This window comes from Xiphophorus hellerii, chromosome 17 (assembly GCF_003331165.1).
Source record: "Xiphophorus hellerii strain 12219 chromosome 17, Xiphophorus_hellerii-4.1, whole genome shotgun sequence".
NCBI classification, from domain to species: domain Eukaryota; kingdom Metazoa; phylum Chordata; class Actinopteri; order Cyprinodontiformes; family Poeciliidae; genus Xiphophorus; species Xiphophorus hellerii.
In genome coordinates, this window is record NC_045688.1 from 19294990 (window position 1) to 19420104 (window position 125115).

At 39.1% G+C, this 125115-nt stretch overlaps 6 protein-coding genes, 1 long non-coding RNA gene and 1 other non-coding gene across 14 annotated transcripts; 2 read left to right on the forward strand and 6 right to left on the reverse strand.

Moving 5' to 3' along the window:
* Nucleotides 1–47672: 47672 nt before the first annotated feature.
* LOC116736431 (ankyrin repeat and SOCS box protein 13-like) lies at nt 47673–53597 on the reverse strand. Its single transcript, XM_032588877.1, has 6 exons — nt 53457–53597; nt 51990–52177; nt 50392–50548; nt 50162–50296; nt 49834–50025; nt 47673–48965 (listed from the first exon to the last, which is right to left on the reverse strand). Exons 1-6 carry the CDS (start codon nt 53497–53499, stop codon nt 48838–48840), a joined length of 843 nt encoding a protein of 280 aa, XP_032444768.1. The 5' UTR covers nt 53500–53597; the 3' UTR covers nt 47673–48837.
* Nucleotides 53598–58594: 4997 nt separating this feature from the next.
* asb13a.1 (ankyrin repeat and SOCS box containing 13a, tandem duplicate 1) lies at nt 58595–61599 on the reverse strand. The gene is made up of 6 exons (XM_032588876.1): nt 61169–61599; nt 60310–60497; nt 60076–60232; nt 59873–60007; nt 59056–59247; nt 58595–58952 (listed from the first exon to the last, which is right to left on the reverse strand). Exons 1-6 carry the CDS (start codon nt 61209–61211, stop codon nt 58816–58818), a joined length of 852 nt encoding a protein of 283 aa, XP_032444767.1. The 5' UTR covers nt 61212–61599; the 3' UTR covers nt 58595–58815.
* A 958-nt stretch (nt 61600–62557) lies between these two features.
* Nucleotides 62558–74127, reverse strand: gdi2 (GDP dissociation inhibitor 2). Its single transcript, XM_032588867.1, has 10 exons — nt 73972–74127; nt 69871–69978; nt 69529–69628; nt 69262–69396; nt 68981–69179; nt 68769–68900; nt 67026–67125; nt 65792–65963; nt 65479–65678; nt 62558–63645 (listed from the first exon to the last, which is right to left on the reverse strand). Exons 1-10 carry the CDS (start codon nt 74014–74016, stop codon nt 63493–63495), a joined length of 1344 nt encoding a protein of 447 aa, XP_032444758.1. The 5' UTR covers nt 74017–74127; the 3' UTR covers nt 62558–63492.
* On the forward strand, nt 70548–92245 carry glt8d2 (glycosyltransferase 8 domain containing 2). 6 transcript variants are annotated; one of them, XM_032588870.1, is made up of 10 exons: nt 82297–82506; nt 85130–85239; nt 85622–87862; nt 88508–88706; nt 88795–88912; nt 89023–89107; nt 89678–89790; nt 89948–90126; nt 91017–91129; nt 91350–92245. In XM_032588870.1, exons 3-10 carry the CDS (start codon nt 87745–87747, stop codon nt 91526–91528), a joined length of 1104 nt encoding a protein of 367 aa, XP_032444761.1. In that variant the 5' UTR covers nt 82297–82506; nt 85130–85239; nt 85622–87744; the 3' UTR covers nt 91529–92245. The 6 variants fall into 6 exon arrangements, with proteins under 6 accessions (XP_032444765.1, XP_032444761.1, XP_032444764.1 ...); XM_032588873.1 differs by lacking the exon at nt 85130–85239 and having other exon boundaries at nt 85622–87594; nt 87776–87862; XM_032588875.1 differs by lacking the exon at nt 85130–85239 and having other exon boundaries at nt 82300–82506; nt 85622–85665; nt 87776–87862; nt 89960–90126.
* On the reverse strand, nt 75480–81734 carry ankrd16 (ankyrin repeat domain 16). The gene is made up of 7 exons (XM_032588868.1): nt 81301–81734; nt 79950–80170; nt 79391–79433; nt 78885–78993; nt 78383–78544; nt 76246–76324; nt 75480–76135 (listed from the first exon to the last, which is right to left on the reverse strand). Exons 1-7 carry the CDS (start codon nt 81642–81644, stop codon nt 75960–75962), a joined length of 1134 nt encoding a protein of 377 aa, XP_032444759.1. The 5' UTR covers nt 81645–81734; the 3' UTR covers nt 75480–75959.
* Nucleotides 81118–81205, reverse strand: trnay-gua (transfer RNA tyrosine (anticodon GUA)). Its single transcript is given in 2 exon segments — nt 81118–81153; nt 81169–81205. It is a non-coding gene; the product is annotated as a tRNA-Tyr (tRNA).
* A 950-nt stretch (nt 92246–93195) lies between the features above and the next one.
* Nucleotides 93196–95754, forward strand: LOC116736432 (uncharacterized). Its single transcript, XR_004342558.1, has 2 exons — nt 93196–94159; nt 94671–95754. It is a non-coding gene; the product is annotated as an uncharacterized LOC116736432 (long non-coding RNA).
* A 13810-nt stretch (nt 95755–109564) lies between these two features.
* On the reverse strand, nt 109565–118971 carry adm2a (adrenomedullin 2a). Of its 2 annotated transcripts, none has more exons than XM_032590025.1 (3): nt 118699–118971; nt 118212–118384; nt 109565–112789 (listed from the first exon to the last, which is right to left on the reverse strand). In XM_032590025.1, the coding sequence occupies exons 2-3, from the start codon at nt 118307–118309 to the stop codon at nt 112378–112380; spliced, it is 510 nt and encodes a 169-aa protein (XP_032445916.1). In that variant the 5' UTR covers nt 118310–118384; nt 118699–118971; the 3' UTR covers nt 109565–112377. The 2 variants fall into 2 exon arrangements, with proteins under 2 accessions (XP_032445916.1, XP_032445915.1); XM_032590024.1 differs by having other exon boundaries at nt 118212–118480.
* Between the last annotated feature and the right edge of the window lie 6144 nt (nt 118972–125115).

Below are 125115 nucleotides of genomic sequence, written 5' to 3' on the forward strand. Positions count from 1 at the left end.
AAGGCAAGTCAAATCCTGCTTCCTACTTAGGGTTGAAATTCTTGCTGGGAACATTATAAACCTTCTGCCCTGCCCCACTGGTGCTTGTGACTGGTTTCAGTGTGCTGGTACTGGCTGTGGTCTGGCTGAGTGAGGAGAACATACCAGTCTGACAGCAGGCTGGGCTGCCAACCCAGCCATTAAGCTGGTTCTGTCTGAATGGGAAATGCAGAATGGAAACCCCTGAGGATGTTTTTTTATTATTATTTTCCAGTAAAAAGCATAAGAAACACCACCAATTTGTCTTTACAGTGCTTTACAAATATATTCACACCCGTTAGTCCGTCTTATTAGGATTTTGTGTGATAATTTAACTCAGAGTTGTGTGAATCAAACAGGAACTGATGCATGATTTTCAAAATGAGTAAACTGAAAAGTGTGGCAAGTGTTTTTTTGTCTACCTGAATCAATCCTCTGTAAATGATGTCAGATCCTTTTGGGGAGCATCTGTGCCACAGATTCTGGACTTTGACTGTAACATGAAAACGTTTTGATCAAAAACATTCCACTGCAGCTCCTGCTGTACGTTTGGGTTCATTGTCCTGCTGGAAGGTGAACCTCAACCCGAGTCTCAAGTCTTTTGCAAACCCCTTAAAGTCACTGTATAGAAGTTCAATAAAGCAGTCTATTGCTGCTGCAGGGTTGGGGCACCAGAAAGCCCCACAGATAAACCCGCTGCAGGGTGAACCTTGCTGCGCAGCACCGGATCAGATTGGGCTGAACTTTAAAAGTTACCTCATAAATCCCATTTCATCATTGGAGGATTCAGGGACTGCTTTCAGCCTGAAGCCCTCTCCTCCCTCATATCAGCAGCAGATAATATCCACTGTGTCTTACTCAGCTTTTAGTGAGTTTAAAGCGGTGCAGTGAAAGCAATATTCTGTTGTAACCTCATTACATGCTGAGATATTTGATCAAAGCAGGCTGCAGTCTGGGATAACCGTATGCCTGTAGGTCTTGATCTTACTGTTTGTAGAAATGTTTTCTGTTAGTTCTACTGTCATCTCAGGAGCCTAGCGTCCATATGTGCTCTGAAAATTAAACTTTATCCATTCCAGTTGATCCATTTGGCTGCTTATGTCAGATTTATTCTGTAAAGTGGTTGCATTAGAGAGGTGTGGCTAAATGAAAAGGGAAAAATGTTTGAGAGAACTCAGCACAGTGTGCAAATATCTTCAAAACAGATTTCTTTAAAGGGGCAGTATCATATAGTGTTGCCTTGATTCTTTCATGCATGTTTGGGAAATCCTTTAATCTCCCATGGCAACCATTCAGCTGTGCAAAACGCCTGGGTGGACCTACAGTAGTTCCGCCTTTAAGGACAAAGCTCCTCCTCAGAGCTGCAGCTTCCAAGCTTTGAGCTTCCACCTCCCACTCAGCTCCTTCAGACTAGCCAGCAACAATTAGCAAACACCTGGTGGAACTGAGGATCTGCTGATCTCACTATAATACTTCCTCCTTAATGCCTAATAGGATGCACAAGAAAAAAGTGCTTACTCGTCATTCACCTTGAAACATTTGCTTCATGCTGATGTGAGAATTAGGGTGGTGCTACTTAAAATGTCATGAGTTCTCTCTGATTTCCTCTCAGTCTGAAAATATGCATCTGAGCTTAAATAGAAAATCTAAGTGTGAGAGTCATAGACATGGCCTGTTTTACGGCCCAGATTTTTCCCTGATTCCTGCCTGCTGTCCGCTGGATTAGGTCACACAAAGAAGGGTAAAACGTTTAATTTATAGAGACAGCAAATGTTTAATGTTCTTTTGGAAGAGTTGTTATTAAGCCCAAACTGATTCTAGAACAAAAGTTCTTCATTTGCTCCTGTTGGAAATTTCATTTTCCAGTTCTCCTCCTGCACCTACTGTACCTCACCTCTACGGAAGCGTTTTCCCATCTCTTCTTAGACAGCCGTTATATATATAGATTCTACTACTTTTTCCAAAACCCTTAGTTTTCTTTTTTGCGGAGTGTGTGACTTCTGCCTGCCCTGTGGAAAGCCTGTCCCACCTGAGCTGTGGATCTTTGCAGCTTCTCCAGAGTCACCACTGCTTCTTTGATTACAGCTGTTCCTCTCTGGCCTGCCAGCTATATCTAGGCATGTTTGCAGTTTTGTCATTGAATGAGATTCAGTGACAAAACTGGGTGAGATGAAAGCAAAGAAAAAGTCAAATCAACGCTTTTTAATTTTTTAAGAAAACAAACAGAACCTTGTTTTCTAGCGTATGTTGTGATCGTTACATCAACAGCCCAAATAAACTTCTTATCTTGAATAGTTTTCTTTTGCTGAAGCAGGTGACATCATCCTGCTCTTTAGTAGATTAGCTTGCTTGTATTTGACTGCTGTCTCCGAACAGTAAGCTCCAGAGGACGAGGCGTCCCACACACCCTCATAAGTATAACCTCCATGTGACTTCATTGTCTCTAAATGAAGAGGCTGTCCCGTGTCGCCTCTGTCAACAGGCAGAACAAGTTCCCCCGACCTTCTCTGCTGTTCCGCTGTCTGCTCCCTCACAAGCGACCCGCTGACACGTCTGTCTCTGGCCAACCAGTCAGGTTCTCACAGCGGCTGCCTCAGATGGAGCATCACTACGGCGAGGAAATGAGGGCGAAACCACAGAACTGTGATTGTCACCTGAGATCATGTGTTGAGACAAAATCAGAGTTTAGACGCGTCTGATTGTTGTCATAAGATAAAAGAGTTGTTGTTTTCATCTCGTCTTAAAGGGCCACTCACCTACACTCTGTTGGGTTCACCAGGCAAGGAGACATCTGCACAATCAGATGAAAAGGTTATGCTTTTATATCTGGCGTCATTATCAGACGTCTTTGTCAAGCTTACACAATGCAGTGAGTAGAAGTCACAAATCTGAAACGGATAGAGTGACTGTTAAACTGCTGGAGTTATCTCTACAGGACAATGATGTACTGAAACTGTGTGGCCGGTTTTATCTTATTACTATCACTTTTCAATGATACATACTGTTATTTTGCAAAATTTTTAAGTTAATTGCAGGGTCTTTAATTACTTGGACTTATGTAAGTGCTTTACATGCCTTCATCATGTGAAAAGACCAGATTCACATGGATTCCAGTCACTCCAGAATATAGCAATGCTTTATTGTGATTGTTGTGGTCTAAAATGATTGATTTTGCAGCACTTTCAAAATAAAAAGTTGCAGTCAACAATGCTAATTTTTAAGGTTTTATTTTTTACATGAAGGTCTTACAAAAAACTTGAAATAGCTGCACATGAACTTCCCAAGAAAGGACAGGGTCTTAACATAGGTAATAATTAAAGTGCAAGTAAGGTTTTCAAGAACCTTCTTGAAATAGCACCCTTAATATACGTAAAATCATATCAATCATGTTGGGAAGAGTTGTCAAAGTTTAATAGTTGAGATGTTGTGATCATAACTTCCTGGAGGGATTCATTAGATTCACATTCCTTTCCATCATGGGGGTTTGATGAGGTTGTTAGGTCGACAGCCAGACTGCTATACACAACATTTACAGCACCTATTGGGTATAAAGTTAAGTTTTTTTGTGTATTAATCAGTCAGATGAGTAGTACTTTGTTAACTAGGCTTTAAATGATTGTTGTAGGAAGGTCTAATGCATGTAGCAGGTTTAAGGAGGCAGGCTAAGCTGGTATCAAGCTGCAGAACTCCACGCCAGAGGCTAAAGGCTCAGTGAAGTGTTTTATGTGGTTGATCCTGTGGCCTCATGGAGTCAGAGAGGACAGGAACAGCTGTTGGTTTCATCAAGAGGTTGAACACAGCACACCACTGCTCTGTGCTCTGACACACACACATAGTGTGATTAAAACAGGAGCAGCATGGCCAGATTCTGTGTAAACACCGGCCGACTGCAGGGACAAAGCTGGAATATTCATTAAGATCCCAGAACATTTTTGTGTGCTGTTGTTGCTCAGAAGTATTTTTATTTTGGTGGTTTAATTGCCTGACTTCCTGGTGTTCACAGGATGGTTGAAATATAATATCTAATTCGGACAGGATTTGTCAAGTCAGGGACAAGAAACTGAGCTCTGCAGTTCATTACAGCACATTTTAGCACAAAATTGCTCATTTAACATTGATATAAAACTTCTGAATCAATTCAGAATGTGCACATGTGTGCACATGTGCCTAATAGGCACTGATACCTATTGGGTAAAGTCAGATCCAATCGTTTCTCAGCAGCTGAGCATCCAGACTGTCTGGACAGAGCAAAGCGTAGAACAAGAGTCTGTTTTTACCAGACTAGTTCAGAATATATCAGCTTGTTGGATTTTTGTTTAAAAAACAACAACTTCCACCAGCAGGAACAGAGATAACCCACTGAAGACACCTCCAGTAACATTTTATGAAAATATTATATCACAGTTCACTATAGTAACGAGCAATTTTAAAATAAGAAACTGAAATGTTCATTAGGTTTTACTGACCACAGTGTGTGGCAACAAGTAAACCGTCGGCGTTCACTTCAACATCCAACAGGAAAAGGGAGGAAACGTGTCAGATCTTGCAGGAGAGCTGTTTTCAGCAGGGTTTTCTGTCTTTCACAGACACTGGGGCGTTTGCCTTGTGGGTTTAGTTCTCATGGAGAAGTAACACAATGCACATCTGAAAGCCTCTGATGACAGAAAGTTCACTGCATTAGAGCTAAAAAACCTGCTCTGACAGAAATCAGTGATGCGCTAAGAACTCAGCTTTCTCACTCCAGATGACCTCATTAATGGACTGACATCTTCTAAATGTGCTTGTGTGTGTTAGCATGGAGGGCCGCCCATTCACCATGGGACACTTTAAGATACACTATATATATAGTAAGTGTATATATAGTTATATAATTGATAATAATACAGTTGTATAGGTTATGTACAGATTGTGTTTAAAATTGAAAACCATGTGTTCATTTCATTCACTTTACCATCACTCAGTTTTTTGTATAAATATATAATAAAACACATTAAAGTTTATGGATGTAATGTGAAAACCTGCAACAAAAAAATCTAAACCTGAGTGAAGCTGCCCCCCCCCACCTCCGTCAAATCAGACAAAAATGGTGTCAAACGCTTGTGCTGGTTTGTTTGTGCAGCAACAATTTTTTCATTTGTGCTGCTTTGGCTTTGAAGAGATTAATAAAATTCTAAAGGTCATTTTGATTTTGTAAAAGTGATGACCTTTTGACCTTTAAATTTCATTGATGTCTTCAAAGCCAAAATTAGCACAAAGAAAACTTTTTGCTGCACAAACATACTGTAGTTGAGTTGATTGACACCAATTTTATCTGATTTAAAGAAGGTGGGGTGGGGGGGTCTGGGTAATCTTTTGTGACCTCTGGAAACATTTCTTAATATTGTTAAAATGATAGCGGCACAATGCATTTTGTGCTGCACAAATGTTTGACACTAATTTTGTTTGATTTGAAGAAGGTGGTGGAGGGGGGTGGGGGGTGGGGTGGGGGATAAAAACTGAGAGGTGTCAATACTTTTGCAAAGCATGGCGGCATTACAGTGCATACAGAATGATGTCGCTTCATTGCAGCGCCTCTTGTTTATGTGGTTTTGTTTAACCTTTGCATAGAAGCACATGGTGCTTAATGGCAGTCCTGTGACTTTTCCATGGGAAAAAAATGACGCACAGGCAAACATGTTTTAAAAAGAAAATATACACAACTTAAAGCCCGGCTCTATGCTGACGTAATTTACCTGTGGCGCCTTTGGATGATAAAGCTTCACTTGTGCCTGTGTAACAGAGAGGGATGTGAGCAGAACAGACAGAATTCAACACATATGTGTCTTATCCCTGCAGGGGCCAGCAGGGTATTTATCGTTCATTTTCTGTCTCATTTGTCACGTTAAGAGGAAGGTGAAAGCTGTTCCGCTCTCTCTGAGAGGTGAGCTAACAAGACGGATATTATTTTCTAGACTTTTGAAGAATTTGTTCCTCCAAATAAAGCATCTGTCTGCTTTCTCCACTGTTGCAGCAACTAAAAAATCTGGACTTTTCTGGGTTTGATGTGGAGACCAACATAAAATGGTGTATGATTATGAAAGATAAGGAAAAGCATACATAGTTTTTTGAAGATCTTATACAAAATTAGAATATTTTTGTAAGGTACAGTAGATATCACTGTAAAGAAGGGGTTAAGCAGTGATAAAGATGCCCTGTACATCAGATAAAATGGTTCAGCTGAGGTTTTGGTGCAAAGAGTTGATTAAAACTGACCTAAACGTTTCAGTTATTGCCTTTTATGTACAATAAAAAAGAATGTAAACTCTTTTTAGCCCATTGTTATGATTTTCCAGCCAACAACTTGAATGTCCAGCTAAAATATGACTTTTGGCCTAAAAGTTTGGCACCCGAGCAAAAATCTGTCTGGTGGATACTCTGGTAGAGGGATACATTCTTTCCCTGTGGATTAGTCAGAAAAACCTTTTGGTTGATCACATACTGGGGCCCTAGAGTATTATTTTTCACTCTTGTTAAGATTACCAATTTGATAGGAAGGACCCTTTATCATCTCATAAACACGCCAGTAAACAATTATAGTCTATAATAAATTAGTCTCGACAATAATGTTTTGCTTTGAATGTGAACAAAAACTAAACTGTGGAGTTTGTAGAAACTAACTGAAGGCTTACTTACTTAAATAATAAAATAATGAAATATGAACACAAATGATTTCATTAAAGAATGAATATAAAAAGAAAAGACTAAAATGGCTGTAAAATTTAAAAAAAAATTATCAAAAAGATGTGAGCGTTAATGTTTGGGTTGAAAGTTTTACTTAGGAAGATGTGATCACACACAGATGTCTGAGATGAAAAGCAGGTGGACTATCGGACATTCCAGAGTGGACGGCGTCAGATAAACAGTCAATATGAAGTTTCAAAATGTATTTGGAAGGTTTTTCTTAGCTAACATTTTACTGCTGCCACTTTCAGCAGTGCTGTAAAGCAACAGGTCACTGAAACATGTTTTTGCTTCAGCACACATGTACAAGTTGTTACCATAAAAAGACCATATACAGTTCTACAATTTCTACGGTTGTTTATTTAAAAACAAAACAAACCGGCAATGTCTGTGGTGGTGCTTTGCTTTCTTGACGCAATAAAAGACATAAACATTTATCAACCAGTTTGAACAGAAACACATGTCAATAAGATTCTTAAAGTAAATGTTTTTTATTTACTTTAAGAAGTAAAGCAAATATTTGCTATTTGCTCAGTGTTGTGATGTTTTTCAGCTTTTTTATGTAGTACAAGAACAGAAAAAATAAACTCATCGCTTTCCAGAAAGTATCGTAAAAGGAAAAGTCACACCTCTCCAATCAAACTGTGTCATAATACGCAGATACAAAAATATGGCTGAGATAAGTCCAGTGTTATGAAGAGCAACAGTGTGCAGCTGCACGTACGTCCTGGAGACTCACCAACACGCACGTCTACCTTGTGAGCTGAACGCTACAGTTTCAAGGTCTTTTGGCCCAGTTAAAGTCCAAACTGTGGTGAACTACACATTCCCTTTGTGTTTAGATGCCTTTACGCTCTTTATTATGTTGACATTCTAGGTATTTTATGTTTATTTATATTGCTGTTTTGGATAGATTATAAAGAGAAGAATCAATAATTAGACTTAGAAAAATTCTGATCAATTTATAAACAGTGGTTAACAGTGAAGTCACAGTTTCTTTGTCATGTCTGGTATTTACAGTTATAAATACAGCAAAATAAAATGTGTTTTCTAATAGAAGGTGCCTAATTTAGAAATATGATTGTGTAACATATAACTTACTCACCATAGATGTTCCAAGTGCTGCAGTTTCTCCTTTCTGTTTATTATTTGTTGTTTATCACATCAGATATTTTCTTCCAACTAGTTTACGTACGATACTTTAATCTTCTGAGAACGTTTCACCTGAAAAACCCACTAATTCTACATTAGAGGCTCATGTCTTGCTTGGAAGTTCATCCAGAGCAGTTAGCTGTAGTGCTAGGCTAACATTAGCATGTTTACTCTGAGTTTTGATATGACTTGTTGGAAATGTAATTCATAACACATATCAGTATGGTTTGAATGGAAAAAGTTGTTCTCTTTGTTAGATCAACAGACTCATTTGCAGTGCCATGCAGATGGGAATAGCTGCAGCTGGTGTGTTTGGTGCAGCACACACAGACACCCCCCCCCCCCCCCCCCCCCCACCCCCCCCACCCCCCCACACACACACAATTTTGCTGTTAATCAGACTTGTGACTTCTGCTGAATAACAGTAGAATTCACAAGTCAAGTTTTGTCAAGGTGTATGATGGAGAAAAAAAATAAAACATCTTGAGCAAATGCCTGGGATTGGATAAGAAAGCCAATAGACCAACAGACTTTATATGAATTTGTTAGTGCTGATTATTTTATTGCTTCTGTTTCTCAGCTCTGTACATATCACACACCTAACAACAGATTTTCTTTTAAAGTGGTCTTGATCAATAGATTTGCAAGTTTTCCACAGGTTTTTGAAAGCTACTTGGATTTTAGCTGCTCTTCCACTTATCTTGAGTAAAACTCCTGACCATTTTCAGATAAATCTTTTCTGTTCTTTTTTTATTTGAATTTTTTTTTTTTTTTTTGAAAAAGATGTTTAAGCTTAAATGAAAGTCGGTTTGTAGTGCCTTCAAAAATGACAAAGAAAGTCTTAATGTGTAGAAGAAAGCATCGTGAAATTAGATCCTGGAACTTTTGCATTTTTAACTTTAAAGTTAAAAATATATCAGACTGTACAACACAGTTAAACTGGGCTGGTGCTGTCCTTGTCTGCATCTAGCTCTGCCTGAGGACGTTCCAGTACAAACTGGGCTGGCTCTGCCTCATGAGATGCAGTACTCACTCTGGAAGGTTGTAAGTCTGTAGTCCACCTTAAATGTCTAAATATACATAATAATATCTCTTTATGGGTGAGACAAACAAAATAGTCTACCCACACGGTTGAACAACCATATATTTCAATACGTTACACTGCAGCACACATGAAAAGACAGAAGAAGATTAAATTATACAGGTTATAAACAGCTGTAGTTTTACTGAGTAGCGAGATTGACATAAAGTGGTAGAAATGTGCAAACTCCATGATTTTGCTGATACTGCTAATGCCTTAATGAAACAGTGATGATGATGGACACCTATAGTTTTGTTTGTACACACTTCCTTCTCTTCCTCCTCCTACATGTGAGGCAGCAGGTCAAAGTTCAGAGCAGCTGACAGGTATGAGCTCATGTGAGCGGCTGCTCCATCACATCCCGTGACTGTAGCTTGAGCAAGAGGAGGAGTCCAAACACTGAGAGGGGAGGAGAAGAATCTGCAGGAGACTCTTCTCCACTCCTCAAAGACTTGGCAACATGCAATGAAGGGAAACTAACCATTTGCCTTCAAGGCTGAGTTTCACAGCAGCGCCAGCAACGAGCTTAAAGTGGTGCATTTCTTCAGACAGCAACAGCAATAGTAGCAGTGGGAAGAGTTGGAGGAGACTGATCTTTTCACTGATTATCTCTCTCGTATATTACACTGTCATGGCATGGTGGCAGTTTTAACAAATATGGAAATAAAATATTTTTGTAAAGGTTATACACTGGAGCTTTAATGAATGCTTGACCATCTCAGATTGAACTTCCAATGCTCTTTGCTAAGTGGCCAAATATATTTTACTGACCTATTTATTTATTACTAATCATAAAATAGGCCATCCTGCCCTGCTGTTGGAGTCACTTAAAGAATTCAACCTTCTGAGGAGAAGGACTCTTCAAAATTGCAGACAGAGCATCTTCATAGTGACACATGACATTCAATAATGTTATTGTCAGGTCATTACTGACATTTGCAAACTCTACAAATACCTGCATAAATTTATCGTAGTAATATAGATGTGGCATATATGCTATCTCTCAGCTGAGACACCTACATCATTAATGTTTAGTATTTTGGACTCTACAGGTGCTGATTTGGGTTCTGTTTTGAGTTCTGGTTCTTAATCTTTCACCCTGTTGCTTTATCACTTGTGGCCTTTGATTACTTGCTACTTCACAGGGTAGTCATGCTCAGTTTTGTTAATGTTTACCTAATTCTTATGTTCTCTTGGTGTTACGTCCACAAAGGGCACAACATATTTGAGGACAAGAAGACAAAAATGAGGATTCAAAAGTAATTTTTATTTTCAACTCTCTTGACCTTTTCTTTAAGATGAGCTTCTTTTGATTTTTCTGTGAAGAAAAAGAGAATTAAATCCTCGGTTCCCCGTGTCCCAAAAAAAAAAGAAAACAAAAATCCCAAAGTATAAACAGAAAGTTGGACCTGATGAGCCGATCAAAAAGAACAAAACGGTACAGCAGGGGGCCAACCCTATACAGGGCCGTCGAAGCCCCTGCTAGAACCGGACTACAAGAAAAAAGAAACTACTGCTAAAGAAAAATCGAAAACAGGACAACCGGTCCCACCAGGTCAAAAATCACAACAAAAAAAAAACATCAACCAAGCAGACGGCTAACAAAACTACCGCGTGGCAGGCTGGAGACGTGCGCACCGCGTCAGAACGCATCCTGGGTGTTGGTTGGGACGGCGTCGCCTTTACCTGGCGCAACCCAGCCTATTTATAGGCTGTCCAACAGCGTCACAAATTAACGGACCAATTACAAGAAAGAATTATCAAAACTCCAAAGTATATTAAACAACAAAAATCATACAACTAACTTCTATACAAAATGATCCAAGTGAAAAAAAAATAGCCAGAAATAAATACAATGTGCCGAAGCACATAACACTTGGGTCTTCATATTCTTTTGTCATTTCTACAGTTAGCTCTCTCAGTCACAGCTCTTACACAGCAGCATTGAATGAATCAGTCTAACATTCCAGTAGTCACTCTTCCCAGTGTATAATCTTCCCGGTTCTCTGTCACTCATTGCCAGATCCTCCTGCTCTTTCCCATTATATTTCCCTTTAGTATTTTTTTTTTAGCTTGTTCATTTCTTACCTTATTTATTTGTCAGGATTGTGAGTCTGAAATGACAGCTTTTACATTCACTACCTACCAGTCAACATAGCTAGATGGGCCCCATATGGGACTAACGAGGGCAAAAGGTTTGATCTGTGGTTTCCATGGTGATCCTACATGGAGCCAGCATGGCTTTGGTTCATTTCAACAGCTAATATGTGAAGTGAAAGAAAATAACCATTACCAATGGTACAGTCATTCTAAATATAATATAAATAGGTTTGAAAACCACAGACCAAACCTTTTGAGTTCCGTATTGTTTTCCCTCATTTATTCCATTTACTCCACGTAGGTATGCTGGCTGAAGTGTGCTGGTGAATCCACCATGTATATTTTCTTTTTCTCACAACTGAACTTCTGTCCACCTCTATTTGTTGTTCTGATGCACAGAAAAGAGTTTTAATAAAGCTGTGTACAGTATTGACATAATTGGTGGTTTGTTGTGTCTTTAAAGAGACCACAAAGCATGGCTTCTTCTCTCTCCACAAAAGCCTGATTATGAAGAAACCAGAACTGCTAATATGTGAAGTGGAACAAAATAACCATTACCAGCAGTACAGTCATTCTAAATACAGACATTTAATATTTACCTTAATTTGTTTTTTTTTTATTGTTGTTCTTGGTGAACCACGGCTGATCTTTTACTGTTTCAATAAATAATTTACAATTCTTGTTACTGTGGGTTTTACTTTGCTTTTGTAATTTTCACGAGAACAAACTTTTACAGCCTCTTTTATTGAACCTGCCTTTCTGAGACACTTCAGCTAGAAGCAGTGGTTTATTCAACATGTATGTGTTTGTGTGTTGGCGTGCTCCCGCAGGTTTGGGAACACACAGTCGTAGCACGTGCTGGGATAAGCCACAGGTTAATTGTTCAGTGTGTTTTAACCACTGTGGTCACAGCTGTTATTAGAGGCTGAACTCTTTGGAAATGAAATGTATGTTTGAAGCCCCCTCATGAAGCTGCGTTCCTGAATAATCCAGATAAGAGTTGCTCCCTGCAAACTCACCTGAAACAGTCCTGCCAGGGCAGAAAAACAGAGCTGGGGAAAAGTACAGAAGCCTGCAGGGTCAATCATGAGCCGTGTTGATACATACATGCTGCTGATCTTAAGCAAAAGCATTCATCCAGAACCTTCCACCCAGCTCTCGCTGTTTCCGGCCTGATAAACATGTCTGTTTCAGATTGTCCAGCAGAACAACGAGGGGCTTGTGAGAAAACAGAAATGAACTGAAACAGGTTAATTGTAAACTCTGCACAATGATCAGAGATAAAAAGGAGCTACCTACAGTCATAGAGGAAACTAAGTACACCCCCTTGATTGAATATCTTGTAAAACCACTTTAGCAGCAATCCATTGTAGTTTTCTGACATTTTGACACACATTTTTGGTCCACTTCTCTGTCTAACGTAGCTCCAGTTCCTGGAGGTTTGTTGATGCCTTGACTTTGACTGGACCATTGAAACCCCTCCTTCTTTCTCAAGTCACTGTTTTCTATTGATTTGCTGCCTTCATCACTGTTTCATAACCAGGTTTTAGCCAGGCTTTAGCTTTCATCCATATGGCCTCAGTGCTTCGGTACACAGAGTAGTCAGGCTCTGTGGCTGCAAAAGAAGCCAAAACCATCAATACATTGCCCAGCATGACCAACAATTTGTATGAATGTTTCTGCTTCTATGGTATAATTGGTTTCGTGATTCACTTAACACTTAGGTGTCTGGACACTTCCGATAGAGATGAAACAGGAAGTTTCTTCTCTAGGATGATTGCTGACACTTTTATCCCTTAAGAGACTCTATTAAAGTGTATTAAGACGATTGGTGAATAAAGTGCTTTTGGTGGAAAGAAACTGTCTTAGCTTTGCCAATGAATTTATTGGCAATCTCAGAAAGTCTATTTCTCATGACTGAGTAAAGTTAAAGCCTAGACTAAGGTATATTAAGTCAGATAAAGCTTGTAAAGTTTTTAAACACATTAGTACCAATTTTGTAATCATTGTGTGCACTAACAATCATCAACTCTTTCTATATGAAAGTATTAGTAAAAAATTGTAATTGCTAGAGTTTCTGGAAGGATCCAAAGGATGAATTGGTGACTCAAGTTTTTGGTAAAAGGGAGATGGTTTGGCAACATGTAATTGCTTATAGGTTACATCATTTTTTCAGAATTCTAAAACTGGAGATAGAAGAAAAAGAAGACTGTACTTCATCATCCAAGGTCTTATCAAAACATTGTTTTGCAGAGTTAAGCGTGAGAAAATGATGGGAATTCTGTCCAACATCAAGTTCTGTCATGTCTTAAAGATGTATTGATGTGCTTCTGTTTTGCATAGTGTGTCTGGTGCTGGAGTGGACTGATTTGAGCTGAAAGATGTGGAAGTATGGTGAATGTGAAGCTGGGAGGCATGGATGAACTACAATGGGGCTGATTATGGATTCAATTTTGTACAGGCCTAGTAACCCAGGGGAGAGGTTTATAGAAATGGTAATGTTGGACCAGATGGTTTTATATCAATGAATGTGACGAGGAACTGAGATGACTGATATATCTTTTCATCACTTGGGAAAAGAAAGGGTTGATGACCCAGAGAGACTTCAAAAGGGGAAACACTTGTTGCTGAGAAAATGTGTGACTGTACCAAGAGAAGATACTCAGTTGGATGGATTGGTGGAGGTGAGAGATCTGAGTTTGGATTCAAGTTCCTGATTCATGCATTTGGTTTGTCCATAGGATTGTGGGTGAAAACCAGATGACCTTAGTGTGTAATGCATTGCTGGTCTGCTTCCAAAGTTGAGAGACAAACTGAGGGCCACGGTCAGAGAGGATGCCCTGAAACGGAACATGTGGGAAGTTTTTTCAAAGGGACAAAATGGCAGGCTTCAGAAAAACAGTCAACAATGGCAAAAATGATGGTCATACCTTTTCAGAAGGGAAATCGACAGTGAAGTGAGAGGCATTTTGTAATACCTAGTGGTTGGAGGAGACCAGCAGATGGTTGGTTTCCTGTTTTATTTCAGGCACAGATTTGACAGACAAGGTTGTATTCTTTGACATCTTTATGGATATATGGCCATCAGAACTTATAGCTTCTAAGGGTGATGGCATGGATTTGTGAATCTAGTGAATTGGGCATGCTTGGACAGAGGCAGTGGTAAATGGCCTACACTTGTATAGCGCTATACCAAATCCAGAGGATGCCAACAAATTACAGTCAGTCATTCACCCATTCACACACTGACAGTGGTAAGCTATTGGACAGTAGCCAGAGTTACCCTTGGGCAGTCTGACAGAGTCCAGGTTGCCACTCACCAGCTGACCAACACCAGCAGGCGAGGTGGTTGAAGTGTCTTACCCACAGGTGTCAAACTCCAGTCCTGGAGGGCCACTGCCTTGCAACTTTTAGATGTGCCTCTGCTGCACCACACCTGAATAGAATAATTAGGTCATTAGCGAGGCTCTGGAGAACTGATCTACACAAGGAGGAGGTAATTAAGCCATTTCATTCCAATGTTTTGTACCTGTGGCACATCTAAACACTGCAGGACACCGGCCCTTGAGGACTGGAGTTTGACACCCCTGGTCTTACCTGAGGATACAACGACAGAGACAGATGGAGTGGGTCTCAGTGGTTACAGGATGAACTCCTATCTCCATTGCCACCATCACCCATATGTGATGTAGATCTTGTTAGGTGGGATGGTTTCATTCGGTTGTGATTGGCTGATTCAACTAGGTGCTCATGTGAGGGTGCCAACAGAACAACTGGGTGGAGGGAACTGGAGTCTTGTCATCTTCATCAGGTGAGAGTCGCCGAGAGAGCTAGAGAAAGATTGGCAGATTGTAAATAAGCAAGATTTTTATGATCAGTGCAAACCAGCACAGCACACATGTTAAATACCTTATCTAGAGGCCAGATAATTTTTAACCAAATTAATCAGAAATGAACTTATACCATGAGTTTCACATTAAGAAACCTGCATGCTTAGATGAGAAAATCATCTGCATAGCATTAAATCAGACCATGCAACATTCATTACTGTGGTATTTAAGTCACAGCGCTATTGATTCTGTAGCAGCAGCACAGTTAGGCAAACTGCAGTATAAATGGCTTGGGAGAGCTGTGGCACTCGCTCTGTGGAAAGTTTCTAACAAAGACTGTGGCAATGTGGCTTAGCTTGGGATCAACTTGTGCTTACTGCGGTGTTGACTGTGTATGAAGGCCATGTTACAGGGTGCTTTCTAACGCTTTTGACAAGGGGGGTTTAGTTTTAATGCTGTATTTAAAAATCCTCTGTTAAGCCAACTGACAGAAAAGTTAGAATTCTAGACAGAGAAACATTCCACGAATTACTCACACTTGTTGCCTTTCTTTGGACCAAGTTCAGTGAACCCTGATTTAGACTTTAATCAAAGAAGCAGCCTAATGGCTTTGACACAAGATCCCTGCTTTTATCTGTTCAGTGCATTCTCCCCAGCTTGGCCTTGCTTTTCATCGATACTCCTGCCTGTGATGTTGACACAGCAAAGCCTCCCTTTGATTTCCTGTCAAAGTAAGCTAAAAGGCACAGGCTAAAGACAGCAGGGCAGAGTGGAGCATGGGGGATAGGGCAAACCTGTAAGGGCTTGTGGAGGGCCTCAATGGGAGTTTATGGTAACAGAAAGACAAGAACGGGAAAACTGAGGGGTGACTAAGGTTTTAAGCTGATATCTGAGCTCCTTCCTCTGCAGCTCCTCTAGCAGAAAGCTTCTTGTTAAGGAGGTACAAACAGACAGGTGGATTGCACAGCTTGAAAATAAGGCAGTCCACAAAGAGGCTATTCAACAAAGTCCAGACCATAGCTTTATTCATCTATGACACTTCCTTAAGTAAAGTCAGGAAGAATGGTGAATTCTCAAATCTGCATTTAAAACACAAAGATGTAATCTGGCGAGGCGCCCTCTGTCTCTTTCTCTCTTCGTTGTGAGGTCATTAGTTTGTTGTGTTTGGCCTAACTGTCATACCTGGGATCTGATTTCCTCTACAGCCCACATTTGGCTGCCTGATGGGATGGGCTTCGTCTTTTCAAAATACCAAACTTTTACACTTAATTCACATCATTAGTTTTAAATGGTGATTGTGCTGTCTGTGCTTGACTTTCATTTTCTAAGTGGGGGGTATAGCTGGACCTCATCCAAATCCACTTTTATCATTGATGTACCAAAGGAGTGAAACTATTTGTCTATAGTTTATACAAGACCGAGTGGAAAAATGAAGCCAGCATGGAAGCATTGTGAGCTGCCTTTCCATTACAAATGTATGCAAATCTTTGTCAATATTCTGCTAATGTCAAAAAAGAAAACCAAACAGTTTCCCTGAAGGTAGAATCAATATAAACACAATATATTTCAGTGCAATACGGACAACTTGACAAACTTCTTCTAAAAAAGAGAATAACCAAAAGCATTTTTTATCTAAAAGGAGCATATCAAGTTACACAAATAAAAAAAGAAAAAGCCATAAAGCAAGGAAGTTCCCCACTACACAAATAATACATTAAAAATAAAAATAAGAATCACATGGTCAGTGCCTTTATATTTTTGATTATCTAAGACTCACTCTTTAAAGTTAGTAGAAAATTATTTAAAAGACCCTCTCTGGCGTTTTATTCCAGTTGTGAGAAGCTTTTACTGAAAATGAATTTTGTCTCTTTGAGGAACAGCAGCTCTGCTAGTCCTTACAGACAGTCATCTGACAAGTGGTTGTCTGTAATTCAGCTCAGTGAGGAGGATTTAGGTTTATCTCTTCTTGTTTCTCTTGTGTTTTAAAGGGGCAAAGGTTTTATTGATCTGCTCTTAGGATGCTCCCTTGTACTTACATGCCATTCTTAAAGTCGCAGTGGGATTTTTTCTGGTTGACTGCAGAAAGTTTGTGATCTTTCTCAGCCCCACTACTGATGGACACACTCACACAAGCACCCCCACACACCTACACACAGGGGCGCTGCCAGGAATCTTGGGCCCCATGACAAAAAATGAAATTGGCCCCCCCATGAAGCTGCTGTCACAATTTTTTGAGTCTATCTGACCCATCAAAAGCGTCACAATTTTAAAGGCTTGCAATGGCCTTGCTTTCTTTGGTTCAATACTGGCACAATATTTACTGCTCATGAATTTTACATGCAACAGTCTGCATACAGTATGCAAGTAGGATGCTTTACATTTTTTCTATTAGTTTTAGCTTACTGAAATGTCTCTCCCCACTAGCAACAGTCATAAGCAACATGCAAAATACACATAAAGCAATCCAGATTTCTCAAAAAATGCTATGTAGTTGCATTTTATTCAAGCTGCAGTACATAACTTTAATAAAAAAATATGCTTTCTCCATATTTGTTAAAGCTGGCACCATGAGGTGACAGTTTGTTACAATACAGATATTCTGTGCAAAGATCAATCTCCTCCATCTGCTCCCTGAGCTACTATGACTGGTTAAAGTAATGCAACGTTCTGGCCAAAAACAACCAATCAGAACCAGGAGGAGGGTCTTAGTGCTGTCAATCAACCTCATTCACTCGCTACTAAATGTGCTAACGGTGGAGAAACAACTTATCGTTATTGCTAGCAACAGCATAGCACAGAGCAAGGAGAGGGAGGGAGCAGCCACATGAGATTGTGATGGACAGCATTAAAACTTTCCTGCCTCTGATTGGTTGTCTCTAGATAGTACTGGGAGAAAACAGATGAAATAAATTTTTCACAGATTATTTCTATGCCATACTGTCACAACATAATGACAGTTTGAACAAATATGTAAAAACAAGTATTTTTTATAAAAGTTACATACTGCAGCTTTAATTTCACTTAGGAGAGAACGGGTCAGGAGGGACGTGGGTTAGAGCTGCTGCTGACTGACTCATCTGTTGTTAAGTGTGGTAAAAAGGTACAAGGACATTTTTACCTTTTAAATATATGAATATATTGCTAATTTTTTTCCTTTGTTCATAGAATGCTAGTGAAATGGAGGCAAACAGTCGTCTGAAGCTGAGCTAATTATGCTAAATGGTTGATAATCTCACAGTCTACCAACCTCTCTTGGAGAAAAACTGGGTTACAAATTGACACTCTTGTTTTTTTTTCTCTCTCTATTTCTCTAGTTTTTTGAAAACCTGACTTTATTATTTTCTTGGCGGCATAGTAACCACCACAGTCGTTCTTGTCTTCCACTGACTGCTGCTGACCACCATCACCATCAAGCGCCAAGCAGGAACAAACCATTTCCTTCAGATCCAGGGGGGTTCAGGGCAAATATGGACGTCTGCTTTTTGGTCTGGGAGGGGGAACATTTGATTTTTACTGATAAATACTATTTTAGGAAACACAATATGATTAATTTTGTAATTGACAGGATGCCTTTATTTTTTGTTTGTTTCTATGAAAAAAAGTTAATAAAATAAATTAATTGTGGAGGGCCCCCTGTCAGTCAGGGGCCCTTGGAATTGTCATAACTTTCCCTCCCTATATGACGCCCCTGCCTAGACACACACCTTTGTTTACTCATCAGAGATCATGACCTCCGATTTGTGGGAGTGTTTGATTAATTTCTACTCTGCTGCATCTGATAAGTTGTTGTACCAAATGTAGCCTCTCAACTCTGCCTTCACATTTCACCTCAGGGCAATTACTGGGGATTTAGCCTTAACATTCAAATACCACTATTAGCCCAATAAGACATTAGGACTGATGTCAGGATACAGATAGCAGCAAATATCCATGTACCTCAATTTATCCTTATTTACCTTTATTTGTTTCAAATTTCCCATGTCATTTGAGCACTTTCTGCTTTAGGTTACTCTTAACTGATCAATTTGTGAAACAACAAGTTACAACTTGCAACCTGGTTGCAAAGCAATCACAATATATAAAATTTTCACAGTGTGAAAATTATCTGATCAAAAAAAATCTGGGCTTTGTGAAAACATTCTGATTTCTTGAGAATTTTCAGATTTTGTCACAAACTTCTCTGCAATTCATAAAGTTTTGATGTGCTGGACACATTGTGCCACTTTATATCTCAATCAAGTAACTGTATTACCTTCAGTTGCTAAAGAAATGCTACATATGCCAAATATGACTTAAAAAATATTTGACTTCAATATTTAACACCTTGATATTGGGCCTCTGTCTCTTTAAAAACTCCTACTCTTTCTGAAGCTCTGCCTTCAGGAAGTCATGGCTCCTCTATTAACCCTTTAACAACATTTTACCAGTGTTGAACTGAGACGTAGGTCCTTTAAACTAGAAGTGCTGGAGTTAGTCCACGTAGACACCACTCCTATGCAGTCTAGAGATAGTCCAAATGACCTGAAGGATTGTAAGTACCCTTAAGTACCCTGGTAATGGCCTCAACGCATCTCACAGTTGCACAATTGTTCCTTAGACTTAGACTTAGACTGGATAATGCAGCACATCAGCTGCAAAAGGTCACATCTCTCCAAAAACACTTCATGTATGCTTCAAAACTAGACTGAAGAGCATTACCAACAGGAGATCTGATCTCCTGTTGGTATCATAGATACCCACCCCCAACATGGACTATTCACACTCCTACCTTCTGGCCTGACGGTCAACGACCACATGTACAATAGAAGAATGGATGCTAATTTGAGCCATCAGAGTAGTCAGTTTGGACTCAGGGTCTTTTGGCACTGTTTCAGTAAGTCTGGGGAGAAATCGAAAACCTAGTACTTCTAGTAAGAATGCCCGACAACAATTTGTGTTACAGTTTAAAATAACAGAGTAAAGATCAAATAATTCAAAAAAGACCAGGAAGTTCACTAAAAATAACACAATTACGCATATTAAGACATAAGCTGACTAAAAAGATAACAAATAAACAAGAAAACCAACCAAAACTTAGTCAAAAAGTGAACCAAAATTATAGCAAAATTAGGTTAAATAAAAACCCAGACATGCAAGCAGCAAACATAAACATGAAAATTAATTTTTAAAAATGTCTAAGAAATAATAATGGGTATGATTAGCACTATCCTCAGACAAAAAAATGTAACAAAAAAACAAGCGCAAGTAAAAACCATGCCAAAGCACTATATCATAATTTAATGTAAAAGTAGCAAATGATTTACCAGAAAAAACTGCAGAATACTGATATTATATTTGAAAGATGTAGAACTGACAACACAGCCCAGGAACAAATAACTTAGAGAGTTTGTCTTTTTACACAGTTTGTCAAAAATAGTCATCAGAAAGCTTCAGTTTCCAGACCGAAACTAAAGTTTTCCCTCTGGTCAATTAGTACATCAAGAAACATCTCGTCTAGAGAGACAAAAACGCATGCAGGCACAACAAATCCTAAATATTTCAGCATTTTTCTGGAAATGACGTTCACGCAGCACATTTCCACAGCTCATTCCTGTACATCAGAGAGTAATTAACAATCTCCCATCAAATGAATTAGCTCAGTCCTTTGAATAGCTGCTCTCATCACTCATCATGACTCAGCTGAGCATGGCAGCTCAGTGTAGAATGTGTCCTAACGATCGCAGTGCATGGAGCAACGTCAGCCAGGGTCAACCGTCACGCACACGAGTCTTCAACACAGGCTGACAAATTGCTGAAAGTGTTGATGCAGGGTGCATATAAATTTGACATGGGAGTGACAGTGCTGAGCTTTTGTGTACTATTCACATGGAGAATAGAGAAGATATGAGACGTTCTTCTCCCGATTGGCTTGTTTAGTCCTTTCTTACTGATATATTTTTGATTTCTGCCTCCCCTTGTTTTTTTGTTTTCCTGATGACCACCACTTGAAAGAGAATAACTAAAAGAGGTCAATTCAATCTGGAGAGACTCAGACGGAGATGAGAAGACAATTAGAAGAGTTTATTGACAAACAGAATTTAAAGTCTTTGGCGCTCGGGCCCCGGCTGGGGATAACGGTTATCGCAGCGTTAGCGATAGGCTTCAGATGAGCATCCCCGATGCTGTTAGGAACGTCATCCCCCAGGGCCCGGCACTGGTGGTGGAGGTTGGAGAAGGGTGCGGGCCTCAGGACCGGGCGAATGGAGGAGAAGGGGTGGTGGTGGGTTGAGCTCGGCTGGAGAGCGAAGGACACCATGAATGAAGGTCCTTATCAGCTGTTACTTGGTCGATGATTGGACGTGACGTGGCTTGGTCCGGCGTTGATAGGTCGACGATTGTGGGCAGGTCGCTTCAATTAACGGGTCCCGGTGGGGATAAAAAGAGTCTTCCAGTTTGAATTTGCGCCTAGGCTTCATTTAACAGAATATATCAAATAAGTGGGTAACACTTTATTTGACGGGTTGTGAATAAGACTGTCATGACAGCGTCATAAACATGACATAACACCTGTCATGAACATGAGTAAGTCTTCATGAATATTTATGACTGATGTCATAAAGTGTCATTCGGTAAATCATGACACTTTTAGTACATAGTTGACATCATTTAAAATGTATTTGTTATGGCAACTTGACATTAACCAAGAAATCATGACCTGACATAAATTTGTTATAAAAGTATTACTGATTAAACTTTAGCTTTAATAACATAAAGCTACATAATTTTTAAAGTTTAATCAGTAATACTTTTTTAGCTACAGGATTTTGACATCAAGGTGATACAAGTGCAGGAGGAAACACTGCCAGTTGCTCCCGAAACCACATTTCCTGCTTGCTGCCTCATCTATAAGCGTTTTCACAGCGTTTCCTGTTTGTGTGAACCTCAACCTTTACTGTGTATCTCATGGTGGCCCCCTGCTCCGCCATTATGACCAGTAACTTCCTGTGAGTCAGCCAGTCGGCAGCCCAGCTCCTCCTGACAGGACATACGTTCACATGGGAAGTCGCGGGTCTCACACATACGACAAGTAATCTTGCGGTTGTGCATTTGTGTGTGCCTGCGTGTTTACCTTCACAACCCATGAAATGGAAGCCTACTGGAAGCCCTGTGAGATTACACACCTGTGTGATGTCTGAATGAGCGTCTGTCTGCAGACAAACCCCCCAGGGGACACCTGCTGCAGGCATCATTTTCACCAGACTCCCTATGGGAGATCAGGTGTGAATTGCTGTCTTTCTCGTACTCACCACGGCTCTCCTTCTGTTGTCAGACCTCCACCTCTCCAAAAATAACCAGAGTGCATGAGTCAGGGTCTCAACCTCACTGTTCTCTGTATCCTGACCTGTAAAGTGGACATGCATGGAAGTATGAGTGGTCTCTGACTGGTGGATGAAAGAAAAGTGGAACTGACATGCAGAGGTTTGAGTAATGCAGCTGTGGCTCTAGTGACACAGAAGAACCAATAAAACTTATGAAACTGAAATAAATGAGTAAGAGTGATACTTCATGAAGTTAGTGGAATATTCCTTTGCAACAATATTAATACTCTGGAAACTTTTCCTAATTTTGTGTTGTTTGAGCCACAACTTTAATTAATATTAGTGCAATTTTATGTTGTGGATGAACACAAAGGGATGTAAACTTTGAAGTGGTGAATAACAGTCCTAGATTTCAAAATGTCTTATTTGTTTAAAGAGGCTGCATTATGTAAAATTGACTTTTTGAGCTTTATATCATATTAAAATATTATTCAGTGATTTAAAATGTACCTTGAGTGTCACCTTGATTATTTTCTCAGGACCTTCTTGCTGAAAGGCAACGGTGCTATCAATTGTTCAACCATGAATAACCAAAAATCACTCCAAAAATATGTAAAATCGTCCGACTATCAGGAAAAATTAAATGGATAAAAATGTTTACTCACTAAAATATTTCCAGGCTCCACATGTGGCTCACTTTTGAGATCATTAATTGCAAATAAGTTGAAAACCAGGCATCATTTACCTCCCATGACACAACAAAGCACTTCTCATAAAAGCCTGATTAAAAAGCATTAAATACATAAAACTTAGATTCACATGAGCGCTGGGTCAACAGATTATTACGAAAAGGTACATTTTAATTTTTTTAATAAAAGAATTTACAAAGGGAAACATCCAATATAGATTTCTCATCGTCAGTGGTATATTTCAATTATTTCTGCTTATGTGCTTAGATAAGACGCTTATGCCGTCTCTGTTTTAGGAATGACATGACACAAAAACTATGACAGATGTAGTTGATGTCCAAATAAATAAATAAATTTATTGTACATGTTCTCAATTTTATGAGAACATATACTTTGAGTTTCCATTAGCTGTAGACTTAATCCTCTAAAGTGTCATAGATAAATTCTTGAAATATATCTATTTATGTTTAGTGAGTCTATATGGCAGTTTCCCCTTATAGCTTTTAAATACTGAAACAAATTAAATTTATTGAAATGTACCTGTGATGAAATATTCCTTTTCCACAATATTCAAAGGGAAATACATTGTGTCAGATATTTTATTTTAATTTCCAAATATTTTATAAACAACAAATAAATCACATTATTATTATTATTGTTATTAATAATAATAATAATTATTATTATTATTATATATAATAATAATAATAATAATTATTATAATAATTATTATTATATTAATAATAATAATAATAATAATTATTATTATTATTATTATTATTATTATTATTATTATTATTATTATTATTATTATCTATCCATCTATTTTCTGTACACCCTGGTCCCTAGTGGGGTTGGGAGGTGCTGGTGTCCATCTTCAGCGAACGTTTCGGGCGAGAGGCGGGGTTCATCCTGGACAGGTCGCCAGTCTGTCGCAGGGCAACACAGAAACAGACAGGACACACAACCATACACACACACCTAGTGAAAATTTAGAAAGACGTTAACCTAACAGTCATGCTTTTGGACAGTGGGAGGAAGCCGGAGTACCCGGAGAGAACCCATGCGTGCACAGAGAGAACATGCAAACTTATATCTTCGTGGCGCAGTCCATGCTAGCGAAATTAAGTTAATATGTTAACTTAAGTTCGGAAGCAGGGCCACGTCCAGACCACACCTCTAATTATAATATAATTATAATTATGTATTTATCTAATTTCATCCCTTTGTCCCATCCATCCATTTTCTTACACCCTTATCCCATTGAGATCTGTGCTGGTGCCCATCTCCAGTGGTCAACTGGTGAGAGGCAGGGTACACCCTGGACAGGTCGCCAGTCCATCACAGAGACAAACAATCATATACACACAAACGCAGACCTAAGGAGAATTTAGAGAGACCAATTAACCTGAACACATTTCATGTTTTTGGACTGTGGGAGGAAGCCGGAGCACCCGGAGAGAACCCACGCCTGCACAGGGAGAACATGCTAACTCCATGCAGAAAAAAGGCCTGGAATTGAACCCAGGACCTTCTTCCTGCAAGGCAATAGTGCTACCAACTGCGCCACTGTGCATCATGCCTTCTTTAATAAATCTTTAAACTTATATCTTTGCGGTGTGATCTGTGCTTGTGAAAGTCAACATGTTACCCCCACACTAAGTCTTCACTTCTTCACCTCCCTTGATCCCCTCATTCCCCCATCCTTTCATCCCTTCTTCAATAAATCTTTAAACTTCAATCTTTATGAGGTGGTCCTTGCAAGTGGATTGCAAATCTTCATCCATCCATACATCCATCCATTATGGTGAGAAGCTTCATGATCTTGGCCCCTAGCATAAACAAGCGTTACTCATTTTCTTCAGCAGGCTGCTTTCTCTTCCATTTTTCCGGTTTCTTCAAACCCAGAGCATGTCGAAGCTTTTTCAGTAAAGGCTTCTTAACTGGGAGGGGAGCCTGTGCTTCGGCAATTATCTCCTGATCCTTCCTTTTTAGCTCCTCAGAGAGCTTATAATTGCGTGAAAGTTGGCGTTCAATTTCAGCTGTTGACGCATCCAGCTCTTTCCTGTATTTGACTTCATTTAAAAAGAGGTCGCGTTTAACTTCATCCAGCTCCTTCTGTAGCATGTTCTTCTCGGCGTGGAGGAATTTGGCCCTCTTTCCGTTACGTATCTCGACCTCTGCATGACGATATCGTTCATCCCTATGCTCCTGCTCCATTGTTTCTATTTCTTTTCTAAGGGCTAAAATTTCAACTTCAAACTTCTGGACCATTTCTAGACTTGCGTCTTTGGCTTGGTCCAGCTCTTTCTGGATGCATCTCTGTGCCTCTAGGGAATCGTCTTGCACTGCAGCCATTTTTTGAATAAGAGTTGCATTCTCAGCTTGCAACTCTGAGTAAAGCATTTGGTTGATTTTCACTATCTCAGCATGAGATTCTCTGTCGTCTTGCAGCTCCCTCTCCAGTGAACATATCCGTTTCTTATGAGTTAAAACATCCATTTCAAATTTCTTTGTCATTTCCCAGTTTGCCTCTTTGGCTTGGTCCAGCTCTTCCTGGATGCATCTCTGTGTCTCTAGGGAATCGTCGTGCACTGCAGCGATTTTTTGACAAAGAGTTGCATTCTCAGCTTGCAGCTCTGAGTAAAGCATTTGGTTGATTTTCACTATCTCTGCATGAGATTCTCTGTCGTCTTGCAGCTCCCTCTCCAGTGAACATATCCGTTTCTTATGAGTTAAAACATCCATTTCAAATTTCTTTGTCATTTCCCGTTTTTCCTCTTTGACTTGGTCCAGCTTGCTCTGGAGACATGTCTTCAGTTCTGTACTCTGTCCTGTGTTTCCATCTTTTATCATCTTAAAAAACCTCTTGCTCGTATTTGTTCGAGAGTTAGCTGTTCTTTCTACGTCCAGCTCTTCCTGTAAAGTTGCCACCTGTTCTGACAGATTAATAATGTCAGTTTCTAGCTTAGCAAGGACTTCCTGATATAAGGCCGTACTTTCCTGCATTTCTCGCTGTAAAAGTGCCTCTTTTTCTTGAGAAGATTGTAGCTGATATTGGAGGGCTTTATTTTCCATGAGGAGCTCAGAAAACACGATGTCCTCACTGGCATTGGATCCTTGTTTTGCTTCACTGCACACGCCAACGTCGTTTTCACTAAACTCGCATTTTTTTAGTTTGAGTTTCGCGTCATGCAGTTCGTTTTCCAAGTTGTTTGCTCTTTGGCGTTCCTTGTTGAATCTGGCTCTTTCTGAATTCAAGAGCGTCTTTAGCCTGTTAATTTCCTCCTCCAAGGAATCACCGCTTTGGGTATCTTTGCCTTGAATCCAGGCATCCTGACTATGCTTGTTTTTCCGTCCATCTTCCTGGCATTGAATCTCCTCTTCAAAGAATTCCTTCATCTGAGTCTCCATTTTTCTCAAAAACTGTCTCAAAAATTATCCAAACAGGGTTTTCTGTAGAAGCAGTCGTCACTGGACCTTGTGCTTTCTGACAAGCACAAGAACTAATCACTGAACTTCAAGTAAAGTTCTGTGGTGACATCACAACATGTCTTGTGACATCATAGGATTGTCCAGGCTATGGTAACCTTTGACAGTGTTCTAGAATTCTGCACCTTGTTTATTTTTAAAAAATGAACGTGTAATGAAGAGATCTTCATTATTCTATTCATCTATTTTTACTTAAATCACTGTATAGCACTTTTAAAAGCACTTTTTGCACTTTATTAACAAGCACTTTATTTAGCACTGCACTTTAATGAGCTCAACAGATGCGCTGCTCCACCAGGTGTTTGCTAATTACTGCTGACTAGTCTGAACGAGCTGAGTGGAAGAGGTGGAAGCTTGTAAACTGCAGCTCTGAGGAAGCTGCGCCTCAAAGGTGGCATTAGGTCCACTCAGGTGTTTTGAAATTAAAGGATTTATCAAACACGTATGTCAAGTCAACACTACAGGTGTGTTTTTAATGAGGGAATAACATTATTACGTGATGTAAAGCTAAAAAGAATTATTTTACACAATACTACCCGTTTAATTTTAAAAAATTGGTGCTTGGGTTTCAATTATTTTATGCAAATTATCTGATTAGTTAGCCTTGCTGATTCAACATTTTGTAGAACCACCTTTCACTGAAATAATAACTACACATGAGCAGTTAATTTGCTCTAATAGTTTTTCCCTCTGGAGAAAAACTAGAGTTTTTTTCCTCTTGATATTTTCTCTCATTCCTTTTTGCATAGCATTTCAAAAAAAAAAAAAAGCAGCAATTCTTAAGGTTTTCCACAGATTCTTGACTGGATTTTGGTTTGGACTTTGACTAGGCCTTTCTAACACATGCTTTAATCAGGCTGTAGCTCTGGGTGTGTGATTAGATGAACCTCCATTCCAGTCTTACAACATCTAACTGTCTTTTTCCAGATTCCATATTGCCAACAGAACTGACCAGCTTTTCAAAGCATCCCCATAACATAATGCTGCCACCACCAATTGTTATCCTGGGAACTTCAGGGCGATTTGTGTTAGTTTTCAACCATACATTTTTTTATTTATTTTTTGGTAAATTTTGGTATCATGTCAACAAAGCCCCTCATTCTCCATGTTTGCTTTGTGGTTTGTTGCAAAATGCAAACTGAACTTTTCACAACTTTCCTTTAATAACAGCTTCTTCTTGCTAGCCACCCTTTACAAAGGCCAGATTTGTAGAGAGGGTGAACAGATTCTCTGATCTGAACTGTGGATCTCTGCAGCTCCTCCAGAGGCACCATGGAGATTTTTTTCCACCTCTGATTAATGCTTTTCTCAGCCAACCTGTCAGCCGGGTGAATGGCTGCAGCTGTGCCATCATTTTTTATGTTCATCTGATCAGAAAAGCTCTGTCAGGGATTAATTTAACACTTCTCTACAGCACCATGCTGGGTTCCCTGGACTTTGTTTTTCTGTTTCTTCTGTATCAAACCTCTGAGGTCTTCACTGAACTGCTGGGTTTGTGCAGAGATTTTTTTCATGTAGAAATATGCTGCTGAAGCTCTAGAGACTCTCCTAATCCCCCCACCCATCACCCACTTACATCAACTTGCCCACTCAGCTCTGTGAGTTTCCGTTGGCAACTTATATGGGTGTAGCAGTGCTGGATCATTACTCCATATACTGTAAGTCCTTAAGCAGCTAGCACAGATGTAATTTCATGCTGCATTGACAGCTAGCTGAGTGTTGATTGGTTCTCTGACATTCATATGGCAACCTAACAATGGCTGGCAGCAAGTCCTCTGGTGGACTCTCAGTGATTAAGTTCCTATGCGTGTGTGTGTGTGGGTGTGTGTGGGGGTGTGCGTATGTGTGTTTCTTCTCTTGTCGAAGAGTTTGGGAAAGTGTTGGACTGACCTGAATCGTAGGTGGAGAAAAAGCTGCTAACCTGAGAGGCAGACAGACGGCTCATGATGAGGCAGCTATAATCTCCGCTGTAAACATTTGTAGATTTGTGGTTGTTAGTGTGCGACACAGTAAGCCACCGCTTCTGCTGATTTCAGCTTCATTTCACTCCTCTGTGTTGTTCTTCCTCCACAGCACACCCTGTCTAAACACAGCCTGATCTAAAAACCCTGACATAGCCTAGTTTGACTGCCTGTTAATTTCCTTTGCAATGGAACCATGAACATACACACACACACACACCCCCCACACACACTCACTCGGTGCTGGGTCACGGGTTATTTAATTGCCCTCATTTTGAATGTACGCAGCAGTCTGGCAGTTCCACTGGGTAATATTCCTCATAGTGACCTGAGAGCGAACCAGAGGAGGAGTTTCTGCGGTTCAGCAATTCAGTCCTTTTTGGCCATGCTTCCAATTATTGAGCAATTAAAGACGAACCAGGAGGAATGCATAGAACCTGTTATTGCTGGCAAAGTTTTTGCTGGGGTTTGCACTTCTTCTTTCACAGCGGGGGATGAAAGACCAAAATTGAAACAATTAAAAATAAAGGCATAAATAAATAAATTTTCTTCTTTCTTTTCCTTCTACATGCATTGTTACTTCAGGGAATCGTCCAGAGGTTGGTGGTAAGCTTCATGGCTTAGCTTCCTTCACAATCGATCTAGCACCTTACATACGTCACAACTAAACTTTAGCGATTGGGTAAAATTAAATCCAATTATTTCGAACTTTAACAGAGCCCACTCCTCCAGGAAGTAATCGTTTCTCAACAGCGGAGGGTCCAGATCCTCTGAACAAAGCAAAGCGTAGTGCCGGCTTTACCAGGCTAGTTCAGTACTATATTACACACTCACATACACACGCACACACACGAGACTCTTGTCTAAGAATCAGTCTGCTGATTTTCCTGAACTAGCAACCTGAAAACTGAAGGAGGCTTAAATGATCTTTAAATTGTATAAACAGGCAATCCACATATTTTACATCTCCTTCTGGAGCGGCGTCTTGCAGAGTGAAGGCTGTGCTGGTGAAGAAAAATATATTCTTCCATGTTTGAGAACAATATCTTTTTCCATGTATTTCTAAAGCTTTCTGTAAAGTGCTACCTGGCCTATGGACTCCTCAGTTTATCACTTTAGACAGGAATCTTGCAGTGGGCATCTGGCTGGTTTATGGAGCTGCTCTGTTCTGTCTCCAATATTTCTCAATTTTGTAAAAAATGTTGAAGTGGGTTTTGACTTGTCCGGAAAACAGTTAAAGCACAAAAGGGGAGATGAAAACACATTTCCTGAAGCAAAGTTTCCCAGCCCAAACCTCCAGCCTGGAGAAGAGGACTGTCAGCATGGAGTGGCTGGTGAGGAGCAGTCTAGGCTGGGATGGGAGTGAAGGAACGTCCCTGTCCACCGGTGGGTCTGTGGCCCTTACCAGAGGCAGGAAACTCTGAAAAAATGTCTAAACCCAAACCTCCGGCTCAGAGGGGACTCTCTTCATGTTTTTATGCTGTCCATGCTAATTAGCAACCTCTACTTCCTGTTTAGAAGCAGCCTAATGAATAAAATGGCAAACTGCAGCTTTACATTTTGAAAAACATTTCTCCTGGCTGAATGCTCTCTGGTCCGTTCATATGTCTCTGAGCATTCTGCACCTCGGTGTTGTTTTAGCGCTACAGTTAGACTCCAGACTGAGGTGCAAAGTTTTGATGCAACGCTGAAAAGGCTCCTTTGTCTGGCCGCCCCAGACTTGTCCAGCATCGTGTTTCTAATGGCCTCTACTGGAAGTCTGCACGTGTGCCTGACGTAACAGTGAAATTAAATGTCTCGCCAAACCAGATGTTAGACAGAGGATGTGCTGTGAGGACTTCTGACCAAAGGGTCTGGGAAGAAGGTAAACAGGTCTTTAAGTTGTTGGCTGGGTGGAAATGTTAAACCGGAAAGAACATTTGGTCAGATGTGTGTTTCTATTGCTGAGTTTTGTCAAATTATTTGTTAAGAAATCACTGAAAACATGAAGCAACCACCTGTTTTCAAAAGTTAGAAACAGGTCATTGTCATGCGTTAGACCCAAAGATGGTCAGCCCAGATAGATCAATGGTCTGAAAATCAGATGATTACAGCACTGAGGTTGTTGCTTTAACAAAGAAAGTAAAATGTCTCTGGTAGAAACTCTGATCAGCAAACAGAAGTAGAAGTTGTGAACAATGAAGTTGATTTTCTGCACAGTTCTAGAATAGTCTGCCTGCTGTTTTAGCAATGGCAATAAAGGAAGTGAAGGACGCCATTCAGTCCGTGTTGGTCACACTTCCAAATGTTGAATTAACATCAACAGGCGCCGCATTGTGCTCAGCTCTTCTCTCTTTGTACAGGATGGTTGTTTACAGTTAGGAAAGTTCTGGTTAACTTCTTAGCATTGAACTAGTGCATTACATACGTCACAGACAAACGTTAGAGATTGAGTAAAATTTAAAACTTCATCAGAGTTCACACCTCCAGGAAGTAATCGTTTCTCAACAGCCGAGGGTCCAGACCCTCTGGATGAAGCAAAGCGTAGAACAAGAGGCTGGTTTTTACCAGGCCACATCCAGGTAAACCTAGGGGGCGCTGCAGGGGGCCTAATGCCAGCAAGGTCCATTATCTCACACCTCCAGAGCATACTGATGGGTAGTATTGCATAGGCACAACTTTTGTCTATGCAGTTTATGTATTCTTTTCTTAAGTTGCGTTGGAAAAAGGAAGGACAAACATCATAAAGCAAGAACAGTCCTTAGTCAAACTATGATCCAAACTCTGCATCTCCCAAGAGAGACAATGATGGAAAATTAGCACATCCTTCTAACAAATATTCAATGGTGAGTTCTCAGTTTCCACAGCAGAAAACAAAAAAACGAAAGTTGCAGTCATTATCTTAATGGCAAAAAATATTGTTTTCATAGCTTAAGCTCATGAAAATTGTTGCTACAGATGTGTTTCATGATGTCGGCCCAACTTAAGGTTTCAATATAAGTCTCCAAAATCCACAGCTCTTGTGGCAGATTCCTGGTGTCACCAACCAGAACAGTTAGTCTGGATCAGATTGCTAAAGAAATGGGGAAAAAATGTTGGTTCCTATGGTGACTGTCAGAATATAAGGCGCATGGCAACTTGGTCTGTAATTTTGCAACACTTAGCTAAGCATTTCTTCAAATTATGCAACAAATCCTCAAGAGAGGTAGAATGGTGGTGATAGAATTATTATGCAATATTATTTTGATTATGTAAGCTGCTACAAACAATATGAGCTGTGAGGCTGAACTGGAGAAAGTCCTCTGGAAGGGAAGCACAGTCTGGACAGGTCTAATTTTCCAAAAACTGTATGCCTGCTGTGTGTGTGTGCGCGGGCGGGGGGTATGAGTGTGTGTAGTATCATAAATTAAAAAGTAAGCCATTGATCAAAAGAGCTGAATATGGATGGATCTGTTTGCAATTTGTCATTGTTTCCGTCCAGACAAAAAAAGAGTGAAAACCGGGGGGAGTCTTCCAAAAGCAAAGGCAGGCTGGGAAATTCAGGAGACAACCAGCTGTTTTCCATCTATAACATATGGACAGAGTGGAAAGTGGAGGGATTGAGCTGTGGAAATACTAGATCAGACAACCAGGGGTGTGAGGCCAGGAAGGAAAAACAAGTCCCAGTGGGAAGAAAGAAGTGAAATGTCAACAACAGACGGTGAGAAGTTCATAAGTTTTGCTTTTTACCTTGATGTCAGAAGCTGGGAGAAAATAATTTGATTGTCTTAACACCTAAAAAAAAAAAAAAACATACAGTATATAGCAAATCTGTTAAGCTCTCATGCAGGACATGGTGTGTTCTATTTAAAAGAAGATATTACTAAATAACACTTTGCTGGAATAATTAGTTGTTTAAAGCTGCAGTACGTAACATTTTGAAAAAATATTATTTTACAAATTTGTTGAAACTGTCCCTATATTGTGACATTATGGTAGGAGAGATAAAAGAAAAATCGCTCTCCCAGTGCTAACTGGAAACAACCAATCAGAGCCAAGAGCCGGGCTTTAGCGCTGTCAATCATTCTCATTTCATCACCTCTCACATCCCAGGGATAGTTAGCATGGCCTCCAGTGATGGCTAATAAATGGTTTTTCTGTTTTTTTGTTTCTGTGACCACAGACACTGGAACTACTTCGATTGAGGTGAAGACTGACTTCCAGCTGGAGAGAGAAACCTTTTTCCAGTCTTAGAGCCTCTCATCCCAACAGCTTTACACTTGTCTGCAACACACTGAAGATTGTGACTTAAAGATGCCAACCTAACAGCATCATCTGCAAGAAGCAACGATGAGACCTTGAAGTTCCCAAACCAGTGAACTCTTCTCTCCGTGACTACATGTCCAGAACCTGTCCATGAAGATCTGGACAGACCTGATCTGACCGGACCGAACCGGACCAGACCAGACCAGACTGGACCAGGGACAGCCACAGTGGAGTGCAACATTCACTGGAAATGACCTTGACCTTTTGTCAAGAATGCAAACTCAGAAAGACCAGATAACCTTGGAAGAATCCCTGGGACCCCAAGGAGCCGTCTCTTTCAGGGCCGTGCAGAGACCTATGGAGGGGCAGGGGCTCAAATTTTAAAAAGGGGCATGTTGAACAAAAACACAGTACAACAACAAAACAACCCATATTAATTAAGAATTTAATTGAATCCTACTATATCATTGCCATCATGCGGGGAAATGCAAAGCAAATATAGTCTATATTTTCCCCAACAGGTATAAAATTGCTGTTTCTGCTGCTGACAGTCCTGGAGGACTGAGCTGATCTGAGACTGTAGCTGTTAAACAGACCAGAGGAGAGAAGGTCTTTGGTTACAAAGTTATGAAATAAGCTAATTTGCTGCCATTTTACTAATTAAGCCCTAATAATATCTATTTAACCTCTAGAACAACCTGACTGCAGACTGATTTATAGATCAAAAAAGCTCAAAGGGGTTAAATCTATATAATAGTTTGATGTTAGCACCTCTGAGACCTAGAATTATAAGACTGGGATATCAAGGCAAAGAAAACTCAGTAGCTGCTGGTAGGGGCCATTCAGGGGCCTCCAGACATTCAGGGGCCCCTAGAAATGGTTTAATTGTAACACAGACCGTAGATCTAAACCTGTAGCATCATTTAGAGAGAATAACAATGTTATTACATTTTATTGAATGCATTCAGCTGAGAAAAATAAATAGTACATTTAGGATTTAATTAGGAAGTTTACTTTGTAAAAGTTTAAAGAATCATCTTAATAGTTTGATTGTTGTGTTACCATGTTACCAATATGGTGTAATATTTGTGTTTGAATTAGATTTGTTCACAAATACATCACAGCAAATAACCAATAATCAGTGATTGATTTTAAACTGGGCCAATAAACCTGGTCTCACAGATTCACCTTATCGATATTTAAACGTTAGTGATGCTGAGGTTCTTAGTAGGACGGGTTCTGGAGGGAGGGGGGTTCTGTCTAAGGCCCCATATTACCTTGGGCCGGCCCTGCATGAACAGCCGCTGTGATGCGCATCTCTGGAATCTACCTGGAATCTACCTGGAATCTAACTGGAATCTACCTTTAATCCCGTGGTGGCCCCTATCAGTCCACCGATGCTTTGGAGACATTTTGATTCATTTCATTGTGTCATGTTGGCTTTTTGCTGCGGTTCTAATTATTGCTACAATATTTTCTCTGATGTTTATTTTGTGAACTCTAAATGCTCTGGGTCGAATCTTCCTTTAAGACTTGAGGTTTTGCAATAACTTTTATTTACAGCCGCGAACCTCCAGCCCAGATCCCGTCAGCAGCAGCTTTAACCCACCTGGTAGAAACATTAAGGAGAAGCAGGGCAAATAGTCAGCAGGTGGTACCAGGTGGTACCAGGTAATATCGGGGCTTTGAGCTGGGTTGGGACTCGCGGTGACAATCGGTACCATGTCTTATATCAGGATGTCTGATATAAAGACAGATATTCTTTCTATCTGTTGGTGGACCGACTCAGACTGCATGTAGTGAACCGGGCTTTTAGCAGAATGATAAAGTTAAAGTCAGAAGTTTTCTCAGGATCCGAAACATTTCTGTGTTTAGTGGCGAGGCGGGTTTTGTCCCGCTATTGCAAGGACGATTATGAAAATATAAATAGAAAAAGTTTTTCTAACGTTAACATCAGAGCTACGTTTTTATTCACAAACCAGTGTATGAAAAAATATTCTTGCCCATAATTTGATAGAGGACACAGATCCGCCCCCTCCTCCTTGCCATGGACCCGGAGTCTGAACAACATGGAGGCTCTGAGAGTCATTATTAGACTGAGGGCAGCCAGACAAGTTTATTTTTACTAAATTATTATATTTAGCTAAATATTATTGCTGAGGGGCACAAACAGGCCTTCTGACATACAGATTAAAAAAAATGTTTTGAAAAAAAAAATCTCAAAAAGGGCACTAGGGGCATCAAGGATAAAAAGGGCAGGGGCTCAAGCCCCTTTTGCCCCCCCCCCCCCCCCCCCTCTGCACGTGCCTGGTCACCCTCTCTTCTGGAGAACAGGAACAATACGCAGACAAGAAAAAAGGGAAAAAATGAAAACAATGCAACTGTACATAATTAATCATCACTTTCACTCACTTCCAAATACTTATTTTAGCTAGAAGGAAAGAAAAGACTGGTATTAGACAAACATGCACACACCCGCACGCGCACACACCCCACTGGTGAGAGAGTCAAGCTAAGTTCTTTGGCTTTTGGTCTGCAGAGACCAGAATAGTGGTGATGACCCCATGCATGACCTGAGGAGAAAATAAAAAGTTAAAATGTCTCACCTGGGTGGTCTCTTAGTCTACATGACACACACACACCCACACACACTGCAAGGTTCTGGAGACATAACACAGTCCCACCCCAACAAGCAGACAGCTGCTTTCTCAGTGTTAGAACAAAAAGATGGATGTGATCAGAGTCTGCAAACAGATGAGAACCTTCATCCAGTCACCTTCTTTAAAATCCGCTGTGAAACCGTGACGTTTTGTTCTGGTGGTTTGGTTTTGGTTTGCTTTTTATAAACATGACAAATGTGGGTTTGTCATGTTTGTAAAATATGGCAAAATAATAAAAAATTCTCATGTTTTATTAATTTAAAGTATTAAAAAAATGGACTCTGTAAATCCCATTGGAACGTTGTACATTATCCATCTGTTATGTCGTACACATTGTTCTCCCATTTACAGAATTTACCCAGTGAGTTTTGTGAAAAGAAGAACTGACTGGGAACAGAACGGATCAGAAAGAGCTTTTACTCTTTTGAAACAATAATCATCTTTAATTTGCCCTGCCACTGACCTGATTTATCAGATCCCCTACTGCAGTGGCTAACGGCTCAGGACAGTGCACCTGCCTGCCATCCCTAAAACACACACTTCATTCAGGTGACACACTCAGTCTGCTGGCAGACTACCTCTGTTCACATTTGCGCTCTGCAGACCGGTTTTCATGTAACTTATCTACATCACAGACTCCGAAGAATTTTTATTGTCTAGTCTTTTTTTTTTTTTTTTATAGTGAGGGCTTTTCATCAGAGCCGATGCCGGCTAATAAACTCGTAGTTTTCTTTAATGGAGTCGGCTGGCTCCAGTTAACGTCCTGCCCTCTGCCTCGCTCAGTCTGCAACTCACCATTTTGGACTCTTTGTGTTTTATCAGCACTGACAGCATCACCAGCTCTGCAATGTCTTTACCTCTGAATGAAGCATAAATAAAAATAAAAGAACTTCTCAGAAACTTCTCAGAACGTTTTACCTCCTGTTTCAGATCTACTTGTAATGAAACATTTCCATCCTAATTATAAGGTCAGAATCTGTAAGCTGCTATTTCCAGCTGAGTGTGTGTGTATGTTACACCAACACACCAGATCAAACCGCACTTTCCTCCAAAGTCCAAGGAAAAAGTTCTCAGCTGGTGATTTTCTAGTCCTACTGGCCACTCAAAGGACTTCACACTAGAGCCACATTCACACACTGATGCACAGATCAGTAGATGACTCATGGTTAGGTGCCTTGCCCAGGGGAACATCAGCATGTTCCACCTACAACCTTCCAACTGCAAGGCGACTCCATCCACTGAGCCACAGTCGCTGTGCCGAGTCTTTAAAATAGGAATGTTTTTATGATCCTGCCTGAGCTTTTCTTTCCTAATGTAGATATTCTGAAATTGTTAAAAAATAACAATTTCTACTTACTTTTAAATATAGGTAATGATTAATGTGTAAACTAGAATTAGCTGTAGGAAACCATGTGAAATAGCTCCAGATAGCATTCTCTGCTTCGTCAATCTTTCTTTCAACATTATGACAGGAAAACTGTAGAATCCATTTTTCCCATACACCCTGCTTTTCCTCAGGTCAGCGCCTGATTGGTTGATCAGGCCCTTGTGATGACTCCTTCCTCTGGTAACTGCTGGCTCATGTAGCAACCAGAAAGAAGCCTTGGCCAGAAGAGTAATAATATTCATCAGTCTGTGACTTTGCAGTCTTTTTTTTAAAATTGAAAATAATTCTAGAGATTTAACAACTTGAATAAGAATCACCATCAGCAGCCTTCCAGTCTTACTGACCTTTCAGGTGTAGCAGTAGCTGTGTGAAAACTTCCCCATCAGTCAAAGTGGAAGACGAGTCATGAGAGCTATACATGTATGGTAATCCAACAGTCCAGTTTCTGGACATCATGGAGGTTCTGGTGTGAGAAGTTGACAAACCCAAAGTTGGTTGTAACACTTTGGATTTCTCCAAGTCCTTAAAAAGCCATTTGCAATCAATGCAAATATTTTTTTTCTTGTTTTAAGGCAGATATGTGCAAATATCAACATCCCATGTAAGAGAACGTAGCCACCATCTTTTTGAAAAGTTGTATGTTTTTCTTTGTCTTAAAACTTTTGGTTGCTCTTTAAAAATTACAACAAACTTCATGTAGTAGATATTTATCAGGAATTATAAGATGTATTTTTTCAAAAAGTCAGGCAAGAATTGTAGCTCTAAGCCATTTTTGAATAAGCAGGACTGAGGGCAAAATGACTCTTTGGACAGTAGAGGCTGCAGTCCGTTAACCCAGCCGAACACTTATCTGAGATGGAGCCAACAAGCACATGGTTAAAATCTATTTGAGGGTGTAGCTTTTTGAAAAATGTTTATCCTTCCATCTGGGATGGCAAATCTTTGACAGCGGCTCGGTTTCCTATTCCATGTGTCGAGTCTCAGAGCTGCAGACACTCGGCTCCCTGCCTCTGTTGGAAAACTGCGGTCCGCTCACATCATTAGCTCATATTTTGGCTCAACTGGCCCCAACATCACAGACCACTGCGACAATTGCATTAGCAGACCACCAGCTCTGCCACAATGCAAAGAATCCAGACATTACCCAATGTCCAGAGAGAGTTGGAAGGGAAGTGTGGCCGCTCGACAGGTCTGTGGTTTACATTCACAGGAGAGACTGCTAACAGTCACGTTAATATTTACTCAACAGGGGAGTAAGATGAGAGTAAATACATGTAACTCTGCACATGTGTGACTGGATTGAATTGACTTTCTTTATAAGGTGCCTTGAGATATTTGTAGTGAATATATAAATAAGCTGGATTTATTAATGAGAAAAGTGTAAATATTTATTCAATATCAAAATATTAAAAAAACTCTTTTTAATAATCAAGCCTTACATTCCAATCCCTTTGTTACATTTTAAGATAGGCTAGTCTCAGTTTCTGTCAGAAACAAACTTCAATCAAAGTCACTTTACTTCTTTAACAACAAATTAGAACGAAACAAAATTAACAACAAATGTTTCTAAAAGCATTTTACAAACAAATGAGTTTCAGTTCAGGCACTCCGACTGATCCTAGTTATCAAACAGTGCATTAAGCTGAGTTCATTATTCAGATTAGTTCAAAAAGTTTCATCTAACAACTTCTTGGTTGAATAAAAATAATATTGAATCTAGAGTAAATCTCCCTGAGGTGTGATTACTTTTGGTACATGTTAACATAACGTCAACAAGGATGGCAGGACCACTGCCTCACCTTCTCTTCTTCCCATAATGCATCTTGGTGTCATGTGCACAGCTCCTTCATAGAATGTAAAAAAAAAAATCTTTTTTTTTAAGTAGCAGTATTTATGCCATTTTACAGCACAATCAAGTAGCTAAAAAAAATTAAGTTAATCAGTTGTTTTAAAAACTTTGTATATCTCAGACATGACATAAACGACACCTTGAAATTGGGTTTCTATCTCTTTAAGAAGCACTTTTCAAATGAAGATATTCTAACAGAGAAAAGAAGCAGCTTAAACTGTGAAGTCTGTGAGGATTTACACCTAAGTCAGGATATAAATGTGTGAGAGCTAATGTAAGTAGTTACATACTGGTGCCTGTGTTAAGTTGCTTCCTCTAACCTCCTGATGAAATAAATACATTGTGAGAAAGAACGACTGATCCGGTCTGAAGGGTGACTTCCGAAGCCATTTTGATGGTTTCTGTGCAACATTCTGAGCTTCCTTCTAATGCATGCAATATGTGTGTAAAAAGAAGAGCAGAGGCGCTCTACAGTTTCTATGATCTTGAAGCATGTCTTGACCCTGTCACGGCTGATTTATCATCATAAAGTTCCGAAAGTTTGTGCAACTTTGAAACCTTCGCAAAGTAAAGAAATGTGAGGAATGATGAAGCGGTGCAGCGTTTGGCACAGAGCACTGCTGGGATTTCTGTGATGCCGAATGTGTGTAATCTGAATTCAGGCTGCTTTAAAGTCTGAGGAATAAAACAGTCACCAAACTTTAACTTAGAAACAAACAGAATCAATATTAAAATTTCCTTTCTCACTTATGCATTTTGAAGACAAGGGGATGAAGCTTCAGATTGATCTTCTAAAGTTATAACTTTAAATCACACACAACTATAAATCTGTGGGGTGTTGTATTGTAATGAGAATAGTGGTGCAAAAGATAGACTGCAATGCGCTGCAGAAATCCTCCTTATTCCAAACTGATTTGTTTTTTGTTTTCACAGTATTCCTGCAAGGTTTACGGAAGACCAGGAAGGGAAGAAGAAAAACATTTCTCTTGAAGACCCACTTTCTAAGTTTGAAAGCCAAATTTTCAGTTTCTTTTTACTTTAAGTCATGTAGTAAGTAAAAAGAAATGTCAAGATGAGCCAGGCATAAAGTGAAAACAGGAAAAGAATAAGACAAGTATGCCAAACGACATGCAATTTTACACAATTTCTTCAAAAAGAAGCTTGTAGAAGATATAAGATCTTATGATTTCCTGCCCCTCTCTTACTCATCAACATACAATCATTTTAACCTCCAGATCAGCCTTAAGGTACTCCTGCATTAAATGACGCTCAAACCTCACATTCTCATTATTGAAAGTACAATTCCCCACACATTATTAAAATCAATAGTAGAATTTTTAGTCTTTGAGATACCCATCCTATACAACATATTTTCCAATAAGCTCCTTTTCATACAGTTTTAGAAGCTGGTTTACATACTATAATCTACTATAATCCATTCTATGGATCCGCCCCACACATTGATACACAAAAATTATTATTGGTTGTTGTAATACATTGTTGTTTTTTTTTTCATTTCCTTCTCTTAAATTTTGACCACCATCTCTCTCACAAAATGTTTTTTGAATATCGTGTGGAAGTTGACAGTTCCTCACTTTGTGCATGTATTGTGAAGTTTTGAATTTTGCAAGGTCCCTTAGCAACTTGCAGCCTCATGTTTGTTGCTAAGGGATCGTTATTCTAATTCAACGGACAAGACAGTTCATTATGTGGGATGTCAAACTCACAAGTCTACAGTCGTTCAGCTCCAACTCCACCAGTATGCAACAGGATCAGGACATTTAATCCCTGAAGGCTCATCCTGCTAGCTGTCCTGCCCAGTCCTTCAGAAGCCTTGGACACACTCCATCACTATAGCTGTTAGCAGGGAGGTGGCAACAGAAGCGGTGCTGTGCGAATGTACTGTGAAAGAAGAGCTGAGGTGGCGATGCAGCAGGGCAGGAGAGGCGGCGACCTCAGATCACTGCAACTGTGAGCCAAGACCACTGGTCTGACCTCATCTGTCCTAACTTTGATGTTCTTGAAGTATAAAATATTTCTAAGTAGCCACAACTTGACAAACTCCACCTCATAAATGATTTTTACTGGTAGTAATTATAACTATTGTTTTCTTTGTTTCTTTGCTTAAAATGTTTATACTGTCAGAGTCTCTCCATGATTAAGTGGCATAATAGAAATTAATGTTTAATTGGGCGCACAACAAACCCCATGGATTTTACTTTTAATGCATGTGTTTCATCTCAGACCATTACACATAGACGTTTGCTTTAATCCAATACAATCTAGGGGTTTTGCTAAGCGTTGTTAAGTTTACATGTGATACAGAACCCACTTTAATAGACGTGTCTGCTTCTATAGCGGCCTTTACAACATGAACACAATGTTCATGTTGTGTTCAGGCGTTCCCAGCCTTACCACACAGTAAAAGCTTCTACTGCCGCTGATGCTGAAAGTGTGCCAAGATCGCGGTGAAGAAGATCTAATTAATAGCTATCAGGTACAAAAATGTAGTTCAAAGCAACAGCCGTACCTTCAGAACACCATGTGCTGTTCTTTGCACATCAATGAGCTGCAATTATCCTGGACTGACTGACAGTACACACATTTAAACTGATAGCAGGTCAGAATTACAGTTTCTACTTCTAATTAGACTAAATCTTTCCAGTTTTTATTTCTCCTGTTTGCTACAATAATGACAAATAGTTTTTTGGGGGAATGCTTTATTGCTGTCTTCAACATTAGAAATTGACATACTTTAAGCCTTTTAAAGATAATCTCTTAGCTTTCTAAGCTTCTGGTCATTCCCCGACACACTCTGTGACACCACAAAACCAAAAGAAAAGATTTCAGCCAAGATATCAGGAAGAGCCTCACCAGATTGGTTTAGTTACATTCCAGATGCCAGAAGGTGAACAAGTCAGCTTCAGGCATCTGGAATGTAACTAAATCCATGTTGGCTATAGCACTGCTGGGCCCAGCTCAGGGTCAAGATGACCAAAGAGTGGAGAGGTCCAGTGGGAAGTTTCTCCAGTCAGTATATGTCATGTCACCTGCTGGTTCTGTTCCACTGGGTTCTCTGAAGTCCACAGTCAATGCAGCTGTGTAGCGGGACAGTTTAGAGTACTTCATGGTTCCTGACAAGCTCCTGACAGAGATGCTGATTTCATTTTCCTGTAGCTTTCCTTATTTTCATTTTAGCCTTCTCTGTATCATCCTTGCTCTTTCCATTCACCTTTTAAAAACCGCTGCTGACCGAGTGCAGTGACACATTACATCTTTCAGTGTCTTCAAAAACAAAACCAACAACAACAAAACAGAGCTACCAGTTTGGGGGCAGCATCTATGACAAGTCGTTTTAACATAAAATCAGCTTCACCACGCTTACATCAATCACAGATAGTCAGACGAAACCAATTTCAGGTTAGAATGGTCTGCCATACAACAGTAGAAGCTAATGGGATCAACCCACCAGTGCTGTGACTGCACACCAGCCAGGAAAAAAAGGCCCAATCATCAGAACGGCCCAAAGGGAAATGTCCCAGTTCTACCGATTAGTCAATCCGAGTCTGGTTGACTTCACTGCAAACTTTTGTACTGAGCATGCATGTAGCCAGAGTAGAAAGAAAACTCCCCTTTACCAGGAAGAAATCCCAAGCAGAACCAGAACATGGTTCTGTGTGAGTGGCCATCTGCCATGACCAACTGGAGCTCTCAGAAGACAGAGCAGAGACACTGAACGTAAACGACCATCAACATCTCTATAAGCTGTTGTCAAAAGAAAGATGAGAAACAGCAGAGCCAACAAGAGAGAGGGAGGATTTGAATTCTCTGTTATACATTTGATGCATTTGACAGAAAATGAAGTGACAACCTGGGAGCTTTTAGTAATCCCATTCTCCCTTCTGCTGCTTCCTCTGGGTTTGACACTACATTAACCCGGAGGATTTCCAGTCAACCCATAGCTGATCTTTTGAAGTCTGAATCAGAGTCATTAAAGTTGTCAGTTGCAATGGATCCTCAGACATAAGTGAAGCGTACAGTATCTGGGGTTAGAAACAGGCCAATTTTACTTCTGGCACATGTCCCTATGAATGAGTCAATGTGCACAAACCGTAGAATACTCCACTGCACTAAATCAGACCGAGTTTAGTCATTGGTTTTTCAGAGGTGGTACTGCTTAAATGCAGACATAAGCAGCTAAAGAACAAAGGAAAGAGGGGAAAATGTCTGTTCAGTTCATTTACACTGCGACACACACATTTGAGACAGGGGACGTCTGCTACAGGGGACTCCCTCCAGAAACTCCAACCAGATGTCTTGGTCCTCTGGCAGCTTTTGAAGTCTCCCTCTGTGTATATGTGTGTTGAATGTTCTAATCCAGACACACGTGAATGTGATTTTCTCAGACCAAAGCAGTCGGACTGTAAGTGTGGGACTAGACGATGGGCGGAGGCCGAGATTCAGACGCTGAGAATACTTTGGAAGTCTGTCATTTTACTGTGCAATCAATAAATCATCACTGTAAAAGGGGTAATCTTCAAACTTGATGTTCACCAGGAACTTTGCTGGGATATCTGTGTGCTATAATTTAGGAGATCCAAGTTTTCTTGACCTGTGCTGCATGCTTTTCTCATTCCCTTGCAAGTACAGCTGTCACGTCAACTTCTTTTGATTTCTTTTGGCCATATAACCATATAACATCATGGAATATCTCAGTTTTAATATTGTAAATATTTATCTTTAACCTTCATGTGAATGTGGATGACTCAAATTTGAGGATGGAAAATAGCATATTTTTGTCTGCAACTACAGTATATAGCTTTTTTAAATTAAGCTCAAAATGTCTGGATGTTATTTTAGACATCTTTAACGGTCCCAGTATTCTAATAAACTGAGCATAAATGTAGCTGTTCCTTGAAGCCCTCAGAGGTTTGTTAGTGAACATTAATAAACAATCAGCATCATGAAGAAGGAACCCAGCAGGCAGGTCAGCGAGGATGATGGGGAGAAGCTGAAAAGAGAGTTCCGGAATAAAACCATATACTGAATGATGTTGGGGATAAAACGTTGCTGCTGCCCTTCAGAATCCATCCATCCATCTGGTGCCTATCTCCAGCAGTTTTTTTTTACTTCATACTGAGTCAAAGTCCCATCTTTGGGTGAACTAATTCTCTACACTTGGTTCTAACAAACCAAATGTTCTCTTTTTGGAAAATAACTAAGAGAGAACAGAAGAGTGGTTCTCAGAGACCACCACTATAACGTGCCATTCTCTCCTTCCATTTACTGATGTTTTTAGACCCTTAACCACATTCAGTTAACTTAAACATTTACATTAGGTTTTTCATTATGAAACACACATACGCTGTATATAACATATGCATGTCTGGAAACCACAATCCATCTGTAGCTAATTTCAAAGGGAGTGAGAGGTGGGGGCTTTTTGCAGCCGTTGTATCTGATGGAGGAGCATGGCACTGGACCATCACATCATCCAGCACCATGTTTATCCCTCATTCTCAACCAGGAGCCTCCTACTTCCTCCATGCGCCCCTCTGTATAGCCATACACCCTAACACTCCCATTATAACCAGCATCTAATTCTCAGGAGGTAGATGAGCAATGAGAGGAAGGCAGCAAGGTCAAGTTAATCTCTACCAATTGCTTTAGTTTTATACAACAGTTTGTAAGTCCTCCAATAGCAAATGTATTCTGTTGATTTCTTTATTTCTGGCACCACCTAGTGGCAGTAGAGTACAACTGAGCTAACAGTTACTTCGTAAACGCATTCCCCTAAAATGTGTTGTTTCAGGTGAGTCAAGAAATTGGAGGGACATAAAGTGTTTCACCAAAGCGAAGCACATTAATGGAAGGTTGAGTAGAAAAAGCTTTAGGGGAACAGAGATAGCAGGACTGTAAAACAAAACTTTTGGTGAGATATTTTCAAGGTTTGGGATTGCAGTTGGAGTCTGAGTTTCACAAACCACCACATACGGCCAGATCCAGGATATGGGCAACAACGGTGACATGCCCAGTGGTTAGTTCTTACCTGGGCTCTTCATCAGAGATTCAAAGTCTTATTTTTAAATTAAAATTGTTTGTTTTTTTATTTATTTATTTTTTCATTTTAAAATCAAGTCTGGGTGAAGAATGCTCCACAGTTGCTGATAGTTTCAGAAGTCAAGTCATCTGCCAAACTGAAATCTACAAGCCATAGTCACTGCATTTATCTGAAACAAATACCTGTAATATATTTGTGTGTGTGAAATGAAGATAAATTACAAAACCAAAGATATTTTTCAATGATTTTCTGTGTGAAAATACATCCACTGATGTTTCTGAACATCAGCAGTGATGTTCCTAGAATCATTGGGTGTTTCTGGTATTTCAACATCATACACCCCCTTACAGGTGAGCTGTCCAGAGATGATCAGTCCCCAGCTCGTGTCCAGATGGCCAACTAGCTACATCAACTCCACAGTTCTCCTCTCTAAAGCCACAACTATTTTGAGCCAATGTCTGCTGGTACAGATGGCTGTCCTTCTATGTTCTCCCTCGATGCCAAAACTATTCAGGGCTCTGGCCAAAGAGCAAACTACAACCAACCTCAACCGGGAAGCACCTCGCTTTCCAACCTGTCCACTTATGGTCACTGACCAGCTCTACATATGTGGTGGTTTGCGAAGTGCTTCTCAGTTGAGGTTGGTTGCAGATGTCTTGCCCGTAATAAGGGAGTGAATGAAAATGCAGAAGCAAATTTGTGTTTTTTTTTAACCATTTATGATTTTCCTTCTACTTTATACTCATGTGCTTCTATGAATTTATCTGTTACATAAGCTGTTGGAAGTTTTAGTCTTTTAGACTGTGCTTCTGATGGGTCTACCTGCTTTTCATAGTGTTGTCAGAAGGCTCAGTGTGTTCCAGATTTAGTCCTCATCTGTCTTTTCGAGTTATTAGAAAGCAGGACATTCTTCCATACCTTCCCTTCACTTGATTTTTTTCCGTTCCCCACTATAGCCCGGAGGTGTTTTTAAACAGAGCATGTTTTCCACTGGTTATTTTCAGATCTGTATTAGAGTCAGACATTTTATTTATCCTTAAAGGCCCACAGATCTCCATTTACAGCCCGAACTTTATTGTGTTGGACTCCTTTCCTGAGAATGACTAATAGTCAAAACATTTTAGCTTGGCTAAAGGTAAACTTTCATAAATTAAAATTTGGATGAATCAAGCTTGTCTGACAATAGGTGAAGTGCAGCAGATGTATTCAGGCCAGATCTGTACAGCCCAGGCAGGTTTAGGCCCACAGCCACATGAGAGGGTGAATCTAGAAGTTTGGACAGCAATCACAGACTAAGAATGAAGGGCTTTGAAAGCTTGGCGCAGCGCCGTCATGCTGAATATTAAAACACAGGTGCAGCTAAAACAGGCTGATGTTCAGCTGGCGTGTGCAGAGGAATCATGCCCGCTGCAGCCTGAACGACTAAACATCAAGCACCAAAGAATCCTAACAGGCAGACTCAGTAAACTGTACGTAGAAAGAGGCAATGCTCATATAATCTGAAAAAAAATCTGGAAAAAATGTGTCACACAATTTAGCTGTTTTAAGTACTTCTATATATTACATACACACACACATATACAGTATATACACTGCTCAAAAAAAATAAAGGGAACACTCAAATAACACATCCTAGATCTGAATGAAAGAAATATTCTCATTGAATACTTTGTTCTGTACAAAGTTGAATGTGCTGACAAAATCACACAAAAATCATCAATGGAAATCAAATTTATTAACCAATGGAGGCCTGGATTTGGAGCCACACACAAAATTAAAGTGAAATAACACTACACACTGATCCAACTTTAATGTAATGTCCTTAAAACAAGTCAAAATGATGCTCAGTATTGTGTGTGGCCTCCACGTGCCTGTATGACCTCCCTACAACGCCTGGGCATGCTCCTGATGAGGTGGTGGATGGTCTCCTGAGGGATCTCCTCCCAGACCTGGACTAAAGCATCCGCCAACTCCTGGACAGTCTGTGGTGCAACGTGACGTTGGTGGATGGAGCGAGATATGATGTCCCAGATGTGCTCAATCGGATTCAGGTCTGGGGAACGGGCTGGCCAGTCCATAGCTTCAATGCCTTCATCTTGCAGGAACTGCTGACACACTCCAGCCACATGAGGTCTAGCATTGTCCTGCATTAGGAGGAACCCAGGGCCAACCACACCAGCATATGGTCTCACAAGGGGTCTGAGGATCTCATCTCGGTACCTAATGGCAGTCAGGCTACCTCTGGTGAGCACATGGAGGGCTGTGCGGCCCTCCAAAGAAATGCCACCTCACACCATTACTGACCCACTGCCAAACCGGTCATGCTGAAGGATGTTGCAGGCAGCAGACCGCTCTCCACGGCGTCTCCAGACTCTGTCACGTCTGTCACATGTGCTCAGTGTGAACCTGCTTTCATCTGTGAAGAGCACAAGGCGCCAGTGGCGAATTTGCTAATCCTGGTGTTCTCTGGCAAATGCCAAGCGTCCTGCACGGTGTTGGGCTGTGAGCACAACCCCCATCCGTGGACGTCGGGCCCTCATACCATCCTCATGGAGTCGGTTTCTAACCGTTTGTGCAGACACATGCACATTTGTGGCCTGCTGGAGGTCATTTTGCAGGGCTCTGGCAGTGCTCCTCCTGTTCCTTCTTGCACAAAGGCGGAGGTAGCGGTCCTGCTGCTGGGTTGTTGCCCTCCTACGGCCTCCTCCACGTCTCCTGGTGTACTGGCCTGTCTCCTGGTAGCGCCTCCAGCCTCTGGATACTACGCTGACAGACACAGCAAACCTTCTTGCCACAGCTCGCATTGATGTGCCATCCTGGATGAGCTGCACTACCTGAGCCACTTGTGTGGGTTGTGGAGTCCGTCTCATGCTACCACGAGTGTGAAAGCACCACCAACATTCAAAACTGACCAAAACATCAGCCAGACAGCATAGGTACTGAGAAGTGGTCTGTGGTCCCAACTGCAGAACCACTCCTTTATTGAGTGTGTCTTGCTAATTGCCAATAATTTCCACCTGTTGTCTATTCCATTTGCACAACAGCAGGTGAAATTGATTGTCAATCAGTGTTGCTTCCTAAGTGGACAGTTTGATTTCACAGAAGTTTGATTTACTTGGAGTTATATTGTGTTGTTTAAGTGTTCCCTTTATTTTTTTGAGCAGTGTATATATATAGAAATTCAGTACCAACATTTCCTTAAAGGGAAATAAGTTTGTTCAAGATAATTACTGCCACTCTAAATACATAATAAATTTTTTTATAAACAAATGAATAAACATATGGACATAGTATTTTATCATTTAAGCAGTAGATTTAATGTAATTAAAGGCTCCTATTCAGTTTCCTAAAAAAGTTTTAAAATGCAAAAAAAAAAAACTTTCTGTGTACACTTATAAACATTTGGCCTTTTAAGGACTTTTTTGCTACCTCATAGTGAGCTGACTTCAGTGCCATTATAAACAATCAGCAAGTGTTATTAAATAATAGTCCTCAAACTAACTTGGAAACTTCTTATAATAGTTACTATTACAAGTCTTACGTGACAAACAGTAAAGATGAATTAAGACATATTGCAAATATATACTTAACTTCATTTAAATAAGCAACTGTCAATATTCTCTGCCCAAAACTTTCACTTTTTGGGCAGAGAAACCAAAAAGAAAATAAAACTGATGAGCTCATATACTGAAGGAGCTGAACAGACGCAGAAATTATTGAAAGTACAAAGTGCGAGAACAGTAGAGCTACAAGTTTAACATGCTAATAGTAGCATTTTAGTTAAAAATAGTCAGGACTAGCTTCTATTTTAATAGCGTCTCGTGCAGGCATTAGCTATAATGCTAAAGTCAAGCAGAATGCTAACTTTAGCGTGAATGAACTCCACCATGCAAACAGTAGCTTACATCTTTTCATTATAAAAAAATGCTAACATGAGCTAACATGGCGATTTTAGCCCACTGGCTGTCTAGCATAGTATATATACTCTTAGCATGGTATGCTAAGAGCATCTCAGACACCAACATTGGATTACAGTGTTAGCTAACAATACCATGTTAGTTAGCATTAACTACCTCTCTCTTCTATGCTAACATCAGTATGTAGACCATCATTAGCTAAAATGCTACCATTAACTAACAAGCTATACTAAACCTTGTTAGTTACACTTTTGAGTATTCACACAATAATAAAGTGCAGTATTGGACAGAAGCAGGCATTGCTGTGATGCTTGGCACCATGTTTAACAGTGTGTGTTTGCTTTCCAGACAACAGTTTGATTTCAGTCTGGAGCCCACTCTCCCAGCACGTGTAACAGTCACTGATAGCAGAGGTAGCTGATGATTAGCTTTGGCATGTCAAGTTGAGCTATGACGTTCAGAGCTGTTGTTCCCAACTTTCTCCTCACTGCCAACCTGCTGAGCTGCTGCAGAGTCATGGGGATGGCTATGGGGAAAGACAGGACAGACTTAACACATTCATAGATTTAATATTTACCCTGAATGTTTTCCACTTGTTAATCTTACTAGATGGTCTTACAACTGGAAATTGCACCTTAACTATTCCCAGGTTGATGGGGAAACAACAGTTCTGTTGCATTCATTTCTCTGCAAGGTCATTCCGGAAATCTTTCTCTCTTGGCATTGTGCTAACGATGGGTGGGAGATCATCTCTTAGTTACAGCCAATAATAATCAGCATAGCGACTCGTTTAATTTCTAGTTTTCACACACTCATTCTGAATTTATCCTTATCTTTGAATCTTTGGTTTAAAAGGTGTTAACATGTTGTAATTTAGGTGTTTTTGTAAGCTATGGTAGTATTTAACAAACATCAAACAAAATATATTAATCATGTTCTGCTATGTAAACCTAAGTGCTAAAGGAATGAAGGTATATATGCCTAAAAGTGTCTATAAAAACGAGCAAAATAATATTATAGCTGTTTACATTTAGATTAATGAAAATACTTTTTTATATAAAGTTGTAGATGAAAGAATGATCTTTTCTATCTAAGTCTAAGTGTGCCATCTTGTGGAGATTCCCTGACACTGCATCCTTTCTAGAGGTTGCTTGTTTCACTCAATGATTTCTTAACACTCAGGAGGAGTGTGGCAAATGTCACTGTTGAACAGCAGGGAAGTGAGGGGAGGTGTCCCCCATCAGACCATCGCTTTCCAAAACCACACACACACAACAAAAACTTGTAAAAGCGCACACACAGTCAGTGGGACCCTGCCGGACAGCGAACAAAGTAAAATCTTGCGGGGTCTAAATGACCCTGTCTCTTAGAACCACGGGAGGAATAAAACTCACTCTCATAAAACTGCAGACAGGCCTCAGAAGGAGAGCCAGGTGTGGTGTAGTCCACCGGTTTCCTGTTGTGCTGATCTCTAGCGTAGATGTTGGCTCCAAACTCTACAAGAACCTCAATCATTTCAACTCTCATGTGTTTAGCTGCGTGGTGCAGAGGGGTCTCATGTAGCCTAGCAGCATTGACTTTAGCACCTAGAAACAAAGGACAACCAGTCAATCTCCTTTTCTGGTCAATAAACCCCTTGCTGTATTTTTTTGAACATTGGCAAACATCCTAATTTGATTTTGTCCATCCCATTTAAAGAATCTGCTTTGTGGTGACACACACCTGCATTAAGCAGAACTTTAACACACTCTGTGTGTGCATTAACACAGGCCACATGTAGCGGAGTTCCGTAGTAAAGATCGTACGCTTCCAGACAAGCACCCATGGCAATCAGCAGCTTCACACAGTCTGAGTTACCTGTTAGAAATATAACGTTCCCCAGTTTAAAAACATCCTTCATTTGGGTTCATAAAAAAAGTCTGCATTGTAAAGATTGAGAATGAAGTGCTTGCCTCCCATGCAGGCCTCATGAAGTGGGGAGGCGGTGCGGGAGGTGAGGGCCGGGTTGGCCATGGCTCCACGCTCCAGCAGCAGCTTCACACACTCCAGACTACCAGCTGAACAGGCGTCACACAGCGGCGTGCTTCCATCCACGTTCCTGGCATCCACCTGGAATCAAACATGGGCCGCACAATGTCACAATCTAGAAACCTATCTTTTTCTAGAAGAACTCTAGTTATTATGGCTTCAATTTTGGGGATTAGTATTTACTGTAATGGTGTGCTGACAACATTTTCACTTCAGATATGATACCGATATTCTAGCTTTGAGTATTGGACGATACCAATACAATATCAGCACCAATCATACATATTTTTATTAAATATCTTCTAGTGTGCAATGTTAGAAAAAGTTTGTTCAAGTGATGTTACTGAGCGAACAACAGTCGGCAACAATAGCAATAACAACAACAAATTAGTTTATTATTAACCAATGGGTCTTCACAAGCGCTGCTGGATGGAAATACTGGGACAGACTAAATCCTGGAGCAGAGTGCTTCCATCAGCATGCTCATATCAGAGAATTTAGATGCAGGCTGATATAATTTGATACTTGTTTTCAGACTGATATTGAACCAATCGATATCAATATCTGATCGGGACACCCTAATTTACTGTGTAAGTAAATTGTTTAAAATATATACATTAAAACACACAGGGAACGAAAGCAAAAGTTTTCCACAACAGTAGACAGCAACAAAAGTTTGAGAGATTGAAATTTCACATGTATGAAATACATCGACCGCTCGGCTGGATGAGGACAAACTGTCGCCTCATCGGACAAGTTCCATAGGAAATTAAAGGAGAGGGACATTTCTAAACAGACTTTCAAAACAAAATGACTTCCTTTTAATCCTCCTGGAAAATTTAGAATCTTTATACATGTTTGGTTTGAGACAATGATCCATTTCATAGACATGTTTTGAAAATGTGCATACAGTAGTGGGTTTTGATACGGGTTATATGGGCATTTGCCCAGGGCGGCATCAGAAAGGGCACAAGGAATTAAAAAATAAAGTGTACCTTATCTGTCAGTTGTCCCCAGAACTAGTTCGCTGCTACTTGTAGCGTGTGCAGTAGTCTCCCTTAGTTACCTTTGAGTACAGGGAGACTACATAACCTCTTTCTGCTACCAAAAAAAAAGAAAAATCTGATAATTGCTGGCATTTTAATTGGTTGGCATGCAGCAGAAGGAGAGGTTTGCCCTGGCCACCATTCCTGCAAGAACCACAACAATGTGCATATTTATACTTCAAGCTTACAACGATAGTCAGAGTGACTAGTTATGATTGACCACAGCGCTGGAGTGTGACTAATCTGATTACATGTTTTAATCAACTGACAGGACTCATTAAACATATTTATATCACTTCAAATTTTTTACGATTCTGCCCCGTTCTACTTTTGGTCTGATCTGACCAGAGCACAGATTAAAGTTTGTGGCTGTAGCATAAAAGAATCTGAAGAAACTCAAATGGTGTGAATACTGTTTTTACCTGTCATAAGATAATTGTTGTGGATATGGTTTAATGTCATTGAGGAGAGCTCACCTGGGCTCCAGCGTCCAGCAGCAGCTTTACACAGCGGGCCTGTCCCCGGAGGCAGGCCTCGTGCAGCGGAGTGATGGAGTCCACCGCCACCATGTTGACCGAAGCTCCGCCCTCTATGAGGTGCTGCAAGTGGGAGGAGTGGCCGAGAGACGCTGCCTTATGCACCTCCGTTCTCTCCGCCCAGCAGCCTGAGGGGCAGAGGTGGAAGGCTCACCATGTATCCAACCGCAGGCTGCTGTCATCCATACCGAGTTAAAACTAATTTGTGTCATCCAGAAACAGTCATCCATCCTACTGCTGAATTTCAATCCAAGAAGACGTCCTAAAAATCTATTATCCCTTTCATTTGACATCATAGCTCTGGATGCAGTCAGCTGCTTTTCTATAGCTGATTTTCCAAAATTTAAATCTTCAGAAAGTGTAAACTCTAATTGATAAAATCAATGCATCCCCAACCCTAGTGGAGCCTACATCATTTCAATATTATAACTCAACAATCTAAAGCAGAACTCTGCAACTTTTCAATCCAAGGAACTATTTTTGATCCTTCCTCCAAAAATACACATTTGGTAGTGCAACAACATTTATTTTGCCAGCAGAAAAACACATATCAAGTTTAATAAATACACTGTTATTTTTGAAGAAAAATACAAAAAATATTATTTGTTTAGTTTGAAGAAAGCTATCTTTTGTAGAATCAGGCCAATAGGGTCCTTTTCATGTTTACAAAGGAATAAAAACAAAACAAAATTAAAAAAAACAAAAACAAACAGGTAGCTCACCTAAAAAAATATTCAAGCTCGTGTAGAAAACTGGAGCCAACTAGTATAAAAGAATTTAAAAAAAAAAAAAACAAACACTGAATTCATCTTGTTAAAATGATTCACTGATATTGCATAAAGCATGTAGAGAAACTTCTAAATCCATGATTGCTTTTATCATTTAATAAGTTAAATTGCTTCTGTTCAGACCTGAGTGGTTCCAAGCTGCCCTGCATGTTGTAGGGCTCCCTGCTGCAGAACAGCTGATTTCAACTGATGGCTGATTAACAGGCCCAAGTCACACGGACAGCTGGATCAGGTGAGTCAAAGCAGAGAAACAACGAAACACGCAGGGACGACTGTGGTTCGGGCTCCATTTACACGGTGCGCGTGCTCTACCACTGAGCCATGCGGCGCCCCGCTCGCGCACCCGGGTTAGAAAACACTGGGTTAAAGACTCTGAGGCCCCCTACAGAGAGCTGCTGATAACAGCGATACCCAAGACTTCTGACCCAGTGTTCCTGATGTTTATGCGCTTAGCCGCCAGAGAAGGCAGCTTTGGCAGCCTACTAGCGGTGCACAACCTGACACAGTATTCCCGAGCTAGCTAGCTAGTTGGCAGCCGTGCCAAACACGTCGACGTCAAACCGGGTCGGGACTAAACAAGCGAAAGTCTCCCCGGAGCTTCTGCGTGTCTCGTACTCACCAATGTCCCCAACGTAATACGGCTGAGAAATCTCTATTTCCATCCTGGTTGTTCTCTTCCTTTCACCAGTGAAGCGGTGTTAAAAGGAGACCCAGTTATGGTTGTTTGTAAACAGCCGCGTCTTCACTGCTTGCGTGCTTCTACAGTCACGTGACATGACTGAACGCCGACGAGGAGCCTGGTACTTGTAGTTTTTGTGAATATTTCCGAAAATTAAGTATTGACGTCGGACAAAGCTATATCCAGGCGTATCGATTTAATAATTCAGATATCGGCCTTGTTACGTTGCGCCCTGTTTCAGGAGTGGACGGATCATAGCATGAATGATCCATCCATGAGAAAACAATCATTGAAGGATTAAATGATTGCTGAGCAAGTCAAATTTACTGCTGATATGACAATAAATAACAGTGTACATGTAGAGATTTCTGATCTTGGTTGGCTGGATGTAGGAAATCAGATGCATTCAAAAAGAACACAAACTCAAAAATGAGACTCACCCAATTTTTCAAGGTGTCTCATCCAGAGGTGGTCAAGCTATATAAAAAGCAGTGGCTGGTAATCATCAGATCAACTTGTCAGTCTGTACCTACCACACAAAAATCGATAACAGTTTAAGTAATAGCAAGATAACAAGACGGTAAATCTTCAGAAAGAGATAAAAATGGGCAATAAAACTTAAAGTCTACAAATATCTTAAAAGAAATTTTGACGAGTCAAAATTAAAGGTCCAGATATCTCTTACTTAGTTTTACCTAATAGTTATTTATTTTCAAGATATTTGAAATTTAATTTCCACTTGTCAGATCTATCTCCATCCTACCTAAAAGTACATTTAAGATATCTAGAATGTACTTTTAGATATCTACAGCTTTCAAGATAGCTGTAGAATTATAACTAGCCAGAACAAAAAGTGAAATATTATATATGTACATTATGACTAGCGATAGTCAATTGTTGATACCTAAAATATATGCTTCAGATAGTTTGTAATTAATTGTGAATATGTTGAATTTCAGCCACCATACAAAATATTGGTAAATTTGAATAGAATTGAATATACTTTAATGATCTCCAAGGGGAAATAGCTTCTTTTTAATCACAAGCTACTCCATTAAAAATGTGTTAGTAAATACAAATATAACCATAAGGGAAACAAAATGTAGTATCAAAGATTCAAATAGGGACTTTGACTAGTTAAAATATAATCAGTGATATCTTGATTTACTAATACGTCTAGTCATAAACCAATTTCAGATAACTGGAATGCAAGTGTGATGAAACCAATTTTCATGTTGAAACTGTCTGCCATTAGCTGGGTGTATGAGACATCATACATCACCAATGATGTCACATATCCCTTTGATATTTGACATATTATACATCATCAGAATTTTCTGCATTCTGCTAGCATTCCGTTCACTCTGACATTTTGCTTCATTTTTAAACGGCACGGAAAATTGTAAACAATTTTTAAATTTTAGACAGCAAGAATAGTTTCAAAATGTTTTCCTTTTTCAAGAGAACACAGAAATCTGTCTCTACTGATTTTGAACAAATGCGCAAAAGGAATAATGAGGCAATCCAAGAACTCTTGGAAAAGAACCAGAAGCTTCAAAAAAAGAGAGATCTCCGAAATCCAAAAAAAGTGATGAAAGCTGAGATGGAGTTGAGGAACGAATGTGAAAGACGGATTAGGAAGTTGAATCTGGAAGCTGACAAATGGAATGCAAAGGAAGAAAAACTGATGTGTTTAGACAGAAGGAGGAATGAACTTTTCTGGACTTTGGAAAGGACGAATGAACAATTAATTGAGAAACCTGTGTTAAAATCTTACTTAAGTGGGGCTAAAGAACAGCAGAAAAGCCTCAAACGTCTTAACACTAGGTTAGCAAATCATGTTAACATCTTGACAGACCAACTTTCATATCAAACTAAAGTATTTGATAAGTACACAAAGTCTGCAGACAGTAACAAAAATTTGATGAAGATTCAAGAAAACTGCATAACAGAGATTATGGACAAGTTGGAAATATTCAACTTGGCGGCTTTGAATGACAAAAACATGTCAAAAGATGAAAACCTGGATCATTTAGACAAAAGGAACAATAGTCTTTTGCAAAAGCTTGAAAGTTTGAAACAACAACTAGTTGATGTGCCTATCAAGAGATACCACTACAGGTGTGCAAAAAAAGAGTGCCAAAGGCTCGCACAACTGAACCCTAAGTTAGAAAAACTGGTCCAGGATCTGACAGACGAACTGTCATATCAAACTGCACTGGAACATAATTACAAAGAGGCAGACGATATGATCAAAGAGCTGGAGGAGACCAAACAAAATTACCTATACAAAATAGAGGATTTAAAATCAACGATAAAACTTGGGACCAAATCAAAGAAAAAGGACAAAGACAACATGGCAAAACGCTTAACTTCCCTTGTACGTAAACTCAATGATCTCAAGAAGGAATTTGTTTCCTTCCAACTAGACATTGAGAACATTCTTGGAAATATTCAGTCTTCTATTGCTGTGAATATACAAGATAAAATTCGTCCAGCAGAAGATCAGAAGCTTACCAAAGACCGTTGTAACTTAACAGGAGAATGGAAACAAATTTCGTTGGATTCAATATTATCTGAAGGGGAATGTGTGCCTCCTACTCGAGAAAACCAGGAACAAAATGATTTTTCAGAGTCAGAGGATGAGGCAAGTGATGAGTTGGAAGACAGCTCTTTAGAAGAAACGACAACTGAAGATGACTTATCAGGTTTAAACAACACAACTGTGAATGAGCCAGACCCTCAAGACCACCAAAGGGTAAGAGAAAACAAGAAACAAGTTAATATTTCAGAGTCAGAGAACGAGACAAGTGACGAAGAGTCAGAAGACAGTACTTCGGAAGATACAACGTCTGAAGATGACTTAATAGAATCATACAGCACAGCTATAAATGAGTCATTTCCTCAAGACCTCCAAAGGCAGAGAGAAAACCAGAAAGTAGAGAAAATTTCAGAGTCGGAGGATGAAACAAGTGATGAGTTCAAAGACACAACATCTGAAGATGACTCAACAGATTTATGCAAGACTGTGACTGTGAAAGAGTCGCACCCTCAAGACCTCCAAGGGTTGAGAAAAAACAAGAAACAAGAAGACTTTTCAGAGTCAGTGAACAAAGCAAGTGATAAAGAGTTAGAAGAAAGGACAATGGAAAACACAACATCTGAAGATAACTTAACAGAATCATGCAATGCAACTGTGAAAGACTCAGACCCTCAAAACCTGCAAGGGCAGAGAGAAAATGAGAAGCAATTAGATTTTTCAGAGTCAGTGGACAAGACATGTGAAAAAGAGTTTGAAGATAGAACTCTGGAAAATACAACTCAAGATAATTCAACAGATTCACGCAACCCAACTGTGAAAGAGTCAGACCCTCAAGACCTCCAAGGGCTGAGAGGAAATGGGAAACAAGAAGATTTTTCAGAGTCAGATGACAAGATGTGTGATACAGAGATAAAATATAGGACTTTGGAAAACACAACATCTGAAGATGACTTAACAGATTCACACAACATAACTGTTAAAGAGTCAGACTCTCCAGACCTCCAAAAGCTGGAAATGAAAGGGAAACAGGAGGACTTTGCAAAGTCAGAGGACAAGACAAGTGATAAAGAGCTAGAGGAAAGTTCTTTGGAAGACAGGACATCTGAAGACAACTTAACAGATTCACACAACACAAGTTCGAAAGAGTCAGACTGTTAAGACTTCCAAAGGCTGAGACATCAAGAATCAACTTCAGAAGAGGACAACACATCTGAAGAGCGAGACCATTCAGATTAGTGGTACAACAGAGACAGACAGATGGTGGGCAGCGCATGTAAAAACCAGAAACAAGCCAAGGAAAATGATCTGGAGAGAGACTGGATCAGATGAACTTTAGCGCTTGAGGTAGGAGATATATTTTCCAGCCCTGGCTGGGCTCAGCCAGAAGAGGAAACATGCGTGGCACATGTGGGAAGGAGGGATGGATGGAATTTGGGCCTGTAACTTAACAAACCAGGCAAAATAAGTCCCTGGTCTAAATTATTTCAACATACATAAAACTAAACAATGAGTAATTTCACATACTGACAGTTCAGATTAGATTAGATTGGATTAGATTGATTGTGCTTAGTAGATTGTATTATTATTGTTTTTATGTTGTTAATGATTATGTATTTCATAGGTCTTCCCTGTAAATTAAACAAATGAGTCTCAAAATATTTTCCTGTATTGTGATTGCACATTATTTTTAGAAATATGTCATTCAACGCTTCTTGCACAGTAATTAGCACAGCAGCATCCATGCTGTCCAGGGTTCAAACCTCATGTGGGAATTGTTGTGATGTTTGCATGTGGTAACTATGTATATGTGGGTTTTCTCCAGGTGCTCTGGTTTGCCTAAATCATCCAAAAAATATTGATACTATATTTGCTATGGTATCAAATAAGCACATTACACTCAAAATAAAGCGTGCATTATAAATAACACTTGTACATCATTAGTTAAAGGAGATACTAAATGAGGACACATTAAGCAACATTATAAAAATTTGATGTACACATGTCAAAACTATACGGAAGAGGAATAGAATCACCGAAAAAAAAGATTAAAGTCAGAATTCTTTATTTTTTTTCAGAGGCCCTAATTCTCTTCCGTAACTTTCCAAACTTTATATTTCAATGATGATGTGAGTTCCTCATAACATCAACTTAAGTGGTAGTTGCAGTTTGAGAGTAAAAATAGGCTTTCACGTTTTCATGGCTGTGCTAAGTTTTCCCAGTTTCACTCTGTAAATTAAAAATGATAAATAATAGAGTAGTCTCTGTCAGGACAAAGTATATCCTCCTTAGTCTTCACAGTCACATGATTATCCTTCTGCAGCCATCATTTAAATAAAGAGAGCAAACATGTTGTCATTGCTACTTCTTCATATTGAGATGAAGTCTTTTGTATACATTAAGTACTTAAAATTAAGTAATATTTAAAACTGATCTAATGAGACATCTTTAAAAAAAAAAGTGTTTACGTCACATTTCTAGTTCCTAGAAACTCCCTGCACCCACCTAGAAAAGGGAATTTAAAAAATCACAAAAAGCCTTCAGAACATTTTTTTTAATTGTCTCACCCAATGAATAAATTTGATTAAAATTTTGAGTTTTTAAAAATGTTTCTAGAGAGAGAAATATTGATATAAATGGTGCATTTATATTAAGTTTCTTTTGTCACACGTCTTTAACAAGAATCCCAATAAATGTACATAACACAATACACTTATTTAAGACAATTTCTTTTTAAGACTTTCAGTGGGTAGGAGAGATTCAGCAGTTGTCGGAGAACTGGAGGTAGTCGTAGATGCGTCGAGAGATGGTCAGCTGGTCCATGACCTCTGAGGCGTTGGTACTCAGCATCCTCCTCAAAACAATCCTGCAGAGCTGCTGAAGGTTCAGAGGATTACCTGTCAGGAAGACGACGTCTCTGTTAATCCACTTTTTAGTTTTTCAGCAGACTGTAGCCAATCGAGCCTGCTGGTGCTTCTGGCAGAATTCAGTTGAAATTACTTTCATAAAACTGGAGGCAGGAGTAAGAGGGAGAGGCCGGCATCGTGTAGTCGAATGGCTTCTTTCCGAGATTGTCACTGGCGTACACGTTGGCTCCAAATTCCACCAACAGCTCGATCATGTCCACCATGTGGGATCGAGCGGCGTGGTGCAAAGCCGTCTCATGAAAATTCACTGAATTCACATTGGCACCTGCACAAAGGATGAAAACCAACCTATTCAAATCCTGGAATCAATGAGCTCACATTATTTACAATCATGAAAAAGTATTAATACTATGTTTAATGTTGTGTTCACAAATGGAGATGACTTTGTTTTTGAGAACGTTGCAATGACTGATGCAGTTTTTGACATAATGTAACATGCCTTTATTTGAGGGTGAGTAAAAGATGTGCACTGAATGATTTTAGAGGCACACTTAGGTGTTTTATGCAGAAAAGAGATAAAAGCTGTTTATTTTCCATTCACTTTACAGTTGAAGGTAATCTCTTCGGTTTCAAATATCAGCATTTCATCTCAAGGCTCATGCTAATTATTAAAACTAACAGACTAGACTCAGTTGGTTGTTTGGAGTGAGAAATCCTGGATAGCAGAACAAAGAAGGTGCAGTTGCATTCAATGGAAACTAAATGCTACTTTTTTACTTGTATTTACAAAAAATAATTGAGTACTATATATTACATGCCTTCCAATTCACTTTTCTACACTACATTGTTATGGTGGATCACATACAACCTCAATAAAGATGAGTGAAGTTTGTGGTTGCAGCTGATTCATGCATCTGTTGCAAGGCGCTGGCCTGGACTTGGTTAACAACCTGCTTTCAGCAGCACCTTGACACACTCCACTTGACCTTTAACACACGCTATGTGAAGCGGAGGACCAAAGTGGACATCGAAGGCTTCCAGCTTGGCGCCGCTGGTTATCATCAGCTTCACCACCTCAGCATTACCTGGGAGGAGACTGGAACGTTACTGAATGAACACGTTAGTTTCCCCAGTCTGTTCCCAGAGGACGCACCCTGGATGCAGGCCTCATGGAGCGGAGATGCAGTCAGAGCCGTGAGCGATGGGTTCACTGAGGCACCGTACTCTAAGAGCAGCCGGGCACACTCCAGGCTGCCAGCAGCACAGGCATTGCAGAGAGGCGTGCTGCCATGGATGGTCCGGATGTCTACCTGGAACAGCCACACACACACCAAGCGCCGTCTCACCCCCACCTCTGCATCTTTGGTGCTGCTGAGCCTGAACTCACCTGAGCTCCGGCCTCCAGCAGGAGGCGGGCGCAGTTGGGACGGGCCTGAATGCAGGCTTCGTGGAGCGGTGTGATGTTATCCGTGGTCACGGTGTTGACAGAGGCTCCGCTCTCTATGAGCTGCTTCAACTGGAGGGCCCGGCCCTGGGACGCGGCTTCATGCAACACCGTACGGTCTGCCCAGGAACCTGACGCACACACCAGCAGAGTAATACACAGGACACCCTGACCTACACTGGACCCAAATAATACCACAGATAGGGCTGGCCATTTATCATTAACTGTGAGAAGCTTCTCACTCATCTTGATAAGAATTTTGATTTATTGTTGTCATGATAAATTCCTAATTGTGATATCAAAAAGAAAAAACTGTATTGTCAGGATTGTTATTTTTACAATTATCTCCACTGTTTGTTCAATGAAAGTATCAATAAATATCAAGAAATTTAAAATATATGATTAAATGCAGTTACTGGGTACAGTTAAGTGATATACTGTAAATCACATTTCTTTAAGTGGCTGGAGTCATAAAGAAGCGCATCACACCTGGATATGTTTTTCAAAAACAGGATTTGACAGCTGTCAACTCAGCAGTATTTCGTATGACTGTGTGGACGGTGGCATAAAATATATCTATTGAAAATTAATTTTGTTGGTCTTATGTAGCACATTTTCTGACTAAATTTTATTTTGAGAGAGATATTCAAACCCATGTGGAAAATAAAACATTTTTACTGCGTTTGTGTAGGTCCAGATTTACAGCACTTGAACCTGACTTGCTCTGTCCACTTTTAGCCTGTATGAATTGCGCCACTGTTAAACATGCCGCAGTTTTCCGGTCATAAACAGTTTTGCTCACCAATGTCGCAAAGAAACGAGCGACGCGCCGCAGTCACCTCCATGATGATCCGGATGGCTAAATCAATCCGACCAGAACTCACACAGCAACGTTTTGGGAGAGGACGGTCCAGCAGGGGAATGTGGGAAGTGTAGTCCGCAGGTAGTTACTGTCTAGCTAGCTAGGTGCTAGCGTAACTCTCTACTCAGCAATGGTCCTAGAAAACTACCTATACTCTAGGTAGTTTTCTAGGACCATTGCTGTCCACTGAATAAAAACAACAATATGCCCCGGGCACCGTTTCAGAAAGCAGGGCTAACAAGCTCTGAGTAGAAGGTACTCTGAATAGACCTACCCAGCTCTGTAATACTCCGGGTTTTTGGTTTCAGAATATCAACTAAGTAACTCGATTCTGAGTCAAGTTACATGACATGTTAAGCTTGAGCGCGAGAAACCGTCATCAATGGGACGGAAATAACGCTATTCATCATGGCAACGGGGGAAAATGCGCATTTGTCGTTAATGGAATTAGAAATGTTACCATAACTAAGCTATTTGTGCTTGATACCAATAATATAGAAGATAAAAAGAATATCTTTTATCGAGAACATCTGCTGGGAATTGAACCCTAATGTCCTGTCCGACAAGTAGACATGCGCCACTCTATGAAGGGGAAGAACATTCACTCTCCTCAACGGCGCCCCCTGCTGTAAATCATCAGTGCTGCTACAGTAACATTCCTGACAGCATTCAGTTGGCATTAAGTCGAAGTACAACAGAAAAATACTGTAAGTCCTCGTTGTGTCATATGAATGACGTGCGGGCTAAAATGTCATTGAGATCAATTGACTGTGACGAAAAACAGTAACGGTCGAAAACATAATCCGGGAATCAAAGGATCTAGTCGCAGTGTGATCACCATATTCCAATGGAGATTTCTGCAGAGTATTTATTACTCTCCAACATCTACAGACTCACCCTGGAGAGGACACGTCATTCTGACACTGTCCTTGTGCCAGGTTTCAGCTAAGTAGTAGGAGAAACTCTGGATTTGGATTGCATCTGCAGCTAAAAAAAAAAAATTAACATGTGAAAATCTGAGCCCTTTCTGCTCCATGTAAGACAGTGTAGGGCTGATCAGTTAGCTACTTTTTGGATTAATAATTGGATAGCAAAAGGTATGCATGCATGTTTCTGCGCTACATGTACAGTAATTTTGGCTTAGTTACTGCGGCATTTGTATACTCCAGTTAATAATTGATCAAATGCTAAACTAGTTGATTATTTCAATAACCAACTCACCGTTAATCAGGTAAATCCTTTCAGTCCTAGTAGGAACACTTGATAATAGTCCTCCTGTGTTAGAACACCTAAAAAAACTCAAACTAAAAATATATATTTCCATAAAAATGAACAAAACAAGTCATTTGTTTTATTTTTTTTTACTTTGCAGTACAGAAATCATTTGAGCCCAGGCCAAGTGTTTTTCTTTTACAGTTGTTCAAAACAGAGACCAGGCTCTCATCAGTTCAATACTGCAGCAGTATACATTTGGTCCTTCTTAAGTAATTACAGTGAACCATATTTGCCATCCGGCATCAATGTTTGGATCGTTTTATCAGGCATAGATCCAAATGTCTGCTGCTTTCTAGGAACTCCAGCTGTTGGTAGTTTCTTCTTGAGTACGGTCATCAGCGTGACTTTGTTTACAGTAAAGCATACTGTCTTGGCAGTATGTCAGAAGTGAGACCCCGTCTGTCGCAGGTCTTTATTTCCTGAAATTACGACACCCTGCAAAGAACAAAGTTGCTCACAAGATTTAATACAAAAAGGACAAAGCCACCTCTCTTTCAGTCAGACATGGAAAACAAACACCTGCAGAAACAACGTGGTGTTGGAGATATTGTACATCTTTTAGAACCTCAATAATGACAAAAAAAAAACAAAAAAAAAAACAACTTGGACCCCACCCACCCCAGAATTCATTTTTTTTAAGATACTGATCAATTCTCTTTTTGATTTAGGGTCTTTGGATTATGCTTCATCTAAACATGATGACTCACAATAGTATAAAGTACTGACTAATAGGCATAAACTGTATTTAGTGCAACATCCACCTGAATGAGATCTGAAAAAGCAATGCTCCCTTTCTGAACCCTATCCAACAACACTATTTCATATCTTTCTATAGATCATAAACTTCCACTTAGGGCAAACCGTATACCTGGATATCTGGTTAGCCCACCCATGAATACATATTTCTGTAGTTTATCTATTTGTTTTGTTTTTTAAGAATTCCGTAATTGCCATCTTTGATAATCTGGAGTACTGTGGATGTGTCGCCTCTACTCTGCGGCGTCGCCAAAGATGTCCTGCTTTTTGCGCTCCATTTCAGCAAAGTCAAAGTCTGAACCAGTCATTCGCTTGTAGATATCCTTGATGTCAGCACAGGTGGTCTCGAAGTGAGTCGTGGCATCATAAGAGCGGGAGATGAAGATCTGGGAGGGACAAAAGGATGAGACGATAAATATTTCTGTCTGAGCCCAGAGAGGTTATGAGAACAAAATGCCTTAATGCAATAAACTAAATCTACAATAAAACAGATGGTTTGTTTCAAGAAAATTGAATGTCTAATTCACACTTGAACATATTCTTATATTTTAAGTTATTGTGATAAACTATAATATTGTTGTTTTGAGACCATTTTCAATTAAAATAACTAATGAATATTTAACACTGGAACTGGAAGACATTATTAATATCCAAAATAAATAAAACAGAAATAAATAAAATGAATTAGGGAATCTCTCTAAACAAAATTGTCCTTTGAAAAAAGGTCTAGTTAAAACCAAAGTACCAGACTGAAGACTTCAGTCATCCAGTTTTTGGGAGAAAAAAATAATAAATCATGCAAATAGAAATTGAGTTTGATTTAATATTTATTGCAGCAGGCCTACTGACAGGTATTTCCAAAAAAACAAATTTCGGAGTGTGTGCACTGGATTTAAACAGAAATTAAAAATACAGAGATAGGGAAACAGTCCAACGCTAGCTGGAGGTCATTTAGGTTCTGCCACAAAAACAGCAATGAGGAAAACCACAGCCAGGAGATCAGAGCAATGTTTTCAAAGACTTTCTGGAGCTGTAGTGGTAGATTTATGACCAATAAGATTGAGCTGACTGAGCAGCCAACCCACCGGGGGACCCAAACATTTGTGTTTCTTTTCCTTTGTGGTAATCTTGTCTATGATGCAAGTTCTGTATTTTGCAGGTGATGATCAGAGTGGTGTCTGAATAAAATGCTAATAAAATCTCAAAATACAATGAATTTTTACTGAGCATGCTAACGTAAACAGACAGAATGGGGACTCCCACAGCAGAGAAGATCATGACATACAGTCATTGTAGGTGTTCACAGTTAATGTTATTGATTTATGTCCCTATGTGGTCGCTTGGCTACTTGACACATTGAACTGAGTGCAACAGTGCACGCAACAAGCCACACCACTTGCTCAGCTTGCACGAGCTCATAGCAAATGTTCAAAAGCACCAAAGCTAATGTAGACAAAACTGGATACAAACACACACTTCTACTCTGTTACAGACGCTCACGCGCTGAGTCAGGTGCGCTTGAATGCAGACGAAAGCATTTTCCCGCCAGCAAACAAAAAAACAATTGCAACTTGCAAAACAGGCAAGGATATCAATGATTTTTAAAAAGTGCAGAATTTTGCTTTAATGGCCGCAGCTTGTTCTCCTCCAAGTAGCAAGAGGAGTAACTATTATTGCTGTTAGAAAGTAGGGGTGCATCGTTGTGGTTTTCTGTACAATCACAGTATTTAAAAATCCTGACTCATTTTGGCCTACACCGATTTGTTTCTGCAACAAATATAGCAAAAAAGTTGCAAAGTTGACAGCAGTAGGCAGACTATTGAACACACCCCTCTCTCAGACCTTTGAGGTGGGAGAAAAGATTGGTGGATGAGATCAGTTTCACATGCAAGTATCCATAGGTCATCAATCTGCCTGCCTGCTTCTCCCCCTACCCCTCAAGCCATGTTCCTACTAGGGAAACACAATTTGGAATACACTCTCACAAGGTGATGCTGGATCCATACTGCAACTGCACACTTGCGGACTAGAAAGCTATAACAGACTAGTCCTGCTCTGGCTTCTGTTCTACCAAATAAAAGCCTCAACAGCTTTAACCTCTCCTACTTAAAACAATACCTTATCTCATACCAACACAGTGTTTTTAATTGTCGCCTGTTTTTCCAGGACCACAATGGGAAGAAGAGTCTTCAGCAGTAGATTCACAATACTGAGCCTACCTGGCTTTCAGTGCCCATGTCAGTGGGTTCATACAGATCACTGATGCTGACAAACTTCTGCTCAATGGGCTCCAGGAGGTCCATGGCCGGCTTAATTTCTTTCTCGGGGTCGTTCGTCTCCACTGTGGTGCTGGCGATTGCGATGTATTTACCCGCTGCAGCCACGTTGTGAGCAAAAGAGATCATACAAACGTAGATGTCTGTAAAGAGAAAATCGGAAGTTAACGTTTGACAGTTTCACTGTGGAAATTAAATATTTCCTGCATTTCTGTTTTAATCTAAGTAAGTCTTTCCTCTTCACATTTGAACTCACCGTGCTTCCTGTTAACCTGATTCTGTGGGATGATGATCTGGCAAGAGTTGATGTCACCGGTGTTGGCGATGGGATGACTCAGGATGCAGATGACTCTGATCACCTGGCCAACTTTCTTCACACGATCCATGACGTAGCTGGGGTCGCAGATCAGCTGTTTGCACCTTGCAATCTGGGAGGTGGAGAGAAAATTAATAAAAAGAGCAGCTGGATTTTAGAAATAAAAATGTACTGTAGGTAGTTAGTTTGAAAATATAAAGTTTGTAGTGGTGCTTAATTTTATTCCAAGTTTTAAGACATCTGCAATGACTGAACAGTTGCAGTCAGAATTAATGGATCCAAGACGTTTGAGCTGCACCTAGTTGTGGGTTTGACTGCTGCCAACTATTGCTTTTATGCTGTATTAATATTAATCAGCTAGCCAACAGAACAGGCCCATTTTCTGCATGACTGTTTTCTCCAACATGCTGACAGTCCTGCACTTTTTTCAAGAAAGCATTACCATAATCAGAGACACACTAATCATTTTTTATGTTTTTGGAAAACTGACAAGCAGATGACATTTTTTTCCCCTGCTATTGTTAGCAAAATAGCAAAAAATATATGCTAAATATTTCTAATATCTTGTTTGATTAAATTTTTTTTGTTAATTGTAAGTAATATCCACCACATATCTGAGTAGACGTTTTTCTACAAATAAAATAAAGCGGACTCACTGAACATCTGCGTCACAAGATTGATTAATAAGTTTACTTTGTCACCCAGAAGCATTCCTCATGTTCTCAGGCAAGATATTCAAAACATAAGTGTTACAGTACATTTAGTGTTGAAGCATATTTGAACGAATACAAATATGCTTTATAAACAGTGCAGGTTTTTCTGTTTTTATTACATAAACCATTGAGCTGTTAAGTGTCTTGTGTAACTATAACAACTCTCCACACTCTACAATGAGTCCAAGCAGGTGGTGGTTCCAAATCAGACATGAGTGAACTGATGTATTTAAGAAAACATAGTTAATAATTCTGAATTAATGTCATTCCACGGGAAAATGACAAATGTTGGTTTTATGAAAAGAAAAGCAGGACGAGAAAACATAAATAGTAAAAGAATTCCTAACTAAGGTTAACATTTTTATATAACATAAATACTTTCATTCCATTTCTCTGCCCAACAGTGTTTAGGCTGAAGTCACTGTGAGTAAAGACTATGATATTGATAGCTGTGAGCTCACCTCTCCCTCAGACTTGACTCCCACCACCTTCCCGTTCTCCATCACGATCTCCTCTATGGGCTTGTTCAACATGTACGTCCCACCAAAGATGGCACTCAACCTGTGATAGAACCAAACAAGAAACACTGCAACACAAATTAAAGTTTCACAAAAACTTTCACTGACATTCTGCCAGCAGGGCTAACTGAAAATTTATTTAGCTCTTCTTTTATTGCCTTAAGGAAGAAGTGTTTTTCTCTTCGGCATGTCAGTGAAGTAACACTGACATTACTTTATGATAGTCAGTGTTTCACAGACAATTAGGACCCCCGCCATCGAGACCAGCCCCTCAACTCCAATAAGATGGCTATATGTAGTAATAGAAGGTAGTCAAGGTTACAGATACTACTATTGATTTTATTAGCCTAAGTAAAACCAGATCACGTCATGAGCCATTTCTGTCCCTATGTGGTCGCTCGTCTACTTTCACCTCTCAAACTCAGTTTATAGTTGATGCACTGAACTAGGTATGACAATGCGCGCACAAAGAAAGTCAACCAGAGTGCAACCAGTAGAGATCTGAACAATAAAGTCATTCAAGTGACTGGTGTATCTTTGATGTCAGAGAAACATCTGCAGGCCTCAGCTGATGCGCCGTATCACTGGTTAAATCGTCATGGCAGCACGCCTGTGATGAGGCTGTAGGAATTTAAATCAACAGAGGTTGATTGTTTTTGACAGACGTCACATGATGCCATTTGTTTCACAATTTCACACCCTATGTGACTGCATCAAGTTTCAAGAAGCCATTTGCTTCTGAAAAAAATCACACTTGCACTGGCAATAGCTGGTTCCATTGGGGCTTTATGAGGGCAAAGGTGCCTTAAAGAGGGGCGGGGCATTACAGCCATGACAGAACTGTCTTATGATTGTTGTGCTACTTGGTACAACCAGGAAAGTTAGAGATGCACCACTCAATCGGCCAGAAATGGGAAATAATTTTCAGCTCTGATGTGACATCAGCAGATCAGTGCTGAATACTGAAAATGTTTTTTCCCCCCTAGTTGGTCATTAAATGCAACAAAACTAAAAACTCTTGTCATTTAGGTATATAAATGCATGTAGTGTGTTACACTTTAGACTTAGTGAAGATAAGACCTACTGGTGTTTATGTAATTCCATCTTTACTATGAGATTCCAAATTCTTTTTCTATCTATGAGTCTGCAGCACACTAAGCGGTGTGTCATAGCAGTTAAAAAATACTAATTAAAACCAAGTCAAAATCAAAATTGCTATCAAGACTTTAAGGAAAATCAGAAATGTATGTTGGCCAGAAAAAAGGCATCTCTAGTTATGAATTCTGCTCTGCAGGAGAAAGCTCCCTCTGCTCTCACTCCTCTGCAATTATCTGGATTCGTTTCACTAACAGAATGAATAGCAGATGTATAACAGACTGCAAACAGAGTGAACTTAAAACTCATAAAGACGCCCCAAGATTCATGAAGGATTCAGATCAACTCACAGAAGGGATGATTGAAATAAAAGTCAATTCTTAATTATATAAAATATCATTTGCAATTTAAGAAAAAAAAACAAAAAGAAAAACACAATTACAGTCAGAAATCGAATTTCGTATAATTTATGCAGAATCTCAAATAGAAAACGTGACTCCAACCCAATGTCACATTCTAAATTGTAGTTTCCCTACATACATACACACACACACACACACCCACACAGTGAACCCAGGAGGAGTGTGGTACCTGGCGAAGCCCTGCGGCAGCTCTCCCAGGCCGTACAGAGGATAGAGGTATGGGCTCTTGCCATATCTGGCCAGAGACTCGCTGTAAAGCTTTATTCTGTTTATCGTGTCCATGCAGGGTTGATCCAGGTACCTGAGGAAGGACGACGACACGTTGAGCCTCCAGAACAGTGCATAGAAGACTAGAAAACGTTAACCAGAGGCAGAACTGACTCGTCTGTGCGGTAGAGCGCCAGGGAGTGGCCGGTGAAGTCGATGACTTCCTGTCCCAGGCTGAACTTCTGGAAAATGGCCCTCATGGTGGTCTTTTTGGGATCCACGCCTTCCATGGTTTTAGGGTCGTTCTCGTCGAAGTTGGCGACAAAGACCAAGAACTTCCGGAAGCGTCGCTTCTCAAACAATCCCATCAGGCCTTTAGCAGAAGAGAACGCGCTGTGAGTGAAGGAGCTGCTTTAATGAGAGTAGAGCTCACATCCCGAACAGGCACTACTTACTGGATGCCAGGGCCTCAGTCTCAGTGGAGGGCACTTTGTAGATCTTCCCTCCCTTGTACACATAACTGCCTTCAATCACCTTGAAATCCAGGTAGCGAGTCACCTGTGTGATCAGCAGCATGCGGACCAGCTGGCCTACAAACACACCAGCATTAAATCTGCACAATGTGCCTTTTTTTTAATCTGATTCATCAATTAATCATCAGAATTGATAGAATACTCTATTGCTAAGACAATCGTTAGTTGCAGCCCCAGAACAGCTGTTACCATTAGCCATGAGGAACTTTGGGACGAGGTCCACATTCCAGTCCCGTCCCTTTCCCATTGACTCTGGAGGGGTGCCAGGCAGGTGGAAACGCTGGTAGAGCTGCAGGGAGGAAGCAGAACCCAATGAGACCCCCAGCTTACAGGCCTGACTTCTGAAACCAACACCGTCTCCAACGATGCTGACAAAGACAAAGCACTGTCTGTCTCAATACTCTGCAGGAGAACTCACAGAAGGGATGATTGAAATAAAAGCCAATTCTTAATTATATAAAATATCATTTGCAATTTAAATGACATTTAAATTGCAAATGGGAGGTTGACACTGGTTTTAGGGCGACTTACATCTTCCAGTGGTGTGATAGAAGCGCTATCAGCTCCGTAGTACGAGTTGCGGTCCATGTGAAGAACCTTCTTCCCCTTTACTGACATGATGCCTGATAAAATGCATTCCTGAAAAACAAAATAAAAGCACACAATTAAACGACTAAAAGTCAAATGTCTTCATAAAGGTTTTATTCTAATGTATCAATAAAGCTCACAGAGGCTCCATAATGAAGGGAAGTATGCATGTTCCTTTATTCTGAAATTTATGTGATTATAGAAGCACGTTTGCAGAACTAAGTGGGTGTAATGTGCATCATTTGACCAGAGACTTAAAACAAGTTTCCTACCGAGCATGAGGTCACTTTCTACAACTTCCTGCATCATCATCATCACACAGAAAGTGACAGGCTCTGCATGTTTCCTGTTTGTCAGGGAAAAGCTGCCCTGAAGGAAGTAGAGCAGCAAACACCTTTCTCATCAACAACTTTAAGACTCAACTGAACAGCAGCAAAACAGAAGACGGGTCAATTTGTGGATTTAAATTATTTTAAAAACTGGTGGGAAAAAAGCTGTAACAACTAACATTTGTCTCACAAACACACCGTCTGCGTTAGCTAAGATGTTACGATTTCAAACCCTGCAACCCCTAGTGACACTTTCAGCATTAGAGCACAATGTTTAAAGCAGGAGTGCCCCTCCTGCACCTGTTGCTGCACAGTGAAGGTCTCCTGGCAGGTTGCACCTTTGCTGAAAACTAGTCTGCTGCTCTGAAATAGCTTAGATCAAGAAAAACCAGCTTTCCTCTGCAGTGATCTGCAGTTGAATCCAGCCTGCCACATGAATAAAAGCAAACACGAACAGAGTGCTCATCACAGTAAATGCCACGCTGACACAGGAAAAACACACATACAGTATGCAAACATCAAAGCTAACAAAATTCACTGGAAGCACAAAGTCCATGTTCACATCTTAGCCCATTTTAGCCATTAAGCCTTGAAGCATTGACTCCTTGATGTAAATGAAAATCAAACAAGCCCAATATGTGGTCTGAATAAGACAAAAGCTTTCTAAGAAATGGACACTTGGAAAAAATAAAAATTATGGACTACATATGCAGCATTTATTAGGACCGAGCAATGAAAGTACTGCTAAGTCCATTGGAATAAAACTAATTCTTCTTATTTTATTTTTTCTACCCCAAAAACCCAAACAGGTGGCCTAAGCATATTCAAAAACTCAAACTTCACCCAAAATTGTCCTCAGCGTGAAATCAAATAATTTTAATTTAATCAAAAGTGAGCATGGCCTAACTGCAGCCAATACTTTTTAGTGAATTTTGTAGAGTTCTCCTTCTACAGAATCATCAGATGGCTGGGAGGCCCAGACCCAGAGGAACGACTTCATACATCACTCTTACCGGTGAAGATGACTGATTCAGTCCATTTTTTGGGAATCTCATACATATGCATCCTGTTTAAAAGCATCATTTTTCCACAGAAACATGCTCCAGCCACTATAAGAAATGGCAACTCTACATATGTAAATCCAACCATACTCTTGCATTTTCTGGCCATAATTTTTATTGTCACTTTTTACTCACTGTATCTTTCTTTGATCCCAGTATAAGAGCCACAACTGAATGTGAAGAGCTAAAACCAACAAATCCTTGACACCTCCTCTAAAAACACTTATAATCAAACTATTTTAATTGTACAAACAATTTACCTTGATGCACATTAATACATGCAGTGGAGACTGTATCAGCACTACTGCAGTAGCTAATTTCCATGGTCTTCCTCATCTCCACTATTGGGGATACAGCCAACCATGGTCAAAGGAAAAAAGACCGCTCCTGGATTGGCTGCTTTGCAAACACCAATCAAATAATAAATATATAGCAAATAATATATTTAACTAGTTGACTGGACTTTACTGCTGATTATTTATGTACCTGAAGACCTTAGTGATCTAGATTAAAAGCCCAGGGAGAGTGGTGGTAAGGATAAGCAGAAAAACAGGTTAGATGCAACTGATAATCACAATATCCTACAATAATATCACTAGTGCACAGGCTACTAATATTGTGCAGCCATATTATTTTACTTTAGCACCAAGTCAAAGCTTGAATAACAATAAAAACAAAAGTGTTTGTTCTAGATTATTCAATCCAAATTTAAAGATCATCTTCAACTAGCTGAGTGGATAAGGTAGGATTTAATCAATTGAATAAACATAACAGAACAGTAAATTAAACTGTTTGGGAGACATTGGTCTGACTGGTCTAACCTGCAAAAAAAAAAAAAAAAAATGTAGACCACATTTTTAGTCGATGTTAATGATTATTATGACTTTGTTTTATCCAGACTTTGTCATTACTACTCATTTTTATTTATTTATAATAACTAAATGCATAAAAACTAATACTTCCTGCTTTTGCTGGTCTATAAATGCCTCTTCTTTCCTGCCTCTAGATGGACTCTGAGCTCAGTGAAAACCAGTTCAAGGTAAGTGACATTAACATGTAGAAATCAGAGGTCATCTCATAATTCCCACATTTTTATTTGGATCATCCAGGAAAGCTCTCTCTCTCTCCAGCTGGTGTTGCACATCACACAAGATAAGGTGCATGTTATTCAGTAATTTAAACACTGAAACAAAACAGAAGTTAAGACACCCAGCTATATTGATAACACCTGTGACACGTTTCCATCCATAAATTAGCTGTTTGACCCAAAAAGAGGAAGGTGGTAGATGTTGGTGAAGTCACTGATTTGAATCAGGAACTGAAACCTATGAAGCTACACCCCTCTCCCTTCATACAAACAACAGTTTTAGACTGCGTGTGTTTTGACTGGTAGAAAGCTCTTATTGACCCGGACTTTCAGAAAATGTGCAGTGATCTTTCAGTTCCAGTCCTGTTGAGACCACACCCAAGTGAGTTTCACACTCATACATAACTTCTATAAAAAAAATACCTCAGCAGTAACGATTTTTTTGGTTTGTTTTTTTTTGGTTTGTTTTTGCAGTGACACTAAGAGAAGGAAGAGTATTTTTAAAAAGCGTAGGTAGATAAAAAAAAAAATTATTAGCATTTCCTTTTACAGTTAGGTTCAGCAGGTTGAGGAGAGTGCATGAGAAGTTATGTCGCTACTCATATATAGCATAGAGTTGCTTATTGGCCTGCAATAAAGTCATCACGGGGTTTCTATGGTATGCTTCAGCCATTAAAACTGCCTGCAAGTCAGGAGGCCTTTAGGACTTTAAAGCTCTCCATAAAGTGATGGAATGGTGAGTGTGGTTTTGGAAATACTATGAAAGACTTCCTTAGTGTTACAACACAACATACTGGAACAGCTCAGGAAACCTCCAAACAATAACCGAGGCAGCGACTCTGTGCGCCTCTTAAAAGTGTCAAACTTAAAATACGGAAGGGTGTGCAGTTTAAACACTTCACTAAAATAAAGTACTAAAAGTGTAAAGAATGACGGACTTCTGCAAAAGTTTATGATGATAAGTCTGTAAATCAAGTTTGAAAGGTTACTTGGTTTTTACGAATAATTTCATCTAGTGATCCAGAAACTAGTCTGACTGACTGCAAAGTGGCACAGAATCAATAATTCTGTATTCAAACAAGATGCAGAAAGATTCGCGAAGGAAGCGAAATCAAGGGAAATTAGTTTGCTCAAAGTGGCCTAGCCAATGCTAGCGGACTTATCCGCCTTTTAATCTCGCCTTTGCAGAGGAAAGCTCAACTAAAGTAGCGTTGAGCTACTTCAGATATTTGGTGAAGTTTATGTTTAAAATAACGTCAGAGGAAATACATTCTGAATAAATACTAACTAGCTGAAAGGTTAACTACTCTTCTAATGCAAGTTTAGCGATACTGGATTAATCTTTCCATTGAAAGCACATAGCATGATGCTAAGTGTTCGCCTTAGCTGCTCGGTTTCGGGTTTCCATTACTTTACATTACACCGCCGCTCCCCTTAGCGGCTAAGCTAGCTACTTAGCTAATTGGGCCTAGTTATCTCGAAGCCAAGCTGTCAGCCACCAACTGCGCTAGTAACAGGTTGCAAATCAAGCCCGCGCTCTGTTCCACGTCATATTCCGCTTTCTCACCGTAAGCCCGGTGCCCAGGACGATAACGTCGTACTCTTCATTCATTTTGCAACGCTTTTCGTCTTCTGGTTCTAGCTATCGGGAAATAAGAAAATGGAGATCTGTAGACTGGAAAGGAAAAGGGGCTGCAGCTCAACGTCAGGCGCGTGACGCAGGGGGCAGGGCTTCCGAGCTTGTCAATCTTTAGCGGACAGTCGCAGAGTGTGATTGGCCTCTTCAAGTGTACCTGTGGCGTAAAATATAGTGACCATGGTCCAGCACTGGTGCAGTGAGCATGCACACTTTTGTTCCGTTCCTTCAAAAGCAACACTGTCCATCCCGGGGGGAAATATATCAGGTTATATTTTCATATATATTGAAAATTATTCAATCTGTATTATGTTTAAAAGGATTTAAATCTATTCTCAATCGTGGAAAACACAACATCAGTTGTTGGCGAGCACGTTACGCCACTTCATTTGCTTTTGCCGCAACTCTGTAAATTAGCATGTTATTATTTAGCACTTAGCATGTTTATTGTTCCATATAATGACAAGACATTTTGAAAAAGTATGGGTGGCTTGGATTGGTTGCCAGGAGTAATGACTAAGTCTCTATGGAAGCACAATATAGATTTGTAAAGTTGCATTAATATGAGTCTTGATGAGCGATGTGTCCTAGTTTTGACCAAACTAGATTTGTTCAGTCATAATGTACATCACTGGTGAAAATTAAACAGCAAATCAGCACAAACTCCTCAAACTAACCAATAGCCGTGGTGTAAGACAGCTTTTGACTTGGGCTTTTTTAATTCCCAATAGAACCTGACAGTCAGTAAGTATTGTATCAGGCTGACATCTAAAGTCTAACTAGATTATGTTGAGGAAAATCTTCCTAAGTACAACAGCAGATTTACAAGAGAAAGGCTGCAAAAAATTAGTTAATTTTTGCATTTGCCCAGTCAAAGTCCAGATTGTGACCTTTTTGAAATGCTGAGGTGGGTCATTTTAAGAGCTGTGCAGAAACAAAACTCAATCATCTGAAGCAAAAAGGTATAGAAAAGTGGGTGAAATGTAAATGATAGGCAGAAAACAAAACATTGATGGTTCTACAAGATGTTCAATCATTAGGGGCACTTAGTTCTTATCATTCCCCACATTGGCTTAACCTTTAATTATTAAAAATAGTGCAGAATCTGTTTTCATTTTCAAAATCTGAGATTAGAACATTTAGAACCTTGATGGGATTAGATTATTTTTTTACTATTTACTAACATATAAAAGTCAAGAATTGAAAGAGCCTGTTAAAACGTTACTGTCCTTACAAAAAATGTAAATTATGTTTTAGAACTTAACTCTGGTTTAAACATCTAACAGTGTTCTGTCTGACCTGTCTGCTGGGTTCATGCCAGAAACAGGACAGCTGCATTTATACTGACATTAAACTACACAAGTGGACTGTATTTTACTAATTACAGACAATTTATTGAACAAGACTTGGCATGGGGTTGAATATAAAATGATTGATTAATTTTGGAGATTTTTATTTGCAAAAGCAACCAAGTATAATTTTTATTTAACTGTACCCCCTTGTGTCAGTTTAAATTGCTAAAATTCATTAACTTTGTGATGTGACAAAGTGTGAAATATGTATGAAAATCTTTACTCAGTGAATGAAAACCTCTTTTTTTAAAAAAAAAAAAAAAAAAGATTTATTGAACAGATTTTTACAAAAAGTATACACAGCCATCTGGCAGGGAAAAAAACTCATAGCAAACCTCTAAATAAATATTTTCATCTCATATTTCCACTTTCCAAGGAACGGCATGAGCAAAATAGAAGGTCATGATATCATCAGGATGCTGTCAGATAAGGGAGCGCGCTGAGACACATCCTGATCTCACAGCATCTGCTCATATTTAAAGTGAATTCCACAAAACTGTCTCATAATAGCTTCCGTCTCTGAAGTGTCAAAGCTTCACAGTGGCAATGAAAAACGTGTGTTTGCTTTCACGACGGCCCTGTGTGTGTTTCTGGCGTGTCACGCTCAAACATTCGCAGTACGTTCTGCTTCTTGGCCAGCTGCCGGGCTGTTGCACCTGATCCGTCCTCAGAGTCCTGCAGTCCGAGTAGCAGCAGCGTCCGGACTGCTTCTGCATGCTGCCCTATGCAGGCCATGTGGAGAGCTCAGTGAGGGAAGACAAATGAAGAGCACATGGAGTAAAAGTTATTGTTCTTCGCAAAGTTACATGTATCCAGCTGCAAATGAGAACACGATGTCTGACACACTGCTTACCGGTGCGTCCTTTTTTGTCCCGAGCGTGAAGATCTGCTCCAAGTTCCACTAATGTTTTAATTACGGCAGTGTGGCCCTCCTGAAAAACACCCAGCCTTATTAGTCTCAGATTGCACTGCTACCGCCGCCAAAAAGCTTTTTATAAAGGATTTTGTAACATTTTTAAACATTTCTTTAAGTCACAGTTTTTAGAGGGAATCTGTAGAGCGGCTTAAGTAGTCAGTAACTTCCCTGCTGTAGATATGTTTCCTAGTGTATTTATTTCTTTTCTAGAGGCTGGATACTATGGTTGACTAATCAACTTTAATTTCACAAGTCCAAAAGACGATTTTTATGCACAAACTCTTTGACCAGCATAATAGATGATAATATTCATAGAAATCTGTGGCTCTTTTAAAAGAAGAAAAGTTTGTCTGTGATACAAAACAATTGCCCTCTAATGTCAAACATGCAAGATCTTAAACTGTACCTGTCTGTCACAGGACAGTTTTAAAGTTTTTTCACAAATGTTCTGTTGGGTCTCGACTTTAACTGGTCCATTCCCCCATAGGTCAGGCTCTCATTGCTGTTGCTGGAAGGACAGCCCTCACCATTCATTTCCTCAATTCTTCTACAACCTCTAATAGTTTTATCTTCCAGGATTCAGTTTCTTTTAGCTTCATATTGCCTAGCTGGGGGATTCCACTAACAGCATTTGAGAAAACTCAGATTTCACAGCGCCTGTAGATTTGGATATAATAAAGGAAGTTAGTGTTTAGTTAATTTAAAAATTACATGAGAAAAAACCAACAGCTGCTGCATTGTAGATGCATTCTCAATAGAACTTATACACACAGTTAGCCAGAGATGGGAGTTGAGCATTTTACCTCCAGTCAGCTCTCATCTGTTGGTAATTTCAAAAGATATTTTATCAATACGTGACATACTGTACATCAAAACTAAGATATTTCACAATTTTAGATTTGTAACTGCACCAACAAACAGCATGTCCTTACGCACAGTTTTATAAAATTCAGATAAAGTTTTCTGACCTGCTTTAAAGCGAAGGTTGGGATAATCTTAAATAGTTTTTTTCATGAATGAATTAATTTATTTTTAACATGTCATGTTTGGCAGTGTGGCTCTCAGGATTGATTTCTGAGTCCCAACAAGTGGACGATCATGGCTTTCGTTGTAATTCTCCACTGGAGATGTATATAAAAGATTTAATTAGAAATTGCTGAGTTTATTAAATGTAATGGACACGGAGATGGAAAAGAAAGCAAAAATGAGAAAAGAAAATAAGGGAGAGCAGTGGAGAAAAAGTATTTAAAGGGAAATGAGATGAGAGTAGAAGAGAAAAGGAGGAATAAAGAGAGTACGCCTTAGAAGTCTGCTTCTACACCTGCAGAAAGAGAGAAAAACAGAACCGAGAAACAAGGTGTGCATATGCAATAACATCAATGTCACTGCATGCCATAAATTAATACTAGATGTATTTAGTTGCAACAACAGCCCAATATAGAATATCTGAATCGTAACACCTGTGTGTGTGTGATTCCTGTATTAGCTGTTGGTTTCTGCAGCACATCTCGTTTCCTTTTATGGGTTTAGTTCTGACACACCACAATTGGTAGAAATTGCTTTTTGCCAGGAAAAGCCTGATTGACTTGATTTAGAAGTGAGCTAAAAAACTTCTTCAACAGGATGTCTGGTGGTAAAAAAAAAATGAACCAGTGATATAAAACCATGTGGTGATAATGTTTGCAACGTACCTACATTTAAACTTTGTTTTTTCCTAAAGTTCACTGTTAATTTTCAGGAAGAAAACAAATCAAATGTACTGAGAGGGAACAGGTTCGGATGGTTTGAAAGCCTGTTGTCACAGACTCGTCTTTAAATGGAGTTTCCATCTGCAGTCACACGCAACAATACAACGGCTCAGTGAGGAAGTAGGAAACCAGCTGTGGTCAGCCAGTGAACAAAACAATGACTCAAACGCAAGTCACAGCAGCGATGCTAAAGCAGAAGTGAACATGCTAACTACACATGCTCCCAGCTCATCTGTTTTTTAAACATTTATTCTTTCTGTAAGTTCCTACTCAAGACCTAAAGTGCAAATGTGAAAGAACCTCATACTGATAGCTGCTGCTCTAACCTTTGCAGCATAATGCAGCGCAGTGAGTTGGATGTCAGTGGCTCTCTGGTTTATGTCCACAGCCAGGTCCAGCACCAGAAAACGGAGTGCCTCCTCCTGGCCAGTGACGGCCACCTGGTGCACCGGCTGAGCCCCGAGAACATCAGCAGCCACTGGAGATGCCTGCCAAACAATCACAGATACTGGTTGGTCATATTTGGAAAAGAGAACTACACCAACTTTAACCTTCTAGGAGGAACTTTCAGGAGGTTTTTTTTTTAGTGTATGCAACTTTTTGTAATAAATGTTCCCTCTGTGTTTTCATCCAACCATGCGTGTGATAGTAAAAACAAACAGACTCTAAGGTCCTTGATGAGCATCACTCTGCTTATACCTGGAAAACATGGGGATGTGCACGACTGGCTGAAACGTCAGGAACTGGTGAACTGAAACAACCGGCAGACTCAACCAATGCAGAATCAAAATATATATTTATATATATCCCTTCAACACTTAGATCCACCTGGTGTTTCTCTATGAGCAGCCTGGCCACAGGGAGGTGTCCGTTCCTGACAGCATCCATGAATGGCGTGACTCCACAGCTGTCAGCGCTGTCTGGATCGTAGCCACATCTGGAAGAGATGCAGCAGAGCTGAACATTAGTCAGAGCAGGTCAGCATATGGGCTCATAGTCTGGCTGCAATAGGTTGCTACACATTTTGAACCTTTTGATCCTATGACACATAGTTGATCTAAAATGCATTGCCACATTATGATGCATTATCCACTACGATGCTTCCCAGTGGGGATGAAGCCTTCAGGGTGATGTGGAGTGCTAACTGTCTGCCAGAGAGGAGGATCGGTTCAGTTCTGGTCTCCTGCAGAGCATTTAATGCCACATGTTTGTGGTCTTGTCTTACAGTGATTGTCATGAATACTGTAGGAAGATTCTGGCTTTGCACAGTATGGAACCTTCCAATGCGTCACGTGATTTAAAAGATGAACCATACCGTTACATTTCCCCCTTACCTTTCCAGCAGGATGCTAACCACCTCCACACAGCCGTGCATAGCTAGAGGAAGAGCAGAGAAGATGTTAGTAGTCTGCTATATCGTGATAATGCTGGATTCAGTCTTAAAGGGGCAGTATTATGTGTGTTCCAGGCAGTTTATAGCATAATCAAGTAACTATGTTAATTTCAGTTGTGATAAAAATGCTGTATGTATATCACATATGAGTTAAAAGAAATTTTACTTTGTAATTTAGCGCCTTGAAATTGGGTCTCTGTATGTTTAAAAACTCCTGCTCTTTGTGATGACTTTCTGAAACTCCGCCTTCAGGAAGCCATCACAACATCTCTCCTCTATTAACTCCTTAACAACATTTTTACCAGCGTTAAACTGAGAAGTAGTTCCTATAATGAACTCAGCAGATGAGCAGTTCCACCAGGTGTTTGCTAATTGCTGCTGGCTAGTCTGAAGGAGCTGAGCAGGGAAGACGTGGGGCTCCCGAGGGAATAACATTTTAACAAGTCCATTTTATGTAATACTGCCCCTTTAATGAATTTGCGGATAGAAGCATGCTCCACCTGCAGTGTGCAGCGGTGTTCTGCCCGTCGTGCTCTCGCTCCTCCAAACGTCTGGTGCAGCTCGAAGCAGCAGCTCGACGACCTGAGGATCACCCTCCCTGCAGGCGATGTGGAAGGAGTTCCAGCCGTCCTTGTTTCTCAATGTGGGGTCTGCGCCGTGGGACAGCAGCTTCTTTATCACCTCCAGGTTCTTTCTGGTGCACGCCATCATGAGGGGAGTCCTGTGAGAGAGGAGTCACAAAACATGACTACAGGCTGACACAGCAATCGTTTTCATTGTTTTATGATGTAATTGTTGTAATATTTGTAACACTGGAGTGTGGGATGCAACAGGGAAAAATCAAGTTATGTAAAATTATTGTTCCATACACATACATTAAAAATTGTAAATTCTACAACAGAAAGGCTCTGGGTTCAAAAGTCTGCTGCATCTTTCTTTGTGGATGTTCTCTTTATGCATTCATTGGTTTTCTCTGAGTGCTCTGAATAAAAACACACATTCCTTTTTTTGACCTTCCCAACATTTGACATTCCCTTACAAACATACTGACTCCATTTAACCTTTTCTCCAATTACAACTACAAACTGCAATGTTCTATTGGGATTTTTTGTGACAGACTAACAAATATTAGTGAACTACTGTGAATTGGAGGGTAGATGATACATGGTTTTCAAATATTTATTTTTACAAATAAATGTCCTAAAACAAAAGTGAGTTGTATTTGTAATACCCTGCCTTCACCTTAAATAAAATCCACGTAGGTTGTGTGTGACTTATAGTTATAAGCTTAAACTAGACTGAAAACTACAATAAACAGATGTACAAATGACAAAAAATGCAACTAAACCTAAAATGCTTTTTATTATATGGTTATCAGCTACAATAACTCTTTAAAGAATCTGAATTAATATAAGCTACACCAACAACTAAAATGTCTAAAACAATTAGTTATCTATTTTTACAGATCAAAATGATGAGAATGAATGAATATAAATAAACACGGTTTTTAATAAAGGTGTAAAGTGTAAAATATGAGTCACTGTTCACTTTATCTGTTATAAAATATATACAGATGCAGTAAAATTTTAAACCACCTTCATCCGCGCTAAAATCAAAGCTGAACAAATATGTTTTAAATACATCTACTGAAATTAAACAAAAAGTCGTTCCTTCGAGCCGGATTCGAACCAGCGACCTAAGGATTTCAGCGTTAAGCCTCTACAGTCCTCCGCTCTACCAACTGAGCTATCGAAGGGAACTGCGTAACCTCCCTCAACATTAAGTTTTTAATCCAACAACGGGAGTTCTACGTCATGATGATATTTATAACGATTTCCATTCGCCTCTTACCAGTCTGCCCTCTTCAGGCTGTCCACGTTCGCTCCTTCCTGGAGCAAGAAGTCGACACACTCCTCATGGCCCATGGAGGCAGCCTCATGCAGCGGTCTCTTGTAGTCGTTATTGAACACTTCCACGTCTGCGCCAAGCTGCTGTATTAGGAACTTCATAACGTCCAAGTGTCCGTGTCTCGCTGCGTAGTGCAGCAGAGTGTCTCCTGAGCGTCCAAAGTGTTTGCCGCTGATAGAAGCAGTAGCTTCAGAGCTCCATGATGCGATGTGTTTCTGCAGACAGGTCAACCGTCCCTCCTGAGTTAGCTTCACAAGCAGTTTTAAACCACCTTCATCCATGCTCATTTATAAGACAAAACTAACTAAACTCCGGGGATACAGACATGTTGGGAGAAGTATTTTCTTACAGGGGCTTTCTCAGAGGCTGTAAAATTAGATGGCCAAGCATAGACATTTACGGAGATTGTCTATATCCAGCGATATTTATATTATCCAATTTTTCGCTAACTCTTTCTAACTTCATTGGAACTAAGCGTTCAATGTGAATAAGTGAAAACTTGTGTTACAGCACAAAATACCTTACTTTAGAATATGGTTGCAGAACTAACAGACATCAAAGCTATTTCTTTGCAATAACTTCTAGCATTTCAAACTAGCTCTTTAATGCAAACTTTATAAATTATTGAAAATATATAACAAATTAAACAGCTCATCAACAGTTGAAAAATAAAACAACCTTTGGAGTAAAATGTGCAAACAAAACTGATGCGAGGATCGGGCTACGCATTTATTGTCCTTTAAATCAAAACGAAACACTAAGAGTTATGGGAAATGTAGTTTTAAAGTGTAAAGTATGCTTCGCTCACTGATAAAAAAAAATTAAAATCAGTTATTTATTTCAAGAATATAAGACACATTTAAATATCCTATTTAGAGAACACAGCTTTGTTTGCGGATTTTATTCCTTCACCATCAATGTGGCTGAGGTGGAACACTGCTGGCAACACGAAGCAGAAAGCCATGATCCAGCCTTCTCTGCTGCAGAGAGCGATTAGATAAAGGCGCTGGTGAACAAGACGAGTTAGACTGTGAGAAGAGGAAGATGAATAATAGAGAAGTTTAAGGAAAAGGAATAAATTTCTCCTTGATTTGTTTTACAACATGAACTGTGAAATCCAGGGATGAGACTGTCAACATCTCTTTAATGGTGAGTGTAGAATATTTCAGAAAGATTATTCAAAATGCTTACGATTTGTCTAACACACAATGACTAACACAATGCCTTGTGCAAAAGTATTCATGTTTTCTATACATATTCACATTTTAAGTTACATCCACAAACTTTAATGTCTTTTGTTGGGATTTAATGTTAAGAACACAAAACAGTGCCGAATTATGAAGTGGAAAGGAAAATGATATTGTGTGGGGTTTTTTCTTTTTCATATTAAGATGTGCAAAATACTGTGTGCATTTGCATTCATTCAGTTCAGTCAGTTCTTTGTGGAGCTGCCTTTCACTGCACCACCTTTGCACATCCAGAGACTGACACATTTGCCCGTTCTTCCTTGCAAAAAAGCTCGGCTGGATTGGATGAAGGGTGTCCGTTAACAGCAAGTTAAGTTAATTCTCAGTGAGATTTAAGTCTGGATTTTGACAAATGGACATGCTTCCCATATGGCTTGATTACTTTTCTATAACACAGAAAAGTAATCTGTGTTTTCATCAGTTGTGGCAGATGGCTGCTAACACTGAGCCAGGTTCTGGTTCTGCTGGAAGTTTCCTCCTGTTAAATGGGAGTTTCCTTTTACACAGTCGCTACATGCTGGTCCAGGAGGACTGAATGCTGCCAGTCACTGATTGGATGGAATCTTCTGGATTTCCTTTGACAGAAAACTTTTTAACCAATTGGAACAGTAAACTGAACTTGACTCCATTCTTTGATAACAGGATCAATTGGAATAAATATATTTGACTTGGAATCTTCATGATTCAATTGAATGGACTTTTTTGTTTTTGTGAATTGGCACTATATACATAGACTGAATTGAATTTAAATTAAAGGTTTTCCACACATAACATTTTGCAGATAGGACAAATATGTCAATTTTAGTTTCAGCTCATCCATAGCATCACATAAAATCCAAATGAAATATTCTTGTTATCGTAATAGGGCGAAATAGTAGAAAGTTTAAGAATATAAGAATGCTTGTGGAAGTCTCTGTGATGTGTAATGTGATCTAGAAAGATTTGAACTCATCACAATGGAGCGGTGCATGCAGTCTGGTAGAATACCAGCAGCACGACTTGCTCAAAAGTAAAGAACATCCTGTTTTTACCCAGTTTATCCAGTCTGTGTGTTCCTGGGGCTGCTACACAAAGTCTATGACCCAGCAAATATTAATCTGGTATAAAAAGAAAGAAAAAAAAGAAGAAGATATGGGTGGAGGAATGATGTGGATGAAAGATGAGTGCGCTGTAACTCATAGTCTCCAGAGTGGACTTCTAATTGTTCAAATCTAGAACAGAAATGATGGAAGTAGATCTGTTTTCTGGGAAAAAGTGTGTCTGCAGCCAAATGGTTCCAGATGTGTGGAGGTTCTCCAAACAGTGACAAACAAACCTGAAACAAATGTGCTGTGAGAAGCAGACATGTTGTTTCATTTCTGCTGACATCAGGCTGTGTCATGAAAACGCTCTGCAAAATTAAAGCAGACAGAGGAGAAAGAAGCAGGCCTGTATGTTTACCCTTGGTTATTTCATAAACTCACATTATTGTCAGAGTTCCTATGAAGAATCAAACCCATCATTCAGCAACATCAGCTACAGTGGGGGAAGAAAGGCTTTAAATTAATAGAAATCTGTGTTTGTTCAGTCCACCAGTGGAATAAGTTTGACTTTAGAGAGCTGGAATGCAAACTGAGTTTTTTCTTTAAGCCTGGCACCAGGAAGGAAGGGAGCCGTGGAAAACAAAATCAGCCACATGTGCTGGCCGGTTTCTCCGTGAATTTCCTGCAGGTCAAATCACAGGAGCAGTTTGTCCGAGTCAGAGGGTGACGCTCCCAAAAACATAAGAGACAAAATTCTTGTGAAACAAATAAAACACATTTAATGTCAGAAAAAATAGCCTTAATAAATACAAAAAACAGTTTTCAATTTATTGTTTTATTTCATAAAGAAATATAAGGTGGAAAAAGTATGCAAGTCAATCTGGCCCTATATCAGAAAAAGCAATTGATCACTAAACTTAATAAATAGATGTGGTAGCTAACTGCCAAGGCGTAACTAATACGTTTTTAACATCGCTGTAGGAGCTATTTATCTATTTTCAGTTAAATCTTAGAATTTAGATTATTTAGTTTATTTGTATTTTTTGCTTATTTTTTAGCTGATTTATAATTAGAATTTTTGTTTAATTTGTTATTTAGAATAGGTTTTTGGCTAGTGATTCACTTAATTAGTTAATTAATTTCAGTTTGGGAAGTGGGTGTTTCACGGTATAAATAGGTAGGTCTTAGGTAGCTCATTATGCACATGGGTGGTCAGATGGTTTTTTACCAGTGCCAGTATCAGTCAGTCCCAGTCACTTCAGTCTATAACTTGTTTTGCCTGAACTGGAATAAAAGCAACTAGAACTGCATTTTGACTGTTTTGATCCCTTTTTTGAACTTCGTAAACCAGAACCCACGATGCATCAGGTGACTATTTGCGTTTAATTCACTTTGCTTTGATCAAAGTCTTGTGGGTTTTTTTTGTTTTTTTTTTTATTTGAGTTTGAGACAAATAGTCACTACAATCGCCATGGAGAAATTCTGGTCCACTCTTCTCTGCAGAATTCAGTGGAACTGAGTGGGATTTATAGTTCTATCAATTATGACCAAATGTCCAAGTCCTGAAGCAGCAAAGCTTCCCCTGACCATCACACCACCTCTTCAGTGTGACTGTGAGTCTGCTGTTGTTTTTGTAAAATGCTGTGTTAGCTCCATACATGTCAGATGGTTCTTTTTGCTTTGCAATGATTTTGTACTTTAAACACTCCTAGGGATTCCATTTCTTGTCCAGAATATTTCATATTGTTGAATCATGATCATTTACTTTAACAGTGAGTTGAGGTTGTTCTGGGGTCAACTACGACTGCCTGGATGTGCTGTCCTGAACTTCAATAACCTGTTCATTGTTCCTTTTTCAAATGTTTTTCATGCAGTATTTATTTTTGGAGAGCTTTACCTCCAGTAATATGCAGTCCATCCCAATAAAGTCCACAATGACAAAGTGTCAATATAACTGACAGTCTTTATTTCTCTTTTATTTTGTGTGTTTTGCAGATACTATTTGGAGGAATTATAAAATATGCCTCTCCTAAAAAAAAGTAAGTGCTAAGTAAGATCCAATCAATGCAGAGGAAACAATTATAAATGACAATGTTTAGTTTGCCATACATGTGCACATAGTTTTTAAAATGGAAGTCTATCAGAAGCAACTGTTGCCAGTGACAGACTCTTAAGTTTTCCTCCAGGGAAAGGAAGCAGGAACTGTGCGAGCTGTGATGAAGTAACCAGATGGTACAAGTCTGTACAGAGTTCTGTTTTATGAGTTTATTCACACAGAGAACAGCCAATTGGATTGCACAAACATCTGAGAGCTGCTCCAAAAAAGTAATCAGGATCAGCACTAAACATTATTCTCCCCATGTCTTTTCTAAGATTTGTTTCAACCAAGTGTGTCATGTGTGGTGCTTGTTAGCAAACTGTGAGGCAGCATAAATCACATGCCTCCAGTTCAGCAGTAGTGAAATCCTGCCAACTTTCTATGCGGACAAAAAAGAAATCCACCTACCTTTGTCAGGTAAAACAGAACAGAACTTCAAAAGCTCATGATTTGGTGTTTAAAGGGCTTCTTACCTGTCTGCATTTTATGGAAAAGAATTAGGGTGTCATGTTCTGTGTTTTTCTGTGTATTTATTTAGAGTTTTCTTCTTCTTCTTCTTTTTTGTTTTATGGCGGTTGGCAAACAACTGTCAGGTGCATTACCGCCACCTTCTGGACTGGAGTATGAACCAGATGCCTAAACCCTATAATCTCCCTATTAGACCTGTTTTTCTAAGAAACCTAAATACGGAATTAAAAACCACATCTCCAGAAGATTTATTTAGAGTTTTCTGTGTCCCTGAGTCTTCTTGTTGTCCTGTCCGCCCTTTGATTACTCCCAGGTGTTTCTCATTCCCTGATTACCTCCTGTGTATTTAGTGTCACCTGTGTGTCTGTGTCTTTGTCGGGTCCTTGTCTAATGTGTGCTCAGTCCTTCGTGTTGTCCATTGGTAAACCAGTTGCTACCGGCGTTGTGCCCTGGCTTCCGCTCAGTTGTGCTGCCTGTGTTTTTGGACTGTTTTGGATTTCTTTTGTTCATTAAATCATCATTATTCACTGCATCCTGGGTCTGCTGCGTCTGCCTCACTACCACATTTCATGACATAGGACCACTGAAAAAAAAAAAGAATTCAGACTTTTTGCTCAACATTCTGACTTTCTCAGAATTCTGAGAAAAAAAGTCAGAATGAATTATATATTTATTTATTTTTTTATTAGCCCTAATTCTCTTCCAAAGCATTTTGTTTCTTTTTGGTACTGATAGTAGATTGTGGAAGCAATGCATAAAGACAAACCACATAGACTCCTATAAACTTATAAAGGGGGGGCACAGAGTTTATTTCAAATAATTTGGGGTCCTTTTTCTTTCAGTGTGTCTGGAACAAGAGATTTTGCCAGAGGTGTTCTGTATTCTGAAAGCATTCTGAAATAATCGTTCGACTGAAGGCCAGACGTGAGACCGTCTGAGGCAAAAATAATGCCAAAATAAACAAACTGTCAACATTTGCACAGAATCCTAAAGATAGGACCGTATATAACCTGTTTAGGTTTATCAGCAAAACAAGTTGATTTGGTGGTGAGTGTCACTTTAAGCAGAGCAGTTCTGGTCTGTCAGTCTTACATTTTGTATTAAAGCAGGAGAACAGTGGGGGATTTAAAGTAGCCTCTTCTGTTATCCAGATGTGTTGCTGGCGAGTGACAAATACACCCTTTCAGCTCCTTCAGGGTTTCATCACTTGTTGTGTTTAGTGTCACTACGAGTTTTCAATGTCTGGATTTGAAATGGCACAACAAAAAGCAGCATAACATATATATTTTCTGTGGTTTATTTAAATATAAGGGCAACTGAACTGGAACTGAATTTCCAATTAAATCAAATAATTGAGATAAAACATTATAGGATGACGACTCAGTCTACAATGAAATGAAAGGTATAGTACTTCAAGAATCACTTGTTTTTTCTTTTTTTATCTTTGCATTTTACATTTCCTTCCATTGTTTTTTTCAGGTCCCTGAATTGTTTGTCTTTGATTAATTTACCTCTTGTTACAGAATGAAACCTTAGATGTTCTTCCTAGTAAATGTTGACTCTCAACTCTTTCCATGTGTCAGTCAACCAGGTTCTTATTGTGCTGCTGTTGCTGCTGGCATGTTTGCTTCTCCATAGCTCACTGAAACCCTCCACTCAACTAAAAAAAGGTATGGCAGCTCAGATATCTGATTTTCTGCTCTGATCATTAAAGAGGCATTATTATGTGTTTTCCAAGCACATAGTGCCACTTTATAGCACAGTCAAGTAACTATGTTACCTCCAGTTGTTATAAAAATTATATATATATATATATATATATATATATATATATATATATATATATATATATATATATTAAATATTACTTAAAAGAAATTTAGCATGAAATTGGGCATCTGCCTCTTTAAGAAACCCCTTCTCTTTCTGAAGCTCCGCCTTCATGAAGTCATCACATGGCTCCTCTATTAACCCTTTAACAACATTTTTACCAGCGTTGCACTGAGAAGTAATTTGTATAATAAGCTCATCTGATGTCCAGTTCCACTTCTTCTACCCTCAAAGGCAGGGCTAGGTCCATCCAGGTGTTTAGCATAGCTGAGTGGTTGCCATGGAGATTAAAGGATTTCTTAAACATGCATTAAAAAAAATCAAGGCAACACTCCAGGTATGTTTTAGATGAGGGAATAACATTATTACATGATGTAAAGCTCAAAAAAGTTGATTTTGCACAAGACTGCCCCTTTAACAATCCCACTCAGGGTATCCCAACCAAATCTAACTCATCTCCACTTTCCATTCTCGGTGCCTCTCAGCACACAGACAGAGCCATGGTTTAACAGCTGACCTCCCAGCTGAAGAGGCTGAAACAGTTGATGTTGTTCCTGTTATCATCTGTGCCTCCGAGGAGCGTACTGGGGCAACAATGGCAACCATCAACAGCATCATTAGTAACACAGACTCCAGTGTTTTCTTCTACATTGTTACTCTGCGTGATGCAGTCAAAATAGCAAGGTTTGTCACTGTCTTCAGCTTCAAATCAAGAATGAAGGTTTCCCTCACACCTTTCAGAATCCAGGTATCACTGTCCATTTCTCTCAAGGAGGTATATAGAGAAGACCAAGCTGAAAGGCATCCAGTATAAGATTTTAGAATTTAACCCTATGGTTCTAAGAGGAAAGGTGAAGCCAGATTCTTCTCGTCCTGATCTCCTTCATCCAGTGAGTTCTCAATTTTTCCTCCTAAACTATGTTGTGAGTACATATGCTAATCTACAGTCAGCGAAGCTTCTGTTTCAGACACATGGAATAACTTCAACTGTGTTTTACAGCTTAATTTTGTCAGATTTTACCTACCTCTACTAGGGATCAGCCACAGGAGAGTCATATATGTGGACGACGATGTCATTGTGCAGGGTATGTGTTTAAAAACTGAATCTGGGTAGAGCTTAGATGTTGCTGTCTTACTGCTGATACATTTCACCATTTTAGTATCATTAGAAAATATAATGAACTACACAGACAGACAGATACATACATACATTTGTGGGTGGGTGGACGGACGGACGGATAGAAAGATACTGTAGATAATGTTTTGCTTTTACCTTCTCAGATTTTTGCAAATTCTTAAAATCTTTTCCAACATCCTGGACTGCCTATTTTAAATAAGCTATTGCAATGTCATTTACATTTTTTAGAACAAAGTGCTGCACTAATTAAGTTTAAATAAAGCTTTTGACAGAAGCTAATTAAATTATATATATATATTAAAAAAAAAACTTTTGAAAATGTACAAAACAAATTTTTGAAAATAGTTGTGAAACAGTTGTCAGTGTTTTGATGTATGCATAACTACACTTTCATTGGAGATTCAGTGTTTGTGAAAGTTCTATATTGAATCAGCAACAATAATAATCTATAAATGAAGCACTGTTCTTACGTTATATGATACGGCTCTATGGTTGATTAAATGATTCTTATTTTCAGGTGACATTAAGGACCTTTACAATATAAAGCTGAAAGCAGGACATGCTGCTGCTTTTGCCTCTGACTGTGACTTACCCTCCACACATGAGATGGTTCGAAGCATTGGCATGCAGGTGCATTTCTATGGTTTTTAATGAAAGCCACATTACACTGGATTGATTATGTAAATACACATTTATATAAACTATCCAATATTATATTTTCTGGGTTGTGGAGTATAAGACAGATGATGGAGTTTATGTTGGTAGCTAAAGTCTGTTGTTTTCTGAGCTTGTTCCTCAGACCACCTACATGGGCTTCCTGGACTACAGAAAGCAAGAAGTGAAAGACTTGGCCATCAACCCCAACCACTGCTCCTTTAACCCCGGAGTGTTTGTCGCAGAAATCAAAGAGTGGAAGAAGCAGAAGATCACCAAACAGCTGGAGAGATGGATGGAGAAGAATTTTAGGTGAATGGGAAACATTGTTCATACAACAATGTTGTAAGAAAGTTAATAAAAAAATCCAGTCCTACAGTGGAGACATTCTGTGCATCTCCTTTTTGTTCCATTGGAGTCTCTGGTGCAGCTGAGATAACCAGAACTCAAACAGAGGATCATCACTGGTCAACACTAACTGGGCAGGGAGATGCAGGGTGGGGTTGCTAACCACAAGCATGGTATTGTGAGTGCCAACAAATTCATCAGAAACTGGGTTGGCCTTCTCTGCTGTTGGAACCACATGGAGCAGGAGGCATGTAGAGTTGAATGAACCTTCAAGGGTAGAGAGAGTGTCTGCATAGCACAGCAGGAGATTAAATAATGTTATTATCTGGACAATGCTGTGACATTTGGGTAAACACTGTAATAGTTCACATATGTGGAAAACTTATAGCATCTCATAACTGTGATGCTGATGCCACAGAATTATTCTGTGTCAGTCTGGTTGATCTGGAGATAGAAATATATATGATATAATTTCTGGTGTCTCAAAAAGGTAATGATGGTTTGTTATTTACTTTAAGATGTGTAGAATATTCACATTTCATATGGTATATATGTGTTTTTCTTTAGTTCATTGTATCATTTAGGCTTCTTAAGGATCATTTATAGATACAAAACATGAATTTGGCTCTGTTGGACATTACAGAAACATTCAAGTCCTTTTCTTCTGTTAGCATAACCGATCCACTTAGAGCAGTAAACATGTAGAGATGGAGTGAACTGATGAATGCTAGAGGTTTTTTAACATAATGATGGAAACTTCTACCAACAGTTGGTGCATCTGGTGAGATGCAGCATCTACTTTAGTGCTTCTGTTTGGATGTGCCTGATCAGTAATCCATCCCTCTCTCAAACAGGCAGAACATTTACAGCAGTGCTATGGCAGGAGGCGTGGCCACTCCGCCCATGCTTATAGTGTTTCATGACAAATACACAGCGCTGGATCCTCTTTGGCATGTCAGACACCTGGGTAAGATTCTAACTAACCTTTCAAACATGGTAGCGCCATGAGAAGAGAGAAAATCCAGATCAGAATTAATATTGCTAACTACAGCGCCTGAAATCCAGACCAAAACTAGTGAGAAGCAAGTAAGAATATGTAGTTTTATGGAAGGGAGCATTTTAGTGATTAAGAATAGTTTTACACATGGTGCCCCCACATCTGACTAAAGGATTTGTTTTGTCTTCAGGCTGGAGCCCCGATGCACGCTATGCAGAGAGCTTCCTGCAGGGGGCACACCTGCTGCACTGGAATGGCCCATTCAAACCATGGAATGACCCAGCCGTCCACTCGGACCTGTGGGAAAGGTGGTTCATACCTGACCCGTCTGGAAGATTCACTTTGACTCGGCCTGGCAGTGACAGCTAAGGCCCAGCGCTGCAGGGACTGATCCACTCATTTAAAAAAGGAAGCCTTTTAGTCTGCTGCTCCACTAAAAGGCTGCCTTTGTGTTATAACTAAGGGGGCTTCTTTTAACTCCTCCTCTCATTTTGTCCTCATCTTATAAGTTTGTCTTATGTTAAAATGTGAACTTAATATGTGGAATCAAGGTGATAATAATCTCTGAATTATTGGTCCATAAATTATAAATAGTGAATGCAGCTTTTCAGGTGATAAATTTGATGTGTTAGGAGTTAACCATTAAATAAACTCACAGAAACGATTCATGGCAGATTTAAGTTTTATGCATTTATATCTGTTTGATTTTATTTAGGAACTCATATTGTATACATATATGCCTTTAAAGTAATTATTTTCTACACTATCTTCTGATTTCTAGAATGTATTGAATATAATTAGTTAGTATATACTAACAGAGTTTAAATAATTAAAGTTGTAAAAGAAACAAGATTCTGGTATTTAAATTTTATGTGATTTGTTTTTATTGAAGTTATGAGAAGTGAAATAGGGAGTTGTGTAGAATATTCATATTTCTTGTGGTGTATATACATATATTTTTTATTCTCAGTATTATTTAGGCTTATTAATGATCATTTACAGATATAAAAACATAGATTTGGCTCAGATAATTGAAATTTATTTAAAAATACCCAATAAAAAAAATAAAAAATGTCTTATACTTTTTCACCATTTTCTATGTATTTTAATATATACAATAATATTATTTATGATACTGGTGTGTGGGGTTGCCAAGAGATACCTGCATAAAAGATCTTTTTTATTGGTATTATTTATTGTTAACATTTTCTGAGACTAAATTTTGTGTTTCCTTTAGCTGAAAGCATAATCATTACAATTAATGGAAAAACCACCTGAAACACATGATCCTGGGTGTAATCACTCAAGTTAATATATCTTTTATTTCCTGTCTTTATGGGTGACCTGTATGCCATCTGGCAAAACTGTCTTGTAACTAGAACAACAAACTTTGTTTTTTTATGCCAGTTTACAGCTGAGCTCAACGATGCTGTGTGTAAACCCCCAAATTTACTTGGAGGTCAAATTAAAAATGACAAGTATTTTAGGGATGACTGGTTCTGATGATACTGCCAGATCATTCATGAGTTCAACCCACATACTCAACTCTGCTGCTCAACACATGAATGCATTCTCCTGATAGATGAGGTAACATTGAAAGAGAAATAAGTCGTTTTTTCCAACACTGTTTGTAACAACAAACAGAACACACATTGTCTTACTTTTTGTTTTGTTTATGTTGTTAGTCTGTAGACTAAACCGGGTCAATGTCATGATAAAAACGATCAAATGATGTGTTTTCACCTCGGACTGAAATGTTGTAGCACTGAGGTCATCCTGTGTTGGTAGTTCTGGTTAAAACCAGCTCTCCAGCGTTCTGGCTCCGTTTTTATCCTCACCGACTGATAAAAGTGTCTAAATCTCACTCCCATTTTTTTCTTGGTCTGATGTAATATTCTAATCGTACGTGTGACACTTTCATCAGCTTTAAGCAGAAAATATATGCTTAAAGCATTTGGGGGCTTACACACAGTGTTGTTGAGCTCAGCTGTAAACTGTCATAAAAAACATATATATATATATATATATATATATATATATATATATATATATGTGTGTGTCTGGTTTTGCCTTCCTTTCAGATGCTGATAACCCGTCGTCTGTGACTCTCTGATAGCCCTCCTGTTTCACCACTTGTTGACTGGTTTTCATTCACTCATCTGGACTTTTAAATATTTATTTGAACTGTTCATTTTCTTGTGTATATGGTTGAATGCAGATTTTCACTGTTTCACACAATAACATTATTCACATCTGCACTAATATTTGTTTTAAATGTTCCTTTAGGAAGTTGGACCTCAACACGCTTTTCTGTAGCCATCAACAATTTCTATCCCAATACCAGCTTCATGTTTAATCACTATTCTAATCAGCAGAATTAAAATGAGAGTATTTAAGGACTCAAATTTTTGCAAAATGTTTGGTACTTTGTAACCTATTCTAAAACCAGTTTTGGTGTTCTTTGAGGATGTCTGTCCTGTTTCTGCTGTTAATCTTGAAATCTGCAAGAATTTTGAGAATGTGGCTGTAAAATAGTTCCCAGGCTTATGTAGACATTCTTAGATCTTCAGTGAATTTCTTTCACTTTTCAACTTTTCTGGCTATTAGCCAATCAAATGTGTGCTCTCAAACAAGTTACTACATCCTCAACTTGGTCAGGATGGAATATATTCTACGACCTTCAGCACCACTTAGTAATACATTTATGTACAACTGTTTAATGTACATAAACAGTTCAGTTCTCACTTAATGAGGATTTTCACTGACTGATTAAAGTCAGTTAAAAAAACTAAAAAGAGGAGGTCTTATCAGCTGATCCTGCACAGCTGATTACACAGAGCAAATTCAGGCAGGAGTTTATTGTAAATCACATGCTTGACAGGAAATGAAAGCAAAATCATCAGAGCCTCAGCTGTCTGAGTCTGCAGACAACATCCAAGATCGACAACGATTTTATGTTTTGTTTTCACATCCAGCCAGGCCTTTGTGAGCCATCATCAGGTGAGTACAGCTATTTGTGTTTAGAAAGTAGACAAAGGGAATTGAAATGCAGCAAGTATGAAACAATTACTGCCGTCTTTGTTTCGATTTCTGAAAGCTGGAAGCTCTTGCATCACTAAAGGTTTGACTTTCACTACCTACGGGCTTCCGTCCTTATTATACAGTAAATACACATATATGGCAGAAATAAAAAGCTTGTTGCAAATACAATGTGATCACATCGATCCTAACTTCCTGGAAATATTGGAACGCTGAATCTTGAACAGTGACACAGTGCTCTTATGACACTTTGTGTCACAAGAGCATTGCTGCAGCAACATCCTCTTTGTGGTTTTAAAAAGCATTATTAAACTTATTTTAAAATTTGTAACATGTAATCATGACAAATAGGAGAAAAGTATATGTAAGACGCATTGCATGCATCCGCAAAGCATTGTAAATGCCACAAGGCTTCAGGGTTCACCTGTACTTTAACCTTTACTTTAATATAAATATGTTTTCATTTCTTTAGGATCTTTGTAAAGGCTTGTGTTTGCTGAAACTTGTCACCGGTTCCCTTGTCAGACATGGCAGCTGCTGGGCTCTCTGAGGATCAGCCACTCTGCTGCATCTGCCTGGATGTGTTCTCCCAGCCGGTGGCTCTGCCGTGTCAGCACCACTTCTGCTGGACCTGCATCACCAAACACTGGGACAACGCTGACAGATGGCAGTGTCCCCTGTGTAACAGGGTTTTCACCAGCAGACCAGAGCTTCAGGTTAACACAGGAATGTCTAAACTAAGTGATCAGTTGGAGCTTCCAGCTCAGCAGGCTGCCTGCTGCAGCTTGGAACCACGACCTGATGCAGGACAGGTTGTGTGTAGCGTCTGCTCCAAGGAGGCCCAGATGTCCTGCCTGGTGTGTCTCAGCTCCTACTGCGAGACCCATCAGGTTTTCCATCAGAGGATCCCAGGCCTGAGGAGACACACTCTGCTGGACCCTGTGGACGGACAGGAGGACAAAATGTGCAACAAGTATCAAAAAGCTTCAGAGAAGCTTATGTGCCATCGTGGCCTTTTTGTGTTGCTTGCATGTTTTATTTTAATAATTGCTGTTTGTTATTTTGTATTTATTTAATTTGGTTGTTTTTACTGAACTATTTGGATTCATCTGGATTTGTTGATTAACTTCTTTTTTTTGCATATTTTTCTGTCCACCGTCCAGAAGCTCCCTGCCTCTCTGGAGACAGAAACTTGCCATGATGTTCGTCATTCACTCCAATTTTTATCTTATGGAAAACTGTTAGCCTCGCAATTTTATGGAAAGTGCTCTTTAATTTAATTTTTAGAAGGTTAAGTTTTGATTCTGCTGAGCAGGTTAGACCACTAGAGGGCAGGATGTTCTTGGGAATTTTTTAAACTATAAATTATGTATAATATGAGTAGCCTTGCAATTCTTTTACATTTATAAACTTAAACTATTTTCTAGCTGGTTACTGGTATGATCTAGCACCTCACAGCAACAAGAGGCCAAATCAGGAGAAGTAGTATGTTACGTCTGCTCTGAAACCAAATCAAAATCTAGGAAGTGTGTGTACTTCAGGGACAAAAAAAAAAACAAAACAGGAAGAGGGTTGGGGAACTTTTTGGGGCAATTCTTTACAGACTCTGATCAGTTCCAGCATCTGGCTCAACCCTCAAGCTTGTTCATGTTTTTGCAGCAGTGTCCAAATGGTCGGCCATGTTGGCCAAAATCCTCAAGCTGAAAATGTAGAAACTAACTCTGATGTGAATTCTAAATATAAAGTGCTCAGTAAACATGGAGAGTTTTAAATGAAAAGAATAATATAGATACATATGTGTTGACAAGAAATGTGTACATGTATGTAGATTCCCAACATTTAACTAGTGTCTAGTGTATTTCCCTATTACTAACAATTACCACATTTCTGATGTTAAATATTTTTGGGTTTTTTGTTTTTTTTCCATATAGAAAAATAAACATTATCCATATGTCCTTGGCATATGTCCTTCTTTCTTAGGTGTATTTGAGTAAAAGTTGCTGCACTTTGGGTTCCTTCTTCCTATGAAATTAAAATTAAGGCATAAAATGTGATTGATAAAAAAAGAAAAAGCACACTTTCGAATCTTTTGAATAAATTTTCATCTGACAATGAAAATCTCTTCCTGAAAGATTTAAAAACAGTGTGTTCTATATTACCACTTCATACAAAGCCTTAACAAATACATCAAAGCTTGTAACCGCAATGAGACAAAAAGGGAAAAGATTAAAGCATCAGGAATTTTGAAGCATTTTTTTCAGTTGTAATGCATCATGTAAAATTAAAAAGAAAAATTACAAATGTGTTTGAGGGAACTCAACACAGAACTCAAAGTAAGAACATTAGTGTTTGGTTGGTTACTTTTTGTAACAAAGCTTCTTGGTAATATATCTCTTTAATTTGTGCCACACTTGTAAGTAAAATGGCTCAGTGTTTAAATGACTGTTTTGACCTTTACATCATGTTATAATGTTATTCCCTCATCAAAAACATAGCTGGAGTGTTGCTTTGATTCTTTCGTGCATGTTTGAGAAACCCTCTAATCTCCATGGCAACCATTTAGCTGTTCAAACTGCTTGGATGAAAACTTTGGAGCTGCAGTCTCCAAGCTTCTGAGGTTCCGCCTCACAGAGCCTCCAAGCCCCATGGCTCCCCCCCCCCCCCCCAGCTCCTTCAGACTAGCCAGCAGCAATTAGCAAACACCTGGTGGAACTGAGGGTCTGCTGAGCTCATTATATGATTTGGAGTTGGTTCTTGGCTCACTCCAAAAAAGGAGCAGAGTGCTTCTATCCACATGCTTATATCAGAGATTTTAGATGTTGGCCGTTATAATCTCATTCCTGTGTTTTGGCTGATATCAGACCAATTTGTGATATTAATATCAGACAGGACAAAAATAAAGAAAGCACCAGCTGATGACAAGGTCTATTGTTAAGAGCAGTTCAAAATCAAAGTTTGAATCTAAGTTTTCAGTGGTAGCGTCCCACATCCTCTCCTCTGCCGCCAAGGCCACATTAGGTTCTTTTACTGATGCTGCGCTATACGAAGGGAAATAAACAGGCTTTCCAAAAAATATAAGCTTTACTGCCAAGAAGTCCTGTTATAATAGAAATAATCAACCAAGTGCAAATGTAATAACTTTTCTTGCTAAATGTAAAATATAAAAACATGTAATGACTGTTGTTTATGTTCCTGAACCCTTAAAACAACACTTTGCACATATTTCTTCCATTTCATCTTTCTGTCTTCTTCAGTGGGAGTCTATCAGCCTCCCACGCCTCTTACAATGCTCGCAATTTCAAAAATGTGGATAAAACATTTTGTAGCGCTTGCTGTGTCAATAAGACAACCGAAACCTGCCCTGCCTGCGTCAGCGAGGCCAGTGTGCGGTGTTTCCCATCAGAAGGTCAGAGTTCAGCTTCAGGCTCCTGTGGCGTTGTTAGACCTTTAACTGTTTAGGAAGAGGCGAAGCCCCCCCCAAGGCAAAGGTTGAAAGAGAAGCCCAGGGGGGGCAAGTGGTGGTGTCTGGAAAAAAATAAGAAAGTTAAAAACCTTTTAAGATGCTAATTGGAAGCACGGGGATTGAAGTTCATTGATGTGATTGTAATGTAAAAGGATTAGAATGCTCCACATCAGCAGCAGGGATCAGCAGAAAATCCTGCTGGTCTGCTGTGAGAGAAAGGCTGTGAGGAGACGATGTGTGAAACGGCACGTATGCTGCTCACAGCTGGCAGCCAGGAGGGGGGGGAGCACAGTCTCGGTGTGTGTGAGTGTGTGTCTGGGGTGGGAGTGTGAGCATAGAAGTGTAGGCAATACAACAGACACATGCTGGAGGATGTAGGTAACAGGTCATCTAGGATTATCAGTTTTAGGTGTCATTAGTATAGATGTGTATGGGTGTGGGTGTGTGTGTGTGTGTGTGTGAGTGGAGTCACGTTTAGCTTTGAGGTGGTGTGTCATCATCGTCTGATGACTACCTCAGCCCAGCTCAGTTTTCCCTCCTGAAGTTTCAGTCAGAAAAAGTGAAGAAAGTTTTTTTGTTTTTAAATACTGTATGTGACTAAGAGGTTTGTGAAATAACGTTAACTCAAGATGTCTCCAAATTCTGTTTTTGTCTAAAGTCTATTAGCAAAACAAAAGAAACGCAGAAAACATTAGCAGCGTGAAAATGTTCAAATGAGCGAACCAACTGAACCAACCTTCATTTGGACAAAGTTCAGCTTTCACTTTTATTTTCTGGCCTGATCAGGAAGGACCTTATCTGTCTGACCTGAAGAAGCAGTTCAAAAGTATTCACACCACTTGTCCACAGTACAAACACAACCTGTGTGTAATTAGCATTTTATGTGACAAACTGACACAAAATAATTGTTGTGAGGAAAGAAAATGGTAAATGTTTAAGAAAAAAAATATTAAAAGAAGAAAAATTAGGAAAGTTTAGAAATAAAATGATGAACAAAAACCTTACAAAAAGAATTTAAGGGAAAGCAGGGAGCCAGAGGAGAACAGGTTCGGCCCAGGTTCAAAATCCCGGGTTCGAATCCCGTCCTCTGTGCCTTTGCTGCATGTCTTTCCCATGACCCCTGTCTGTTGGGTTGACATCAAAAACAAAGGTCGGTAGGGCCAAAAAGTGTTTAATAAAGAAAAAGTACCTGTCATGGTTACATGTAACTTGGGCTTGGGATGCACATGGAGTAGGAGAAAGAGACTTTTAATGAAGATTAAAAATAAACATACAGGCAGGCAACGAATGAATAACCAGACAAGGAACAGGCAGAAAACACAGGAAGAAACAGAGAGTGGCAAGAATGAACAGGACAATCCAGGACTGAACTGGAGAAAGTTTAATACGGGAAGCTTGATTACTGGAACAGAAACAAAATTATGATCAGGGAGCAGCTGAGAGGAGAGACCTCAGGCAGACTGAGGAGGAAATGCATAATGATCAAGTTAAAAAGCAAAGAATCAAAAAACTCAGCAGAAAACAACAAAGTGAACTAATGAGAAATAGGCTGAGCATTAATGTAAAAAATCAAACTCACAAAAAGCCAAAACATCCCCAGGATATGATGGTAACTTCCATTAAGCCAACATTTCTATATCAAATCCTTTCATTTATTGGTCTGGTGTAATATTTTAATCTTATATGTAATGTTAGCATCAGATGTGAGCAGAAATAGACCTGAACACATTCTGTGTGGAATTAATCTCTAGGATTCATTAGTGATGGAGTTACTGAAATAAATGATATCCTAATTACTGAAAAACACTGCATGGCTGAAGGAACACGACCACTCTCTGGTACCTCAGGAACTTTCTGAAAGTCTAAATTTAGTGAGCATTGTTTCAGTTAGTCGGACTCCACCTGCTGGGATGTGGGGATGTGGGGCAGCAGGTCAACGCCGCAGACGTGCAGACCGGTCTGGTTTTCTCCAGCCTCAGTCGCCCCAGGGGGATCACTGATTGGAAAGGGAAACTGTTTTTTGTGCTCGATTCCACCCACACATCTTAGTTTGAAACAGAAACCAACTCAGGTCTAAACACAGACTCAGGTAGTGTTTCCTAGCAGCCTTTGTGTAAATTCCACAGCTGAGGGGGTTTCTCTGCATGTTCCCGACTATATTCATGTTTAAACTTTTCAAACCCGCTTTCTAAATCCTCTTGTCTGCATATAGCGACTTGCTCTTGCTCAAATCAGTTTTATTTCTGTCTCAGCAAGAACTTAGCAAGAGCAGATAAAAAAAGCAGGACGTGATTTTTGAAAGCAGTCAGAATTTAACTAGGCCAAAGGGCACAAAGGCTTTTGAAAGGTGATGAATAGAAATGAGGTTAAGTGTGGAGATTTTTTTTTTTACCTCTCTGTCTACTGTTTCAGACCATTTGAGGAAATGTTTAATTTCACAGATTATATCTACTAAAAAATGAAATTCAGGTGTTTTTGTTTTATTTGACTAAAACTTTTTGTTTGCCCAGAAACAAACTGGACAATCAGCTTTTGCAGTTTGGGCAAAGAAAACTGGAGAAAATCAAAGTGCCAACTTTGCATTAAAGTGTCATTATTTACAAAATAATGCAATGTTGACACTTTTACTGGACTTTCAAGGCAACTTTTAGAGCAACTTTGATTAAAAGTGTTATTATGTACTGAATGACACTTCATGACTCCTTCATAATTATGACAGGTGTCATGTCAGTCTTATTCACACCCCGTCAAGTAAAGTGTTACCAGTTTATTTGTAAAGCACATTTCAGCTACAAGGCAGTTCAAGGTGCTTCACATAAATTTAAAAAAAAAAAACATCATAAACATATCATATAGCCAACAGTTGTGAAAACCAGTAATAGATATTATATTTTGTCATTAAAATCATCAACTTTGATTTTCACAGACACTCTCTCTGAACAATCTGAGTTTGAGCTGTTAATTCTGCAAAGAGGAATGTGCAAAATGTTCAGTCTTTGGAAATGCAAAGCTGCTAGAAAAAAGGCAGTGCTGAAAAAAAATTGACATTAAAAATATCGTCATACAATTTCCACATCTTTAGTTAAATTTAAAAAAAAAAAGTCAGTCATTTTCATTCAACTTAATTAGCTGCTGCTTTGTGTTCTCTAAGTGATTTGTCGAACCAAATTTCATCAAAATTGTAATTGTAAGATGGCAGTATGTGGAAAAACCTCATGGAATATGAATAATGTACAATGTAGCAATATAGAAACTTGAATAGGCATTTAATAGAATAGACTTTCTAGTATGTAAAGGCTCTGTGAGCTCAAGCAAAGGGTCCAGTCCAAGTTTTACATCACATGAACTGGAGGCTGAGAATGCAGAGATCAGTCTGAAAGCCTTGACACAATCTCTTATCATGTGACAGCCCAAACTGTTTTCAGCTTGCAGATATCTGCATATCTAACATGAGTGGGTCGGTGACGTGTGGTGCAGAGAAATGTGTCAAACAGCAGAACCGCTGCCAGGCTGCAAGTTTCTCTTATTAGATCATCCACAGACCGCCAAACTCAACGTCTGAACTTTAAATTCATCTGTTAATCAGGACAAATACTCAACTCTAGAGGTCATTTGATTTCCTCCTGGAACTGTGGTGATTTCAGTCTGATGTGAATGGATAAACAGTTTACTTGTCATAATATCACCACTTAATCCATCAGAAATAGGAAAAAAATAAAAATAAATAACAGAGGATAAAGTTTATTCTAAATTTCTAACCTCTAAATTTATTCCAGTGTGGCCCTTTATAGCGAGCTCCACATGCAACATGAACTTTTAAATCAACATATTCTTTCCATGAATACCAGCCTTGACTTCAGTCCTCATGACACTTTATATAAGAGCTATTCATTCATTTTTTACGCAATTTCAGCCATTAAACTATATCTCTCTTTTTCCATCCAATATACACAAATTGTAGATTAACTGTACAAAAAAAGAAACATCTTCATGTAACATAAAAAAATTATCAAAAATGGAAGTGTAATCAAAAATACTTTTGAAATGGGGGAATATTAACAAGGGACACAGATTGTTCTGTTTAGCTGGAAAGTCATTTTTAAAAACTGCTGAAGAAAAATAAAATTGAGAAAATATAATATTCCCCTCAAAATTATATAACTGGCTATGTATGCATCAACACAGCCAAAACTAATAAAAAAAAACACGTACAGAAAATGTCTAAGCACCCAGAGGAGTTGATGGAGCTTCCTTTGTACTCAGTAGACAGATTTTCAGATTTCCTGTTCAGAAGTACAACAACAGCGCCCCCTACAGTCAGACAGTCAGAACTCTGAAGGAGAAAGTCAGGTGTTGCAGAACAGTCCTGAGTTCAGGGCTCAGTTTTTCTGTGTAATATGGCTGTGATGTTATAAATAATAAAATAATGCTAGTTCAAATACAGTAATAATAATAATAAAATAACTAACACAAATACAAGGAATAATTATGAAGACCAAACAATCAACATATACAGATAGGAATAAAGGAAGAGATATTTCAGCAACAGTTATTATTATTATTATTATTATTATTATTATTATTATTATTATTATTATTATTATTATTATTATGTCTATGGAAGCAGTTGTCTCTGGATCCCAGCAGCTAGGTAAGCAATCTAGGTCTTTTTCTCATTCCCTGAATCTTCCAGCCTTTAGCTAATGTTCTAAGAATGTTAAACCCATCAAAAAAACATTTTACAATTTCTTTAATGTGAACATTTTCAATGCAATAATGTCAATGTTCCAAAATATTCTATGTATAAAAAATCCTAATCCTATGTATTCAAAGGCAGCATAAAGGCAGCATAAAGTGTGACACAATCATTTATAATAATCACAGCAGAATATGTAGCACTCTTGCTAAAAAAAAAACCCCAAACAGATTAACAGGTCTGTTGGTAAATCAGGCTTCACTGTCACTAAAATTCCCTGCATAGATGGAATTGGAAATGACAGCCTGGTTGTCCTGAAGAGCATATGAAGAGTTAAAAATGTTACGTAACTGAGTGTAGGACAGCTGAGGCACATAAAAACGTGAGAAAAGTTGCCGGTGTAAACTATTTACAAGCATGACAATTATTGATTTGTTGCTTTAGTGTTTGGACAGAAAAAAAGGTGTGGAGGGTGTAGGAGCTATTTCTCCATTATTTTCAGTTAAAGTTTAGAATGTAGATTATTTAGTTTATTTTTTTGTTTTATAGTTGATTTATAATTAGAATGTTTATTTTGTTGTTTCTAAATAAGTTTTTGGTTAGTAATTCACTTAATTAGTTAATTGATTTCAGTTTGGGAAGTGGGTGTGTTTCACAGTATAAATACGTAGAGTTTAGATGAGTCTTTAGGCACATGGGTGGTCATATGGTTTTTTACCTGTCTGTCCGTTTGTCATCAGTCAGTGTTATCAGTGAGAACAGGTGCAGGAGTTAGGATAGGTTTATCCGAAGCCTGTAACTTGTTTTAGCAAAAGATTGAATAAAAGTAAACTAAGAGCATTTTGACTGTTTGACCTTTGTTGTACTGCGTAAACCAGAACCCATGATGCCCAGTATTGACTGTTTGAGTTTATTTCATTTTGTTTTGACCACTTTTTGAGATTTGAATTTTTTGATTTTGGAATTAAGTTTTCGGGACAAATAGTCAATACAGAGGGTATTGCTAACATAGTACTGAAACATTATATCTAACTTGGACCAGACTATGATATCGAGAAGGTCAGGTGTGATGTCATTCCCTTTTATTGTAAAAGTTATAAACAAGGCAGCATAACAATGACCCTATTTGGATAGGTAAGATTCTAACCTTTGGTACTCAGATATAGTTGTTGGTAGTCATGACCTCATGCTATAAATCAACAGTGATAAGTCATTTTGAGTTTTTTTTATTTTGTTTACATAGGCTGACAAAGAAAGCATGTGGTTACCTTTCCCAAAAACAGCTAAAGAATGGGTCAAAGAAAACAACAGAGATTCTGAAATGTAAACAGCTTCCAGATTTCACAGATAATAATTATCTGACACCTGATGGCATTTCTGGGAACTACACCCCACATCCTAACATCCAGATCCCAACTGTTCCAGTCCACATTTCAGTTCCAATGCTTCCCACAGAGACTGGATAACCCAGCTCACCCCTACCTTCAGATCACTAAACATAACTGTTAACCAATTCTGCTGTCAGCATGCAGCTCATTTGGATATAATGTCATATACATGTATTTGAGCTCAAAATCCTATTTTGGCAGCAGGATAATTCATTTTCCACTGAATCATTTTTTCATTTTGTTAGACATTCACAAACTTCAATGTCTTCACTGGAACTGTCTATCATGGACGAACACAAAGAAATGCATCACTGTGAGGTGGAAGGAAAATTATATCTGGTAGTCAATTCTTCTAGCAATGAAAAATTTGAAAATTGTGAGATGCATGTATATATTCAGCCCCTTAACTCTGTTTACCCCAAATAAAATTCAATACACTATGCCTTCAGAAGTCCACCTCGGTGTCTTTTAGCCTCAGAATTAATCCAGCTGTTTAGTGCAGGCGAGTCAGAGAAAGAGGTCAGGGAGAAGGGTATGGAAAGGTTTGAAGCAAGGCTAGGAAAAAAAATCTCCCAGAGCACCAATTTATCATCTCGAAATAGAATAGTTATGACACAACTGCAAACAAAATTTAAGAGCTTTCCTGTCCTAAAAGACTGGAGTCCATATGTTTATTTGGATGACCTTGAATTTTAAACTTTGTTGTTCTTGCTTTTGCTTCGGTTTTACATAAAACAGAGGTTGGTCAGTGATCGTTTGAGCCTTTGTTAAATTTATGGTGTGTTTATGGAGCGAAGAAAGATAAATTACAGTTCTGGTCTTCTTTCATTCGTTATTGTGGTTAGGTGAGGATGTGATTTAGACTTTCCTACATTCCTTTATCTTTTCTCTGTAGTCTGATGGTGACTTCAGGTTGGAGACTTTTCACACTCAGATCAAAGAGTGACCCAGCTCCCAGGTGTGTGTGAGGAAGACGCCATGTTCACTTTTAAGACTACTCTTTAATTTTTTGAAAAAGCTTATAGTTGAAGTGACTTTTGTTGTCTGCCTTTGTTCTCCTCCCCTTTGCAACTGTTGCTGATCCGTTGATTTGGAACGCGCAGTATTTGAACCTGGCTGTCTCCATTTTCTGGGTCGCCTTCGGCATCCGCTCTGCCTCTTGGCGCTTGTGGTACTCTGCTTCCAGGCCTCAGCTTCCTTCCTCTTGCACATTTGAGTTTGTCTTTGATTTTGCACCTCAATACTTCCGTATTCACTCATACAACCCATCCAAGCATTGCATTACGCCACTGATACCAACTTTCACAATTCATTGTAGTTTTTGTTAATAAATATTCCTTTTTCTGCACCTTAACCACTGCATGGTTTTCCATTTTTGTTATGACCTTGAGCCAGACGTAACAACATATCATAGGCAGGTTAACAGATACATCTGTAAATTGGAGGAGAAAACAAGTCACCCAGAAAAGGCTGATTATCAGGGATCATCCAGCGGCTCCTTAAAACCCCAGCAGGTGATCAGGTGATTGCAACCAGGTGGAACAGACTTTGACATTGCTGATGTGCTGGAGTGCATTTTGCTTGAGATGTGCACTCATGTTGAAAACCTTACTTGCACTAAATTGGAAATAATTTAGAAAAATGCACTTAATTACAAGACTTTACAGAACAATGTGCTATGGTTAACTTTACATGTAAGATTATAATTACATGATTATGGTAATAATAGGTGGTTATCTAAAGCGGGCTAGCCTGAGGCGTGAACTGAGTCTTACTCCCTTCCTGGTGTTGCATCAGTTGGAAGACAGAGCTGGTGGAAAAACCTGCCGAGTTGAACCTGTAAGAAAATGAGAAAAAAACGTGGCTGTACTGAAGGGATCAGTTTAATGATAAGTAAAAAAGTCAACAGCTTTATCATACAGTGCACAGACTTGTATCGATAGGTTTGCAGGTAAGCCAAACTCCTTCCGTTTGCAGATGGCATCCCAAGCAGAACTTTGTGAGCCTCAGACATTCTTTACAACCTGACTGAGCTATAAGCTGTCCCACAGCTTTATCCCTGATTGGTTCTTGGTTTTCATGACTCTGTTTGTCTCTAACAAATCTGAGTCCTTCAAGGAACAATTGCATCTATACTCAGATTCAATTAGACACAGTGCAATGTGTTTCTGCAAACATGACTGTGACTTAATGGAAAAAATTGCTTCTTTGGATTCATGTGTTTAAAGAACCTTGTTCCAGAAGTCTTGTGGTTGGCTGAGATATAACTTTCCACACCAAAGTAATGCTGTCATTTTTTTCTTAGAGAGTAGACAATCATCCTGGGATCCATTCCAGACAAGCAGCCACCATGCAAGTCGCAAGGGTGTACTTAATTTTTGCACATACTTATTCCATTGTGGCTTCCTCTTTGTTTTATTAAATCTGGCGTGTATTTTTACATACTTGAGGTTTCATTTAAATAACTTTAGCTACTGGTAAATCACTTTTATGGTGTGTCAGCATATGACTTCGGTTTTTGGGTAAATGTTGGTTAAAATGATTACTTTGTTCCAGGGAAATATAAAAACATTTTCCAATTCCTACAGATCCTTAGTGTTTAAGTATTTCCCCTGAGGAAATACTTCATCAAGCATTTCCAGCTAGAAACAGAAACAAGTTCAGCGTGGTGTGTGATTGTGTTCCAGAATATATTACTTCCAAGACACAATCAGAGCAAAAACTAGTTTAATGTAGTTTTTTTTAAATAGAATAGAATAGAATAGAATAGAATAGAATAGAATAGAATAGAATAGAATAGAATAGAATAGATCTCATTTGTCAAACTTCAATGTTTCAGATTGTTAAACACATTTTAATCTCAGGCAAAGATAACCTGAGGAAAAATAAATTCAGTTTTCAAACGAGAATTTCTATTAAATTAGCTTTTCCAAAACAACCTGGCCCTTCACAGAACAGTAACTGCTGTCATTGTTAAAACATTAACTAACTATAACTAACAATTTTTTTTTAGAAATCTGAGTGCAATTTCATTAACTACTCAGATGTTTAGTGTAAGAAAAACCCAATTAAATAGAACCTGTCTAACAACATGAAGTAGGTTAAAAGATTTCAAAAAGCTTTATACTAGACTTAAAGAAACATGAGAACAGATGAGAAATAAAACAATTGACATCAATCAGTCTGCGTTATTGCTCTGTGATTTCAGCCTTCTTTATAAACTAAGTGCTAAGTAACAAAATTGAAGACAGCTTGACAGTTTTTGAGAATATCTTCAAATTCACTTGTTTGCTTTTAAGAAGAACCTCTGCGTGGTTTAATCCGCTAACTGCTGTGGAAACTTAAAAGGAGTAAACCTTGTGCAAATCTACCATGTGTCAGATACTGTTTGGTTTCCATTAGGCAGCCAGAACTCCTAGCTGTGAGTTTCCACTGGGCTGGAAATCGCAGCCCAGTGGATTTCCAGCCCACTGAGTATATGTGAGCCCATGTATATGGGCTCACATATACATGGGCATATACATGGGCATGTATATGCCCATATACATGGGCATATACATATACATGGGCATATTCAGGTCTTGTTCACAAGACCTGACCAAACCCTTCAATGACAGACAGTCATTCAGTTGGGGGTTTGAACTGTTTTCCTGCCTGGCATCACCTGCTAAGACAGGAATTCAGCCCTTTTTATTACTTTCCGCTTTTTAAAGTTTAAATGGTAAAAGAAAGTCTCATTTTAAGACCAAGGAGAGAATTGGTATTTTCTACAGTTGTTTTTGCTGGCAGACATGCATCCAGGGTGGACAGCATGACAGACTGCTAGGTGGACAGACTGCTGTCAGTCTCTTTGGTTTTCAGTATTTATGAAGTGATAAAACGTCAGAGCCAGTGCTTTTAATTTGAACTGGCATATGAAGCTGCCTATTTTTGTAAGAAGCAGTGTTGCCCAGATGACTATGGGCATGGTGCCTTCCGCTTTATATTTTTAGATGATGGATTGACCAGAGCTCTGTGAGATGTCCAAAGCTTGGGTGTTGTTTCTGTCCTAACTAAGCCTTAAACCTGTCCAGAACGTTCTCCCTAACTAGACTTGCCTAAGGAGTGAGTGTGTCACTCTATGATTGTTTGTCTCATGTGTCTGTCCTTTGCCAAATGAGAGACCAGGGTGTTCCTTGACTCCTGTATTATAAGCACTGGAGATAGGCACCTTTGTGTGTGTGTTTTTTTTGGATGGTAATAAAAATGACTGAAATAAATGAACTGTTCCTCAATCTGCAGCTGTGCAGCAGCCACCATCCAAATCTCTTGAAGATCCTGAACATGATTCCTTCTTCATACAACATGGCTGTTCTTAGATTTCTTTAAAAAACAGAAAAAATGCACAGTAGCATCAGTTGATCTTCATTGTATCCTCACACTTAGGGACTTACTTTAAGGTCAAAACCATATTTTCTATCTTCCACATTGTGTTGAATGTGGGAGTCTCCACTGGGGTTACAGCAAAGTGTGAGTGGGTACTTCCATCTGCTGCAGGTTTCTATCAAGGAAATGTCTTGTTCAAAATTCGTTTCCAAATTTACAGTTGAAGTGGATACCAGCTCAGCTTCAACACTAAAGGGGCTAAAGGAATTAAAAGTAATTCTTCCAACAAGAAGAACACTTCATTTGCTGTGGAACTTGAAAGATCAAGTTTGATTTACAATCTATTTAAAATATTTAGAGCGTACATAACTTTAATAAGAATCATGGGAGCCAAACGTTGCAAACATGTGATGTGCGGTACAGCAAGGCAGGGAGTTGACCTCTTGTCAGGAATTAACTGGACTTCATGGAAAGTGACATCCACCTTCTGAAGCATTTGGCTCCAAGAAATAAGTCAAAAATTACCCTTTCAAAGACCTATCAAGGGTTGACAAATTCATTCGTCCCCTTTTACTCTTCACCATTCTTCCCCTGAACTCCGCCCCCTCTGAAGACCAAATCCTGGTCTTGCTTTTGGTCAGACTCCCTCCATCACTCATTAACCCTGTTCCGTCAGATGTACTGATGTGGCAGCTATCAGATCATGTCCTGATCCCTCCATGTATCATTCACAATGTCCAATGCCCTCCATCAGCCTTCATCATGTAATGATTGACTTTAGTTGCAACATTTGAGACGTTGTGTCCAGGTCAAAGGAGAAGAGGGATCACATCCTGTATGAAGTGATAGTGCCTTTCAAAATCAGTCACAACTCTTAAGCTTCCATTAGATTAAATGGTGATAATAGGTACTTTGGTCAAAATAACATATAGCCCTGAACACCCTATCCCACTGTGAAAACATGGTGGCGGCTGTACCATGCTGTGGGCAGACTTTTCTTCTGCAGGAACACGGATGCTAGTTAGTTGATGAAAAGATGGATGGAGCTAAGGGGCAACCCTAGAACAAAACCTGCTAGATGCTGAAGAAGAGTTGAGACTTCAGCTTCCAGCAGAACCACCACCCTAAACCTACAGCTATAGCAGATAGCTAATGGCTATCAGAACCTAATTATATCTCAGTACGGCCCTGTCAGAATTCAGACCTAAAACTAACTGAGAATCTGGAGCAAAACCTTGCAGCATAAGTTTACTGTCACTCCTCATTCAGTCTGACGGAGCTTGAGCTATTTTGCAGAAGATTGGGCAAAAATGTCAACTTTTAGATGGGCAGAGGGATTTCATTCATAAACTCTTCAAATAAAACTTTTCTTTAAACTTAATAAGGTTTTGGTTGTAACATGAAAAAATTATGAAAAGTTTTGCACAAACATTTAACATACACTCAGTACTCTGTCACTATACACAGTATGGTTCTTTATTTTAAAGACTGAAGAACATGGTCAAACAGTAACATTTCAACTATAGTCACAAACTTAATTCCCACTATGATAAGGAACAATGGAAAAGACGAGATAAATAGTTCTCGGTGACATTCAGACATTATCATACAAGATAAGTTAAATACTTAAATACATAAGTTTCTTTAAATACAAAAGTATAACATATATTCACGGGAGCTCTCAGCACTCCCTCACAGGGAGCGCACGTACATCTTCACAGACAATAAGACAACTTTTACAGGAAGCACCTCATCCTACCGTCACTAGCTCTTCAACATTGAAATTCAAGTTGTAAAAAAAACTGTCAACATGATTGCATTAAAGTGCTTTCCTGTGACCCTAAAGAAGAACACGTGACACTCAAATGTGAAAACAAGAAAACAAGTCTGCTGAAAAACTAACAGGAACATCACTGAAGTCCTATGAATCTTAGTCATGGATAGCCTTGAAACATTGTCCCTGGTCTCTAACCGGAAGCCATCGACTGTGGTAGGGTTTGCTAACGCAACTCCGTATGACGCAATGTGTGACGTCCCAAAAACATACTGTGAAAGCAAACCAGTGATAAGGCAAAACTCATCCAAAACACATAGAATGGCTGACAAGTTACATTTCGAGAAAGTAGAGAGATGTTTTTGTTTGTCATTTTAAAAGTCGTTTAATGATTTGTCACGAGACATTGATAAGCTCCGTTACAGCAGAGAGAAAGGCACAATTTACTTTAGTGAGGCTTTGAACACATTAGAGTTAAGACCAAGGAATTGCTGGCTACCACGACTTGATCTCTGGTCTAAAAGGATTATAGCCAGGGTGGAAAGAAAATAGATGGGAGAAATAAAGACAGCGGAAAATACATTAAGAACATGGTACCATATCATGTGGGTCACATACTGCAAGGCCACTCACTCAGTCAAGTATTTCCAGGTATTTGGTGAGATTTAACTAATGCTGTTTCAAGATTACAGAAAACAATAGGAAATAAATATCACACAATAATAATAATAATAATAATAATAATAATAATAATAATAATAATGTGAATAATAATAAAATGAAGTGACTCACTTTCCAACTCAAATAGTACTCCAACACTACTACGTATGAAGGTTTATTAAAAAGTTTACATCTAATTCTAATACTAAAGATGCACCAATCAGAGTTTTGCTGGCCAACACTGATTTCTGGTTTTGATTGAAGTCTGACCTGTTGGTTCAAATTTTAACTGATTCTAATTTTGATTCAAGCTGCATCTAAACCTTATGATTTAGGTAATATGGTGGGTGTGGAAACATTAGGATTATAATCTTGCCTTCATGATGGACTGGTGACTTCTCCAGATTGTTTCCTGCTACTTGCCCAGTAATAGCTGGCATAGAGGTTTTACTCTATGCCAGCCCACTCGCTTGATGGTGGTTTCCTTAAACAGGATTAATTGGGTATAGAAAATGGAAGGCTGGATGGATGAGAACTTTAAGACCCAAACAAATTATACCACGGTGGACAAACAAGACCTTGTTTCCCAGCAATTCCTGGTCTATCATCCACCCACCATTTCAGAGGCAGGAATAAATAGAAGACAACAAAATGTTGGGGCATGCATTTTGCTGGTGCCTGGCTATTTGTGTTCATATTTGAAACTGGGCACTGTTACAGCTAGCATTTTGGTCAGCGTGGTTTTCGTTTCAAACCCACATAGTAACACCATATTACATAGTTGGAAGTAAAAATGAAAGTAAATGTGTTTTACTAGGGTGTTTAACCTATTTCTGATTTGTCTACTTTCGAATCTTTGCTGTAGACTCAACTTGGATGACATAAGAGACTCAGGAGTTTAACTTTTAAGTTGTTGAAACCAGGAAGCCTAACAACATCTGCTTGTCCACTAAATAAAGAAGCTTGTTGATAAATTTTAAAAGTAATTTTTCTGATTTGATCTAACTGCTAAAATACTTTTTAAAATTATTTCTAGAGATTTAACAAGGATCCACTCAAACAATGAAATGCTAATCTGACTATAGTGTTCACTTTTATTTTCAACTGTGTGAAGCACAAAATTGAAACAGAACTTTTCTTGACTCAGTAACTAATCCCTGCATGCTGACTCTTATTTTCCTTTTCATGGTGTCTTAAATCACAATGTTTGCTGTAAGCCGTGGCTGTGGATGACCTCAGATTAAGTTCAGCTACAAACTCAAGGACTGTTGTGGTGATCTCCGAGTTCATGTTAGACACAGTGTATGAACTTCAAAGCTGATGGAGAGGTAAAAGGGTTCACTTGACTGTTAAAAAGGTATTCAGAAACACATTGATTTTGACAGGTCTCCAGTTCATGGTGCAGCTTCTAATCCACATTAGAGGTTTAGGGTGTGATCAGTGAACAGCAAAAGATCCAAAGCTATGAAGTTCAGTTGGCAACAAGAAGTACTCCACTGAATGGCACTGAAGACACAGCTCAATTCTTACTTTATCCAGATTAAAATGTACCAATGTCAGCTTTTGGCTTCCTTTTAGCATTTAAGCTGAAGAGTCCATACTGGTTTAATGTCCATATTTTCCTGTGACGGAGATGGTCGATCCTTGGAGTTGATTTGGTCTGTTGTGATCTTAAAATTTAACTTTAAAATCCACCAATAAAGTACAAACAGTAAAAGCAGGAGACTTATAAAATAAGTCAAAGCTGACTGTGCACTAGATTAATCCTAAATGCAAAAATGATAAGACATTAAAAGACAAATACTGACAGACCTGCTATAGGGGCAACCTAGCTCATCCATAACTATGAGGGCTCCTAGGGTTAATGGGGGATGATTCTTCCCTGCCGTTCTGACCGATGAGCTGATACAGACGGTGGCTGAGGTTCTGTACTTGACAGGTTCCCAGGACACACCCCACTCTCTTAAACTGGGGATGCTGGTGGTGGTTTCTGCCGCCTTTCGAGTGTCCATGGCCACGAGATCTCTTAGCCCTTCTCTTGATCTGAAAAGCCTCATCAGGTTGTGCCCATGTCAGGCCAGGAGATGCCGTCCTCAAACTGGACACCGGTGGGTGCCTCACGAGGTTTAACATCCATTTGTGGAGTTTGTTTGCAGCTGGAGATGCTGGGACAGTGTTGGACTGGCCTTCTGAGAGAGTGGAAAGCTCCTGTTCCTGGTCGATTGGTTCTTTGAGATGATTCAGTCTGGAAAGAAAAAAAAGCCGGTAAAAAGGTGTTCTTTTAGGTTTTTGACATATAAGTGGATTAAGCAAACAGTAGTGGACGAACAAAAGATACAATGCAAAAATAAGCAGGTAACACATATCATATGCAAGAAAAATTTGCATATTTAAGAATCAGAATCTTAAATGGCCAAAATCACAACACTTTAATGCAGTGCTGGCAAACCTTGAGTTGTATGAAAGTGTTACATTCATGTAACACTTGCCCTCAACTTGAACATTTCAACGAACTAAGCACAATCCACTGCACCACGCCAGCAGTAGAAGTCTCCTCAAGCATTATGGTGCATCATGTCAAACCACAAAAAATGCTAAGGAATATTTTGAGGAACATTACAAAACCTCAAAAGCTCCTCAGACACGGACAACGCCTCTTTATGGGTGGTTAAATTGCTGCCCATTTTCTGTACTTGCTAAGTCCTGTTAGCTACACTGGGGAGATGGCACTGCCATCAAGGAAGGTACAACCTCTAAGCATGATGCCAGTCGGTTAGAGACCCAGAACAGAAACCCCTTTCATTGTATGATGTTCTTTACATGGTGTGATCAACTGGAAGGTCCTCAAACAGAATGAGGAGTTGAAGTCGTCCCACTAATATCAGTCCACTGAGACACCTCGAAAAGTAGTCACAAGCGAGTAACAATTACAAACTGTAAGGGATAGTAACAGATTTTTGAATGACGTGATGTATACCGTTAGAATACAAAGCAAAACATTCTAGCACACACTGAGGGTCATGGTCCAAAGATACACACAGAAGCACATCATCAAACCAAAGGAAAGGAGACCCTGAGATTCCCAAACCAGTCACCCTCCTTTCTGCAACTCCAAATCCTGTCCACAAACAGACCAATCACACTAGAAACTGCTTTAGTCTTGTGCTGAATTACAAACACAGCTCATAAGATCAGTATATCTTCCAAACTACATAATATTTTTTATCACTGAGTAATATGAATCGGTTTCTTTTGAAAGAAGTAAAAATTTTAGTGAGGCATTTATCTCCTATTGTTTTCTTTTAAGGGTTAGGATCAGCTAATACTGTGAAACTTTTAGTAGGAGTACCAACATCTGTTTATCTTTTGCATGTGAGCACAACTTTGTGCATTTCAACATGCCTGTCTCTTAATTGGGGCATAAAAGTAAATAGCCTTTTGATGCCTTGAATAGCATATTCCTGAGTCAGCCTTGGTTGCTACCTTTTTTACGTCGCCACCTGATTAGTGTTGGCTTTTTGTTAAGTAGGCACGGGATCTCATTATCAAGAAGCCTGATGAGACTTGTTTCAGTTTTGCTGAATGGTTCCTGGGGAAATAGAACAAATATAAAGCAAACTAGTGGAGTTTTAGTGAATCTGTGTACAGTAACGAGTTCCTTCAAGTTAAGAAGGGTATGTTTTTTATTTGGACACTGTTTGACGTTTCATTGATCCGTGCATAAAACGCGTTGTCTGGAACGTGGACTTTGGGACAATTTCTCTGCTGGAAAGGACACGGTCAGCAAAGCAAGCAGAATGTACTGGCCTCTCAGTAAACAGTAGCAACATCTCTACCATCTGTTCGTTGTTTGAACAACGGGTATCGTTCTTACAACTTGACCTAGTAGCTCATCAGTAAGAGTCAAGCAGCTGAGTGTCTAACTTAGCACCACCAATGGAAAAAGGGTTGCAAAAAAATGACTACACCTTCATAATTCTGTTGGAACACTACATCTGAGCAATGCATCATATGTTTGCTTTTCCAACTACAAGAAAAAAATTGCACCAAGTTGTCTGTGGCAGACACCACAGCTGCTCTAAATATACTCAGTAAAACGCTGACTCAACACAAGCACTCAGACTTTACTCCCGCTGAGTGGCTGAAAACTGTGTACCATTGAGATCTTGTTCAGTAATCTGGCACAAAATGGAAGGCTATTCAAACAGGTATGGTAGCCTGACGAGGACTCAGTTGCCAAAGACGAGGCTGTTGCTGGAAAGACAGTTGCATAACGGGATGCCGCTTACTATTTTCAGATCAGGCTTGGTGCGCCATGGTGCCACATCACCCGTCTAAACAATGGGACTAGTATTTAACTTACTGGACGCATGTCTTGTTTCTCTCTAACTGCAGTCACCATGGCATCTTGACACTGAAATTCATTGTGGATTTAAATTGGTAATATTTTGCATGACTCATACACTGACTCCACTATTGCACAACACAGAACTATAATCTGCGGTGCTGATGATTCTAGCCCTGTGGTTTTGATAGTTGAAGTCAAAAGTTTAAATAGGAACTAGCATCTGAAACCCTGTGATCAATAAACAAAACATTCAACCACATCATCAGATTAGTGCTGCTCCTCACAGCACATACACAGCACATGTAAAGTCACACCTCTACAAAATGGGTTTCTATGTGGAAAGCAGCTCTTTACGGATGCCAGAGTTGGATTTTGGTCTAAGACGATAATCCAGAGTGGAATTCTCCCCGTTTGGTCACTGCTTTCACCCTGCTCAACTGTAACTGTTCAGTCCCAAGAAAACATGCACAGAAACCTGAAATACCTAACTTAAAATCCTTATATTGTTATTATAATTACTAATTGTATAATAATTACTAAGCTAATAGTAATTATTATAATTAATAGTTATATTAATAATAATTGCACTATTATTATTATTATTATTACACATACCCTGTGTGAGATTAAATCTGTCTGTTTCTAAAGGTTGTCTGTAGCTCACTCTTGTTTTTCTCCATTAATGATTTAATTGGAAAAAAAAACATAACATCATGTGACCTCATACTGCTTAAACAAACCTGGACTACAACATAAGCACCCAGACTGAACTGTCATGTGATGCAAACTGATGCAAACACAGTGGGGCCCGAAAGGGTCCAAGTACAAATCTGTTTGGCATGCCCTTCATCTCAAAACAATGAATTGTTTAATAGGTCATCTGTTTTGTAAAGCGCTCAACAACCAAAACAATAATTTAGTTTTGGTGGCACACCACCAAAGATATGTACTGATGCTAAATGTGGGTGAAAGGTCATTGTTCTTAGCTAGAAATATTAGCTAAAACGTCCGGGTTTTGACATATTTTATTGAGGTAAATAAAGATAAAAACTGGTTAACCTAAAAAAAACATAAAAGAAAAAATCTAGCAGAAAATGAAGGGTATTTGCTGCATGTGATCAGAAAACCATGCAATCGCTCCTAGTTTGGCAAGCGGCAGTTCTGCATCTTAAGGACTTCTTTAGCATTACCTTATCAGGTTACAGAGACAGAACGTGGACAGAAACAGAACATGGAAGGAATGACAGAAATCCACCCAGCGTCTAAGAGGCGAAAGAAATGTAGAATAGTTATGTCTGCTGTTATTCTTCAGTCAGCATGTCATGGTAACAGGACATGATGTGCTCATTGGAACTGGGAGTAAGAGTTTAGTGTCATAAGAAGAAAGCAATGGAACATTTACGACTAATTATGCTCGAAAGGGGAAGTGGCAGACTGAATCAAACTGGGAAAAAGACACGTCTTTAGGGACAGCGGAGGGATTAGGACTCTCTTGTTAAGCGGAGACGAGATGGACTGAGGGGATTAAGGTGCTGGGCAGGTGAAGGTTTCAGCAGCAGGTGTTCAGCGCTTGCTCACACACATCAATAGGCAATGAGATGAGATGGTGCTGTGTGATAATGCTCTGCCTCCAACAGTGTTAGATTATCAGCACAGATTTTTGCTTTATTATTCTTCCAAACTCTCTTGCTTTATAGTGTCGGGCATTTGACGTATGCATAGTGATGAGGGAATTTTTCTCCACCTTTTCTTAATTAGAGAAAAAGAGAAGATTTCCAAAATTTCCTGAGTTATCTATTGGGTTATATCCATATTTTTTCAGTCACAAAACTTTTTCATTTCCTACTTCAGTCAGAGACTTTGTTCAAACTGAGCATTTACTTTGCTTGTTTCTGGTATCAAAGTGTAGAAAGCTTTTTAAAAGTTACAGTTTCAAAGGTACAAATTCAATTATACTATTCCTACAGTTTAAATCCCTTTGAATAAAAAGCAAATGAATGAGTGGAGTTCTCTCCAGATAGATAGAGAAAGGCAGCCTACAAAAAAGTTACATTTCACAGTTCATGTCTGGAATCAAATAACAAATAAATATTATATATATAAATATATATAAACTTTCCCATAATATTTAATGCTACACTTAGGTCTATCACTTTTAAGTTGCCTTGTTGACTCACAAATGGATGGAAATACAGAAAAGTTGCCTCTAAAGAAAAAAAAATGCATCTTCTTATCAGACTCTACCAGTAGAAGGCGCCATTTACAGTCATTCATTACAATCACACACGTTACTCACTGCGATAACATTGTAACATACGTTTGTATAGCTGCTGACCCCGCACACATCAAACTGTTACTAAGACTGTAAGACTGTAGACTGTTACTAAGCGCTCTGGTTGTTGAGTAATCTCTTATGGCCGGGCTTTGTGACTAAAACCCCTGCAGTCTAAAAGGGCGGTAAAGAACAGGTACCATTTATCTTCACGTTCACAATAATCCATTATGGGGCTCCATTCATGAAAACCAACCGGTTTTCCCTCCTTGTGTAAAACGACGTAGAGAATGTCACACATGCTTTGGGGATTTAAGTGTGGAGGAATAGTACAATAGAAAATACAGTGAACTTCAACTTTAAATTCAGAATGTGGGTCATTTTTTACACTGGAACTGCTAAATTGTAGCTTTTTTAAATTAATATTATTTCACTTCAGAACTTCGTCCATGACCTTATCAAATGCTGTATAATTTTTATAATAATAATAACCAAGAGTTTCGAACTTTTGTGCTATTTTAAGCATTTCAAATATTCGCATTATTTTATATTTTAATTTTCACAATAATGAAAAAAAAAATTGAAAAAAAAAAAAGTGTTTTATTGTTGACAGCCTTTGACTTTGTAGAGCTCATTGTCTGTGAACTGCACGACATAACAGCAACCACCTCCAAACACTCACGCTCATGTGACTCTTTAGACACGCGGGCAGAAAATGAGAGTTAACCAAACTAGCAACAAACTTTAGTTAAAGTTCTTGATCTGTTACGCACCTCCACACCGGCAGAAAACCCATATTTTCAACTCCTTAAATTAAAAACAAGACAATTGCAGAAGTGGCTTGTTCCTACAAGGTTTCCGACTTGCAGCACTTCCCGTGAACTAATTTGCCGTAAAGTAACAGGTGAGTAAATGTTTATAAACTTAGCCAATCAGGTGTAGCTTTGTTTTATCGTCTAAAACAATTGTTTTAGTGTGTTATTATACCGACAACAGCAGCGGAAACAGTAGTAAAGCGTTATTAGCCGGTAGTTAATCTTGTCGTACCTGTTTCCGTCAGGACGCTCCCCGGCCGGTGAAGCCGACAGCTGCTGGAGGGAAAGCAGGCTGATGCAATACACGACAAGCGGGAGGAAGGACCGCATCTCCGGATAAGCTTCAACTTTGTACAGCCTCTCTCTGCAGGAGTTGGAGGGGGGCAACCTCTCCGACTTTCAGACCTCCAAAATTGGAGGGAGAGCAATAAATAGATAATTTAAATAATAATAAAAACGTTATAGCAAAACGTTGAAGCTGAGAATTCCAACTTGGGCAAACTGGAAAAGAAAATAAAAAAAAGTAAATGTTTTTATTTTTTCTAAAATACAATGATGGTAAAAAGTATATTTAAATATAGGCAGATTTTCTTGCCTTATACAAACTGAATTCTACATTAACTTTAACTGCAGAAACAAAATAAAAACAGAAAATCTTTGTCTGAAGGATTACCTATTTACTCATAGTCCACACATTATGCAAAAATAAATTGTCTTACCTTTAATGTGGAGCTCAGAGAATGGAGTCAGTCAAAAGTCTTCTTATTCCCACGATTCCAATCCTGTTGGTCAAGATCAAGTTCCAATGTGAAGCTGAGTGCTGACTAACATAGTGGATTTAAATAGAGTGGGTGGAGTTACAACTAACCAGTATTTTACATCTTTGGAAATTTTATTATTCTGCATTGCACTGATATAAATCCAAGAGATTCTATAAAAAATATTATAAATTGCAGTCCATGCCCAAAAGCAATATAACTTCTGTAACCTTAAAAGGAATGAGCTCAAAAAGTAAGCAAACATTATATAAAACTGAAACCATAAAGGCTTTCTCTGTAAAAAAAAAAAAAAAAATCAGCACAATAAAATAGTTAAACCTGCTGAATAAGTTTAGTTCTAAACAGAACTAACAGTTGAAACAGCTAAAACAGAAAAAAAAATTGTGTGTAGCATTATGTAGGTCAGAGATTTTCTTTGATTTGACGCATACATTTCAGAATCCTTAACACATTTATGTATAGGCTACATTATGTGAAAAGAGACACATTTTCTAATTTTATAAGCTTACACCATTTATTTTCTAAGGGATCGTGTATTTTTCTGGAAAAGAGAGATTGCTGTAAAAGTTGAGTGGTAGAAGAAGCTGAAATTAACTCCAACAGGATCTTAAGACTGTTTAAGCTTTACAGTTAATATAGTTTTGTTAAATTTGCTCTAGACTGAACATCAGCTGTAAAGTTTCAGTAATGAACTGCAGGTAGCTTTGCTAACAGCCTTTAGCAGCATGTTGTTGCAGGTTGATTGTGAGGGGGTTGTCGTTTATCTCCAGTGGTCATTGGATGGAAGGACACAGGCCATATTCCCGTTTCAAACTGGTATATTCCTGAAGACTTTTTGCTATCATAATCCACCATGTGTATGCTTATGAAATGAAGCTGCGTTTTCAAGAAATTCAGCCGAACCCCTCTCCTGTCTCTTATCATCGCCTTCAGCCAAGTGTCTAGCACAGATATGACTGGATGCAGGAATCTTCCACTACCTCCCCTAATGCTTTTGAGTTTCAGTCATGAGTCGTTGGGAGGCATCACTGTTAAATTCCTACACATAAACATTTCCTTCACTTGCAGTATTTTATTGCTGTTGTCATTCTAGCTCAGTGGTTCCTGGTAGGAACTGGTCTATTGTCAGTATGATTCAATACCATAAAGCATGGAAAATGTTGTTTGCATGCTATCTCATTGAATCATTCACTAAGACAGGTACGGTGCAGGTCTAAACACATTTTTCTCTACTTTAATTAATGACTCAGATCTCATATCGGCTGGAATTTTTTTGTTCTATGTCCAAATTCTCTTTGACTAGTCTTTGTGCTAATAATAACACCTAGTGCTACGTCAGAGGCTGGTTTCCAAGGAACCCTGATGAAGCTGTTGTCAACGTTCTAGTCAGTGCAAACCTCTTCATTTGGCTGAAAGAACCTAAAATTGATGGGTGATCAACCAGTGGTCTACTGGTTAGTCTGTAGTTTTCAGTTGATTGATCCACTTGCTGATGCAATATATAGATAACAAATAAAGCATAATGACTCACAGACCGATGGTTACTCTGCTGCTAAACCAAACAGGTTTGTGGACATTAGTGACTGATCAGACAGCCATGTTCTTCATCCTCATGTTCCGTACTGTGGAGGAACCGGTGCAAAGTCAATGACCCGGTTCAATCACCTGGAGTTCTTCATTATGGGAAGCTGTTTACAAATGAAGAAATTAATTAGAACTGCCATTGAATTGTAGTGAATGTGACTGAATTTGAATCGCTGTATATGATTGAAATGATGTAATATTATATCTCTGGATCTGTTTGTCTTGTAAAGTGCCTTAAAATTTCATTTGTTATTATTTGGTGGTGCAATATTAATAAACTGAAGGTTTGAATATTTAAATCCAACATAGATAAAGAATTGTATTTCTGAAAAAATATGTGCATCTAGATGTGGAGTAATCAAGTAAAGTTTGTGGAATATATAAGTTGTGTGACATTTATGTGTTGCTTAGATTGCCTCTCCATATTGTATGTTGCATGTATGTAGGAATGAAGGGAGTAAAATGGTGTATGCTAAAGTAGCATGACAGCGTAGGATACTTTTTCCATAATCTTATGGTGAGATGATGTTTTTCTTCAATCCCAAGAGATGTAATTTCAATGCTGTCTACAACTGTCTGCCTAATGCCCCCAAAATGATCAACAGAGTTAATGAATTGAAATGACATCAGACTGACATGGCACTTTTTGGGACAATCAAACACTCTTTCCAATGAAATCAGTCATTCCCATTTACACACACATTCACATGGTGATGGTGGCAAGCTACAGCTAGGCTGGGGCAATCTGACAGACACAGAGATGGGCTGGGGACTCAAACCGGCAACCCATTAATCACAGGACAAACTCCTACCACAATCATCTCCACCACCTAGTTACAAAATAGGTTGTGCTGTGCTGCCACTGAGGCCACTTCAAGCATCTCCTACATGAGGTGGTTTTAATCAAACCACCTGAAAGAACCTAACAGAATTTCAGGCCTCAAAATGGTAAAATGAAATCCTACATAGAGATGAATTTGTGTGCTACAGCATTATATCATATTACCATATTGAGTAGAAAGTCAGTCTTACTGCAAGCAGCTTGTCTTTATATGAGTGAAAGGCAGGTAGATGTGCTTTCACTTTTAAACCACCTGTGTGAAGGTATACATTGTTTTGAGAGTCTTCTTTTCAACTTTCTTAGGGGGAAACATGCACTTCTAGCAGAGACAACCACAGCATGTACCAGAAGGGAAGTGAAAGCTTTGCATTTTAGGATTTGCAGAAGAATGTGTGAGCATACCTCAGCTTTGCATATAACAACAAAAACCATCACAAAAAAAGACGTCCCAACACAGATATCTGAAAGTAACCCATTGATCAATCAGAGCTGGTTGAGAAAATAGGCCACTTCTTTGCTGGTACTGCTACTGATTCTCTGAATCTAAAGTTTCAGCTCTAGATTCAGAATCCTTTGAGCGCTGAACACATGCCTCCTCTTTACGATTGATCTCTCAGTCGTGGCCCGCCTTTACTGTTGTTTTTGGCGGCAATTAGCGAACATGACTCAATACTCTGTGATTCAGACAATTGTGGGACAGAGTCATTTATCTGCGACTACGGAAATTGCCAGAAAAGGAAAAGCTGAGAGAATGCAGTCAGTTGATCAAAGACCAATCAAATCAGTCCTTTATCTCGATCTTTTTGTTGTCTCTGTTGATGTGTTTGAGAACAGCAAAGAGCCTTTGAATGACAGACAGTAGAACACGGCTTACTTCATGAGATGGCTGAAAATGCAAATTAGTATGCTTCATTGAGTGCAAAAGAGAGCCACTGAAAAAAGTGGAACAAGTTCTCATGCATTACAGCTATGGAGCAACATTCTGCCTTTTATTGATCAACACAAAAGAAGTAAAATAAGTTTATTAACAAGAAAAGTCTAATCCTATTTTAATAACTATTTATGTATGTGTGAGAATTATTGAGCTCATTGGTCATGAAGTCCAGTTTACATTCCTCTTCGCTAAAATGATAAAAGTATGAATCTCTGCAATTTAATTGACAGTGTAGTTTAATTTTTGTTAATAGTAAACATCTTGGGGAGTATTCTGATGTGATCAGACAGCGTACATGTGAGGGTGGCAATCAGTTCCTGCTAAATGAGAACAGGTACAAAACAAACAAACAACCTGATGGAGGAAATGTGGCGTGAAGAGGACGAAGCTGAAGGGTCCAGAGAAAGAACATCTGCAGTTCTCAGGAGGTAAATGGTTCTTCATAGAGGACACTGAGTTCCTCTGGTTTTCAGCAACACGCTCATTTATATGTAGACAAACGCTGAAGATATTTTTGTCCTCATCGGTCGTTCTTTATTTGAAAACATTTACAAGGCCACCAGTATATGAGCAGCATGTGTTCAGTCTGTATCTTGCATCCTGGCAGGTTTCGCTGTTGTGCTTTGTGGTCTTGACTTGAACCAACATTTTTGTCTTTGTTGATTTTTATGAAACAAATCACTAAATGTGTACATGTCCGCCAATTAAAATATCAAATGAAAGTTAGTTCACAGTGAAACTCATTTTGTGATTTTACTCGTAGAATGAAGTATTTCAACTTTATATTTCTGTCAGTTTTGATGATTTTGGCTTAGGGAAATAAAAACCCAAAATTCAGCTTTTAAAAAAACGATTTTGCACAAGACAACAATAAGAAAAGAATTTTAATACAGAAGTATGGCCCATACTGAAAATACTCGCCTGATGTTCCCTTTGCATCAGGAAGTCTTCTCCACTGTTATCTAAGCCGTAACATACTCATGATTTAAAATGATCACGTTTTTTGTTTTTATTTATTTTCATTTCTTGTTTGTATCATTTAATATACAACAATAACACATGGACTATCCTCACACACACACACATCACGGACTGTTTTCTTCACACACACATACAACCTGTAAATTTTATCTGCCATTATTTATCTATAATCCATTCCCTAACATTCTTGTATATTCTGTATAATCTGTGCATATAGCTCCCATATTTATATTTATACACAATATCTATATCTCTTGCTATAACCCCTTATAGTCCATACATACATAGTCTTGTACATCTGTAAATAAATATTTATATCTCGTAGAGCACTTCTGGATAGATGCAAACTACATCTCGTTGCTTGTACTTGTGACAGTGCAATGACAATAAAGTTGAATTCTATTCTATTCTAATTCTAATATTCTTATTTTCTGCTGAAACCCAAGGCAGAGTTTTTGGTATGAAATATCTCAAACCCAAAAATCACAAAAATGAACAGAAATTAATGCTTGAACTATGTCCCTCTGTGTAACAAATCGTTATATGGATTTCAGTTTTTAAGTGAAATTTCCTAAAGACAAAATGTTTTTGATCATGTTTTACATCAATACACCTGTGTAACTAGAATATAAAATCTAAAAAAACAGTTGGGTAAAAATATCCATCTTGCCATGCTCAGATTATTTTAGTTTTAATCATTTAGTGCTCGTCTTGGTGGCATTTTTTTTGCAGACCTGCTTCATAGCAGCAGAAGCCGCTCTGTGGTAGTCTAATACTTGCTGCCCCCTAGTGAACCTCATGTTGCACTAGCAGGAGACACTTGGTGCTGCAGCAGGATGAGGATAACATAAAAATAAATTAACACAAAATCTTTGTGTATTCCAACAAGTAGAAGCTGTATCTCATTCTAATGTCTTGAATCACTTTCCTACTGTTATCTTGTTAATCGTTGGCTTAGCAGCTTCAGTAAGTTTTATTGACATTATTTTAGATATTATCCAGATAGGTTTGTTTGGAATGGCTTAACACAAGTATGAGTGAGAGCAGAAAACTATCAGGACAGTGTTGTGCACAAATGAGGGATTAGATTTCACTGTGAGAAAGATGAGATGGAGAGAAGGGCTGACACTGGAGATGGAGGCTATTAGCAACAACTGCAAATACAAACCAGTACTGCACATTTCTGTTTATTCACCTTCCATCTATTTAAAACACAATGCAAATTCAGAGAAATTTATATAATAAAAAATAGGTCGCATCATGTCCATATAATGCGGATCCAAACAGTTCAGTTTTGTCTTACAGTCACAACTGATGAAGTCTCAGGACACTTTGCAAGTCGAATTCATATACAGTGAAACAAAATCAAATTCCATCTAAATCAGTTCATGTCCATCCAGTTTTTTCCACACTGTAAAAAAGAAAAAAAATGTCTCTAACTTACAGTACAGACCAAAACTTTGGACACACCTTTTAATTCAATGAGTTTCCTTTATTTTCATGACTATTGACATTGTAGATTCACACTGAAGGCATCAAAACTATGAATAACACATGTGGAAATATGCACTAAACAAAAAAGTGTAAAACAACTGAAAATACCCCTTATATTCTAGTTTCTTCAAAGTAGCAACCTTTTGCTGTGATTACTGCTTTGCACACACTCTGCATTTTCTTGATGAGCTTCAAGAGGTAGTCACCTGAAATGGTTTTCACTTCATAGGTGTGCCCTGTCAGGTTAATAAGTGGGATTTCTTGCCTTATAAATAGTCATGAAAATAAAGAAAACCCATGGAATTAGAAGGTGTGTCCAAACTTTTGGTCTGTACTGTACGTTAAGATAGGTTGACGGAATTTTGACGTATAGTATTTGTATAAATCACAGAAATCTTTTTACAATGCTGTAGATTCTCTTCAAATTCAGACCCAATCGAAAACAACCCAGTTTATTTCTAATTATAGCACCAAAAGTTACGATGTTAATATTCAGTACAATAAAGTCTAATTGATCATGTAA

What these genes read in the sequence shown, in the direction of transcription:
- LOC116736431 (XM_032588877.1), bottom strand. Translation starts at nt 53,499, where the DNA reads ATGGAAATAGAGATTTCTCAGCCGTATTACGTTGGGGACATTG. An exon ending in GTATTACGTTGGGGACATTG is followed by an intron (nt 52,178 to 53,456) that starts GTGAGTACGAGA and finishes TCTGCCCCTCAG; the next exon opens with GCTGCTGGGCGGAGAGAACG. An exon ending in CTGTCTGCAGTTTTATGAGA is followed by an intron (nt 48,966 to 49,833) that starts GTGAGTTTTATT and finishes CTTTCCCCATAG; the next exon opens with CCATCCCCATGACTCTGCAG.
- asb13a.1 (XM_032588876.1), bottom strand. Translation starts at nt 61,211, where the DNA reads ATGGAGGTGACTGCGGCGCGTCGCTCGTTTCTTTGCGACATTG. An exon ending in TGCTGGAGGCCGGAGCTCAG is followed by an intron (nt 60,233 to 60,309) that starts GTGAGTTCAGGC and finishes TGGCTGTTCCAG; the next exon opens with GTAGACATCCGGACCATCCA. An exon ending in CTGCCTCCAGTTTTATGAAA is followed by an intron (nt 58,953 to 59,055) that starts GTAATTTCAACT and finishes TCTTCCTGACAG; the next exon opens with GTAATCCTCTGAACCTTCAG.
- gdi2 (XM_032588867.1), bottom strand. Translation starts at nt 74,016, where the DNA reads ATGAATGAAGAGTACGACGTTATCGTCCTGGGCACCGGGCTTACG. An exon ending in GACTGAGGCCCTGGCATCCA is followed by an intron (nt 69,180 to 69,261) that starts GTAAGTAGTGCC and finishes CTTCTGCTAAAG; the next exon opens with GCCTGATGGGATTGTTTGAG. An exon ending in TCAGGTTAACAGGAAGCACG is followed by an intron (nt 65,679 to 65,791) that starts GTGAGTTCAAAT and finishes TTCTCTTTACAG; the next exon opens with ACATCTACGTTTGTATGATC.
- ankrd16 (XM_032588868.1), bottom strand. Translation starts at nt 81,644, where the DNA reads ATGAGCATGGATGAAGGTGGTTTAAAACTGCTTGTGAAGCTAACTCAG. An exon ending in AACACCGCTGCACACTGCAG is followed by an intron (nt 79,434 to 79,949) that starts GTGGAGCATGCT and finishes CTCTTCCTCTAG; the next exon opens with CTATGCACGGCTGTGTGGAG. An exon ending in GGACAAAAAAGGACGCACCG is followed by an intron (nt 76,136 to 76,245) that starts GTAAGCAGTGTG and finishes TCCCTCACTGAG; the next exon opens with CTCTCCACATGGCCTGCATA.
- glt8d2 (XM_032588870.1), top strand. Translation starts at nt 87,745, where the DNA reads ATGTTGACTCTCAACTCTTTCCATGTGTCAGTCAACCAGGTTCTTATT. An exon ending in CGACGATGTCATTGTGCAGG is followed by an intron (nt 89,108 to 89,677) that starts GTATGTGTTTAA and finishes TCTTATTTTCAG; the next exon opens with GTGACATTAAGGACCTTTAC. An exon ending in TTGGCATGTCAGACACCTGG is followed by an intron (nt 91,130 to 91,349) that starts GTAAGATTCTAA and finishes TTTTGTCTTCAG; the next exon opens with GCTGGAGCCCCGATGCACGC.
- adm2a (XM_032590025.1), bottom strand. Translation starts at nt 118,309, where the DNA reads ATGCGGTCCTTCCTCCCGCTTGTCGTGTATTGCATCAGCCTGCTTTCC. An exon ending in GAGCGTCCTGACGGAAACAG is followed by an intron (nt 112,790 to 118,211) that starts GTACGACAAGAT and finishes TTTTCTTTCCAG; the next exon opens with ACTGAATCATCTCAAAGAAC.